The following is a 144,179-nucleotide window of genomic DNA, read 5'->3' as shown; positions in this document are numbered from 1 at the left end:
TTTGTCTTTTGTTGCTTGGTTGGTATCCAGTCACATGTCAAGGGCCTCTTAGCACTGCAGATCTCTTCCATGGTTAGAAGACAAAAACTTACCCGTGCTTATGGAGCACGTGTTTTCTTGCTATGCCTGTTCTAATCAGGACATGATTAGAATGTCCTGATTCTAATCATGACTGATCTCAACGACCCGTCAAGAAGCTGTAGGTTTTCCCCTCTCTCCTCCTTTAATCCTCTTTGTTCCTTCACTTATTCCTAGTGAACTGCTAACAGTAAATGAATTTATTTAACCACTTTCTGCATTTTATAATCTCTACCTTTTTTTCTGCTTGGTAACCCAGAGCCATACCAGTCACTGCACCCACGTGCTCCAGAAAGTTTTCACCCAGAAGAAATAAAAAATCATTGTTTAGCCATGAAATTAAGCCCCAGTAAACCATAAATTAATTGGAAATTGGACACAGGTGATTACAGTAAAAGTTCGATTCCTTTCCAATTTAATTTAAAATTTTGTTTCAACTAAAAAAATGTACATGTTGGTAATTGTGGTGGACAGAATAATGGCCCAGAAATGTCCGTGTCCTAACCCCCAGAATCAGTGAATATGTTACCTTTCATGGCAAAAGAGGCTTTACCGATGTGATTAAATTAAGGGTCTTCAGATGGGAAGATTATCTTGGGTTATCCAGGTGGGCCCAATGTCATCACAAGCGTCCTTATAAGAGTGGGGCAGGAGGCCGAAACTCAGTTGTTGATGTGAAGATGGTAGCGAGAGGTTGTGCTGATGCCAGGAAGCAAGCGGCAGCTAAGGCATGCAGGAGGCCTTCAGAAGTTGCAAAGTCGAGGAAAGGATTTTTCCCCGAGAGCTTCCAGGAGGAGCCAGCCCTGCGAACACCTTGATTTTAGCTCAGTGAAACTGATTTTGGACTACCTACCTCCAGAACTGTAAGAGAACAAATTTGTGTTAAGTCACTAAGTTTGGTAGTTTTTTATAGCATTAACGAGAAAACTATTGCAGTTATATAGATATTTTACTAGCTATTCATTCTATAATTTTATATAAGTGCATTTTTATTTAAAAAATGGCTGTATTGTGGATATTACTAGCTTCCCTAAAAATGTTGATTTTAAAAAATCCTTTATTATTTTGACACCGTTATCAACCTGGTGAATGTTTAGAAACAACCAGCCTTGAAAGGGTTATGAGTAAATTATGATGTGGCCTGAGTTGACTGTCTCATCCCCCCACCTGGCACAGAGCATTGCATTGTCATGGTAAGTTCTCAGAGTTTGTGGTTAACCGTTTGCTTTTGGGAGTCAGAAAGGTGTGTATTCAAATCCTCGTTCTGCAACTTCTGAGTTCGTATCTTTGGGTAAGAACTTAACTTTTCTAAGCTTTGGCTTCCTTACGTGGAAGATAGGGATCACAGGGGTGTTGTGAAGAGTATATGAAGTAATGCATGCAAAATGCTTAGCCAAGTTTCCAATAATGGCAACTACTATTGGTTGGTTAAAACTGTAGTATGCTCGGTCATGGTACACCAATGTTTGTTAATTATGATTGCATCTGGGCCCCAACTGATAGACTGTCATGGAGGAACCTAAAGCATCTAGGTAATAAGAAACCTCTGGTAATCAATCAACCAGCTGCAAAGAATAATCTTAAGGGTGGAAAGAAACTGTATTTTAAGGGCATGTATTCTCATTTGCAAACATGGTAGCCTCCCAAGGGGGCAAATGTGTAGCTAGCTCTGCTCTACATGTGGCAAAGAAATACTGCCTGATGTGCTTGGTGCAAGGGGGGCCATTCTTCCTTACGGTGTATTAATCTCCTAGCAAAAGATGACATTCTGCTGTGCTTCCCATTAGAGAATCATATAACTAGGGAGTTGTAAATGCAAGAAAATAGTATTGTTACAATGTTGGATGTAATTACGCTGTTTGCTAGTTGGGGATCACTGCTTAATTTCAAAGCACATTTTTGTATTTTCTCATTTGTGAAATTGAGGCAAAACATTCACTATCCTGTAATAAACTCACTTATTGATCTCCTTATTTCTGAAATGAAGGCCTAAATGTTCACATAGAACCTAGAAGATGTAACAGAGAAGGAAGTCACTTTCAAAAATGCTGCACTAGAAGGTTTCCCAACTAGCTGTGAAGTACGTGTAGTAGAACTGAACAGGATGTGTGAGCACATTAAGGCCCGCTGTATTCTTTTATGTTGTCATATTCCTAATGGAATTATTGAACAGTATTTACTCAGGATTGACAGGACTGTTTCTTGTCTTGGCCTCACCGTCAACCAGACATGTGACTGTGGGCATCAATGTCATCATCAGGTCCCCAGGTGTCAATTTCTTCATTGGTAAAATCGGGTTGAATGTCAATTTGTATATTGCCTTGGTAAATTTTGCAACACGAATATATCTGTGTTCTAATTTATTTAATACTCTTAAGTTGACTCGTTTAAAAAATTTTTAAAAGAAATGTTCTATTGTGGTTGCAAATTAAAAAAAAATTGATATGACATCACAAATAGCAGGTAACCATAAAATGAATAAATTAAAATAAAACCTTGTTAATCCAAGATAGATGAGGTGGTTTGAAGGTTCTGAGACAGAGGCTTCTCTATGTAAAGGCAGTTTAGGAAGTGCCAGAGAGGTGTTGAAGATATATTAGTACTAAACTGAAACCTTCTCCCAGACCAATCAGGGTGGTTGGAAGAGAATTGAAAAGAGAATACTATCTTACCATGTGACTCACTGTTAATGTTTTATGTATTCCCTACAATCTTGTCATTCTCTAGTGGAATGCATCCCATGCTTTGGGAATCACTCAACTAGGTTATTTCAACACTCCTTTCTGAAGGCAAACGTTTTATAATTTTGTGTCCCGTTGGAAAGCGTTTTGACCCCCAAATGTGATCAAGTCATAGACAAAGACGGACATGTATATGGAAAGGAGTTATCTTTTAAGGAAATTCATGATGAGGATAGAGACGGTTTCTCTGCCAGGGAAATGCAGACAGGGCTACATCTTCTCTTGGTGTAATGAAGCTCAGAGACATTACCCTGAGCAGTGGTAGTGGCTGGCTTCCTCCCTGGGAATTCAAAAGCCAGGAGCCCCTTGTCTGAACAAATATACATATATAGACACTGAATAAATGAAAAATTTGCAGCCCCTCACCGTTGACTTAGTTTTTGTGTAATATAAAGACCAAAAGAAGTTTGAGATATTTATAAACCATAGAAAATGGATTAAACTTAAAATTTTTTGGCTCCTGATTTTTGCTGCAATCTGTTTGCCATGGATTGTGTACTGACTTCTGTATTTGACATACCTATATTAAATGATTCTTAAATTAGACTGAAGTATCAAAGTAGAGATGGGAGCAAGAGGTGAAACCCACAAGTGCCAAAGAGATCAAAGCTTTGATCAGCAGGCAGGTGAGGGATAGAGTGTTTTGGAAGCGAAGGTGAATAAGATCCCGGTGTAAGCATGACTCTGTGGCACACTCATAACTCTTACGGAAGAGGAGAGAGCTGGCTGGATCAGTTTAACTCCTTCTCATAAGGGATGTGGGGACATGTACTAGGGCATCAGACTGATAGGTAGCCTGGCAACTGAATAGCAAGTTTGATAGCAAACTTGAGAGATGAGTCCCATGTAGGCTGAGGACAGTGGCTACCTGGGGAGAGGTCTGCTTTGAGGGAATGCTGTGAGTCATGTGTTGCAGGCTTGAAGATGGGTGGTGGTGCTCATAGACGTGCTCTCCAGAGGAAAGGAGTTTGCGTGAATTAGGTGAAAGGTTCAAGCCCTCTAAGTAAGTGGCTGGAGTCTAGGGCTCACTTCAGTCCTGAGATGAACCAGAGAGAGATTGGGATTGGAAAGCAGTCGAGACACTGATGCAAACACTTCAGACATGGCAGAAAGATGAGTCTACTGCATAGGGTTGGGCCCATCTGCCACTAGTGGCGTGGTCAGCTCTGGGCATGAGGTGGTTCCTCATGGGCCACCAGGCTGACTTCTCCCTGGCCGAGGTGTGGGGTGACTAAGCTAATAGGTGGTACTCGTGACAGGCAGCCCAGACTCTGATGGGACATGAGATTTCCTTAGTCACTAGTATAATCTAAAACACACGGACTTCTGGGTGGTACATTTACATTAAGAATAACTCACATTTACTTGAGCATGACTGTGTGCTGAGCACTGTGCTAACCTCTCCACGTGCTTTATATTCTATAATTATAAAGCAACTTTAATAGGCAAGCACTTTCATTATCCCCTTTCTTAACTGAGCAAAATAAATGAGAGAGGTTAAGTAATTTGCCCAAAGTCACACAGGTGATACGTGGTAATGTTGGAATTCAAACTTGTGTTGTTTCGTCCGGATGGCCTATGTTCTTAAACGACTCAGGTGTGCTACCCCTACAAGTCCTGAGACTCTCAGAATTGATCCCATTATTTACAGGAGACAGGAACTGGGGGAGAGGGAGGCTTTGGGCTTGGCTTCCTCCCACTGTAAAATGCTGCCTCTCTGTAGGGTCCAGGAAGGTTTTTTGCACTCCATCCCTGCCTCCTTGTGGGAGCCCATTTGGCATAAATCAGGCTGCTCTCCCTTTTGTAGCTGGGCTGCCTTGACCATAAGTGGAGAATCCATTGCCTCCTGCTCTGAGGAGTCCGCCATGCTACCACGGTATAATAAGCAAGTTGCACAGTGTTACCCATTTCTTTGAAAAATTGGTGACAAACTCGGGTGAGAGAGGACCAAGCAACTGGGTCAGACATTGGTGTTTGTCTGTCATTGAGACCAGACAGAGGCACCAAGACTGAGGAGGAACGGAGCAAGAGGGAATAGTTCTAGCAAGAGGCTAACACACATGCATGAGCCACTGAATCTCAAGCCAAAACCAGTTCTCAACAGTGACACTGGACTGATTTTTTTTCCACTGACCCATTGGACGACTTAACCAGGATGTCTAATCTTTACCGTATTTCTCACCTCTACCGTATTTCTACCCCCAGCAAGAATGGTGTATATGATAGTGCAGACAAGTGAGCACTTAGGAAATTATAATCAGGAGCCTAACATGTAGGACTGTGTAAATCAGTGTAACATCTGTGACCCTCGACCCTGGCTACAGAATCGCTTTGGGAGCTTTTAAAAACTACGAATGCTTTGGCCTCACCCCTAGATGTTCTAATTTAATCGGAGCTCAGGCATAAGTGGCTTTTAAAGCTCCCAGGGTGATTTTAAAAGTACAGCCAAGTTTGAGAATCTTTGTGTGAATCATTCCAAGTAAGGCTTCCTTTGATTTCTCTGGGAGGAAAGCGTTTCTCCCCAGCAGTATTGCCTAGAAATGAAAATCTGAGTGGAGAGTTCTGTCTGGGGGCTGGGATGGGGCATTTACATTCTCATTGTTCCCAGATCATGTCTGTGTTGCCCCAGCTCACCTGTCCGTTCTAGCATGTGGGTGCCACCCACCACCTTGGTAGAATGTTAGACCCCATGAGAGAGAAAAGAGAGGGAAGCAAGAAAATCCCGTAATGCCTGGCACATAGTACGTCCTTATGTGTTTGAATGAATGTAAGAGGATAGGGGATGATCTATTCACTTAGGACTTTTATATACTTAATGTATTGGGTTGGCCACAGAGTTCATTCAGGTTTTCATATCATGGAAAAACCTGAACGAACTTTTTTGGCCAATCCAATGATAGTTTCTATACGTCGACCTGATTGGGCACAGGGTGCCCAGATATTGGGAGAAACATTCTGGGTGTGTCTGGGGGAGTGTTCTTGGATTAGTTTAACACAGATCAATGGACCAAGTAAAGCAGATTGCCCGCCGTATGTGGGTGGCCCTCATTCCATCAGTTGAAGACCTGAATAGAACAAAAATCCTGACCCTCCGCTGAACAAGAGGGACTACTTGCTGGACGGCCTTTGAACTGGGGGAGAGGCTTTTTCATGCCTTTAGACTCAAACTAAAACTTTGGAAACTCCTGGGTCTCAAGTCTGCTGGCATTTAGTCTGGTCTCCACCTTGCCAACTGCAGAAATCGGGACTGTAGCCTTAATGATTGCTGGAGCATATTCCTTATAATAAATCTCCCACATGTACATGTATACATATACACCACTGGTTCTTTCTTTGGAGAACTCTAACACATTTAATTCTTCCTTGTCTATGAAAAATCAAGAGCCTACTCTTTTTGCATCAGTATTTTCCTGTAATAACTAGTGGCTATTACATTTCTTTTCCCAACCTCTTCTAGAATGAATTTCAGGATGTAAAAATATTCAACAAATTGATTGAGGACCTCTTATGTGTCAAACGGTGAGGTAAATACTTTGGATAGATAAATGAGACAAATTATCTGTTCCTCTTCCCCAGCATTTCCTCTTCTAAAGGGAGACAGATAATCATTTAAAAAGTACAAAAGGTTAGGGGCATTACAATAGAAGTGTATACAGGTTATGGTTGACAGAAAAGTAGTTATTTCGTTTTGAGAGATCTGAGGGAGCCTTCACTGTGCAGAGTAAAACCTCAGTGTAAACTGTATTTTCCTCATATTCTCTTGTGTGACTGCAGCCACCTCAGAAGCTGCCATACCACTGTGCAGATTATATTTGGGACATTAGTGCTATACAGGCTCCCCCCCCGCCCCGTCCCAAGAAGGACAGACATAACGGAATTCACATTGCTGTTTCCCAATGGAGTGCCAGAGGCCACACTTGTCCTCCAGCTTGGAGAGGGCTGGTTAGATGACTGATACAGGGCAGTTTGGTGACATTCAGTCTAGAGGGCACTTGAGGGTAGGGGAAAGAAAAGGAGTTTCTAATAGAAGAATTAGAAGTCGGAGAATCTGAGGGCCAGAGCTGTTCAGCAATGGAGCTGAAAATCCAAGCAGCTCCAGGACAAATGCAGTAGCCTCTACCCTGCATCTTCTTCTCCATCAGATAGTCACCAGACGAGAAGTAACATGCTCTTGGCTGATAAATGTTGATCTGTAGGCGGGAACTGTATAATCGCTTACATTTGTTTGATCTGATTTGCTACAAGCACCAAGATGCTCGGAAAGCCCAGATCCTTTGGAGACACAAGACAGCAAGTGTGTACAGCAAAATACAGAGCGAGGACCATCTCTAATGGGAGGCCGATGTCTCCTACCTCTCCTAGCAGCACCCACCTGCTTCCGATCATATGATAAGGGGTTAATAAATCGGAATGGGGGCAAAACTGAGAGGGAATAGCAAAATAGTAAATGCTTGTTCTAGGAGAAGAAACTGTGTTTTCCTGTCAGCCCGCAAACATCCATTTTTGGAGCTAGGCTGGAGATGCTCATGATCGCTCTTTCAGGATGTCTTGTTAGAAATCATAGGGTTCAGAAAATTTCCCAAGATGTCTCATCCAAACATTTTCTATCCCCTCTTGATGATCAAGATGCTAATGTCTCTAATGGCTTATTACTAAGCACATAAGTACTCAGTGTCAATTCCTTTTTCCTTTACTGTCTTGCCTGTGCACTCAGGCAAATCTTCTAAAGGCCCAATGTCTTCATTACTTGCCGGTCTCTGTCTTTGTCACTGTGCCCGCCCTGCTGCTGCCACAAGTACCCACGTATTCTACTGCAGCCAGGATATTTACTACTGAAAAAAAACTGTGTATAAGTGGACCTGCGCAGTTCAAACCTGTTACTCCAGATCAAGTATAATGGAAGTGTACTGACACACTGCCTTGGATAAGACAGTTGACAGTTCATTGTTTCACCAGTCATATTTGTTTGCCAAAATGGAATTGTGCTCAAAACAACTTACACTTGCTCAGGTGAAATTTGTATACCCATTACTAAATATTTCACAGGAATAATCTCTTTAATTTTAGCTAAACATTGACTTACTGGGAATACGATGCAGGATGAGAGTTTTGAAGAGAGGAAGCAGCAAGAAATGAGGACGAGGTTTGAGATAAACAAGAGGATTTGGAGGTTGATCTGACATTGTCCATGAAAAATTAGTTGATTTAAAAGAAATGGAAACTTATTGTAGCCAAATTGAAGATTGTAACCTGGGAACAGCATCTCAGAAAGCTCTGAGAACCATTCTGCCCATTAGAAGTCAAAGGCACAGTTGCATAAGCTTTTTGAAACAGAGGGCTGTACATTAAAGGATGCATTATTGACCGTTTACACAGTCCACATCTAAACGTCATTGTGGCCCCTTACAAGATTAAGAAAGAATGTTACCTTTTAAGGAGTTGTTGATGCTGGGAGAATGTTGCTGTTTATGGTTGAGCAGGTATTCCTGCTGATGGGGGAGGTTTAGTGGATGCATAACGTAGGTACACACTGCACAGTAGAGGGGAGAGAGGAGGCCAAAGGACAGAGGACATTTTTCTGTGTTTTGAATTTTTCTTGTCTTGCCATAAAATATAAATTTTATTTCACAATATAAAGAACGTGACAAAAAACTGAATTTCAGTAAAAATGATTTTATTGCAAACCTACTTCATCTTAACAGGCAGTTTCTCTTAAATTCCTAAAGGGTATTTGTGTAACAAAGGCTCTAAATGATTTTAGGGGTCAACTCCCTGTCCATATGCATCGAGGGTGGTACTCTTAAACTGGTTTGGGAAAAAGGTTCCAAATACCAATCTCTATTATGCTTTTTTTTTTCTTAAGCCAGTCTGTTCACTGAGGTCGTATATTACCTCCATTATAAAAAATTGACTTGCTGAAGGTACCACAACTGGAAGATGGTACAGCCAAGGTCTTAACTGTGATGACACCTGCTTCTATGAGAAGTAATGTTATCTGCTGATAGAGGTTTAACTTTTTCATCTTGACCAGAAGATCACTAGCTGTTTGATTTTGAGTCCATTTTTTTTTTTTTTAAGAAAAAGTAGTGCTGATGCTCTGAGTGCCCTTGTTTCTATTATTTTTTGCTTTTGATTAAATCAGTTTTGATGAGTTGAAGTCAAAGCCTCTGTTCTATTCTATGAAATCATTTTATAGAGGTAAGAAAGAAATGAACTGCATACCCCATACCATGTGGGCCCCGTCTTTTAATCCTGTGCAACTAAAGTGAATCTGCTTCCCAGGAAGTAGAGAAACTTCAGTGAACAATACTGCCGGAGCTCTTTTTTTTTTTTTTTTTTTTAACATCTTCAGTGGAGTATAATTGCCCCACAATGCTGTGCCAGTCTCCACTGCACAACAAAGTGAATCAGCCACATGTATGCACATCCCCTCCCCCTTGAGCCTCGCTCCCACCCTCCCCATCCCACCCCTCTAGGTGGTCACAAAGCACCGAGCTGATTTCCCTGTGCTATGCAGCTGCTTCCCACTAGCTGTCTATTTTACACTTGGTGGTGTATATATGTCAACACTACTCTCTCATTTCATGCCAGCTTACCCTTCCCCACCCTTGTCCTCAAGCCCATTCTCTACATCTGCGTCTTTATTCCGGTCCTGCCTCTGGGTTCATCAGAACCCCCATTTTTTTTAGATTCCATATATATGCGTTAGCACATGGTATTTGTTTTTCTCTTTCTGACTTACTTCACTCTGTATGACAGACTGTAGGTCCACCCACCTCACTGCAAATAACTTTCATTTCTTTTTTATGGCTGAGTAATATTCCATCGTGTGTATGTGCCACATCTTCTTTATCCATTCATCTGATGATGGACACTTAAGTGGCTTCTGTGTCCTGGTTATTGCAAATACTGCTGCAATGAACATTGTGGTACATGACTCTTTTTGAATTACGGTTTTCTCAGGGTATATGCCCAGTAGTGGGATTGATGGGTCGTATGGTAGTTTTAGTTTTTTAAGGAACCTCCATACTGTTCTCCATAGTGGCAGTATCAACTTACATTCCCACCAACAGTGCAAGAGGGTTCCCTTTTCTCCACACCCTCTCCAGCATTTATTCTTTGTAGATTTTTTGATGATGGCCATTCTGACAGGTGTGAGGTGATACTTAATTGTAGTTTTTGATTTGCATTTCTCTAATGATTAGTGATGTTGAACATCCTTTCAATGTGTGTGTTGGCAATCTGTATATCTTCTTTGGAGAAATGTCTATTTAGGTCTTCTGCCCATTTTTGGATTGGGTTCTTTGTGATACTGAGCTGCATGAGCTGCTTGTGTATTTTGGAGATTAATCCTTTGTCAGTTGCTTCATTTGCAAATATTTTCTCCCATTCTGAGGGTTGTCTTTTTGTCTTGTTTATGGTTTCCTTTGCTGTGCAAAAGCTTTGAAGTTTCATTAGGTCCCATTTGTTTATTTCCATTTCTCTAGGAGGTGGGCCAAAAAGGATATTGCTGTGATTTATGTCACAGAGGAAAAACATAGGCAGAACACTCTAAGAGTTTTATAGTGTCTGACCTTACATGTAGGTCTTGAATCCATTTTGAGTTTATTTTTGTGTATGGTGTTAGGAAGTGTTCTAATTTCATTCTTTTACATGAAGCTGTCCAGTTTTCCCAGCACCACTTATTGAAGAGGATGTCTTTTCTCCATTGTATACTCTTGCCTTCTTTATCAAAGCTGAGGTGACCATATGTGTGTGGGTTTATCTCTGGGCTTCCTGTCCTATACCATTTCTATTTTTGTGCCAGTACCATACTGTCTTGATTAGCTTTGTAGTATAGTCTACTACAAACGTGGGCCACCTTGTCTTTTTCCTGATCTTAGAGGAAATGTTTTCAGTTTTTCATCATTAAGAATGATATTGGCTGTGGGTTTGTCATATATGACCTTTATTATGTTGAGGTAGTTTCCCTCTGCCCACTTGCTGGAGAGTTTTTATCATAAATCGTTGAATTCTGTCAAAAGATTTTTCTGCATCTATTGAGATTATCATAGAGCTTTTATCCTTCAGTTTAATATGCTGTATCACATTGATTTGAGTATATTGAAGAATCCTTGCATTCCTGGGATAAACCCCACTTGATCATGATGTATGATCCTTTTAATGTGTTGTTGGATTCTGTTTGTTAGTATTTTGTTAAGGATTTTTGCATCAATGTTCATCAGTGATATTGGCCTGTAGTTTTCTTTTTTTGTGATACCTTTGTCTGGTTTTGCTATCAGGGTGATGGTGGCCTTGTAGAATTAGTTTGGGAGTGTTCCTTCCTCTGCAATTTTTTGGAAGAGTTTGAGAAGGATGGGCATTAGCTCTTCTCTAAATGTTTGATAGAATTCTCCTGTGAAGCCGTCTGGTCCTGGGCTTTTGTTTGTTGAAAGATTTTTAATCAGTTTCAAGTTCAGTGCTTGTGATTGGTCTGTTTATATTTTCTATTTCTTCCTGGTTCAGTCTTGGAAGGTTGTGCTTTTCTGAGAATTTTTCCATTTCTTCCAGGTTGTCCATTTTATTGCCATAGAGTTGCTTGTAGTAAGCTCATGATCGTCGGTATTTCTGCAGTGTCAGTTATTTCTCCTTTTTCATTTCTAATTCTATTGATTTGAGTCTTCTCCCTTTTTTTCTTGATGAGTCTGGCTAATGGTTTATCAATTCTGTTTATCTTCAAGAACCAGCTTTTAGTTTTATTGATCTTTGCTATTGTTTCCTTCATTTCTTTTTCATTTATTTCTGATCTGATCTTTATGATTTCTTTCCTTCTGCTAACTTTGGGTTTTTTTGGTTCTTTGTCTAATTGCTTTAGGTGTAAGGTTAGGTTGTTTATTTGAGATGTTGTTTGTTCCTTGAGGTAGGATTGTATTGCTATAAACTTCCCTCTTAGAACTGCTTTGCTGCATCCCATAGGATTTGGGTCTCTGTGTTTTCCTTATCATTTGTTTTTAGGTATATTTTGATTTCCTCTTTGATTTCTTCAGTGATCTCTTGGTTATTTAGTAGCATATTGTTTAGCCTCCCTGTGTTTGTATTTTTTTTTTTTTTTACAGATTTTTTTCCTGTAATTGATAGCTAGTCTCATAGCGTTGAGGTTGGAAAAGATACTTGATATGATTTCAATTTTCTTAAATTTACCAAGGCTTGATTTGTGACCCAAATATGATCTATCCTGGAGAATGTTCCATGAGCACTTGATAAGAAAGCGTATTCTGTTGTTTTTGGATGGAACGTCCTATAAGCATCAATTAAGTCCATCTTGTCTAATGTGTCATTTAAAGCTTCTGTTTCCTAATTGATTTTCATTTTTGATGATCTGTCCATTGGTGAAAATGGGGTGTTAATGTCCCCTGCTATTATTGTGTTACTGTCGATTTCCCTTTTTATGACTGTTAGCGTTTGCCTTATGTACTGAGGTGCTCCTATGTTGGGTGCATAAATATTTACAATTGTTATATCTTCTTCTTAGATTTATCCCTTGATCATTATGTACTGTCCTTCTTTGTCTCTTGTAATAGTCTTTATTTTAAAGTCTTTTTTGTCTGATATGAGAATTGCTACTCCAGCTTTCTTTTGATTTCCCTTTGCATGGAATATCTTTTTCCATCCCCTCACTTTCAGTCCTATGTGTCCCTAGGTCTGAAGTGGGTGTCTTGTAGACAGCATATATACAGGTCTTATTTTTGCATCCGTTCAGCCAGTCTATGTCTTTTGGTTGGAACATTTAATCCATTTACCTTTAAGGTAGTTACTGATATGTACGTATTACCATTTTCTTAATTGTTTTGGGTTTGTTTTGGTAGGCCTTTTCCTTCTGTTTCCTGCCTAGAAAAGTTCCTTTAGCATTTGTTGTAAAGCTGGTTGGGTGGTGCTGAATTCTCTTACCTTTGCTTGTCTGTAAAGGTTTTAATTTATCCATCAAATCTGAATGAGATCCTTGCTGGGTAGAGTAATCTTGGTTGTAAGGTTTTTCCGTTTCGTCACTCTAAATACATCCTGCCACTCCCTTCTGTCTTGCAGAGTTTCTGCTGAAAGATCAGCTGTTAGCCTTATGGGGATTCCCTTGTATGTTATTTGTTGCTTTTCCCTTGCTGCTTTTAATATTTTTTCTTTGTATTTAATTTTTGATAGTTTGATTAATGTGTCTTGGTGTGTTTCTCCTTGGATTTATCCTGTATGGGACTCTGCACTTTCTGGACTTGATTGACTATTTCCTTTCCCATGGTAGGGAAATTTCCAACTGTAATCTCTTCAAATATTTTGTCAGAGCCTTTGTTTTTCTCTGCTTCATCTGGGACCCCTATAATTCGAATGTTGGTGCATTTAATGTTGTCCCAGAGGTCTGAGCCTGTCCTCAATTCTTTTTTCTTTATTCTGTTCTGTGGTAGTTATTTTCCACTATTTTATCTTCTAGGTCACTTATCTGTTCTTCTGCCTCTGTTATTCTGCTATTGATACCTTCTAGAGAATTTTTAATTTCATTTATTGTGTTGTTCATTATTTGTTTGCTCTTTAGTTCTTCTAGGTCCTTATTAAACGTTTCTTGTATTTTTTCCATTCTTTTTCCATGATTTTGGATCATCTTTACTATCATTATTCTGAATTCTTTTCTAGGTAGATTGCCTATTTCCTCTTCATTTGTTTGGTCTGGTGGGTGTTTTCCTTGCTCCTTCATCTGCATATTTCTCTGTCTTCTCATTTTGCTGAACTTACTGTGTTTGGGGTCTCCATTTCACAGGCTGCAGGTTCATAGTTCCCATTATTTCTGGTGTCTGCCCCCAGCAGGTGAGGTTTGTTCAGTGGCTTGTGCAGGCTTCCTGGTGGAGAGGACTGGTGCCTGTGTTCTGGTGGGTGGGACTGGATCTTATCTATTTTGTGGGCAGGGCCATGTCCAGTGGTGTGTTTCGGCATGTCTGAACTTAGTATGATTTTAGGCAGCCTCTCAGCTAATGGGTGGGATTGTGTTCCTGTCTTGCTAGTTGTTTGGCATGGGGCATCCAGCACTGGAGGTTGCTGGCCATTGGGTGGAGCTGGGTTTTAGTGTTGAAACAGATCTCTGGGAGAGCTCTTGCTGTCTGATATTACCTGCGGCTTGGAGGTCTCTGGTGGTGCAGTATCTTGAACTCTCCTCTCCCACCTCAGAGGTTCAGGCCTGACACCAGGCTGGAGCACCAAGATCCTGTCAGCCACACGACCAGGAAATCAGATGTTTCCCAAAGGTCCCCATTCATGGTTTCTTTTGTGAAATCCGAAGTCCTCTGGATGTGGTTCTGTAGTATGAATTGATTGTACTGGATAACCAGTTTATTACACAAGGATGTAACTTAGGAACAGCCAGATGGAAGAGATGCATAGAGAAACGAATGTGCGATGGGTCACGAAGCATCCATGCTCCTTCCAGGTGCCCCACTCTCCCCACATCTCCATGTGTTCACTACTGGGGCTCTTTAAAGACAGGACTCTGAGCCTGATTATCTCTTAAGATTTTATCCAGTGGTAAAGCCTCATTTTATGACATACTGGCTTCAGTTTATAAAACAATTATTTTGTATTTCCATTACTCTAGGAGGTGGGTCAAAAAATCTTGCTGTGGTTTATGTCAGAGTGATTTTCCTACATTTTCCTCTAAGGGTTTTATAGTGTCTGGTCTTACATTTAGGTCTTTAATCCATTTGGAATTTATTTTTGTGTATGGTATTAGGGAGTGTTCTAATTTCGTTCTTTTACATGTAGCTGTCCAGTTTTCCAGCACCACTTATTGAGGAGGCCGTCTGTTCTCCATTGTGTGTTCTTTCCTCCCTTGTCATAAATTAGGTGACCATATATGCATGGGTTTATCTCTGGGATTTCTATCCTGTACCATTGACCTATATCCTGTTTTTGTGCCAGTACCATACTGTCTTGATTACTGTAACTTTGCGGTATAGTTTGAAGTCGGGGAGCCTGATTCCCCTAACTCCATTTTTCTTAAGATTGCTTTGGCTATTCAGGGTCTTTTGTGTTTCCATACAAATTGTAAAATTTTTTGTTCTAATTCTGTGAAGAATGCCATTGGTAGTTTGATAGGGATTGCACTGAATCTGTAGATTGGTTTGGGTATTAGTCATTTTCACAATGTTGATTCTCCCAATCCAAGAACATGGTATATCTCTCCATGTGTTTGTGTCATCTTTGATTTCTTTCATCAGTGTCTTACAGTTTTCTGAGTACAAGTCTTTCACCTCCTTAGGCAGGTTTATTCCTAACTATTTTATTCTTTTTGTTGTGATGGTCGATGGGATTGTTTCCTTAATTTCTCTTTCTGATTTTTCATTGTTGGTGTATAGGAATGCCAGAGATTTCTGTGCATTAATTTTGTATCCTGCAACTTTACCAAAATCATTGATTAGTTCTAGTCATTTTCTGGTGACATCTTTAGGATTTTCTATGTATAGTATGTCATCCACAAACAGTGACAGTTCAACTTCTTTTCCAATTGGTACTCCTTTTATTTTTCTAAACAAATGGGACCTAATGAAACTTCAAAGCTTTTGCCCAGCAAAGGAAACCATAAACAAGACAAAAAGACAACCCTCAGAATGGGAGAAAATATTTGCAAATGAAACAGCAAAGGATTAACCTCCAAAATATAAAAACAGCTCATGGAGCTCAACAGCCAAAAAAAACAAACAACCCAATCCAAAAATGGGCAGAAGACCTAAACAGACATTTCTCCAAAGAAGATACACAGATTGCCAACAAACACATGAAAGGATGCTCAGCATCACTAATCATTAGAGAAATGCAATCAAAACTACAAAGAGGTATCACCTCACACCGGTTAGAATGGGCATCATCAAAAAATCTACAACAAATGCTGGAGAGGGTGTGGAGAAAAGGGAACCCTCTGGCACTGCTGGTGAGAATGTAAATTGATACATCTGCTATGGAAAACGGTATGGAGGTTCCTTAAAAAACTAAAAATACTGCTACCATATGACCCAGTAATCCCATTACTGGGCATATATCCTGAGAAAACCGTAATTCAAAAAGAGACATGTACCACAGTGTTTATTGCAGCAGTATTTACAATAGCCAGGACATGGAAGCAATCTAAGTGTCCACTGACAGATGAATGTATAAAGATGTGGCACATACATACAATGGAATATTACTCAGCCATAAAAAAGTGAAATTGAGTTATTTGTAGTGAGGTGGATGGACCTAGAGTCTGTCATACAGAGTGAAGTAAGTCAGAAAGAAAAACAAATACCGTATGCTAACACATATATATGGAATGAAAAAGAAGAAAACATGGTACTGATGAACCTAGTTGCAGGGCAGGAATAAAGATGTAGAAATAGAGAATGGACTTCAGGACATGGGGTTGGAGGGGGAAGCTGGGGTGAAGTGAGAGTGGCATCGACGTTTATACACTACCGAATGTAAAATAGATAGCTACTGGGAAGCAGCCGCATAGCACAGGGAGATCAGCTTGGTGCTTTGTGATGACCTAAAGGGGTGGGATACATATGATGGGAGGGAGGCTCAAGAGGGAGGGGATATGCGGACATGTGTATGCATATGGGTGATTTGCTTTGGTGTACAACAGAAACTAACACAGTATTGTGAAGCAATTATATTCCAATAAAGATCTATTTATAAAGCAATTACTGTGAGAAATAGTGGAAAGGGGGAGTTTTCTTAGGTGGAAAATATTTTGAAGTTAGTAGCAGTAGAATATGCGGTTGAAGTGCTGTTGCTTTGGGTTATCCCTGTTACTTTATCTATTGTACATAGAATTTTTTACCCAAACGAGGATAAGTCTTTATATGTGAAGATCCTTCACAACAGACTGTCAACGTTAGTGTTTGGAACTGATGACTGAGACAACACACATTTTCTGCTAGAGGCAGTTGACCACAGTCACCCACCCAGAAAACCCAGAAAGGGTTGACAGGAAAGCAGAAAATAAGTGAAATTCTTCTGTAATTTGCTTGTAGTTGATAATGGCTTTATTTTCAGCAGGAACAAATCAGGGTGATAAAGCAACAGATCTGTCTGAGAATCCAGATCTCAGTCCCATCAGTCTAGGCCTAGGTCTAGTATGGACGGTAGCCGAGGAGGATATCTCTGCCCTCAATCTGGAGACTTCTAAGTAACTCCAGTGGGCTTGAGGTGGCTTAAGTGTGACCTTTACTGAGAGCCAGGCTGGTTTAATGAATAGGCTGCTTTTTATCTTGTGGGAATTGGGGCTTGTGGTCAGGAACTTTCTTGTGGATGTTCTACGCCAAGACACAGGTCTGGCCGATCGTGGTTCTCTGTGCTCATGACCACAGTACAGTGTTCACTGTGAGACACACAACTAGTGAAGGCCAGTCACTGAGGCTGGGGGATGGGGTCCTGTTATTGGCAGCCCCGATCAAGAATGCATGATTTTCCTGAGAGAAGAACATTAGCCAAGGAAAGAGGTGGTGCTAGGCAGACACAAATGGCAGATCCCCACTCTAGGGGAAGTGGGATGACAAATGTGAGGCAGGAGAGGGGAAGAGAGAATGAGATTTCAGTTAAAGCAAAAGTAGAAGGGGGCCAGTCTGCAAGTGAAAAAATAATTCACCCAACAGTGCTTGTATTATGGGGGTGAGGGGTAATTTTGAGGAAATGATCACTTTTTAAATTACATAATTTTGTGGTATTTACATTTCCTGCCACACTTACATATTTTTAAGGTCAGAAAAACATACTAATTTCAGAAATATTTAGTGTCTACCTATGCATCTAGCATTTGAGATATAATAGTGAATAAGACAGACATACCCCAAGGAACTTACTGCAGAAGACTTAAAGGGGATTTCTACCAGGCAACCCAGAAAGCTTTATGCTCTTCTATGGAATAGCTGAGGTGCAAGCAGTTTGGACTTAAGAGTTGGCACTTCCCTGGTGGCACAGTTAAGAATCTGCCTGCCAGTTCAGGGGACATGGTTTTGAGCTCTGGTCCGGGAAGATCTCACATGTCACAGAGCAGCTAAGCCCATGTGCCACAACTACTGAGCCTGTGCTCTAGAGCCCGTGAGCCACAACTACTGAGCCCTCGTGCCACAACTATTGAAGCCCGTGTGCCTAGAGCCCGTGCTCCTCAATAAGAGAAGCCACTGCAATGAGAAGCCTGCACACCGCAATGAAGAGTAGCCCCCACTCGACACAACTAGAGAAAGCCTGCATGCAGCAATGAAGACCCAATGTAGCCAAAAATAAATTTATTTTAAAAAAGTTAAATTTTATAACATGCCTAGTGCAGCATGCAGGTGTCCAAAAGAAGTTATACAATAAATGCTACCTCCCTTTCCTTTCCCTTATATCTTCAAAATTCTTTGGACGTTAGTCATCCTTGAATTAAACAAGTACTTAATCACCAGGAAAATTATCTTTTGGAGGATCAGTGATATTGCTTCTGTTTCTTAAGACAGAATTGAATTCATTAAACACACTTAGAAAATGATTTATGACAAAGCGGAAGGTATTTTCTTCCTCAAAGGCTCAAGGACTTGGAGAAAAACAAAGGTGGAGAAGAGAAGAGTTAAGGTTGTCCTAGGTCCAGGCAAGAGAATGTACGTGAGACTAGAAGCAGCGTGTGGAATTTCTGTTGCACGTATTGATTTGGCAGCTTCTCTAAAGATCATACCAAACTTCACTAAACTAATAGTGGCTTTTGTATCAAAAATCATTATTGAGGGTAATGTCCTAAAAGCTCATGCCTGAACAAAGTCACAAGATAAATTCTGCAGGATCATGTCTCGCTTGCATTTCAGGGTGAGCTAGGTGGCAAGGTGGGGTCACTACCCACGTGGAAGCTCTAGGAATAAACTAAACCAGGAGAGGGTGTTAACCATGAGAGGCAGGGGCAGAGGTCTGGTGGGAAAACAAAAGGCATGAGGCAAATCCAAAGTTAAAAAGAGGATAGAGAGGAGAGTTAGGGGCAACCTGAAGTCAGTCTAGTAGCATGGCCGGGGCAGCTGGTTAAGTTCTCAGGATCTGTGTGGGCACCAGAGAATGCCCAGGGTGTGCTTGAGAAGACTATATTCTAGTGGTTCAAAGCTGCACTGTCCAACTCAGTGCCTGGGAATGAAGAAGGTATTGGGCCTGGGGGAGATAACTTTATTTTTACAGAGAAATTCAGCAAGACCATTAAGAAGGAATTAGAAAAATGTCCTGCCTGCAGTGTAGAAAGTAAACTGGATTAGAGCAAGCCTAGAAGTATCTAAAAGAAGTGTTTCTCCCTCATACATACTCCTTATAAGGAAGACAATGCAACCACTTTTCTGCCTTCCAGGCTTGAGGACCACAAGATCTTCTCTTTCAGAAAGTCCTAATTATTTTCTCATAAAGTTTCTATCAGCTGCCAGATTTTAGGATTCTTGTTTGGAGAATGCTGGAAGCAGTGTGTTTTTGCTTTGTGAACCGTGAGTTCCCAAGTCCAGTTCAAGGACATGCCTAAACATCCCTGTATTTTATTTCTAAAACAGTGATTCTGTAACATAAACATGCTCTGGCACCCAATTTCATGCCATTATGGCAAATGTACTGGAAAGAAAACCTGATCTTTCTTAACCTCTTCCTCACACAGATGTACTCCCTGTACCCTTGACTCTGGCTCTGTGACAAGTGTATATGCTTGTGAGGATTAAATCATGAAGTATTTCACCTAAATCCTAACACATAGTCAATCAACAAATGCTAGTTTAGCTGTCAGTTATTAGCAGCAGCAGCATCATTATTCTCACCATCTAGATGCAAGTCTAGCATGCAAACATCATAGTAGTAAAGAGTATTTCTTTTTTTATTTTATTTTTTAATTTAACATCTTTATTGGAGTGTAATTGCTTTACAATGGTGTGTTAGTTTCTGCTTTATAACAAAGTGAATCAGTTATACATATACACATGTTCCCATATCTCTTCCCTCTTGCGTCTCACTCCCTCCCACCTCCCTATCCCACCCCTCCAGGCGGTCACAAAGCAGCGAGCTGATCTCCCTGTGCTATGCAGCTGCTTCCCACTAGCTATCTATTTTACGTTTGGTAGTGTATATATGTCCATGCCTCTCTCTCGCTTTGTCACAGCTTACCCTTCCCCCTCCCCATATTCTCAAGTCCATTCTCTAGTAGGTCTGTGTCTTTATTCCTGTCTTACCCCTAGGTTCTTCATGACGTTTTTTCCTTAAATTCCATATATATGTGTTAGCATACAGTATTTGTCTTTCTCTTTCTGACTTACTTCACTCTGTATGACAGACTCTAGGTCTATCCACCTCATTACAAATGGCTCAATTCGTTTCTTTTTATGGCTGAGTAATATTCCATTGTATATATGTGCCACATCTTCTTTATCCATTCATCTGATGATGGACACTTAGGTTGTTTCCATCTCCGGGCTATTGTAAATAGAGCTGCAATGAACATTTTGGTACATGACCCTTTTTGAATTATGGTTTTCTCAGGGTATATGCCCAGTAGTGGGATTGCTGGGTCATATGGTAGTTCTATTTGTAGTTTTTTAAGGAACCTCCATACTGTTCTCCACAGTGGCTGTATCAATTTACATTCCCACCAACAGTGCAAGAGGGTTCCCTTTTCTCCACACCCTCTCCAGCATTTATTGTTTCTAGATTTTTTGATGATGGCCATTCTGACAGGTGTGAGGTGATACTTAATTGTAGTTTTGATTTGCATTTCTCTAATGATTAATGATGTTGAGCATTCTTTCATGTGTTTGTTGGCAGTCTTTATATCTTCTTTGGAGAAATGTCTATTTAGGTCTTCTGCCCATTTTTGGATTGGGTTGTTTTTTTGTTATTGAGCTGCATGAGCTGCTTTTATATTTTGGAGATTAATCCTTTGTCGGTTGATTCGTTTGCAAATATTTTCTCCCATTCTGAGTGTTGTCTTTTGGTCTTATTTATGGTTTTCTTTGCTCTGCAAAGGCTTTTAAGTTTCATTAGGTCCCATTTGTTTGTTTTTATTTCCATTTCTCTAGGAGGTGGGTCAAAAAGGATCTTGCTGTGATTTATGTCATAGAGTGTTCTGCCTATGTTTTCCTCTAAGAGTTTGATAGTTTCTGGCCTTACATTTAGGTCTTTAATCCATTTTGAGTCTATTTTTGTGTATGGTGTTAGGGAGTGATCTAATCTCATACTTTTATATGTACCTGTCCAGTTTTCCCAGCACAATTATTGAAGAGGCTGTCTTTTCTCCACTGTACATTCCTGCCTCCTTTATTGCAGATAAGGTGACCATATGTGCGTGGGTTTATCTCTGGGCTTTCTATCCTGTTCCATTGATCTATATTTCTGTTTTTGTGCCAGTACCATACTGTCTTGATTACTGTAGTTTTGTAGTATAGTCTGAAGTCCAGGAGCCTGATTCCTCCAGCTCCGTTTTTCTTTCTCAAGATTGCTTTGGCTATTCGAGGTCTTTCATGTTTCCATACAAATTGTGAAATTTTTTGTTCTAGTTCTGTGAAAAATGCCAGTGGTAGTTTGATAGGGATTGCATTGAATCTGTAGATTGGTTTGGGTATTAGTCATTTTCACAATGTTGATTCTTCCAATCCAAGAACATGGTATATTTCTTTCATCAGTGTCTTATAGTTTTCTGCATACAGGTCTTTCGTCTCCTTAGGTAGGTTTATTCCTAGATATTTTATTCTTTTTGTTGCAATGGTAAATGGGAGTGTTTTCTTGATTTCACTTTCAGATACTTCATCATTAGTGTATAGGAATGCAACAGATTTCTGTGCATTAATTTTGTATCCTGCTACTTTACCAAAGTCATTGATTAGCTCTAGTAATTTTCTGGTAGCATCTTTAGGATTCTCTATGTATAGTACCATGTCATCTGCAAACAGTGACAGCTTTACTACTTCTTTCCCAATCTGGATTCCTTTTATTTCCTTTTCTCTGATTGCTGTGGCTAAAACTTCCAAAACTATGTTGAATAGGAGTGGTAAGAGTGGGCAAGGGGCCTACTCTTCATTGCGGTGCACGGGCTACTCATTGCGGTGGCTTCTCTTGTTGCAGAGTACGGGCTCTAGGGGCACGGGCTCAGTAGTTGTGCCTCGCGGGCTCTAGAGCGCAGGCTCTGTAGTTGTGGCGCACGGGCTGAGTTACTCCGTAGCGTGTGGGATCTTCCTGGACCAGGGCACGAACCCGTGTCTTCAGCATTGGCAGGCAGATTCTTAACCACAGTGCCACCAGGGAAGTCCTGTACAGATTTAATCTACACAACTTGATGAATGTAGAGAGAAGTATATACCTCTGAAACCATCACCACAATCTGTGCCATAAACACATCCATCACCTCCAAAAGTTGCCTCCCACCCTCTTATTTTGTGATAAAAATACCTAATATAAGGACTATCCTCTTAGTAACTTTTTTGTAATACAATACAGTATTGTTAATTATCTGACAGCATTTTCTGATACAGATTCATTTACCGGTTTAGGCAAGGACATGGTTTTAGACTGCCCTGTGTACGCTTTTCATCCTTTCCTATCCTCTGTGACCAAAGGAACACACTTGAAGATGGTTTGGGTGGGATTAGAGTCATCTTCCCAGAAATAGAAATTGTTCCTTCAGGAGCTTGAATGCGATCTTTCTCCTGACCTCATTAAGGATGGGGTGAGCCAACCATGTTAGGCAAATCCTGGAGTTACATGGGACTTTGTTTAATCTTCTGGCCCTGGGTCTTTTCTACATAAAACTTTATTTTATCCTTTATTCTGTGACATTTGCTTTGGCTATTATCTCCAGAAGTTAAACTACGTCAAAAGGTTTTTGAAAAATGAGTGTATTGCCCTCACTGACTCATTGTCATGAGAATAGACAATTTCAATGGCTGCAGCAGGTATTGAATCTAGGCTGGTGAATCTTAATCAAAATGTTCTTCTTTTTCATAACCTCCACCCATGTTTCTGAAGTGCCTTTCAAACAATTTATTTTAGAATCTTTGTGTTTTATTTAGGTCCCTATGGACAGCACACATTAAATTTAGAGAAGTACTCCTCTTTCATGCCCTCCGCAAGGCAGTTTGAATTCCTCTCCTCATACTCGAATTTCCCCAACACAGTTTTCTCCATTCCCTTGTTTAGTGTTGTTTTCCACTAGGGTTTTCCCTTAAGACCTAAAGAAAATACGGAAGTAAGTGGATGTACTGGCTTGTTGGCTATTTAAGGGGGTAGGGGATTCCCTAGAAGGTTTCTTCTCGAGGAATAAAGATCCAGATGTGAGGTCCACTTAATTTCTTCCTCTTAAACCATCTGAACTAGGCTTCCCTACTTTTGTGAGTAAAAAGGGGATTTATTATTAGAAAAGAACAAGATACAATAGAAAAAGAAATAGGACATATGTAAACTGTAATCATGGTGATATTTGAACTTACCTGGTACTCATCTAGGCTTTCCTCGGAGGCTCTTTCCAGCCCTTGTGGTCTGGCACCTATCCTTGGGATGCAGTCAAAGTAGGATCAGAAGTAGAGTCCCTACTGGGCAAAGTGAAGGTATCTGCTCCCCAACCTTGGATCTTGCCTGAGGAATTTGTGGGACACTTTCACAGTTAGAGATGTGAAGTTTTTGAGCCCATTATTGACTAGAGAGCTTGAACCATGTTTGCCTTAAGTGGAAAATAAATTGCAATTGCAACATATTTTGGTATCGCAAGCAGGAACGATGTAACAGAGGCATGTGGGTGTCAAAAGCAATCATCTTCAATGGCCAGGACATTTTTGCAAGGGAGGAAAATATATGGGAGGCGGCACCAGGGGGCAAAATCAGAGATGAGGTGGGCCTAAGGAAAAGTCTCAGGATGCATGGAGTCTCCCTCCTCTAAGATTGCTGATTACTTTCTGTCTTATGTTGAGCTAGTTTTCCAGGTTTGATCTGGAGCAAAGGAAGCTGTGATATTATGCTAACATGAACATAGAAAATACGAAAGGTCTCCTTCCAAAAACATCACTCATACTTCCTTAGACACCTTCCATGTTCCTCTCCCTTTTACACCTTCTTCCGTAAGTTTATGGAGGTCTGTGATTTCACCTATCCCTATCAAATATTACTCCCAAGAAAGGAGCTTATCAACTTGATTATACTGAAGACAAAAGTCTTGCCTCCCCTCTATCCCCTACCCCAGGGCATTTGTCATTCTATAGAAAAATTTAAGCCAGAGAACCACGGAACTTTAGAGTCTCCATATTTCAAGTTTTCTTTGGCTGACTTTTTCTGTTTTCCATGTGGCAATATGGAAAAATCTGCTGTCTGAAGTTTTAGTTTTTTTTCTTAGCAATTAACTTCTTTGGTCTACCTTTTTTATCCCCTTAGATTGAAACTAACAGTTTAATTAAAATAGACTACAAAGTTAGAATTTGATAGGTCGAAAAAAGCCTGCTTTTACACATAGTAGCAATTCTACACAGCTGCCACCCTAAAGATAATGAGCACCTCTTTACATACCTAACTCCTCTTACTGCCGTATCTATCTGCTTGGTCTTGTGGGAGAGACTCAGCATCTCCTTGGGTTGTGTGGTCAGTGCCTTCTCCCAATTCCAGACCTCTCCCCTAGTGGCCTAGTATACTCTGCATTTCTAAGTAGGGAAGTGTCAACAGGGCAGTGCTGTTTATAGGTAAATATTTGATAGTTCTCTCTTCTAGAAAGTGATTTGAGCGTTCTATGTTATATAGATAAAATACCAAAGAGGAGACAGGCATCCGAGATGGGAGGAGGCTGACTGATTGCTAGGGTAAGAGAAGGGAAGCAGCTAGATATTAATGGAAATTTAAAGGAATGATATAATTTTCTGGTAGCTTAGTAAGGTAGAAACCAGTAGCCCTCATCTCTGGCTGCACTAAATCACCTGGTACTTCTTGAAATACTTATGCCTGGGCCACATGCCCGGGGGTTCTGATTTAAGTAGTCTGAGTAGAGGCCTGAGCATCTGTATTATGAAATGTACAGCCAGAGTTGAGAAACACTGATCTAGGACCAGAAGAGTCTTCAGATTTTTCAGTGTTTTCAGAAATGGCTCCTCAAACTGAGGGATATAATAAGATTGTGTCTTCTGCTATACAAATCCGGACTCTCAATGGAGGGGGTCCTAGAACATGATTTTTTTTTTTTTGTAGAAGCCTCTCTGATACTAATTCAGATGGTTCATGGACCATCCTTGGAAAAATACTTTAGCATGGAAAGAGAAGAGAGTGTTTCCTTTCTATATACTAATTGTTTCTGATGAATGTTTTATTTTAGCTTCATAAGTATCCTATGAGGAAAGCAATATTATCCCATTTTACAGTTAAAGAACTGGTAAAGGAGATGAAGTAACTTGTCCAACAACACAGAGCTAGTAAATAGCAAAGTCTGAAATCACTCATGACTGTTGAGTTGAAGTGCTAAGGACAAGGAAAGCTTTAACCATGAATTTGTTTTCCTACACTTTGCCATGTTTCCTGTTGGTACACTAGCTGAGCCCCAAGGGTCATCAGCTCTCGGCTCAAAGAGGATGGATGAGAGGACCTGGCTGAGAAGCAGAAGCACAGCTGTTGACATAACTTGGCCCAGGCAGGGAGAGGTTCTAGGGAAGTGCTAGGGTCAGAAAGATGTTCCAGTGCTGCAAATTCTGAGAAATTGTAAGCTTGGCCAGCCTTGCATGTAAGAAAAAGACAATAGTTTTAGAGAAAATTAGAAAGGCTCACTGCTTTAATTCTTGTTTTTTCCTGTTGTCTGTCAAATGTCAACTCTTTTTGTCCCCGTAAGGAAATAAGCCCTCTACCAGTAAAGAAGTTCTGAAAGCTCCGTTGACAGCCATTTGTGGCTATAAATGTAACGGGCAGAAGGGCAGCATTGTCAGAGCTGTGAAGGTTTATGAATGGAGAAGGGAGTGAACTCACGGTAGTGATCTGGTCTTTGCTGAATCTGGCTTCTGAGAAGGAGAGAAGCCCATTTTCTCAGTTATTCTCTCTCCCTCATCAGAAGGGACCATCTCCCCTGAGTTCTACACATTTTAGCCTATAACAAATACAGCTCAGATGTGGTTCAAGGTTCTTTGTATTCTGGACTCTGTATACCACTGCTTGCTCAATACTTCCGTGTGGATTCCTCAGTCGGTTAAACATGTTCGTCTTCTAGCACATTCTCAATGTCACAGACTCACTCCATTGTCTTCCTAGTTACTCCAAGCGGAAACAGAGCGTCTCCCCCTCTCACCCGAGAGCTAATCTAGCGCCAAGTTCTAGGGCTGTAGCCTCACGAATCCGTCTTGGATCTGTCCACTTCTCACTATCCTCGTTGTCACCTCCTTCAAACTGCCATTATAACCCGCCTGGACCATGACAGGAGCCCTCCCTTTCACTGCTTTTCCTGCATCCATGCATGCCCCTTGAATCCATTCTTCCATTGTGTCAGATGAGTGATATTTTCAAAATGTTAATTTTTACTTTAAACCTGTAGGTTTTTAACATACTGTTGTTAGAGTAAAGATCACAACCTCTGACTTGGCTGGTCAGTCTTGGCCCCTGTCCACTTCCCCAGCTGCCTCCCCCTTGCTTTCTCAGTCCCATTCATGCTCATCTCGTTTGGTCTCTTGAATGTTTCATATTCGTTCCTTCTTTGGGGTCTTTGTACTAGTGTTCCTACTGCTGGGATTCCCTCCGCTTTGCATGTTAATGCTTTCTCACCCTTCAGATCTCTACTTTAAATATTATTTCCATGGGTGTCCTTTCCTGCCCCTGCTAATCCTCCAGCAGTGCACCCTGCCTTCCTACATACACCTTCCACCTGCTTATACAAGCATGCAGGGCCAGGGCAGGGGCTCAGCCTGTTCTGTCTACACTCTATCCGCATCATAACTTGAGTGACTAGCACATAGCAAGTACTCTATTTGTAAGTGAAGAAATAAAGGCATAATAAATGGCATAATAAATGGCATGAGAACACCCACCTTCCCCTATTCCCCCCCCACTGCATTCTTTTTTTTTTTTTTTTTTTTGCGGTACACGGGCCTCTCACTGTCGTGGCCTCTCCTGTTGCGGAGCACAGGCTCCAGACGCGTAGGCTCAGCGGCCATGGCTCATTGGACCAGCCGCTCCGCGGCATGTGGGATCTTCCCGGACCGGGGCACGAACCCGTGTCCGCTGCATCGGCAGGTGGACTCTCAACCACTGAGCCGCCAGGGAAGCCCCTCTGCACCCCATTCTTACATAAACACTTCTACATTTCCTCTCTGTGAGCTACAGAGGATTCCAGGATTTCACTTCTTAAAAACTTCAGTTGCTCAACTCACATTTTTAATATGATCACCTGGCTAGAGTCGAAAAGACTATGATCAAAGACTATTTACTAAACACCGTCTACTATTCTATCCCACTTGATCCTGTTAAGGACTTGGTGAATTGGGTACGGCTGCTGTAACTGTCTACAGAAGAGGAACCCGGAGCCCAGTGAGATGAACTGTTGAGCACAAGGTCAGACTGAGGCATGAAAGGGAAAAGTGCCCTTTTTAGGATTTCTTTCTAGCACAAGTGATGATAATGTTAGTAATAATAATAGCTAACTTACTGAGTGTTGGAAATATTTTGACACCGTGCTCGTAGCTCTGTATAAACTATATTATAGGTACCATAAAACCCTGTGAGGTAGTATGATGGAAGCTGAGCCTTAGAAGGGGGTGAATGACTCACTGTCAGTGAGGTACAGAGAGCCCTAGGCACTGCGGCACCAGCCCTCTGCTCTTGTGTTTCACCGACATTCACATGGGGCTCCTGGCTTCCTAGATGCCATTTCTATCATGCGAAAAAAAAGCAAAAACAAAACCTTCAGTTAAAAAGTCTTGTTGGGGCTTCCCTGCTGGTGCAGTGGTTGAGAGTCCGCCTGCCGATGCAGGGGACACGGGTTCGTGCCCCGGTCCGGGAGTGTCCCACATGCTGCAAAGCGGCTGGGCCCGTGAGCCTGCGCGTCTGGAGCCTGTGCTCCGCAACGGGAGAGGCCACAACAGTGAGAGGCCTGCGTACCGCAAAAAAAAAAAATTTGTTGTTGTTTTTCTTTTTGCAATTCACTGGTTCATTGGTCTTTCTTTTGTGGTTCCGTGTTTCCTTTGTACCACATCCTGTTTTCTCCTGGGACTCTTCATTCTTCATGGAATGTAGGAAGTTGAGTTGCTGAAGTAGCAGCCACAACAAAAAACAAACCTTGCTGAAGAGTGCCTCTGAACTATACGTCCACATATTTTTCTTGTTGAGGATGTGATGGTCTTTTGCCAAAAAAAATTGCTCAGTTTGTCTCATTTCCAATCTTGGGTGAGAGAAACTGCCAATGATGATATGATGTGTGCTGGGTTGAAGGCTTTGTAGTTGCTCAGGTAAACTCATTGGTGGAGTGAAAAATGTTATGAATTTCAATTCAGAAGACTTGGCTTTTAGGCCCTGCTTTGTCATTTAGTCGTGTGATACATGGCAAGTCACTTAACCTCTCTGAACCCAAGTTTCTTCATCTATAAAAGTGAAATAGCTTTGTCTTGTGAACAGTCATCTTGAAATGTAAAGCATCTTTCTACAATGGAATTACTGTGTTGTACTTCTTTTAGGAAAAGGAAAGAACATGAAATAGAACACTTTCATTAATACTTTAAAGTAGAGTGCTAAAGAAACACTCTTCTCAAAATAGCTAGCTGGTGCCACTGAATACACTGAGTAGGTTGCCAAATGGCCGATGCCTGATGGGGCTCAGGGAAAGGAGGGGTGGGGCTGGGGTGAGGGAGGAGGAAAAAGTGAATTTCTCTTCTTTAGGCTTTGAGTTGAACACTGCTGGCATTGTTACTCTTTCTCCGTTCTCAACAATCCTTAGGGTTAGGAAATTGATTGTTTTTCTTATGTTTCAATTTAATGCCTGCCAGGAACACTTTGTTGGGGCCATATTAGGGCTCTCTGGAAAATGCGCTGCAATGAATCTGCAAGCTTAGGAGGGCAAGGTGGCCTCACTTAACATGAATTTGCTGTCTCTTCCCTAGATCTAAATTAGGACGATGGGAAAGATATCCAGTGTAAGGGGAATTTAGAAATCTTAGCTTGGGGACTCTCCCTGCCCTCCTGTGTTTTATGCAGTACAAAGCACCAGGGTTGAAAGATGGCTTTTCATGGTTTGGGGCGAAAGTTATAGCCAGCTGACTCACAATGCATACTCACCAGCTTATATTAGGTGTAGCAATTTGTAAAACAGGCCCTATTCTTCACCATTATTTCTACACCTGCCTTTCAGGGGCTTATTGACTTTGGAACTCAGAAGCACCAAGGACCTTTGGAGATACCTTTTGAACTGTCGGATGTTGAACAAAATCTGGCTCCTTGGTCATCTTGGTGACGTGGCTGTCTGGGAATAGGCTGGACGCAGGTGAAGGTCTTTAGGACAGAGATGGACCTGCCAGTAAATTCTCCTGTGCACTAGTACAGATTTATTTTCAATTTACACCATACACAGGCTGACTTTTAATTTCCATTCATCATCTAGTACTGTGATTCTTTCTTGCTCTAGGTCTAAGATGAAGGCTTGATAGTTTGGACCTTGCTGCCTCTAAGACCAGATTCATGTTCATCTAACATTTGCTTAGCCTTTATAATGTCTTGGGCCCTTCCATATGTATCAGCTCATTAAATTTATTTCATTCAGTCCTGCAAGGTGCCTATTACCATTTTGCTCTTTCTACTGAGAAAACCGAGGCATAGAGTGGATTAACTAACTGCCTAAGCCCTACAGCCGGTGACTGGCGTATTGGGGCTTATGCCCAAGTTTTCTCAGGCTCATTCCTGGGCTCTCTCCTGAAGCCCCAACTGCCCAGTGGATGATGCTGCTGACCTTGTCGCCAGGATGTCCTGTGCAATTCAACTTTGTGCAGCCGAAGATGGGGGCCTCTCCACTCTGATCTGAGTCCCTTTCTCAGGACTTGTTCACTGACCTTTTGACTATGAGGTGCCCTTGAGGTTGTCATCTCCCAGAGCCTGTCATCTCCTGGCCCTTTAAACATGCTGTTCTTGTGGGAAGTTACTTTCTATGCATCTGTTGCCTTCCGACTCCAGCGCTGCGCTGAGGATTGGACAGTGAACAGAAGTCGAAGTTCCTGCTCTTGGGAAGCTTTTTCTAGTATAGGAGACGACAAAGAAATACTACCATGTCAGAGAGTGATAATCCCTCTAAGGATAAGCAAAGGAGGACATGAGGATTATGAATAATGGGGCTACGATGTTAGATGGAGAGATTAGAGGAGACCTCTCAGAAGAGGCGGCATTTGAGGTTAAACTTGAATAATATGAGCAGTGAGTCTTACGGATATCTGGAAGGAAAGTGTCAGAGGAAATAGGCAGTGCAAAGGCCCTGAGGTACAAACACGCTAGATGTGCTCACAGATGAACAAGAAGCCTGACTGACTGGGGTGGGTGAGGGAAGAGTGAAAGGAAATGATAGGATTGGTATCTGGGAGAAGTGGGCACAGCAATTAGACCGTGGTAGGGGCTTTGGGTTTTCAGTGTGATGGGAAGCTACTGGAGGGTTTTTGAGCTGGGATGTGATACACTGTTTTTAAAAGACACTGTATTGGTAAAAGACTATGGGGTGGGGTGGGGGGACAGTAGAGCAGACAACCCAATTAGGAGGCTGCCACCAGGTTAGGCATGTTGGTGGACTTGGGTGGTCAGAAGTGGCTGAATTTAAAATGTATTTTGATGGCAGACAAGATAGGATTTGCATGTGTATTAGATGTTGGGGTTAGTTCACTCACTCTGGCCCAAGGCCAACACTCTCATATACATACTTGGAACTGGTGGCTACCACCCGTGAGAACTGTCAAAGAGGCAGAATGGTGGGCACTTGTTCTCAGCCTCTTACCTTCATCCTGGGGTATTCGATCCTTCCATTATGGAGGGGTGTCCTCTAGAGGTACGTGTAACTTTGCTGTGTCTTCTGTTACACATTGCCGTCTCCTGTACCTGGGAAGCTGAGATGATTAAAATATACATCAACTGTTTACTGCCCTCAAGGAGCTCTTAATCCAATGAAAGAGGTTACATTATAAGATGGAGTGAAAAAATGCTATAAAGAGGTAAAAAGTGCACTGAGGGAACAGGGAGGTGAGTGACTGATTCTAACTTTGGTCAGAAGACTAAAAATCAGGTTTGATAAGGGGAAGTGGCAAGGGATCTGAGCTTTAAAAGAGATCCTCCAATTTCATGTCCATGTCTGTTCATGGTCAGTTTCCTAAATTTTTCCCCTTACCCTTTCTCCCTCTGTGACTATTTGCTCCTTTGTATTTATTGTTCCATAAATGAGTAATCCTCCTTCAGTCTGGAGGCGGGGGTGGAAGAAGTGTGCATTTGTCTCAGTGACTAAGTCCACACGCCAAATTAGAATGGAGACCCAAGGCTATTTTGTCCTGTGGCCGTAGTCATCAGGTTTCAGAGCGAGCCTTGATTGCCCAGTGACCCATCAAAGCCAGGACAGTGAGGGAGCTTCTTAGAACTTTGTAACATGAAACTTGTGAAATCCTCTAACCCAGGGAGCTTGTGCCTCTGGGCCTAAAGAAGGTCTATTAACCTTGCTCTGTGGGCCACCTGATAGCTTTCTGAGCTGCTAGGGAAGAGCATTTCTAGTCATTACCCATCTCAGGCTGAGGCAAGTTCTGTGAGGGTTTGCTTCTGTCCTGCAGAGCTTCTTTCCTCTGGCTTGACCAAGCATTCCTTCGTAATACAGATGCAAACATCATCATGACAAAAGGCCTAAGGTTCCTGACGTTGTCAGGGCCCTGATTCTCATGCAGAATTATTGTAGATCTGTTTATAATGTGCATGCTTCCTGAGGAGTATGAATATATTGTCAAGTGTTATTAGCTGACACTGATAGGAGAGACTCCTATTATTGGGGTGGGGGGGGAAGCAGTCTGTCTGGACTTTCTCTGGAGCACTTGCCAGCTAAGCTTGTGAGTTGTATACACGTGTCTCCCATACTGAACTCTAAGCTCTTGGAGGACAGTGTGTCTTACTCATTTTTTTTTCCTTCCAGGATTAGAATAGTCATGAGCAGACCATGCTTCAAATTGAATATTAGTCAAGTTGTTGAAATCTTCTGTGCCTTAGTTCCTTTAGGTAGGAAAGGGAAAACATAAATAGTTACAAAGTTATTGAAATATTAAACAAGATGATGCAACTATAAACACACTTAGTACTGTGCTGAATTCACAGTAAGCAGTCAATAAACAGGACTACTGCTGTAGTAGGGTAAGTGCTCAGTACTGTATACTGAATGGATGGAGGCTGTTGGAGACGAGAGGGGTCTGCTGGAGGAAGTGAAGTCCTATGACTGGCCCAGGGAAACAGGCAAGAGCTAGTGGCCCTCGTCCCAGGCCCGCTCCTTTCCTAATAGGTCAGAGCTGGGACTGTGGTTGGTGAAAGATGTCAGAGTTCGTTTTGGGTGTGCCGTAGTAAACCAGGACACTAGCCTATGGAAGACATTTGCCAAAGGTTGAGGACCTCCTCCTTTGAGTAGCATAAGGAATGTCAAAGGCTGGAACTGGACTAATGTTTGGGCCACTTGTCTGGGAGGCAGCTCGACTCATGGGATGGAGCAGAATGGACTGACACCCGGTTCTAATCCATTTCTATTTCACTGACTTACACCTTCATTTAATGTTGACTTTTGCTGAGTAATATCTATCTAACGACATGGGATGAAGTGTCATGAACAACCGTATGGGGCAGAACACACCTCCTCTGATGTGAAGGGTGGGTCTTCTTCGGGGTAGACCTCTAGTGACTCTGGGGTGTGTTTGGGGAATTCTGGATCAAAATAAACCAACTCCTGTGGTTGCCTCTCTAAGAATCCCATGTTTTAAGTGTGTGTGAGTGCTTGCCTTTCTTGACAGGACCAGAACCCAATAGTTTCCAGATAGCTTCTCATATCAGCTTTACTCTAGGCACAATTTAATTGGAGATAAAGATGATTCCCAATTGTAGATTTCCTTCTTGATACCTTATCTTGTTTAATCCTCACCAAAAGCCTGAAATAAGTATTATCTCCATTATCCACATGAAAGTAGAGATTTAAGTAACTTTCCCAAGGTCATAGGATAGGAAGGATTTAAATCTAATCTTTTAAGCTTCAGCTATACCACTCACCTCCCAGTAGGTGTCTCACTTATTAAAAAGTGAGCTTGCAGTGTTACGTGAAAATAATTTTAACTTAGTAGACTGTTGAGCCTTTTCTAGTGCTTTAACCATTCTCTGGTCACTAATTTAATAACTTTTGTCAATAAAGGAAATAAAGTGTTAATAATTTCAGAACAATTTTCTTAGACTCATCTGGTAAACTATTTTTTTCTTTTGTACCATGCAATACTGAAACATTCTCTAGTAATACAGGTACTTGTAGAAGTATTTTAAAAATGCAGTGCCTTTCACCCTTTATGAGCTGTGATAAAAGAATTTTTATGTATGTGAGCATGTATTGTCCTTCAAAGTATACACTGTAGGAGGTCAAATATTTATTTCAACGTAAGTCACCGTTGATCCCTCACTTTGGGAATTATTTTCAGACTGAGTTAACAAGCTGTGAAAGAATCTGTTCCATTTTAAAAATTTCTTCTATCGAGATTACAAACACATGTGTAACATTCACTAAATTAAAGATCTGTTGCCCAGCTCATTTATATTCAAGATCATATGCTTTAGAGATGATGTGGGAAATTGAGATCTGTTGTTTAAGATTTCTCCATTTACTACATATGGCATGCCCAATTAAAAATTGGAAATATTTTTATCCGTTGAAACCCACCCACCTTGCATTTTTCCTGACATTGTCAAGGGTGCTTCACCTTCAGACGTGTCTAAATATAGTTTAATTGGACCCAGTGTGGAAATCTACAATCTGCACTACCACTTATGAGCAGTGCTCCAAATCCTACTTTTGAATTGTTATAAACATCGTTAATATTAGTTCAATTTTGTATTTGCTAAAAGACACACACATGGTTTTTCTCAAAATTGCAGTTATTGAATTATTGAGAGAAATAAGATTTTTTTCTTTATAAAGATGAGATAAAGACAACTGTAGTGTTGACAAATGTGAAGTCAGATGTCTTTAATTCCTGACTGTGCCACTACTGGCTATCAGTCTTGATGGAGCAGACCTGACCTCTCTGTGACTCAATTTCTTCATCTCTTTCCTAGTGTCTGTTTTGCTGTTGAGAACTCTATCAGTGTATTCCTTTGCTGGGTAATCTTTTTCTCTTCTGATAACTTCTAAGTTTTTATTTTCAATATCTTTGATATTCTATTTCTTTACGATGAATGTAGATGTAGATATTTTGTTTAATTTGCTCAGGACTTCTGGTGCTTATTCAGTCTGAGGTTTCATGTATTTTTATTAATTCGGGAAGTTTCACAGCCATTACCTCTTTGAATATTGCTCTCCTTCGTTCTCATTTTCTAATATTCCTAATACACAAATGTTGGATGCTCTCCTTCTGTTCTCCATATCTTTCAACATTTCCTAAAATTGCATCACTATCACTCAGTGATACACCTTGGGTTATTTCCTCAGCTCTTTGTTAATCGATTCTCCTATTGACTATATTAGTTTTCTCAATCAATTGGATTTTACATATCAATGAAAAATATATTCATTTCTAGAAGTCCCATCTTTCTAGATTTCTTGTATTTTTTTATGGTTCTTTACATTCTTATTTCCATTCTTTTATCTGTTTAGGCATTTAAAATATTCTAAGCTGATTCAGATTGTCATTCTTAGGGGCTCTTAATCTTACTTACTCTGTCTGCTGATTATTTTCTAACATGTCTCATAATTTTTGACTGGGAACCTCTTGTATGTCATTTTTCCCTCTTTAGACATTTCACATGGCACTGGTTCAGCCCAGTTTTCCATTTTCTTATGCTGTGTGTCTCAGTGGTATCAGCTTGGATTTTTATCACTCATGGGCATTGTAAATTGGACTCAAAACCCCAGATGATGTAGGCTTGAGGTTTTGACTGAGGTAATTTTTTTTTTCTTATCCAGAATCCAAGATAGTGAAAATATTACTGAGATCTCACTGTGAAAGTAGGCACATTTTTATCTGTTCCCCATTTTCTGAGGGTGTAGCACTTTGAGGGTCCTGGCTGTATCCAGGGATTTACGTTTCAATTCCTGATCTCACACAGGTCTGATCACCCACATGGGCATTAGGATCTGAACCCCTAGCAATTAGAGGAGACCTCCTGGGTTCTGTATCTTCCTGCATACCACTCATGTTGACCCCTGGCTATTGCAGTGTCAACTTGTATACTTTCCACTTTTTTAGTTCCTGATGCCCAGGGCTTTTGCTTCTTTTTCTAGCTACCTCAATAATGTATTTAAACATGCTTTTTTAAAAATGCTTTTCTTTTATTCAGAATTTCTAAGCATTTGCAGTGGGAGTATTTATTAGTTCAGTCCATCAAGGTTACACCATATGGTTTTATTAATATGAAGACTAAATGAGATTTTGCATGTATGGAATTTAGTACCTGATGGTAAACTTGACATTTTCAGTATTAGCAAACTGACAGGACAATTTTCATAGAGTCAGAATGAACCTCAGGCTACTACTGAGAGGAGGAAGAAGTAACTTGAGCATATATTTTTGGTTATTTCCACATGAAATCCTTTGATAAATCATAGGATTTGGTATCAATAAGCATGTCAATTTGCTAGCACTGTTCCTGGAAGATCTCCATTTTCTTCATCATAGCCTTCCAATAGAGAGCTCTCTAGTGGCTTCTTGTTTTTGTCAGCCTTCTTTTAACCATTTCACCATTGTTTTCACAAGAGTTTTATGAGAACATGGTTTAATTCTTTGCCTATAATGATACATAATGCCAAGTGTATCTTTCACTAGGCTACTAGTAAAAGTAACATGATTTGCAAAGGTGACATATTTTTTTTTAAACACAATGAAACCCGAGACCGTCTCAGGGCAATGAACAAAGAAAAGCTCTTCTTGACCATGTCTGTCATTGACCACAGTTAGTGTCCCAGGTCTTTGATGCTAAACAGATGGTCATATTTTCTTTGGCAATTAATAAAAACATACTACAAATAACATGAAAATAATATTTAACTCTGTAAGTCTGGGGGCATTAAGAAATGTATTCTAGAGGCTTTAGTGTAAATTTTCCTTTTAGCTTTTATGAATTTTTCTGGTCTTTCTAATAAATATGTATTACTATACCCTCTAAAGTATTTTTAACAAAATAGAATTATTTATAATTAACCAAAAAAATTGAACTAACCTACAAGCAAAACTGAGAATAGTTAATATGTTTAGTCTTTTCAAAGCATAGACTATTTCATTGTCATTAAATAATTATGCAAACAAAAATGATGTAGTATCACCAAGCTATGTTCAGAGTAATGTGATTCACTGCAAATGGTTTACTAACAGCAAAGAATAAAAATCAGGTATTCTATTCAAGAATCTAGACAAACTAAAAGCTAAGGAAAATAAGAGATAGAATCAATAAGGATAAAAACATAAAAATAAAGCCATGAATAGGCTTTTGGAAAGACCAGTAAATAGCTCAAACCCTGGCAATGCAAATAATGGAGAGACCACACATACGTAGTATTTGAATGAGAGGATATAACCAGAAACCTTAAAGCAATTAAAAATATAGGTAAAAAAATAGAAAATAGGTAAAATAGAAAATCTCAGTGAAATTTTAAAAACATCAACTAATAAAAATCTTGAGTAGAACATATAAACAGTGTAATTATCATGCTAGATTTTATAATTTATTAAGGATTCACTATTAGGCTTCAGACTGGAGTACCTCACAGGTTAGTTCCTTCAGATCATTCTTAAGCTGTTAAAACTATTCCAGATTTCTGGTAGAAATATTCAAGTTAAAACATGTTTATTCCCCTCATTTTCTTAAAACCTGCCAGAAACAGCAAGAAAAAAGCAAACTCATCTACAATGATAGAAGGCAATGATGTCTACTACAACCTCAAATTACAAAGCACTGGCCAGAGACACTCAAATATCTCAGGGAAGAGACTTTGCTGAGAGCTGAGAGGTGCTCTTGACCTTCTGCAAGATAAGGAATGGAACACTCATGGGAGATATAGAATGTCCCTGAAGAGACTTGGTTCAAAACCACAAAAAGTCAAGGAAGTACAATTGAACAATATACCTTGTTATGGCATTTCTACTGTCTCTAACCAGCCTTCTTAATTGAAGTGGGTACTTGGGGTAGGGTAGAGTGACCCAAGAAAAGGAAGGTAGCAGTTGCAGATTGAAGCAGAGAGGTCACAGAGCCATATAATAGTTAATAATGTTAACATTTAATCTAGAGCAACTCCTATCACATACTAATTATTATATAAAGGTTACCTTAATTTTCATAACCTATCAAAGAGTTTACTATCCTCATTTTACAGATGAAAAAACAAAGACATTTAAAATTACTAGTTCTTGGATCTTAAGCTAGTAAGTGGCAGCACTGAGATTTTAATCCAGTGGGTGGCTTCAGAGCCTATGTTTTTAATTATAATCCTCTGTGCCTTGCCTCCTCCTCCCTGCCAATTTTACTAGTTTTTCCCTAGGTCAATAAAATATTTACTGAGAAGGTAAAGGAGATCAAAGAGGAGGCTGCAGGTTGCCACATCACATCTTCTTCCTCCACAGAATGTTCTTCATCTGGAATGTGGCAGATGAATCATATAAAGATGGGTAAAAGTATTAAACAAAAGGAAATTAACAATACACGTTGTAAAATGAATTGCCCAAAGAAACATAGGGTTCAGTTCAGTAATTCTCTATTCTCTTGTTATTCCAACAAAGTATAGATAATACAATTCTAAAAATAAGAAAAGCTCAGGGAGAAGATGATATGATAACAGGATAATCTGAAAAGCCGGTAGGGAAAGCTAAGAAAATACACGGAAGTGAAACCTTAGATATTACACAATGAAAGCAACAAAAACTAGAAAAATAACAAACTCTAGCAAAGATACAATGGATGGCTTGGAAGATCATCTAAAATGAAAACTAAGAGTAAAGGTTTTTATAATATATACAAAAGGTAAATAAGGGAAGGGGAGGTCTAATATATGTACAGCTGGTATTTTTGAAAATGAGAACAGACCAGATAGAACAGATTCAAACATTCAATGCCAAGGAGGGTAAGTTTTAAGAATGCCGAGAGCTTCAATATTAGAAAAAATAGCTAGTGTTAAATTATCAATAAAAATATATTGGTAGATGCTAAAAAGGCACTTGAAGTATGAAACACATCTTTATTTAAATATTAAGTTTAGTAAAACAGGATTAGATGAAGTTGATATGGTAAAAAGCTCAAACTACCAGACGTGTTTAGTTATTGGAAGACTAGATTTATTCTCATTAAAACCAGGACAAGAATAAAGGTTCTGTTATTACTATTTAATTTCACTCTTTAATGTTAGCCAATTCAATTAGATTAGAAATAAATACCTATATTAAAAATACGGAAGATAAAGGAGTAATATAAACTCATATTTTTAAATGGTTACAATAACAAATAAGCATATCAAAAGTTAAGCCTAGAAACAGAAGAAAAATATAGTCAGTAATTCTATGAAAAATTATTTAGCCTTGTTAGTAATCAAAGGGATTCAAATTAAGAAAATGAGAAATAATGTTTTTCCTACTGGATTAGAAAGCTAAACTTAGTAATGATATTAAAAATTGCTAAGTGTGTGAAACAAACATTCTTAGGTACTTTCAGTACAACTGCATATTCGTACAACCTTCCAGAAATCTTGGAAATAGCTTTTAAAATGTTACTACAGTTTGACTCGGTGATTTCACCTCTAGACATTTCTCCTGAGGAAACAATTGGACACATGTCCAATATAAGCAAGGATATACCCTAAAACATTTTAATTTCAGTTTTTTAAATAACAAAAAATTAGAGATACCTAGGATGTTTATGATCTATTGTTAAATAAGAAACTGGTCAGAAGGTTTTGTATAACTTTTTAAAAAAGCTTGGAAGTACATAGAACAAAAATTGTGTATACTAGGTGGCAGGATGAGTTTTTATTTCTTCAATGATCATCTATTTGTATAATATAAAAGTTCATAAGAACTTTTCAATATCACATTACGTGGAGAAAATATAAATATTTCTTATTCAGTTTGATTCCAAGTGCTAACCAAAATGCTTAGAAAAAACCGTGAAATTAAAATGTTAATGGCAGTTGCCTCTGGGAAATGAAATTATGAATGATTTTCCTCATGCATTTCCCTCTACTTTTCCAAAATTCTTTTTTGTAACTTATTAAAAAAAAAAAGCAGAATGCCAAAAACAGAGCAAGAAACATGAAGGAAAGTGACCCTTATCCTATTGATTAAATTAAAATTTGCTCTTCCTTTGCCTTATTTCATTAATAAGTGGCTTCAAGTGTGGCCCCAGCAGGGGGCTCATTTGAATTGCATCGCTTTAGCATCCATATTTTACATTTCCTCCAGGCGGCTTCTTTTGAGGAAATATACAAATTAAGACTGTAAATGAAGAAATGGAAGTAAAAAGAGCCCTACTTCATAGTCTCATGCTTCTGACCATTTCAATTTTCAGTTCTTTTGGCTCAGACACAGGACTGTCTCTGTACATGGGTTTCATTTCATTACCTTGAGGTTGAAGTAATGAAATGGGGACAAAAAGAGAATCTGTTTATACTGAAATAAAGCTTAAAGGAGCTCCACATTCTTTCTCTATTTTTTTCTTAAATTGTAATGTTATCATTTATCTTAGTTTTATAAAAATAAGCTTATTTAAAATTGAAGCAATAGAAAAATATGGGAGACGTAAAATATTTAAAATTTCAACACAGAAGTATATTGAGTGATGTTCACCAATCGTTAATGATACCTTCTCTGGATGTACTCAGAGAGGAAGACGACTAGATCAATAGCAAGAAGTAATTTAAGAAAAAAAGCATCAGTCAATACTCCTTAAAGTAAAAATAAATGACTGAATTTACCTTGAACTAAACCAAAAGAAGAAAATTAAAGGAGTTAATTTGTAGTTTAGAAATTATTATTTCACCAGTAGAAGACATCATAGGTCCTTAAAAGACAATGCTAAAGTTAAGGAAAAACAGATTAAGAGAAACTTTATAAGAATGAAGTCACACATATATAAATATATTCATATACGTATACATGAATATATATACACATCGTTTAAATATTTTTATATTTTAAAATGTATATTTTAAAAACAACTTTTTTCTTATGAGTGCCTTTTTATCCTTTGTTTATCCCACTAAGATGTGTAGAGTTTGGAGTTGAGCTGAAGGAAGCCACTGTAATATTAACCATTGGAGGCCAACAGATTAATTTATATCAACAATGAAAAGGATGAAAACCAGGAAAGATGTACCCATCAGTACACACCACCACCGCTGGATTCCAATACTCCTGCTTCTGCAATTCACAGGGATACCAGTCAGCAACTCAGTGTTTACACCACACGTGACAGTTGTCAGGGCTGACCTTACAATACATCAGAGGTGGCTTACACTTATTTGCACATGAAATCCTAGGGAAAAGAAAAGTAAGAAATCTCCCGTTCCTCTCACCCTCTTTCATGGTCTCAAGCTAGCCAAACAGATGTAGGTCTCCCACCCGCACCCCCAGTGTGGTCATTCATCACTTTCCAGGCAGACCCAGATTTCTCCAGTAATTCATAGTCAAGGACTGCTGTTTGTAAATGAAAGCTGGTAGGCTGGTGGAGCAATAATGGGAGACCTTGCCTGCATTCATGGAGTCTTTGTAAAAGGCAGAATTGAAGCATTGCCTAGACAGTAGTTTCTCATGTTAATATTTTGATGGATTGTGCTTCACATGATGTAATGTATACTGAGATTCTTTGCTGGTTCCTCTCATCACTTTCCCTCAGTACTGGAAATATGGCTTCAAATGGGTCATAGCTATGCCCTCCACTGAAATTGCCCTCAGCTGCAGGAAACTGCCTCACCCAAGGTTATACTCCCTGGAAGACACGGCCTGTGGTCTATGACTGAGGCAGGACGTGAAGACACAGCCCCAAGGCTCAATTTGGGATAACTGAAGAGTCATTCCAGGTCCATTGCTCCTTGTAGGATTGAATGAGGTCAACTACAATCCTTTTTTGTTTTGGTCAGCAACTGGACTTTAATGAGTAAAAAAGTATTTTTGCAGATATGCAGGTATAAAACACATAAAAAAATGAACAAAAATTCCTTCTCTCCTTAAGTATGTCTTAGAACAGCCATGACTAAGTTTAACGTGATGTATATTTCAGAGCTTAAAACCCAAGAAACTAATTTTTGCACAGCTTAACTTGAGGCACATGCATTTATTGTCCTAACACTGGAAATACTTTCTTGACATTTGATCTGATGCTCTTAATGGTAAGCTTTTGCCTTTTAAAAGTTTTCCTAGGAGAAAATAAAAAAAAAAAAAAAATGAGGTCAGCATTGTAAGTCAACTTCACCTTTGACCCAGTCTTGCCTTCCTTACTTTATTACAGCTGTATCTTTTGAGGCTGTTCCCCGAAACACCTCTGCAGATAAATGTAAGACAACATTCTCACTACTGAGAGGCAAAAGGTGGAAAATAAATACATAGTAAGTTTTTCATAAAGCTAAAATTTAAAGAATATTTTTTATCCTTTCTGGTGTGGGTTCTTTTTAGAAAAACAAATCCATAGTGATGATAGATGGTAATTACAATGTATGACCTCAGCTCTGGAGTTTGCTTCCAAGTAGTAATGCCAACAGGCAGACAGGGAGTGCAATGAAATCATAAGTTCACATTTTTTTGTCCCGGCTGTGACCATGCCAGAGGGAATAATGACAGGTAACTGTGTCCAAGATGATCTCAGCACCCAGTCTAGGGGTTTCCCTTTGAGTGACCAGCTAATCTCTTCCCCTTATGATTTTACTCTATGCCCCTCCCCCAAAGCTCATTATAATGTCATCAGCATGGTAGAGTTACCATGTAAGCAGGGATGGGGAGGGCAAACTGGAGGGGTCCTGTGAATCTCTGTTCACCTGGCCAAATGCCAACTGAGTTGGTGGCACAGGTGACTATTAGAGCTGAATCCAGAACAGACCCTTCTGCCTTCTCCTCCCTGTGTCTTCATATATAATTGTGACTCTGGCATTCTCTACTAAAACACGCACTTCGTACATTCTAGTTCAATTGACATAGCGTGCAACGTATTTTCAAGCACATGACGTAACAATTAAATGCACAAATTTTTCAGTGACTGTATTTTATGCATATATTAACTAATACATTTCTTCCCAGGCCAACAGGCGGCCAGATCTCCTCCTTTCCACTAGGCCGCTGTCTCTGTGGAAACAATCTCTTCCAAGCTCACCCCACCTCTCCCAGCCCAGGTCACCCTCACTTAGTCTGGGGACTCGATGTCTTCCACTCTTTCCAATCTATTGTTCTGCCCTGCCTCTTCAGAGCTTTCTCTTTGATTCTTAAAGAGTCTTCTTTTGGCTAAGCCCTCTCGTGATTCAAAACTTTCACAACTATTGCTTCTGTTAATAGATACGAACATCTATTTTAGGAATATAAAAAATCTTAGTATTTACTGTTTTTCTTGGTTATCTTGCTATAAGGAATTTAATTCTCCTAGAGACAATGTGAATGCTTCTGACCCACTAGGAGAGAGACCATCGGATCTAAAGGAGTAAAGAAAACAATTGTAAGGCACGTTGGGCAGAACAAATCAAGCGTTTACAAGGCTATATTGTATCCCTGTTCTGATTGCTCTGTCTTCTGCTTGAGGAGGCTGCTGCCAGGTGTTAAGTCACTACTTGTGATGCCACTACTCCCCCTCTCGTAGCTTATTTATCAAAATCTTTCCCAATACCTTTCCCCATTGCGCCAAGACACATCTTCTCACAGTCGCATTCTTTTCGGTCCCTATCATTTGATCAGTGTTAAGTTTAATCAAGATTAAATCTATTACCTGTCACCTTGGTCTTCTGGGTGTATGTTTTAAATAGGGTTTGGGAAGGGAAGCATGAATACAAATGCAGGGGCTCTCTTGGGATATCTCTCTCCAACATTGCCTAGTGGTGGTGATTCGTGGAACCCACGGATTTTGCAGAATGGATTCAAAATCACTATCTTCCTTAATTCAGCACCTAGAGGGTTTAAAAAAAAATGTATAACAAAGATGCAGATGAAGCTTTGTAACTAGCTACAGAAAGCCTTGTTCCAACTAAGCTGCTTTCTATTTCTAATTAAACCCTAGTTAGAACTTATAATTTAACTGAGCTGCATTAACATTGCCTAAGATATGAAAGCTTACTATGGTTGTTTAAAACCCATGGGTCTTGAAATAACAGCAAAGCTGTCTCACCTGGTTGTGGAGAGATTTATATATAGAATAAACTCCTCCATTTGGTAGTAATTTCAAGACATGTTTCATAAAATGTGCTTCCCATAGGCTATCAGTTCTTTCCTCTCTTTAATCCATCTTTCACTCTGTTCAGTTACCATTTTAACACATAGCTCTGATCTCACACCTTTGCCTCCATCCATGTCTTAAAACCTCTTGGCTACAAGATATGTATTGTCCTAAGTTGTCACCTGACACATGGGACCCTACCTAACCTCCCAACCACTCCTCTCACAAATGCCGGCCCTCTCCATATCTCCCTCCACCAAGCTTACTCTTGGACCACATGTAAACGTTTGCCATGCCAGGAACGCAGAGATACAGTTTCTTTGTGTTTTCACACGCTGTTTTCTGGTTGGGCTGTTCTTCCTCTCTCTTCTGTACTAAAACTACTGATCATCTTGAAGATGACATAGCGATGAAGTGTGGACTCTGGATTTACACAATATTGGTTGGGTTTGAATGTCCATTTGCATGCTGCTTACTAGCTGGATGACATTCTACAAGTTACATCATTCTCTCCTACCCCGTGAGAAAACTAGTTCTTGTATTCTGCTCAGATGAAAAATAAAAGCAAATAGAGGCAATTACATGTTTATCGTCATGATCAAAGGGGAGGAACTTGTGTGAAACTGGAAATTATTACTTACAGTTTTGATGTGGGGTAGTAGTCAGTATTTCAGCTTCCTTTTCTGTACTTCAAAGCGGTAGGCATAACTATTTGAACAGCTTAAGAAACTGATTTCACTTCAACAGGTAATTGGCTTATTTGAAGTTAGGTGATGGCAAGTGTCAATGCTCTCCAGCCAAACACAACCAGGAGTATGCCTGTAGTTGAAGTTGGGTTTATTGCTCGTTGCAGTGAGAGAAAGCGCACACATAAGGAATTGTGGGGCCTCTCAGTAAGAGGGTGTTAGAAAGATCTATTATAAGATTTGGGCTTTGGTTGGGTGATTTTTAGAAGGGTCTAAGGAAGTGAAGATTGCTCTATATTGGGTGCTGTCAAGAAGCAGAGCAATCCTATGATAAGATTGATTGAGACAGGCTATCTGTAGGAACGGCAGAAGAGAGCAAGGATGATGCTGTAATTGGTAAAGAAAAGCAGTCACTCATACCAGCCAGGAGATGGGCATATTTGGTCTTTAGTAGGTTACACAGTAATTGTACATTTTCCTGTGCTTAGACAAAGTTATGAAGTGGCTTTGTTTTGTCTCGATTTATCATGGACTCAGAGTGATCTATCCAATATTGGCGTTCCACAAGATTGTTTATGTCCAACATGAGAATAACAGCCTAGCTTGAATGCCAGGCCAGCTTCAAACACCACAGAAGCCTTAGCTGCAAGTGTCAGACCAGTTCCCTGATAGCAGTGTTTGGTGGTGGTGGTTGTTTTTTTTTTTCTTTTCATGAAACAACAGTGAGAGACCCTATAAAAAGTACCTCTGTACTTTATGGCCTTTTTGGATCCTCTGCATAGGAATCACATAGAAATATGATCAACTGTCTGGAGCCTTCTGGATGAGACTTGAATTCAGAGATGATTGGAGGCAGTAGGTAGGAGCTGAAATTTGACACAAATTTTACCCTCCCAAGTGAGAGTGAAAGCTGTCTTTACTGCAAGTGTTGCCAGAGGATGTCAGCCTGGAGGGATCAATAGTAAGAGTCCAGGCAAGCAGTCATTTCCTCTGTTCTGTCCACTGACTTCCAATCTCCCCCCATCTGTGTATTTCTTGGTAGTGCTCTGAGTCTGGGTCTCCGTGGATGACTGTAAGACTCCAGGTAGGCATGCTTCTGTTCCTTAGTGTCATTTTCAGTGCTGACTTTTCTCCCTCTGTGTCAGGTCTTGCTTATGTCTTTGAAAATGTCAAATTTATTATACAGTATTAAGACACCTGAAAGTCTAAAAAAATATATAACAAATATTAACATACCTACTACTATTTTACTTTGACAACCCAGATTCTACTTCTATAGCCCTCTCTGGTCACCCTACCTTTCCCCTTCCCTGAGGTAACCATTATCCTGAATTTGGTGTTTCTTTCTCATACATTTATTTATACTTCTACGCCTATTTATATCTCAGAAAGCAATGCATTGTGCTGCTTTGAATGGTTTTAAATTTCATATGAAGAGCTTCATATATATTGAACTGATATCTTTTGTTCTACATGTTTGAGATTTATCCATGTTGAAAAACATACAGCTCTAGTTCACCCAGTTTTTTGTTATATATCAATTATTTTTTGAATATGCTCTAATTACTGACTTTCCTGTTTTGGATATTATAGTTTTCAACAACAACAAGAAAACTATTTTGTTATGAATATTTTCATGTGTGTTTCCTGCTATATAGGTAGGTGAAATTCTCCAGAATGTACATGTAGGAGTGGAATTACTGACTCATAGATTGTGTCTCCAACTTTAATCCTTAAAATTGATCACATCACTTTACCCACCCACTAGCAGTGTAGGAAAGATCCCCAGTCTCCTTTTACTGCCAGTGTTTGTTATTGCACTTTAAAGTTTTTGTGATGTAACAGAGTGAAATGGTATCATTTTGATTTTCATTTATATTATCCTATTTATTGGCTAGATTAGATAATTATTTACATGGTATTTGCCATTCTAGTGGTATTGGTCACCTGAATTGCCTGTTCATATCATTTGCCTATTCTTCTACTTGGTTGTTTGCCTCTTTATTAATTGGAGAAGTTCTTTGCCTGCACTGCATACGATGTTTGGTATGGTTGCAAGTATTATTTTGTAATCTGCAGATTATCTTTCCATTCTTTATGATATTTTGAATGACTGGAAGCTTTTCAATGTGAATATAGCCAGACTGTTCCAGATTTTAGTGCCACATAGAGAGCATCCCATGGCTTCGTGGCTTAAAACATTAACAGTTATGTTATTACATCCCATGGTTTTTCTGGATTGGAATTTGGGAAGGGCTCAGCTGAGTGCTCTGACTCAAGATCTTTCGTGTGGTTGCGAAGGGATGGTGATTGGAACCAGAACAGTGGGAAGCTGATTGGGCATTTATTTTTTCATGTACTCCCAGAAATTCTCTATATGATGCGTCTGTAGGATCTTGTGTGGGTTTCTTCATGGCATGACAGTGTAGGGTAGTTGGGCTGCTTGCTTGGCAATTCAAGGCTCCAGGGTGTATGGTTCAATCAAGAAGGAAGCTGTTGTGCCTTTAATGACGTAGCCTTGGGATTTTGTTCTCAATTCTGCTGTACTCTTTTGTCAAAACAGTTACAGAATCCCACCCATTTTCAAAGAGAGGAGACGTAGACCTCATCTCTTAATGGGAGGAGTGTCAAGGTCACATTGTAAGAAGAGCATATGGGATGGAAAATAGCATTGTGGTCATCTTTGGAAAACATCCGCCACATAGATTTATCAGTATTTCCCCTTACAGATTATTTTTAACATCTTGATTTAGAAATCCTTCACTAACTGAAAGACAAAAATTTTCTCCTATGTTTGTCTTTTTAAGTTTGAGTTTGCTTTACACAATTATGTCTTTTGAATACATCTGGAATTCTGTGCATTGTGTGAGTAAATAACCTAACTAAATCCTAATTATTCTAACATGTATTAGTTTTCTTCTTACCATTGATCTGAAATGCTAGATTTGGTGTAAGTTTTTCACGTATGCATGATTCTACCTCAGAGCTTCTGATTCTGTCACACTGAATTTTTTTAAATTGCTATAGCTTTAAAAAATTTCTCCCCACATTGTTCTTAAAAACTATTGCCTGTTCGTTGTCTTTTATTTTTTCATAAAATTTGAGTCAGTTTACGAACCCAAAGCACCCTGTTGGAAATTTCTTGGTAATGGAATGGAATTTATAGAATAGTTTGGGCAGAATTGTCATCTTTATAATATCTTGTCCTGTTATATGAGGACTATAACTATACTTATATATATTTATTCTATAATTCAAACAGTTCTATATTTCTCCTTGAAGATCAGACATATCAAATTACTTCTAAACTGTTTATTTTAAAAAATTTTCTATTTGTTCTAGGAAACAGAAATGCAAATGATTCTTTTAAGTTGATCTTGTATACAAGATCTTTGCTGAACTCAATTTCTAATAAGTCTAAAATGTCTATGTGAAGATAAATACTGCATGATACCACTTTTATGTGGAGTCTAAAGAATAATACAAATGAATGTATATGCAAAACAGAAACAGACTCACAGATATAGAAAACTAGTGGTTAATGAAGGGGAGAGGGAAGGAGGAAGGGGCAATTTAGGGGTATGGGATTAAGAGATACAAACTGCTATGTATAAAATGGGTAAGCAACAAGGATATATTGTATAGCACAGGAAATTATAGCCATTACCTTGTAATAACTTTTAATGGAGTATAATCTGTAAAAAAACAAAAAAACAACACTTCAATCACTGTGCTGTACACCTGAACCTAATATGATATTGTAAATCATCTGTATTTCAGTAAAAACAAAAGTCTATACATTCTCTTGGGGGTTCTAGTGAAAAAGGGTTTCTTTTCCTTTTCACTGTATGCATCCTCTTATTTTTCTTGTCCTATCCCAGTGACAGAAATCTCTAATAATATTGGAAAGAAGAGGTAATGATGGGCATTCTTGACTTATTCTTGATTTTTAAAGCAAGTGACTCTAAACAGTTCCCCATTAAGTAAGGTAGTTGACATAGGTTTTTGGTGCATACTCCTTATTTGGTAAAGGGAGTTTCCTTCTATGCATAGAGTATTAAGAGCTGTTAATTGTGGTATTGACTTGTATGGAATTCTTTTCCAGCATCTATTGTATTGATGGTATGATTTTTCTTAGTGGCAGTTTATATTACTCAGCTTTCTGTATTTAATCTCACCCTGTATTTATGTCTGTTATAAATACAAATTTATTATAGTGTGTATATTTATTGACATCTTTTACAAGCTAGTATTTCATTTAGGTTGTTTGAGTTCATGTCACTGAGATTGCGCTACAATTTCCCCTTCTCGTGTTGTCCTTACTTGGTTTTGTTTTTAAGATTATACTGTGATCATAAAATTATGTGAGGAGGGTGATGTCAGCAAAAATAGCAGAATAAGGAACCCCAAAGTACATTTCTCTATAAAAGCAAAGCAAGAAACTAGCAAAAATGGCCAGAATCAAAATTTTTGGAACTCTAGAAACTAACCAAAAGCTTTCAGCAATCAGAGGAACACCTAATGAAGAAAACCTAATAAATCTTGGTAAGAACGTGCTTTGTGGTCTTTTAAATTATCTGGGTCCCATACTTCACTCCCTATATTAGGAGTGGCATTGAAGATAATACCCCTGTGCAGATATCTGTACCAGAATGAACTTTATTTACAAACAATTGTGGTTTTATCTGTGTTTTTCAAGAAATGTGTCCATTTGATATAAATTGTCTAATTTATTGACCTAAGTTTATAATCCTTTTTTACCCTTTATTATCTGTAGTAATATCACCTCAGTCAATGCTGATATTTTTATTTTATGTATCTTTTTTATTCAGTACCCCACCTAGAGGTTTATCAATTTAATTGATCTCAGTGAACTAACATTTGGCATCATTCTTTTCTCTACCATTTTTCTGTTTTCTATTTCACTGATTTCTATTCTGATTTTTATTTTCTTGTTCTTTCTGGCTTAATGTGCTCTCTTCTTGTTTATAAAGGTGAATATGAAATTGCTGCTTTGAGATCTTTCTTATGATATGTATTTAGTGTTATAAATTTTCCTCAATGCACTGCTTTAGCTGCATCTTGCAGATATTATGTTGTACTTTATTTTTATTCAGTTTAAAATTCCTGAATTCCTTTTTTCCCTAAGCTTTGAGATATAACTGAGATATAAAATTGTGTAAGTTTAAGGTGTATAGCATTATTTGATACACATATATATTGCGAAATTATTACCATAATGTCAGTCAATATCTCCACCTCACATAATTACTCTGTGTGTGTGTTTGTGTAGAGAACATTTAAGATCTACTCTCTCAGCAATCAAGTACATAATACAGTACTATAAATGATATTTACTGTGCTGTACATTAGATCCCTAGAACTTATTTATCTTAAAACTTGAAGTTTGTACTCTTTAGCAACATCTCTCCATTCTCCCCCACAACCAACCCCTGGCAACCACTATTTTACTCTGTTTCTGTGAGTTCAGTTTTTTAAAATTTCACAAGTGAGATCATAAATATTTGTCTTTCTCTGTCTACCTTATTTTACTTAATGTAATGTCCTCAATTTCCATCCATGCTGTCACAGAAGGCAGGGTTTCCTTCTTTATTATGGCTGAATAATATTCCATTGTGTATATATAACACAGTTTCTTTTATTTGTCCATATTTAGTATGATATAATTGACATACAGCATTGTGTAACTTTAAGGTGGACAGCATGACAACTTGACTTACGTACACCATAAACTAATTACTACAATAAGTTTGGTGCACATCCCTCTCATATAGATAGAAAATTAAAGAAATAGAAAATTTTTTCCTTGTGTTGAGAACTCTTAGGATTTACTCTCATCAACTTTCATATATAATATACAACAGTGTTTATTATATTTATCATGTGCACTACATGCCTAGTACTTATCTATTTTATACCTGGAAGTTTGTAACTTTGACTGACTTCAGACAGTTTGCCCTCCCCCCACTCCCTGCCTCTGCTAACCACAAATCTGGTCTCCTTTTTCTAGGAGTTTGTTTGTTTTTCAAATATAATTGACTTACAACACTATGTTAGTTTGTGTTACACAACATAGTGATCCAATATTTCTGTGTTTCTTAAGAATGATTACCATGATAAGTCTAGTTAATCTGTCAACATACAAAGATACTACATAATTATTGACTATATTGCCCATGCTGGACATTTCATACCTGTGACTAATTTATTTTGCCTTTGAAGTTTGTACCTCTTATCTCCATCCTATTTCTTCCTCCCCTCTGGCAATCACCTGTTTTTTCTCTGTATCTATAACTCTGTTTTGTTATGTTCATTCGTTCATTTTTTTAGATTCCACATATAAGTGAAATCATACAGTATGTACCTCTCTATTCATGACTTATTTCACTTAGTGTTAATACCATCTAGGTCCAACCATGTTGTTACAAATACCAAGATTTTTTTTTTATGGTGGAGTAATATTCTATTATATATATACACACAAACATATATACACATGTGTGTATGTATGTGTGTATATACATACATTTATATATATATATGTGCCACATCATCTTTATGCATTCATCTGTTGATGGACACTTTGGTTGCTTCCATATCTTGGCATACTGTAAATAATGCTGCAATGAAAGTAGGAGTGCATATATCTTTTCTAATTAGTGTTTTCATTTTCTTCTGATAAATACCTAGGAATGGAATTGCTGGATAATACGGTAGTTTTATTTTTAATTTTTTGAGGAGTCTCCGCACTGTTTTCCATAGTGGCTGCACCAATTTACATTTCCATCAGCAGTGCACTAGGTGTCCTTTTTCTCCATATCCTTGCCAACACCTGATATGTGTTGTCTTATTGATTATAGTCATTCTGACAGATGTGAGATGATAATCTCATTGTGGTTTTGATTTACATTTCCCTGATTAGTGGTATTGAGCATCTTTTCATGTGCCTGTTGGCCATCTGTATGTCTTCTTTGGAAAAATATCTATTCAAGTCCCCTGCCCAGTTTTAAAATCCGTTTGTCTTTTTTGATGTTGAGTTGTATGAGTTCTTTGTATATTTTGGATATTATCCCCTTGTCAGATAGCATTTGCAAATACCTTCTCTCATTCAATAGGTGGCCTTTTCATTTTGTTGATAGTTTCTGTCACTGTACAAAAACTTTTCAGCTTGAAGTCCCATTTGTTTGTTTTTGTTTTCCTTTGAGACATATCCAAAAACATATTGCTAAGACTAATGTCAAAGAGTGTACTGCGGGCTTCCCTGGTGGCGCAGTTGTTGAGAGTCTGACTGCCGATGCAGGGGAAATGGGTTTGTGCCCTGGTCTGGGAAGATCCCACATGCTGCGGAGCAGCTAGGCCTGTGAGCCATGGCCGCTGAGCCTGCGCATCCGGAGCCTGTGCTCCGCAATGGGAGAGGCCAGAACAGGGAGAGGCCCGCGTACCGGGGGAAAAAAAAAGAGTGTACTGCCTAGGTTTTCTTCGTTTTATGGTTTCGGTTTTACATTTAAATCTTTAATCCATTTTAAGTTTATTTTTGTATATGATGTGAGAGAGTAGTCCAGTTTGATTCTTTTGCATGTAGCTGTCTAGTTTTCCCAACACAACTTATTGAAGAGGTTGTATTTTCCCCATTGTATATTCTTGCCTCCTTCATTGTAGATAAATTGACCATATAAGTGTGGATTTATTTCTGGACTCTAATCTGTTCCATTGATCTATGTGTCTGTTTTGTGCCAGTACCATACAGTTTTGATTTCTGTTGCTTTGTAGTATAGTTTGAAATCAAGGAGCATGATAGCTCCAGTTTTCTTCTTAAGATTGTGTTGGCTATTTGGGGTATTTGTGTTTTCATACAAATTTTAGAATTATTCTAGGTCTCTGAAAAATGCCGTTGAACCTATAGATGGCCTGGATAGTAAGGTAGTGAGGTCATTTTAACACTATTAATTCTTCTAATCCATGAGCATTGTATACCTTTCTATTTGTCTTTTAATTTCTTTCATCAGTGTCTTATACTTTTCTGAGTACAGGTCTTTAACATACTTAGTTAGATTTATGCCCAGGTATTTTATTCTTTTTTGATGTGATTGTGAATGGGATTATTTACTTAATTTCTCTTTCTGATAGTTCATTGTTAGTATATAGACATGCAACTGATTTCTGTGTATTAATGTTGTATCCTGCAACTTTACCAAATTCACTGCATTCTAGTAGTTCTGTGGTAGCATCTTTAGGCTTTTCTGTGTATAGTACCATGTCATCTAGAAACAATTGACAGTTTTACTTCTTCCTTTGGATTCCTTTTGTTTCTTTTTCTTGCCTGATCGTTGATGGCTGGGACTTCCGATACTATGTTAAATTAAAATGGCAAGAGTGGGCATCCTTGTTGCGTTCCTGATCTTAGAGGAGATGCTTTCAGCTTTTCACCATTGAATATGATGTTAGCTATGGACTTATCACATATGGTCTTTATTATGTTGAGGTATGTTCCCTCTATACCCACTTGGAGAGTTTTATCATAAATGGATGTTGAATTTCGTCAATAGCTTTTTCTGTCTGTTGAGATGATCATATGATTTTTAGTCGATTTTTTAGAGTGGTGCATCACACTGATTGGTTTTGCAGATATTGAGCCATCTTTGCATGTCTGGGATAAATCCCACTTGATCATGGTGTATGATCATTTTAATGTTTTGAATTCAGTGCAAAATAACTTGCAATTATTTTGCTGAGGGTTTTTGCCTCTATGTTCATCAGTGATATTGGCCTATAATTTTCTTTTATTGTGATATCTTTATCTGGTTTGGGTATCAAGGTGATGCTGGCCTTGTAGAAAGAGTTCAGAAGCATTCTTTCCTCTGTAATTTTTTGGAATAGTTTGAGAAAGATAAATTTTAACTCTTCTCTAAATATCTGATAGAATTTACCTGTGAAGCCATCTGGTCACAGAGTTCTGTTTTTTGGGAGTTTTTAAATTACTGATTCAATTTTGTTTCTGGTGATTGTTCTGTTCATATTTTCTATTTCTTCATGGTTCAGTCTTGGGAAATTGTACATTTCTAAGACTTCATTCATTTCTTCTAGGTTATTTATTTTATTGGCATAAAATTGTGTATAGTAATCTTACAATCCCTTATATTTCTCTGTGTTGGTTTACCTTTCCCATTTCTGATTTTATTTATTTGGGCCCTCTATCTTTTTGAGTCTGGCTAAATGTTTATCAATTTTGTTTATATTTGCAAAGAAACAGCTTTTAGTTTCATTGATCTTTTTCTAATTTTTTTTCTGTATTTTATTTATTTCTGCTCTGATCTTTATGACTTCTTTCTACTCTGAGTTTGTGTGTTCTTTTTCTAGTTCCTTTAGGTATAAGGTTAGGCTTTTTCAGATTGTTCTTATTTCCTGAAGTAGGTTGTATGCTATAAACTTTCTCCTTTGGACTGCTTTTGCTGCATCCCATAGATTTTGGATTGCTGTGTTTTCATTTTCATTTGTCTTCAGGTATTTTTTAATTTCTTTGATTTCTTCAGTGATCAGTTGGTTGTTTAGTAGCATATTGTTTAGCTTCTCTTTGCATTTTTTTGCATTTTTTTCTTGCAACATTTCTAGTCTCATAGCATTTTGGTTGGAAAAGATGCCTGATATCATTTCAATTTTCTTAAATTTACTGAGACTTGTTTTGTTGCCTACCATGTGATCTATCCTGAAAAATGTTCCATATGCACTTGAAAATGTGTATTCTGCTGCTTTTGGATGGAATCATTTATATATATATATATAATCTATCTCCATGTGGTCTAATGTGTCCTTTCAGTCCAGTGTTTGCCTATTGATTTTCTCTCTGGATTATCTGTTCATTGATGTAAGTGAGAGTGTTTTAAAGTCCCCTATTATTATTATTATACTGTCAGTTTCTCTCTTTATGTTGGTTAATGTTTTATGTATTTAGGTGCTTCTATGTTGGATGCATATATATGTACAATTGTTATCTCTTCTTCTTGGATGGATCCCTTGATTACTATGTAATGTCCTTCTTTGTCTCTTGTACAGTCTTGTTTTTAAATCTATTTTGTCTGATTGTTGCCCGGGCTTTCTTTTTGTTTCCATTTGCTTGGAGTACATTTTCCATTCCCTCACTTTGTCTATGTGTGTCTTTAGATCCGAAGTGATTCTCTTATAGGCAGCATATATATGGGTCTTGGTTTTGTACCCATTCTGCCACACCTTTTTCTCTTTTTTTTTCTTTTTTTGCGGTATGTGGGCCTCTCACTGTTGTGGCCTCTCCCGTTGCAGAGCACAGGCTCTGGACACGCAGGCTCAGTGGCCATGGCTCACTGGCCCAGCCGCTCCGCGGCATGTGGGATCTTCCCAGACTGGGGCATGAACCCGTGTCCCCTGCATCGGCAGGTGGACTCTCAACCACTGTGCCACCAGGGCAGCCCTGTAGTGATAAACTCTTAGCTTTGGCTTGTCTGTAAAACTTTGATCTCTCTTTCAAATTTGAATGAAAACCTTGCTGGGTATTCTTGGTTTTAGGTTTTTCCCTTTCATCACTTTATATATTTTGTGCCACTCCCTTCTTGCCTACTGAGTTTCTGCTGAAAAGTCAGCTGATAGCTTTATGGGAGTTCCCTTGTAATTTGTTACTTTTACCTTGCTGCTTTTAATATTCTATCTTTAATTTTTGCCATTTCCATTACAATGTGTTTTGGTGTGGTTCTCTGTGTGTTGGTTGGACTTTCTGTGCTTCTTGGACCTGGATGTCTGTTTCTTTCCCAGGTTAGGGAAGTTTTCAGCTATTAGGTCTTCAAGTAAGTTCTCTGCCCCATTCTGTCTTATTTTTCTGGAACCTCTAAAATGTGATTGGTAGTATGCTTGATGCTGTCCCAGATGTCTCTCGTACTACTCATTTTTTTTTCTGTTCAGCATTACTTATTTCTACTACTGTCTTCCAGTTCACTGATCCATTCCTCTGTATCATTTAACCTACTGTTGAGTCCTTCTAATGTATTTTTTCAGTTTAGTTGTTTCCTTCATCTCTCTTTGGTTCTTCTTTATATTTTCTAACTTTTTGCTAAAAATGTCTAACTTCTCACTCTGTTCATCCATTCTTCTAAGTTCTTTGAGCATCTTTACAATCATTACCTAGTTCTTCTTCTGGGGGTTTTGTCTTTTTCCTTCATTTAGTACATATTCCTCTGTTGCCTCATTTTGCCTAATTAGCTATTTTCTGTTTTAATTTCTATGTACTTAGGTTTATAATGTTTCCAGTGTTGGAGAAATGGCCGTTTGTAGGAGATGTCGTATTCATCCCAACAGCATACTCCCTCTGGTCACCAGAGCTATACGCTGTATGGGTGCCTCCTATGTGGGCTGTGTGGACCCTTCTGTTGTAGTGGGCAGTCTGGTAGGTGTGGCTGGCCCCTGGTCTGGTTGGTTGCCAGGCTTTTCCTTGTGCAGAGCTTGATGTCCACGGATGGGTGGACCCCGGTCACGAGGTGGCTGGTTGCTGAGCCCTGGGGGTTCCTGGGACTAGTACTGGCCCACTAGTGGGCAGAGCCGTGTTCTGGGGTGGGTGGTTGTAGGCCAGTAGTCTGAGATCTAGTGTCAGCCTGGCGGTGGGTGGGGCCGGTTTCTGACGTGGCTGGCTATGGGGTCTGGGATGTCTAAATACTGATGTTGGCCCACTGCTGAGCGGGGCCACATTCTGGGTCATCTGGCTGAGGGGTCCAATGGCTGAGGATTCCCAAAATGGCACTTGCCAGCACCAGTATACTTGTGGTAGAGTAAGCTCTCCCAAATAGCTGCTAAGTACCCAGAGTGAGCTCTGATTGCCTCCTGCTTCTCTGGGAGGCTAAGATCAGCAGGTGGGTTTGACTCAGGCTTCTTTCCAACTACTGCTTCTGCCCTGGATCCTGGAGCATGTGAGATTTTGTGTGCCCTTTAAAAGTGGAGTGTCTATTTCCTATGGTCCTCTGTCTCTCCCAAAAGTAAACTCTGCTGGCCTTCAAAACCAAATGTTCTGGGGGCTCATCTTCCCCATGCAGGACCTCTGGCCTGAGCCCTATGTGAGTCTCAGACCCCTTGCTCCTTGGGGAGAACATCTACAATGTTATTACCTTCCCATTTGTGAGTTACCCACCTGGGAATATGGGTCTCAATTATACTGTACCTCCACCCCTCTCACTCATCTTGTTGCTCTTTTTTTGTATCTATAGATGTAGCAAGTTGTAGAAGATTTTTTCTGCTAGTCTGCAGGTCATTCTCATCATTAGTTGCACTATAAATATTTATAATTTTGGTGTGCCCGTGGGAGGAGGTGAGCCAAGTTTCTTCTTACTCTGCCATCTTGGCCACTCCCCCATGACACATTTTCCTTATCTATTGAACTGTTGATGGACACTTAGGTTGTTTCCATGTCTTGTCTATTATGAATAAGGCTGCAAAGAACATAGGCGTGTAGGCATCTCTTTAAGACACTTATTTCATTTCCTTTAGATACATACCCAGATGAAATTATTGGATCATATGGTCATTTTGTCTTTTACCTTTTGAGGAACCTCCCTACTGTTTTCCATAATGGCTGTAAAATTTACATTCCCACCAAAAGTGCACCAAGTTTCCCTTTTTCTTCACATCCTTGCTAACACTTGTGTTGGAGGAGGTCATTGAGAGGATGTGACCACCAGCTGACTCTTGAGCTGGACCTGGGCAATCGGAGGCTCCTTAGCCCATCCCCTTGGGGATGATATCTTTTTGACCTAGGCTGCCTAGGTTTGGGGAAGGTTATGACAGGTAATTGGAAACCATCTTTCCTATGTTCTTCACTGTGTCTCTTATTTGTTTCACCCAAGCGCTGTAATCCCTCACCTGGAATCCTTAACTCTTGTGAAGGTATTTTTGTGTGGATAGTTATTCAAACTGATGTTTCTGGGAGGGGCTGAGTACTAGAAACTCCTATACCATCATCTTGCTGACATCACTCCTGAATTCCCTTTTGACTTTGACCCATGGGTTATTGAGAACTGTTTTAGTTTCCAAATATTTGGAATTTTCCCAGATATCTTTCCATTCTCTATCTCAAATTTTTTGTTGTGGTTTAAAAAAAAAAAACTTTATGACTTGAATCTTTTAAAATTAATTCAGAATTTTGCATGGTTTATCTTGATAAATGTGTCAGGTATACCTGAAAAGAATGTATCTTCTTCTGTTTTTAGGTATTCTAATAAATGTCAATTGTTTGTTGTTCAAATGTATGTCCTTACTGACTTCATTATATTAATCAGACAGCAGTATTAATCTGTGAATTTGTCTATTATTCTTTGTAGTTTTACAAGTTTTTCATGTATTTTGAAACTCAGTTGTTAGATGAATGAACATTTTGAATTATCTCGCCCATATTCTGAATTATTGTGTTCATGCCTTATAATTCTATGTTTTAAGTCTGTTTAAACCACACATTATGTAGACATTATGTTTTCATTTATGTTTACTCACATATTTCCTTTCCACTGCTTTTCATACTTTCCTACATTTCCATGTTTCCCTCTGGGATCACCTTCCTTCTCCCTGAACAACTCTTTAGAATTTGTTTTAGAGCAACTCTGCTCAAGATAAATTATTTCAGATTTTGATTTCTGAAAATAAGTATGTGAATGATATTTTTGCTCACTATAGAATTCTTGATTAGTAGTTATTTTCTTTCATAAATTTAAAGATGTCATTTCATTGTTTTCTGGCTCCCACTGTTTCTGTTAATTCAGGTGTAAGTCTTATTGCTACTCCTGTGAGGATAATGTGACTTTTTAATCTGGATGCTTTAAAAATCTTGATTTATGTCCTTGGTTTTCAGTAGTTTTACTAGGATGTGTCTAGGTGTGGTGATTCTTCATATTTATTTTGATTGGGGTTTGCAGAGCTTCTTTTATCTGTGGGCCTTTTATTAGTTTTAGAAATTTCTCTTCAAATATTATTGTTTTTGCTCCATTCCCCTCTCCTTCTGGGATTCTAATAAAAATGTTTATGTAATACATGTATATATATATTGCATATTTCTTTTTCTTTCATTTCAAATATTTTCTATTGACCTGTCTTACATTTCACTAACCCTATATTCTGCTATGCATAATCTGCTATAAACCTAACATTGTGTTGTTAATTTCAGATATAGTAATTTTCATTCCAATATATATTATAAATTTCAGTCTGTCATAATTCTCCATGTTTTCTTCTATTTCTCTACTTAAGACACCCTAAGTCACTTATTTAAAACACTCTAGTAAGTCACTTATTTAAAAATACTTTCTGCTAACTCCAATCTATTGGTTTCTGTCTTTCTTCTTCTGCTTTTATGGTTCTGCCCCTAGGCATGCCTAGAAATTTTTATTAAATATAGGACATTGTGTATAAAAATTATGAAGACTCTAGATGATCTTCTGGTTGAGTTCCATAAGACAGGGTTCACTCTTCTGTTAGATACAGACAGAATATGAGATGCTTTAATGTAATCAAGGGCTGAATAGCGTTGACCATGACCTTGGATTGGAGTTTAGGTAAGGCTCAGCTAGTTTCTGTTTAAACTCCCATTCTTTGGGTATAGGCATCCAGTGTTTTCAACTGATAGAATGGTGTCTATTCTGGGGACGCCTTCTGGTGAAGATTCCCCTTCCCTGTCTTGAAAATTTGGCAAATATCTTGAGAGGAAAACCACCTGTGCCTGAGGCATTAATTTTCTTTTTGCAGACTCTCAGACTGCTGAAAGCTCTTCTGGTTTCTCACTAGCCTCAGAAAATTTTATGTTCTGTGCACAATATCATCAATAACCCCAGTAAAAAGTGTCTTTATGTTGCCACTCATCTCTTTGAAGCTCTCCTTTCCCCCGGATGTTTACCCCTCTACTTCTCATTTTTTTTGTAGCTCTAATACTATTAGTTACGTGATTTTTAAAATTCATCTAGAATTTTTAGTTCTTAAAGAGAGCACTGGCCTGCTGCAAGTTGTTGCCATCCTTTGAGCTTTCAATTTCAATTACTATTTTCTTTTCACAAGTTCTTTATTAGATCTATGTGGCCATTATTTATAGACTCTTGATTCTTCTTATCAAATTTCTCCTTTATTTTCTATGAACATTTTAACCATACTATTTTTTTTCCCTGTTCTGTACCCAATAATTCCATAATCTGAAGTTCTTGGGGGTTTAACTATTACTTGTTACTCCACCTGACACTTACTGATGGGGGCTTGTTTCCTCTTGCAGTGGGTAAATATTGTTAGTGAGCCTATGCTTACCTGATTATGTTAAAACTTAATAGGCCTATGCACTGAGGGGCTTATACTGAAGGTGTATTCTTCCAGAGAGGATTCATGGTGGCTTCTGTCACTTTAAGTTCCTGACTCACTGTCCCCTGAGCCATTCTAAATTCAACCCTCAGATCCAACTCAAGGCTAATGAACTGGCTTAACAATGGTCCCCAAAGATGTAAACATCCTAACCCTTAGAATCTGTGAATATGCTACCTTATGTGGCAAAAGTGACCTTGCAGATATGATTCAGTTGAGGAATGTGAGATGTAGAGAATCCTAAATAACCAGGTGGCCCTGAGAGAATCACAATAGTCCTATTAAAAGGGAGTCGGGAGACCAAAACGAAGAGATGATGATGCTGGCTTTTAAGATGAAGAAAGTCATTAGGAGTGGTGCCTCGAAGCTGGCAGAGGCAAGTAATGAGTTCTTCCCTGCAGCCTCCAGAAGGAACACATTCTTGGTCTTAGTTTGATTTTAGCCCCCAAAGACCCATTTTAGATTTTGGACTTCCAGAAATCTATGAGAATAACTTTGTGTTTTAAGCCACACAATTCATGGCAATTTCTTTTGGTAGCAATAAACTAATACAGCTAGCTTGTGATTACAGATTTTCTAGGAGATTCCTAATTTTTTTCCCCAAGCAGAGGCCTGGGATGGACAGTCTTCTTGCCATTCTTCCTCCTATGGTCCTGGATGCCTACAGAAGTTTCATTCTAACACCTCAGCTTGTGAGGGCCCAAGATTTTGTCTTCTATTCCCCTGTTACTGTTAAAACAATATTTAGGGTTTTTTTTGTTTCAGCAGATACTCCCAGGCAGCCTGGCAATCCCATGTTCACTTCTCTCTTGTGTTTTTAATTGTGTCTTATCCAGAATTTCTAGGTATTGGTAGAAGGAGAGAGTCAGATTCTAAGATAAATTGTTTTGTGCTGTTATTTTTTTTAAACCTATAAAATGAACATTGTCATAGAAATTACATAATAGAGTTGAAACATTCAATAAATAGTGATGATAGAGATTAGTATGATGACTTACGGCTGATCCAAGCAAACTGAATTAACCATTTTTTCCTTTGCTTCCATACCAATTTATACAAATATATAACTATTTTGTGACAATATATGACACACTCTGACAGGCATTGCATTAAATACTATATTTTGTATGCAGTGTTTTCAAATTGGTCTGGCTTCGTTAGGAACCAAAAACTTAATTGAAACTATTATTTGAGGTATGTCTATTTCAGGTTTCTACCTTTCAAAAATATCTGAAGTAATTGCTTCCTTAATTTGAGACTTTAGAACACAAGAACAAAAGATTGATTTAGAAGGATGGAACCTGCATTTTATTTATTTATTTTTCCTTTCACAGTATACTTTTTAAAAACATCTTTGTTGGAGTATAATTGCTTTACAATTGTGCGTTACTTTCTGCTTTATAACGAAGTGAATCAGTTATACATATACATATGTCCCCATATCTCTTCCATCTTGCGTCTCCCTCTCTCCCACCCTCCCTATCCCAACCCCTTTAGGTGGTCACAAAGCACCGAGCTGATCTCCCAGTGCTATGCGGCTTCTTCCTACCTATCTATTTTACATTTGGTAGTGCATATATGTCTATGCCACTCTCTCACTTTGTCCCAGCTTACCCTTACCCCTCCCTGTATGCTCAAGTCCACTCTCTAGTAGGTCTGTGTCTTTATTCCCATCTTGCCCCTAGGTTATTCATGAACTTTTTTTTTCTTTGATTCCGTATATATGTGTTAGCATACGGTATTTGTTTTTCTCTTTCTGACTTACTTCACTCTGTATGACAGACTCCTAGGTCTACCCACCTCACTACAAATAACTCAATTTCATTTCTTTTAATGGTTGAGTAATATTCCATTGTATATATGTGCCACATCTTCTTTATCCATTCACCTGTCAATGGACACTGAGGTTGCTTCCATGCCCTGGCTATTGTAAATAGTGCTGCAGTGAACATTGTGGTACATGACTCTTTTTGAATTATGGTTTTCTCAGGGTATATGCCCAGTAGTGGGATCACTGAGTTGTATGTTCTATTTTTAGTTTTTTAAGGAAACCTCCATACTGTTCTCCATAGTGGCTGTATCAATTTACATTCCCACCAACAGTACAAGAGGGTTCTCTTTTCTCCACACCCTCTCCAGCATTTATTCTTTGTAGATTTTTTGATGATGGCCATTCTGACCGGTGTGAGATGATATCTCATTGTAGTTTTGATTTGCATTTCTCTAATGATTAATGATGTTGAGCATTCTTTCACGTGTTTGTTGGCAGTCTGTATATCTTCTTTGGAGAAATGTCTATTTAGGTCTTCTGCCCATTTTTGGATTGGGTTGTTTGTTTTTTTGATATTGAGCTGCATGAGCTGTGTGTAAATTGTGGAGATTAATCCTTTGTCAGTTGCTTCATTTGCAAATGTTTTCTCCCATTCTGGGGGTTCTCTTTATGTCTTGTTTATGGTTTCCTTTGCTCTGCAAAGGCTTTTAAGTTTCATTAGGTCCCATTTGTTTATTTTTGTTTTTATTTCCATTTCTCTAGGAGGTGGGTCAGAAAGGATCTTGCTGTGATTTATGTCATAGAGTGTTCTGCCTATGTTTTCCTCTAAGAGTTTGATAGTTTCTGGCCTTACATTTGGTTTTTAATCCATTTTGCGTGTATTTTTGTGTATGGTGTTAGGGAGTGTTCTAATTTCATTCTTTTACATGTAGCTGTCCTGTTTTTCCAGTACCACTTATTGAAGAGGCTGTCTTTTCTCCACTGTATATTCTTTCCTCCTTTATCAAAGATGAGGTGACCATATGTGTGTGGGTTTATCTCTGGGCTTTCTGTCCTGTTCCATTGATGTATATTTCTGTTTTTGTGCCAGTAGCATACTGTTTCGGTTACTGTAGCTTTTGTAGTATAGTCTGAAGTCTGAGAGCCTGATTCCTCCATCTCCGTTCTTCTTTCTGAAGATTGCTTTGGCTATTCAGGGTCTTTTGTGTCTCCATACAAATTGTGCAATATTTTGTTCTAGTTGTGTGAAAAATGCCATTGGTAGTTTGATAGGGATTGCATTGAATCTGTAGATTGCTTTGGGTAGTAGAGTCATTTTCACAATGTTGATTGTTCCAATCTAAGAACATGGTATATCTCTCCATCTATTTGTATCATCTTTAATTTCTTTCATCAGTGTCTTATAATTTTCTGCATACAGGTCTTTTGTCTCCTTAGGTATGTTTATTCCTAGGTATTTTATTCTTTTTGTTGCAATGGTAAATGGAAGTGTTTTCTTAATTTCACTTTCAGATTTTTCATCATTAGTGTATAGGAATGCAAGAGATTTCTGTGCATTAATTTTGTATCCTGCTACTTTACCAAATTCATTGATTAGCTCTAGTAGTTTTCTGGCAGTATCTTTAGTATTCTCTGTGTATAGTATCATGTCATCTGCAAACAGTGACAACTTTACTTCTTCTTTTCCAATTTGGATTCCTTTTGTTTCTTCTTCTTCTCTAACTGCTGTGGCTAAAACTTCCAAAATTATGTTGAATAATAGGGGTGAGAGTGGACATCCTTGTCTTGTTCCTGATCTTAGAGGAAATGGTTTCTGTTTTTTACCATTGAGAACGATGTTGTCTGTGGGTTTGTCATATATGGTCTTTATTATGTTGATGTAAGTTCCCTCTATGCCTACTTTCTGGAGGGTTTTTATCATAAATGGGTGTTGAATTTTGTGGAAAGCTTTCTCTGCATCTATTGAGATGATCATATGGTTTTTCTCCTTCAATTTGTTAATATTTTGTGTTGCATTGATCGATTTGTGTATATTGAAGAATCCTTGCATTCCTGGGTAAACCCCACTTGATCATTGTGTATGATCCTTCTAATGTGCTGTTGGATTCTGTTTGCTAGTATTTTGTTGAGGATTTTTGCATCTATGTTCATCAGTGATATTGGCCTGTAGTTTTCTTTCTTTGTGACATCCTTGTGTGGTTTTGGTATCAGGGTGATGGTGGCCTCGTAGAATGAGTTTGGGAATGTTCCTCCCTCTGCTATATTTTGGAAGAGTTTGAGAAGGATAGGTGTTAGCTCTTCTCTAAATGTTTGATAGTTAGCCTGTGAAGCCATCTGGTCCTGGGCTTTTGGTTGTTGGAAGATTTTTAATCACAGTTTCAATTTCAGTGCTTGTGATTGGTCTGTTCATATTTTCTCTTTCTTCCTGATTCAGTCTTGGCAGGTTGTGCACTTCTAAGAATTTGTCCATTTCTTCCAGGTTGTCCATTTTATTGGCATAGAGTTACTTGTAGTAATCTCTCATGACCTTTTGTATTTTTGCAGTGTCAGTTGTTACTTCTCCTTTTTCATTTCTAATTCTGTTGATTTGAGTCTTCTCCCATTTTTTTCTTGAGTCTAGCTAATGGTTTATCAATTTTGTTTATCTTAAAGAACCAGCTTTTAGTTTTATTGATCTTTGCTATCATTTCCTTCATTGCTTTTTCATTTACTTCTGATGTTATCTTTATGGCCTCTTTTCTTCTGCTAATTTTGAGGGTTTTTTTGTTCTTCTTTCTCTAATTGCTTTATGTGTGAGGTTAGGTTGTTTGAGATTTTTTTACTTCTTAAGGTAAGATTGTATTGCTCTAAACTTCCCTCTTAGAACTGCTTTTGCTGCATCCCATAGGTTTTGGGTCATCGTGTTTTCATTGTCATTTGTTCCTAGGTATGTTTTGGTTTTTTCAGTGATCTCTTGGTTATTAAGTAGTGTATTTTTTTAGCCTCCATGTGTTTGTATTTTTTACAGATTTTTTTCCTGTAATTAATACCTAGTCTCATAGTGTTATGGTTGGAAAAGATACTTGATATGATTTCAATTTTCTTAAATTTACCAAGGCTTGATTTGTGACCCAAATATGATCTATCCTGGAGAATGTTCCTTGAGAAGAAAGTGTATTCTGTTGTTTTTGGATGGAATGTCCTATAAATATCAATTAAGTCCATCTTGTTTAATATATTATTCAAAGCTTGTGTTTCCTTATTTATTTTCATTTTGGATGATCTGTCCATTGGTGAAAGTGGGGTGTAAAAGTTCCCTACTATGATAGTGTTACTGTCAATTTCCCATTTTATGGCTGTTAGCATTTACCTCATGTATTTTGGTGCTCCTATGTTGGGTGCATAAATATTTACAATTGTTACATCTTCTTCTTGGGTTGATCTCTTGATCATTATGTAGTGTCCTTCTTTGTCTCTTGTAATATTCTTTGTTTTAAAGTCTATTTTGTCTGATATGAGAATTGCTACTCCAGTTTTCTTTTGATTTCCATTTTCATGGAATATCTTTTTCCATCCCCTCACTTTCAGTCTGTATGTGTCCCTAGGTCTGAAGTGGTTCTCTTGTAGACAGCATATATATGGGTCTTGTTTTTGTATCCATTCAGCCAGTCTATGTCTTTTGGTTGGAGCATTTAATCCATTTTCATTTAAGGTAATTATTGATATGTATGTTCCTATTCCCATTTTCTTAATTGTTTTGGGTTTGTTATTGTAGGTCCTTTCCTTCTCTTGTGTTTCCTGCTTAGAGAAGTTCCTTTAGCATTTGTTGTGAAGCTAATTTGGTGGTGCTGAATTCTCCTAGCTTTTGCTCTTCTGTAAAGGTTTTAATTTCTCCATGAAATCTGAATGAGATCCTTGCTGGGTAGAGTAATCTTGGTTGTAGGTTTTTCCCCTTCATCACTTTAATTATGTCCTGCCACTCCCTTCTGGCTTGCAGAGTTACTGCTGAAAGGTCAGCTGTTAACACAGAAGGGAATCCCCGTAAGTTTATTTGTTGTTTTTCCCTTGCTGCTTTTAATATGTTTTCTTTGTATTTAATTTTTGACAGTTTGATTAATATGTGTCTTGGCATGTTTCTCCTTGGATTTACCCTGTATGGGACTCTCTGTGCTTCCTGGACTTGATTAACTATTTCCTTTCCCATGTTAGGCGAGTTTTCAACTGTAAGCTCTTCAAATATTTTCTCAGTCCCTTTTTCTCTTCTTCTGGAACCCCTGTAATTCGAATGTTGGTGCGTTTATTATTGTCCCAGAGGTCTCTGAGATTGTCCTCAATTCTTTTCATTCTTTTTTCTTCATTCTGCTCTGCAGTAGTTATTTCCACTATTTTATCTTCCAGGTCACTTATCTGTTCTTCTCCCTCAGCTATTCTGCTATTGATCCCTTCTAGAGAATTTGTAATTTCATTTATTGTGTTGTTCATCACTGTTTGTTTGCTCTTTAGTTCTTCTAGGTCCTTGTTAAACATTTCTTGTATTTCCTCCATTCTATTTCCAAGATTTTGGATCATCTTTACTCTTATTATCCTGAATTCTTTTTCAGGTAGACTGCCTATTTCTTCTTCATTTGTTAAGTCTGGTGGGTTTTTGCCTTGCTCCTTCATCTGCTGTGAATTTCTCTGTCTTCTTATTTTGCTTAACTTACTGTGTTTGGGGTTTCCTTTTTGCAGGCTGCAGGTTTGTAGTTCCCGTTGTTTTTGGTATCTGTCCCCAGTGTCTAAGGTTGGTTCAGTGGGTTGTGTAGGCTTCCTGGTGGAGTAGACTAGTGCCTGTGTTCTGGTGGATGAGGCTGGATCTTTCTGGTGGGCAGGTCCATGTCTGGTGGTGTGTTTTGGGGTGTCTGTGGCCTTAGTATGATTTTAGGCAGCCTCTCTGTTAATGGGTGGAGTTGTGTTCCTGTCTTTGCTAGTTGTTTGGCATAGGGTATCCAGCACTGTAGCTTGCTGGTCATTGAGTGGAGCTGTGTGTTCGTGTTGAGATGGAGATCTCTTGGACATTTTCACCATTTGATATTACGTGGAGCTGGGAGGTCTCTTGTGGACGAGTGTCCTGAACTTCCCTCTCCCACCTCAGAGGCACAGCCCTGATGCCTGGCTGGAGCACCAAGAGCATGTCCTCCACATGGCTCAGAATAAAAGGGAGAAAAAAAAGGAAGATGATAAAATAAAATAAAGTAAAATAAAATAAAGTTATTAAATTAAAAAATAATTATTAAAAAAAATTTAAGTAGTAAAAAAAAAAACGCAACCAAACCAAAAAACAAATCCACCAATGATAACAAGTGCTATAAACTATACTAAAAAAATAAAAAAACAAAAAAGAGAACTCTAGGACAAACTGTAAAAGCAAAACTATACAGACAAAATCACACACAGAAGCATACACATACACACTCACAAAAAGAGAAAAAGGGGGAAAAAAAAGTCATTGCTCCCAAAGTCCACCTCCTCAATTGGGGATGATTCGTTGTCTATTCAGGTATTCCACAGATGCAGGGTACATCAGATTGACTGTACACATTTCATCCGCTGCTCCTGAGGCTGCTGGGAGAGATTTCATTTTCTGTTCTTTGTTCGCACAGCTCCAGGGGTTCAGCTTTGGATTTGGCCCCGCCTCTGCGTGTAGGTCGCCTGAGGGCGTCTGTTCTTTGCTCAGACAGGATGGGGTTAAAGGAGCCGCTGATTCGGGGGCTCTGGCTCACTCAGGCCGCGGGGAGGGAGGGTTACGGATGCGGGAAGAGCCTGCGGCGGCAGAGGCCGGCGGGACGTTGCACCAGCCTGAGGCGTGCCATGTGTTCTCCCGGGGGAGTTGCCCCTGGATCGTGGGACCCTGGCAGTGGCGGGCTGCACAGGCTCCCGGGGGGGGGCGGTGTGCTTGCACACAGGCTTCTTGGTGGTGGCGGCAGCAGCAGCCTTAGCATCTCATGCCCGCCTCTGGGGTCCCCGCTGATAGCTGCGGCTTCCCCCGTCTCTGGAGTTCCTTTAAGCGGCGCTCTTAATCCCGTCTCCTCGCACACCAGGAAACAGAGGGAAGAAAAAGTCTCTTGCCTCTTCGGAAGCTCCAGAACTTTTGCCAGACTCCCTCCCGGCTAGCCGTGGTGCACTAGCCCCCTTCAGGGTGTACTCACGCAGCCAACCCCAGTCCTTTCCCTGGGATCCAACTGAAGCCCGAGCCTCAGCTCCCAGCCCTGCCTGCCCCGTCGGGTGAGCAGACAAGCCTCTCGGGCTGGTGAGTGCTGGTCCACACCGATCCTCTGTTCGGGAATCTCTCTGCTTTGCCCTCCGCACCCCTGTTGCTGTGCTCTCCTCTGCGGCACCGAAGCTTTCCCCCTCTGCCACCTGCAGTCTCCGCCCGCGAAGGGACTTCCTAGCGTGTGGAAAGCTTTCCTCCTTCACAGCTCCCTCTCACTGGGGCAGGTCCTATCCCTATTCTTTTGTCTCTATTTTTTCTTTTGCCCTACCCAGGTACGTGGGGAGTTTCTTGCCTTTTGGGAAGTCTGAGGTCTTATGCTAGCGTTCAGTAGGTGTTCTGTAGGAGTTGCTCCACGTGTAGATGTATTTCTGATGTATTTGTGGGGAGGAAAGTGATCTCCACGTCTTACTCTTCCGCCATCTTCGAACCTGCCTTTTAGAATTAAAATTTTGTTGAAACTGATTTGTGATCTTCACCTTAAGACTAAAATCAGGATTAAAAGGGTATTAAATTAGAGTCAAGACATCAGTGGGCGTTAATGCGCTTTCCAGTACAGTTTAAATCTGAAGGCAGAGAGATGAATCAGGGACCTGTGGAGAATGACTAATTTCTGTTAGAGCACCTATTAGGGCATAGGTTTGATGCTGAATTTTTTTTTAACTTGCTAATACTTTACTTTCTTTTTTCAAATTTATCATGAATATTCTTGTTTATTCAAGTATAGTTGACTTACAGTGTTGTTTCTGGTGTACAGCAAAATGATTCAGTTATACATACATATATTTTTCAGATTCTTTTCCCTTGGAGGTTATTACAAAATACTGAGTATAGTTCCCTGTTCTATACAGTAGGCCCTTGTTGGTTATCTATTTTATATATAGTAGTGTGTTTATGTTAATCCTAAACTCCTAATTTATCCCTCCCTCACCCTTTCCCCTTCAGTAACCATAAATTTTTCTATGTCTGTGGGTCTATCTCTGTTTTGTATATAAGTTCGTTTGTATTTTTTTTTTTAGATGGCACTGAATTTTAAGAACAAAGGAGACTTCTGTAATTCTCTAAAACAAAAATGATACTTGGTATTCTTTCTGAAAAGAGAATTCTAGAGTAAACAATGGCAGTGGGATAGCAGAAATTGAATTTCTTACATTTGGGGAGATCCTGGCTTGTAAGGACAATGTGACTAGCTACTGAATATCTTACGAGGGTTGAGGCCACCCATGATTAGAAATGCTGCTTCTGTTCCTGTCCTGTATTGCCACCGTACATTTGATATGTTTGTGTATTCTTGGTTAAACAAATTGGAAATTTAATCTTATGGTAATCTTCGGTCCATGAGAAGAGCTGCAGAGATTATCTAGCATCCTATACAATTACATTAGCTATAATTACATAAAGAATAGCATCTGGCTACTATAAATTATAGTTCTGTATTTTTCTACTATGGAATTGATGTCAAGTCTCCTTTGAAAATAATTGATAAAACCCTAAGCAGTGTGGGCAAATGAATTTTAACTTTTCTGATGTGGTATTTTTATTTTCTATTGCTTTTCAGATATTGCTGTGTAACTCAGGGCTAATATTTGCATCTCATGCTGTATCGTTTCTGTTTCAAATAATAGATGTGGACCTCAAACTAAATTTTGCAGCTGAAAAGTCCATGACCAAACAAGACTTAGGCATGGCTGCATCTGGGTGCTCAGATGAGGTTGCCCAGCAATTCCCTCCTCTTCCTCTCTCCCTCCATTTGTTTTCTTCCTCTCTGGCTTCTCTCTCCTCTTTTCCTGATTCCCTCCCTCTTTGTCTTTCCTTTGTCTCAGTATGGACTTTGTTTTTATGAGCTCCTTTTTCCCAGAAAGCAGGAATGATAGTGACCAGAAACTCAAGATTTAGATGGTACCTAGAGCTCTTGACTCCAGAACAAGACTGATGCTCTCTCTTCAGTTACCTACATGACAAGCCTTAGAGATGATCTAATGGGGCCACAGTGATCTGATCAGCATGGTCAGATGTGTGAAGTACTCTTTGGCTAATCCCAGGATGAATAACCTGTGGAAAGGTGAGAGGCAAAGTCAACCACACTGAAACTACAAGGAAGGTGTTCGCCACAGCCAAGGGAAGATCTTTTATAAAAAGATAGTCATGATAGATCACAAATAAGATACACAATTCTGTGCATCCCATACTCTTCTGTGATGATGTAGCTTTTATATCAGGACCTTAATCAAATAATGCAGAGTTTTCAGCATCTTGGTCTGTATTTGTTTCAAGTTCAGACTTTAAATGCTGTCTCTAATACTCTCATTATTTTCACTAATGTTAGCTCTATAAATATGTCTCTGACTGAGTAGAAGATAAGAAGGGCATTTCTCCTCTAAAGCACTTTGCAGAAATATCTGCTGATAATTATTGAGTGACATCTCACGCTTCCCATTTGTGGGAGGTGAAGTTTGCTGTGATGCTTCTCTAGCTAAGTATTTTTTGGCCATCGATTAAAGGTAGATGCAGCTTGAGGACCGGTGGGCTCTTTGCCATCAATTGATCTGAGGCAAATTGTAATCTTCCCAAGTAGAGTTTGGCTTTCTGCATAATCTCATTCAAATTGTATGCCTTTGTCTTACCTCCATTTAGAGACATTTTTAATTAGTATTAGTCCCAGTAATTACTGGCAGTTCTTTTTCGATTGATTTCTATTGCTTATAAAGTGTGTCATTCAGTGCCACCACAGTTCAGTCTCTCAATTCTGAGGGTGGGCAGAAATAAGCATCTCTGTGCACGAGCAGCATATCCTGGGGGAATTGCTAATTTCTGATTGGTCATATTCAATTTTGGTTCAGAATTCAATCAGTGATATACATTCATAAGTTGTAAATTTTGATAACCTTTTAAAAATAAAGTTTAATTCTTATGATTTATGCAGTGATTCTTACTTTGAATAGCCAACAAAGTTAGATCCTGAAACAGTCTTTCCTCTCTTAAGCTGCGAAATACGTACACAACGTGTGTGTGAATCAGTGGATACATGTTTGTGTGCAGTGAGCTGCAGTTGAGGGTTGAGACAAGCGGTCCCACTGAGGTGGTGGGAGTGAAGTGGGGTGAAGGGGGAGTCCTATCATTGTCGCTGGCTCACCGTGTTTCCCCCTCAGCCTCTCTGTTCAGCTGCTCATCAGTGCATGGGTGTAAGATCCAGTCCTTCTGAGAAAAGGATTACTTTTGTAGTAAGCCAAACTATTTTACTACTTATCGTTTCATGCCTTCTGTTCTGTGGACTACAGTAGCGCTTGTAATTCTAATTGGACTTTTTATTCATGAAAAATATAATTTTGCTTATATGTTTTTGATTATAATTTGATATAATTCATATAGTACATAAAAATGTAAAGGAAGCATAAATCTTTTCAGGTTATCTTGAGAAAACTACCTTTAAGATTATGATAAGGATTTTTTCTCCTTTTCTTTCCTTCCTTCCTTCCCATAGTTTTACATAAATGGGGTGATAAATGCTGATTTTTGTCATTATCTGAAAGTATCATGAACCTATTCAGTTCATCTACTAAACTTTTTTATGATAAAAATCATGTTTCATAGATTTGGTAAGTTATTTCTGTTGTGATCAAATGTCATTTATTAATCTTTTTAAGCAACTGCCATCTATTTCAGTAATTTTGTTTTCCCAAGAGTTTCCTGCTGTAGATTGTCTGTACATCTCTCTATTTTTCTCCTCTCAAGCTGAGTTAGTGAGTGACACAAAGGAAAATGACCTGAGGCTCAGGTAAACAGTTTGGTCAGTCATGCTAGTGATGCTAGTAAGCCCAGCAGAATCTGCGTCTTGGGGCTAGCTGCCTATTGGACAGTACCAGCTGCATTAGCAAGCGTTCTGTTCTGTCAGTCTCCTCTCAAGGCATCTGACACAGGCCCCTTTGCTTCCCTTCCCATCAGCTATAAAGTCCTGCATTCTCCCAGGTTTATTATATAGAGAACTCAACTTACTTCCTATTTGCTCTGAAGGTCCCTGAAGACCAGAATTCTTCCCAGAGTGTTCATGTAGGCCAGCTCTGCCCTTCCTCCCTGGAATCCTCAGAGTTTACAGGACAAGTTCTTTCCAGGAACTCTTGCTGATCACCCCAGGTCTCGCTTGCACTGGGGTCCATGCTCTCCTGCAGCACAGAGGTGGGAAAATTCGACCTCTATGTCTGGATCCTGGACCCTGCACCCTCCCTCCAAGCCATACTCAATTTCCAACTCCAGCAACTGTCTGCTGTAGTAGAAGCAATCCACTGGAGTTGTCCTGAGAGGGTGGCTGGGCTTCAAGTCTCCAAAATTCCCAGAATGTCCCTGCAACCAAATACAGGGGCGTTTTCTTGTTTAATCTTTACAACAACTCTATGAGAAAACATTTTTACCATCACTAATTTAGTTAGTTGTTTATGAATCTCCTCCTTCAGAACTTTGAACTCAAAAAAAAAAAAAGTGCTGAAGGAAGCAAGAAAGAATAGCAGTGATAGAAGATATTTCTTCATTTGGAAGCTGAGTTGAAGTGCCACGATGACGTAATTTCATTAGAAGGTAAAAACCTAATGTCCAGTGTCTACTTCCCAAATGATGAGAATACGTGAAGTTTCAAAGTTGTTTATGGAACTCTGAATGATCTGTTGATGTGCTCTAGCTAGAAGGCCTCTTTCTTTCTTGCATTTTCCTTCAATAGTCTCTCTCCTAAAAGTAGGAATGTGCCATCATTCTGTTCTGGATATCCTAATACATCACAAAATTCTTTCCTACTGAGTTTCCATAGTGTTATATAATAATTCTCAGTACACAGCTGGAAGCAGCTGCTACTCTGAGTCTGGGTTTGGCATTAGACTCTGATGTCCTTGAGGTCTGGTCTCAGCCATTCAGCTCACTTGAGTATCAGTTTCGTAAATGGTGAGGGTAGACCTGTATGTCCCAGTTTTACTATGAAGATCAAATGAGAGTCCATATATGAAATCATTTTGAAAACTAGATTTCTTTGGCTGAAGAACACATATAACCCTTCCATTCCTTACAGACTTTCTCCTGCCTCTCCAGGCTTTAGTGCTACTTTGTATTACATTACATAGCTTTGTCTCCTCCAGTAGACTTTGAGGTTCTCTTGGGCAGGGAATGTATCTTACTGTTTCCTGAGAGCCTAAAACTATGCTTGCTTACAAAATGAATGAGTGGATGAGTGATTGAAATTAGTTATGTCATGCTTCTGCCAAAACTCCTCCAGTGACCTGAACTGCACTTAGAAAAACAATCCAACCTCCCAGTTGTGGTCCACAGTGCACCTGGTGACCAGGACACGGCTTATTTTTCCAGCCACATCTTGCCACTTCTTGGCCCACATCACTCTACACCAATTCCTATTCTTTGACCACACCAAGCAGATACCAATCTGTTTACTTATGTGGAAGTTGTATACATTATATACAAATCTTTCCTTCTGAACATCCCAGAATGCTGATCTACGGCTCAAACAAAATCAGCTCCAGGCAGCATACAACCATGTCATGAGTTTTGAAATGTGCTTGGCAACAGAGATTCATTTCATGCTTTAAGACCAAGAAAGCACAATATCACCCAAGTCTTCCCTGGAAATGTTGGTTTCTTATGTATAAAATGAATAGATGATCTCCAAAAGGCTTTTCTGAGTCCACGATTCAAATTCATTTTTGAAGGTAATAATACTTTATCTCTCCTTACTGATTAATTCTAGGCAGCATGGAGCTAAGGGATAATAAGATTATACAGTGAGTTAATTATACAAGCCATTTCTTTTTAGTTGACTGAGGCCACCACAGTGCCTTGCATTTAACCTCACAATTGTAATGAAGCTCATCTTATCATATTCTCCATCTTTAGGGGAACTTCAAGGCTCGGAGAAATCAATAATAAAGAGCTTATCAGCAACTAATCTCCTCCTTGGCAGTGAAAATACATACGCCAGCTGGGAGAGTGAGTTTCTTTAATGCTCAACAGTTTCCTCACAGATGTAACTTTTCTTTTTCATGATCTGGTACCCATCATGGGGCTCTGACTTTTAACTGACTTTGCTTTCTTCCATGCCATCAGCACTTGGCCATTTTCTTTCCTCTTTTTTTCTGTAAATATTTGATCAGTCTTGGGTCGGTCTTGTGCGTTATGGCCTTCTGAAGTGCCTGCTTGATCATTCACAGAGGCTCTAAATAAGCACCCATCTCAGTCTTAAACTTCGTCTTGCCTGGAATGACTAGGGTGTTTTGTTTTTATTCTCTTATGGATATCATAGCACAAAGAAGCTTGGCTTGGGGTAACAAAGATCTGAGTTTCATTGACGATTTCTGTGACCTTGAGCAGCTAACTTAATTTTCCTGAATCTCATTTTCCAATTTTAAAAGTCTTATAGGTAGTTACGAAAACGAGTATTCTGTTCCCTTTCTAGCACCTGGTAAGGACACAATGATTTCAGGTTCCCCGTTTCTTAAAGTCCCTCTCCCACCCTCCTTTTTTAAATTATGAATTCTCAGGCTTCATTTTATCACTTTGAACTTTTACCATGCTTTGCATTTCTTTTTTCCAAATAGATTATCCCAATTCAAATAATATTTCTATAATTAAAAATCTTTAAGCTATTTCTAAATCTGAAGGTGAGGTATACAATAAAAGGGACATTTTATTTTAAAAAAACCAATTGCTATTTATTATATATTCCCAACCCTAACCACCACTTGTCAATATTTTGAGGTTAAGCTATTGTTTACTCCTGTTTAAAAAAAAATTAGTTTGAGGAGGATTGACTAAAAGTTTGCTCTCAGTCAAAATGAAACAGCTGTGATCTACCAAGAGGGAATCTAATAGACGGTTAAGAGCAGAGATGCGAGTGCTGAATGACTAGTGTCTAAATCCCGGCTCTATCACTTTTTTGGTATGACCGTGGAAAAGTTACCTAACCACTGGGCCTCAGTTTCCTCATCTGTCAAGTGGGAATAAAAAATAGTAATTCATAGAATTATCGTGAGCATGAAATGTATGCATATATGTAATACACACACATGCCTAGAAGAGTCCTGGAATGTAGTAAGCACCATATAAGTGTTAACTGCTTTCACCATCAGTATTATTCCTATTCCTGTTTCTAGTTTACTATGCCCGCTGTAATTGATAAAATAGTGTATCAGACAATATAGACAGTTTATTTCTCGTTCACATAAAAATCCAAGCCGGTAGGTAGTCAGAGGGGAAGAGATCTCTCTGCTCTAGGATGTTGTCCAAAGACCCAGATTTCATCTGTTTCACTGATCTCCTATTACCTACGGCAGGGTCCAGTAAGCTTTATCTGTAAAGGGCTAATGGTAAATAGCTTAGTCTTTGTAGATCCTGTGTTTTTTGTTGCAGTTACTCTACTCTGCTGTTGCCATGATGATATATAAGTGAATAGGTGTGGCTGTGTTGTTGAGCACCCTGACCCAGCATGATGCTCTCATTGATGTGATGAGTGCTGTCTTCGTGCTGCCACAGCCATTCCAGCCTATGGGAACAGGAAAGGAAGAAGCAGAGGGCAACATCCTCCTTTTAAGGGAATCAGCTAAAACTTGCATACTTCAGTTGTCACTGATGTCCCATGGGTTAGAACGTAGCCACATGACCATCCCTGGCTACAAAGGAAGCTGGAGTGTGTGGCTTGATTGCCATAGTCACAGCTGAAAGCGGGGAGATTGTAGTACAGGAGCAGAAAGAAAGAATGGATATTGGGAGACAATTATGTCGCCTATAAGTTGGACTATAAATGTTATAGTGGAAATAAATATTTCCTTGGAGAAAAAAAAATGAGCAGTATGGTTCTTTATAGAGTATAATATATATAAAGCATGTTCTTATCCCTTTTTAAATCTGATATTTTCACCTCTTCTCTAAAATAAGCGAATCTTATTATTCTCAGTATCTGAGATAATATTAAACCTCAGAAAAGTTGAGAGTTTTCTCAAGGTCACATTGCTACTTGTTGAGTCATGGCTTCAGCTACAAACTTCATGTCCTTCCTGCTTCATCTAAACTTCTTTAAAAGCTTAAACTATTTTGTTGATTATTATTGGGAAGTTACCAGCCCCTGCTACTCGGTGATGAAACAGGAACAATCATGGACAGGAAAGACATGGGATGTTTTAGTTTTCTATTGCTGTTATAACAAATCACAACAATCTTAGTGGCTTCGTTATGCAAACTTAGCATCTTACTGTTCTGTAGGGCAGGAGTTCAACGCAGATCTCACTCAACTAAAATCAAGATGTTGCCTGGGCTGCATTCCTTTCTAAGCGCTCTACCGGAGAATCCATTTACTTGCCTTTTTCATTTTCTGGTTGTGGCCTGCATTCTTGACCTGCGATCCCTCTCTTCTACTTTCAGAGCTGGCAATGGCAGATGATTGAGACCTTCTCCTGTAACATCTTTCTGATCAATTCAGATGGGAAAAGTTATGGACTTTTAAGAACTCATGTGAAAGATTGGGCCCATCAGATAATCCAGGATAATTTTACCATCTCGGGCCCATACCCTTAATCACATTCTCATAATTCCTTTGCCGTGCAAAATAGTATGGTCTTTCATGGGTTCCAGGGATTAAGGTGTATGCATATTTGAGGGCCATTATGCTCACCAATTTGGACAAACTTTTCTTTCCACCTTATTTTCTTCACATCTTAATAATTGCGTCCTAAAAATTGATAAGACGAAGTATAATATTTGGTTCACGTATTTTGAAAAATTCTGAAAGGACAGGTAGAGTAATAAGACAGTCATCATTACGGTATGATATTAGCATAAAGAAACTAGAAAGGAAAAGAAAATCGGTAGCCTGATGTAGACTCAGATGTAGGTATAAACTTCAGCGTAACTTTATATTACCCATCACCAAACATTAATGAATCAAGGCTTTTCTTCGGCTGAAGTGTATTTTGCCTTATGAATATAAAACTTGTGTTTTTTTTGTGGATATAGGATCAAAAATAAGAGTTGCAAAAACTACAACTGTAGGCCTATCTCTCATTTTTCCATCCAAACTGAACACTCTCTTTAGACCGAAGCCAATTTTTCTGTTTCTGGGTACCTCCAAGCTCCTAGCCTATGCGCTCAGTCCCCAGCATGGCGCCAACTGCATGCTTTCTTCCTAAAATTGAAATTTCATATAAATCTCTCTGGTATATAGACTGTAACCCGTGCCTTCATGTTACATATGTTTACTACACCAGGACCTGCAATCACAGCAAAAATCCTGATACTTACCATAGTGTAACAAATCTGGATTTTAGCTGTAAATTTGATAAAATAATAATTTTGAGTCACTGATTATAATACCAGTAATAAAACCTGTTTGGCTGAGCAGAACAACAAATACAAACGTTTATCAGCCCTTCAAGGGCAAGCATACAAGAGCACTGGATTTGGTATTTGTGCAGAGGATAAATCCCCAGACACCATCCAGATGAACTAATTCACCACAAAGGAAAAGAAAAAAAAAGAAAATCTTAAAATGCCTTTCTCATAGGAACAGCTCAACATTCTTTTCTGTATTCTATTGGCCTGTAAATCCTCTACAGGAAAAAAAAAAATTACCTCAGGGTGCTATAGTCATGAATTCTTCATCTGAAAGAATGCCTTCAGTTAGAATATCCTTGGAACCAGTTACTATTACCAGAAAATAGTTGATAACCAGATTCCTTTCAAATAAGGTAACAGAATAACATCCCAGTTTACAGCCTGCGATTTCTCAAGGATCTGTATTCACCTGAAGGTAACATTTGAAGTCCTGTACTAGAAGTGTGTGGCACGTACAACTGTATAATCCTAAAGGTCTAGATTCGAGGACTTAAAAATATGCAGGGCTGGAAATGATCTTAGACATTGTAGTCAAGTGTCCCTAAGTCCAGCCGTACCTCACAATCTATGTGGAAGAATTTAAAAAACATGGATTCCTGGGACCAACCAGAGAACCACTGAACCAGAATCTTTGGAAATGAGGCCAGTGGATTAAAATATGCAGCAAGGTCTGCAGATTACTGGTCAAAAACAGTTTCATCTACAACATTCCTGACAGTACTTTATCTGGTGCCTGTTTGTACATCTCCAGTGATGGGAACTCACTAGCTCCTGAAACAGCTGCTTGCATTTTCAGAACATACCAGTGCAGGATATTGTTTCTAGCATTCAGCATTCTGTCTTAATCTCTTCTATGTGCTCATCTATATCACAGAAGTTAGGAAGCTAAAACCTGCCTTCCCAAGATTTCCTTGCAACTAAGGATCCAGACTTGACGTAGATTGCACCAAATGTCCCTTCTATGAGATTTGAAGAGAGAATGGAAGAAGAGGCTTCTTAGCTCTGGCTTCTGGTTGTATGTGCTAGCCAACAAGAATGTGATTTTTCCAACAGAAGTCTCCAGAGTGCATTTTCTAGTCTTTTGGCTGTCAATGATTAGTGGGTTTAGGGGCATCTGACTGCAGTCTCTGGATTGCTGGCCTGGGTGTCAGTTATGCAGCTTGGCCAGTATTGATAGGCTGCCGTGTGGTGAGTGAATGCTGCACGGTGAGGTGCAGGCCAGCATAACTCCAGTGGTGACCTCAGAGGTAGCAGCTTCTTTAGGGGGTCAGTTCTGTGCTGGTCTGGAGACTTTCCAAGAGGCTGACCTGGAGCCTGCTCCTTCAGCCTTCCAAAAGCAATGTCAACACTTAATTTCTTGTGCTAAATCCATTGCATTTTATAAGGAAACTAGAGCCCAGGGAGAGAACTGATTTGCTCGGAATTATACATCTTTATAGCGGAAGAGTTAAGACAAGGATCCAAGCCTTCTCACTCCCATTCGAGTGCTTTTCTACTCAAGGCTGCATAGCTGAAGGTGAAAGAGTTCATGCGGGGCTCCAGTGTCACTTCATGGGTGTGAGTGGCGTGTATGTCTGTTTCTGTAGACGTGCCCAGAGCATTTGTGTGTATCAGAAAACGGGAGGGAGTGAGTTTGAATGTGTGTGAGTGCACATCATTGTCTATACCTTTTATAGGTCAGTTACCTTCTGGTATCTTCCTTTAATATAAAAGCCTTGTGGTGATAGAGCATTCAGTCCTCAACACCTTAGTATTACAAATTTATCAGATTGATATTTTTTCTATGCAGATACCAGGGTAGCAAAGGGTGTTGGGGATGCAACTGGGATTTGACTCAGAAGGGATGCAAGAAAAAGATCAAGGAAAGACAGAGCTCCCAGTTTTGACCTCTAGCATCTGCTTCATTGCTTCCCTTGACCTGTTTCCGTCTTCTCCAAGGCAAAATTGATAGATGAAGCCAATCCTGTAATTATCCCAGGTGCACCATAGTACTTTAATTTCAACAAAGGGCTAGCACTCCTGGCAGGTAAGAAGAAATGTGTGCCTTAAGGTAGAGGAACATGGATTGATAAAAGAAAAGAAGAAAATCACAAAAAATGTTGGAAGAAAAATGGTTCAGTTAATACTCTTTGCAAGCATTTGCCCAATACACTTTCATGAAGTATCTATTATATGCAGGATACTGTCAATAAAGATATCATATGAGCCCTTGTTCAATGCCTTGCAGAAATTGGAAGTTCCTGGTGGTTTTCTAAAATGTTTACTAACCCTAGACAAGAAAATCTGGCTGCCCAGCAAGAGCATTTCTAGATGAACCCCTGATGACCCCTATTGATCACAGCTCTCCGTTCAGTTATTCAGTATAGAATTTGGCCTGAGATCAACAACAGAATACATCAGTGAACTATTTACCAAATATTTCTTCTACTTTTGTAAAAAATCAGGCAGTTGTCTGCTCTCTATCTTTTCCTTTTTTAATACTCTGATTTTTAATGTTCCCTTTGGGTGGATCAATATACTAATTTGCAAGTTTTCTTAGTACCCTGATTTGTAGTTAAGGAACTAACAAAACACATTTATTGGGAACTTTGTGGTAGGATAGGCACTGAGGCTTCAACAGTGAACAGAGAGTACAGTGCTTATGCTCAAAGTTTTGACCTTCTAAATGAGCAGTAATTAATTACAATAAACGGTGATGTTACAACAAGGTAACCCAGCATGTCATGGATACCTAAAGCCAGATGGAAGTCCTCCCAGAAACAGCAACAGAGTCACTGAAGCCAGACCTCATGTAGAGCAACCAGAACTCTTTTATATCCTTCTCACTTACTTTCCTTTTCAGTGTCCTTATTTCAGTGCTAGTTCTACCTTTTCTCACTACCATCCTTTAAAGAAGACAGTAGTGAGGTAACAAGTGAGAAGTTTTGATTATTTTTTCCTTATCATCTAACCCTGCACTACCTTAATCAGTGGCCTATCAAACTTTTATCTCCTTGCTCTGAATATAGTTTACCTCTCCCCACATCCCTTTTTTTTTGTTGTTGCTTTAAGCATTTTTACAATTCTTGCTCATTAGGGAATCCATTTTCCTTGACTCTTGCTACTGGTCTGAGCCATTCCTTTACAGTTGGGTGTTCTGCAGATACTTTTTGAATATCAGTCATATAGGGTCAGTCACTGTTCTAGGAACCACCAAGGAAGTAGCAGTGAACAAAACCAAATCCCTGCCCTCCAGGAGCTGACCTATGGGGATAAAAGGTAAAAACAAAGGAAAAAATAAAAATATTACCTGTTAGATGATATGATAGGAAGTGCTATGGAGATAAGCATGAGGGGAAGACTGAGTGTCAAGGGTGGAGGTGGCAATTTTAAAAAGAGAGCCAGGGAAGCTGACATTGATTAGGTGACATTTAGAAATCCTTGTTTCTATGCTCTTTCTTTCATCGTTTATACCTAAACTAAAAAAACAATTAAAAATCATTGTTTATTACAAAACCTTATTATAGAAAATACATACAAAGGAAAATTGGAAATACTTATATTCCCATCCTATACCTAGGGGTGTGTGTGTGTGTGTGCATGTATGTGTCTGTGTGCACAGACATAAAAATGGGATCAAAATGTACTTCCCCTTTGGAACCTGTGCTTTTCACTGACATTATGCCATGGACATTTGTAACAACATTTTGAATAAGTAAATAATCCTCTATTGTTGGGCATTTAAAAATAACTCAGAGGAACAACCTTGTAACTAAATCTTTGAATATATCCATCACTGAACATTTTCCTACCAGGAATTTTTAGAATTGTTGAGACAAGTATATACAGTTGGCCCTTGAACAACATGGGTTCAAACTGCGTGGGTCCACTTATATGCGGATGGTTTTCAATAATACTACGGTACTACATGATCTGCAGTTGTTTGAATTTACTGATGGGGAACAACATATCTAGGAACTTTGGATACGGATGTTCTGACTAAGTTATACACAGATTAAAAAAATTTTTTTCTTTTCCAATATGGTTTATTGCAGTATATTGAATATAGTTCCCTGTGCTGTACAGTTGGACCTTGTTTATCCATTCTATAGATAATAGTTTGCATCTGCTCATCCCCAACTTCCACTCCATCCCTCCCCCACCCCCTCCCCCTTGGCAACCACAAGTCTGTTCTTTATGTCTGTGAGTCTGAACTTACCTATGAAACAAACATTTGTGTCATATTTAATGTTCCACATAAGTGATATAATGGTATTTGTCTTTCTCTGACTGACTTCACTTAGTATAATAATCTCTAGGTCTATCCAAGTAGCTGCAAATGGCATTATTTCATTTTTTTATGGCTGAGTAGTATTCCATTGTACATATGTACCACATCTTCTTTATCCATTCATCTATCGATGGTCATTTTGTATAAAGAAGTTATACACAGACTTTTGACTACACAGAATGTAGGTGGTCCCAACGTCCACATTGTTCAAGCGTCAATTGTATTTTAGCAGCTGATACATACTTTTTAAATTGCTCTCCCTGAGATGAAAGAGCCCAAAGTTGGAGGATGGGGCTCAGACGTAGTTTCCAAGAAACATCAACATGCGGGGCTAGAGCTGCTATGGCTGTATGGAATCCACTTCAAAGTGAAGGTGAGCCTTTAGTTGGGACAGGCAGCTGGAGGTTGAGGACACACTGTACATAGCTAAGGAGGCTCAGGCAAATACCTGGAGTTAGGGAAAGGCCAGCAGTTCCTTTAGTCATGTCCTTTGTCGTCTTGTGGTCAACGAGGCACACCTGCCTTCATGAGGGCATTTTTCCAGGATTTTAGGATATAGAAATTTCTGTTTTAGGATATAGAAATAATCTTTGTAACTGATTTACATACTTATAGATGCATATTCCCGAAGGCCAACACCTCCCCGTTCAATCACCTCACTTAAATCGTTAAGCCAATATAATTTCGAATATACTTAGCTTTATGATATCTTTTAAAAGAAAATGATTTATTATTCTGAAATGCCTTTGCCATAAAGATGTGAGTAGACTGAAAGTCTTTAAGTCTCAAGAAGGACTTATTTAGAAAGTCTATAATAAGTAATTCATATGGTTCTTGAAACTGCAAACCAAAACTATCCTGAAAAAGTGCCTTTCAGAAAAATAGTGTATGTCTCTTTTCTACTATCCTGCTGCCCAGTGAACAGAAAAAGGATGAGGCCTCAGTGCAGAGAATTTGTTGTCATGGTCACTACATATGGATTTCTATTTGTGAGGACCTGACAGACAGGAAACTGACAAAGCAATATGAATGTCTTAAAAATGGCCTTCTGTAAGTGCCTTGAACAGGCACTTGCTAACAAAACCTAACTTCTAGGGGGTTTGGGGAATATAAATAAACTAATGTGTGTGAAGTGCCTAGCACACGGAAATACTCAAATATATTGGTTGTTATTACCATTGTTATGATGAAGTTGTCATTATTAAGATATGAATGTGAGCCAGTGTCAGCGATGACGTCTAAATTCAGCACAGACTCTTCTGATGACTCTTTTGCAATTATTTTTCCCCTCTTGAATTTGCATCTCCTCGATAAGAAAATATGAGGGTTGGTCAAGATGGCCTCTGAAACATCTCCCAGCTCCAAATGCTGTCTTCCGTTAGCTCTACAATGTAAGAAATGTTTTATGGTGTTTTACATTCACTTTTTTAGATAAGCTTTGTCACTTTAATTTGGGCCTGTTGGAGGTGAGTGATCCCTCTGTATTACTCTGTATTATTTATTTCTTCTTGACTGTGTATGTGCGTGTATTCATCGCCTGCTTCAGAGAGAAAGGGATGGAGTTATCTATAACCAACCACAAAATACCAATTTTCATCATAAAATATTGTGTGAAGAAGCTGCCATCTTGGAAACAACAATTCCATGTTTTTTCAGGAAATTAAAAAGACAAAAGATTTGGATGCAAAGTAGTAGGTAGCAAAGTTTGTGTGGAAGGTGAGACAGGGGCACTGAGAACAAGCGTTTTGAGCCCAAGGAGTTTTGTTTCAAGCCCTGATCCTTCTTCATCTAACAGTTCCCATTCCTTTAGCCTTGAGGAGCTTTAACCATCAGCTTCAGGAAGGCATAGGGTGTCTTAGTCATGATCTTTGAGGTGAGTGGGAGAACTTGAAACAAATGTTTTAGTGGAAAGTACTCCTTTGAGTTTTTTTTTTTATCAGCACAAAGTTGTTGGTCTTTGTTTTACTTTTACTCTTTTTTAAACGAGTGTGTGTGTGTGTGTGTGTGTGTGTGAATATATATATGAAAAGTACTATCTTCATTTTTCCTCCTTTCTCTGTATTTCATCAACAAATGTAGTGTTTTTAACCTGTGCATAGTCAACTCTATCAATTCCAAATTAGAAGAGATCCAAATCCAAATAATAATGTTTGCAGGTTTCTGGGTTAATATGAAGAAAATTAGTACAAACTGTATATCTTGATTTGCACACAGAACCTCCAAAATATTCTACCATTCTCTAGTTTCTTCCTGAAATTTATTTCCTTAGGTAACAAAAACTTTTAGACTTTTCTAACGTCTGACTCTGAATGCAGATCACCGGGGTTCAAACAGACACCACCTGGTAGATTTAAAATTTGGGATAAGTCACTTTTCTGTGCCTAGTTCCTCATCTGTAAAATATGTGTCATTGTAGGGAATCACTGCATAGGGAACATGGTAAACACTTAATAAATGTTAGTTATTACTGTTACTTTATGCACAAGAGCAATCTTAACTGTATCTGAAGGTCCTGTTCTCCCATCAGGGACTATAAGTTTGCATTCTCATTTAACCACATGGCATATTAAATACAACCACTATCTTAGACAATAGCTCCATGTTTTTTATATTATTTAAAATACCTAAGTATTTAATGAGAGTATGCTGCTCAAAAATCTTAGTACAATGTTCATTAAATATTTACCCATTTAAAAAATTCGATCTCATTTGCATCTATGAGGTTCAAATAAAGATGTTTCTAAGAACAATTATTTGAAATATGTATATTAGTAGATTAAAAATATAAAATTATAGCAGAATAGAATGTTCTTATGTGATTGAGTTTTGTCTGAAACCACACTGAGAACTCCCTAAATGTACTTTTACTCCAATTACCTTCCTTACTGCCAGGGTTTCTATCTGACAACTCCAGCCAATATGTCTTGCAGCAGAATAATAAATGCCCCCCCACCTCCCGAAAGATGTCCATGTCCTAATCCCCAGAACCCATGAATATGTTACCTTACGTGGAAAAAGGGGCTTTGCTGATTAAAAGCCTTGAGATGGGGAGATTATTTTGGACTATCTGGGTGGGCCAGTGTTATCACAAGGCTCCATAACAGGGAGGTAGGAGGATCAGAGTCCTAGAGAGAGTGGATGATGCTATACTGCTGGCTTTAAAGATGGAGGAAGGGGTCTATGAGCTAAGGTATGTAAGGGACCTAAGCAGCTGGATAAAAGAATGGAATGGATTTTCCCTTAGAGCATCCAGAAGGAAAGCAGCTCTACAAATACCTTGATTTTAGGACTTCTGACTTCAAGAGATGCGAGATAATAAATTCGTGTTGTTTTAAGCCCTGAAGATTCTTACAGCCGTGGAAACTAACGCAACGTCGAGTAGCTTCGTTCACCTGTATGGAAAAGGACGTTCTAGAGGATCCCTAAGTATCATGAAGAACATAATCTTATGGTCAATAACTGCATTTTGTGGGCCATTGAATGGCTCAAGAGATTCTGTTCTTACAATTGCAACCTTTTCATCTTCTCTAGGGCAGTTTTATGAAGCTATTTATATTTAGGATCATAGGGCATGTTTAAAAGTCTTTCTCACCAAAGGGTAAAATGCATATTTTATGGTCTAAAGTGTCGCTATTTTCCTATAACACTGAAGTAAAAATTTGCATCTCCTAGAAGTAATGTATTTTCATTAATCTCCAGAAATGAGATCATACCCTAAAGGATACTTTGACTTTGGAAAGGGACCAAAGTGGTGAAGTATAGGAGTTGGTTTCTTGTGGACCATTCCTTTTGGATTTTCTCACTGGGCTCATGCCTTCTTCATTGCCTGGGGATGAATGAACCACCCATTTTGTTTGCCAGGGCAGAATAGGGCATCAGATTGTAGCCCCTGAAACACATCCTTGAATGATGTCTTTTGCACTAGAAATTCAGCTCTGTGACACTGTGGCCCGGTCACCACCTCTATCCAGGTACTGGTCTACCTAGATATGCAGAGCGTTTTAATTAAATGCATGGCGTTTACCATTCTGCCTTAGTTTCCTGTCTGATGGTTAAAAAAAGCCATATGCAAGCTAGTTAGAACTGAAGTTACTGAAGAAGAAAAACTGGAGATGTATCCCTCCTTTCCTGTGAATTTTCATTATTCCTCCTTCAATCCTTAAATCTCCTAACACAAGTCCTTTTTCTTCTTTATCTCACCTTTGATCTCACATTGTCAACATAAACATGGAGATTTTTCTTTCTTAGCCTCTGTTCAGGGTTGCAAGTTTACATGCTTACAGGGGTCCAGTGGGCAGCACAAATAAGTGAGTCAGGCAGTGGCCATTGAGTGGTGGAGATTATGGTGAACTGAAGCCCATATGCCCTCTCAGAGGGGTTAGCTGCTCCCCAGTTAATTTTTGGCATGTTGAAGCATAGGAGTGGTGTTGCCAGACGTTCTGACTTTTTAAAAAAGAGAAGCCAGAAATCTTTATTCAATGTCACCCAATTTTTATACTCTGTGGATCAGACCTAACTTCCCTAGAATGGATTCAGCCTGTGGAAGGATAAGACCTTTGTTTATAATATTTCTATTTTATTTTAATTATAGAAATGCAGTGTTTTCTGTGTTATTTTCTCTTCCTGGGACCTCATTTATTAACTCTCGAAGGATTAGAGTATGCAGTGGCAGTCCCTAGGAATGTCATTTAAAGAGAATCTAAGAGCATCAAGAAAGGAGTCTTTGAAAAAACTGCAGCTAAACTGAGGTCTGAGGGATAGATAGAAACTGGTTGAGTAAAATAGGGGGAGGTATATTTGTGAGATGTAGGAGAGTTCTAAGAGCAATTAGTAAAACAAAGTCACAGAAAAGAGGGTACTATACTTGAGAAGGAGCCAAAGATATTCAGTTTGGCTGGAATTTAGTATGAGAAAAAGGGAATCATAAGAAGTGACCCTGCCCTGGTAGGTAGGTGCCAAAATGGGGGGAAACCCCCTGTGCTGGAATTTAGCTTTAACCTGAGGCGATAAGGGACCCATCCAGTTCTCTCCTGAAGCTACCATTCTTCTCCATCCCAGCAATGCTTCTCTAATTTATTTGTTTGGCTCAAGGTTACCCAGTTCTCGTGTAATGGTGAGCAAAGAGACGACTGGGGCTTGGGGTGGAAGGCAACCTGAGAAGACTCATTTGTTGGGCCAGGGATTTCCCTGGAGCTAGGGACTCAGTCACTGGACCAAATTAAATTGGTCTGGAGGTCCTGTTGCATGAAATGTAGAAGAGCTCTTCCTTAGAGCAAAAACTGATTGAGGCATATTAGCTTTCATGGCGTTTCCAATGGCCGTTAGAGTATCAACACAAGGAATGTGAACTCTCTGATGGTATCTGTGGTTTTGGACTTATGCTTGGTGTGGCTCAAAGAAGAGACCATGTAGACATTAACTATGGGCATTGCGAGGGGGCTGACATATTGAAACTTTTCTGACCTATTTCCTAAGGCAAAGGAGAATGGCTTCAAGCCTTTGTAGTGACCAGACAGCTAGGAAAAAAGATGAAGGAACTAGCAAATGAGAAGACCATCTGAAATATGGAAAACCAAGTCAAGCAGCAGTCTGGTCATGTAGAAGTAGGTCATTCTATTAACAAAATACATAATTTTATATTATTTCACTGGTTCAAGATGTGTTATGCATAATAATATCCTAATGGCTATTTTCTGGGCTGTAGTCTAATCATTTTCCTAGACTGAAGCTGTTAGAAAAATGATGGCACCAAGTGACAAAGGTATTGCCTTTATCATTGAACAAGCCAGCTAACTGCTCTTTTTCATAAATGAGAAGCATTGGGTGGAAATTAGTTTGAAATTAGCATAATTTGCTGTGTTTTTATTTTCAGTATGCAGGAAATAGTATACCAAGCTCCATTATGAGTTGCAGAATGACTTCATTAGCATTACTGAAGCAGTTGCTATTTCTTGAGATAATACATAAATGTGTGTGCTACTACCATTTTTGGATTTTTCTTGTGTTGCACTGTTTGTAAACAGACACCTTAACAATGAAGTCCAGAAGCATACAGTCAACAGAATAAAAGAAATTAAAAAATTGCAGCCAAGTTAGACTTTCCTTGGGAAGCACCAGGTTGGAAAATTAGTCATTTTTCTTGGCAAATTAGCACGATATAATTGGAATAAATTGTTTCCTTGAATATCTTAGCACAGTGACTACATACCTGTAAATATCTAGACTTTATCCCACTACTATATACATACTTATGTATATATTTTCTTTACATATGAAAAGGTACATATTCCTCTAAATAAAATGGCATGGAGTCCTCTGTCCTAAATTATATTCAAACTTATCTTTAGGTACTTATGTGTCTAAATCTGATTCCTTACCCTAACTTTCAATGTCTTTTTTTTTTTTTTTTTTTTGAGGTACGCGGGCCTCTCACTGTTGTGGCCTCTCCCGTTGAGGAGCACAGGCTCCGGACGCGCAGGCTCAGCGGCCATGGTTCACTGGCCCAGCCGCTCCGCGGCATGTGGGAACTTCCCGGACCGGGGCACGAACCCGTGTCCCTTGCATCGGCAGGTGGACTCTCAACCACTGCGCCACCAGGGAAGCCCCTCACTGTCTTTTATAAATTACTCCTCTCATCATATATAAAGCTAAGTAGCCTTGGGACTTCCCTGGTGAAGTAACGAAGACCCAATGCAGCCAAAAATAAAAAATTAATTAACTAAAAAGCAAAACAAAACTAAATAGCCTTCTCACTTATTTCCAGAAAAATATCATTGAAAAAAGTAAATTGGTCACCTCAAATTAATCCCACAATGATTTGCGTATCTATAATATTTGTAGATAACTACTGATTTTGAGCACTTTTGTGTCAACCATTATATGCACATTATCTCATCACAACAACCCTAAAAAATAGGTATTATTTCCCATTTTATGAATGGAAAAAGTGCGACTTAAAAGTGTGCTCAAGGTCACATAGCTAATAAATACCACTGCCAGAGTTTGAGCTAATGTTGACCTCACACCGAAACTTGGGCTTTTAACCTCAAATGCTACATAATCTCAGCTAGAAGTTCCCTAGTCTTTCCCCACCTTTTGGAATCCCCCTTTTAAGGCTCAACACAAGCCCCAGTATCTCCCAGATGCTTTCCTCTATAAAGTCAATAGACATGATGCCTTCCTGAGTGTCAAGGACAGTGGATCTCAAACTTGCCTTCATAGTGCACGACCTTGGAGGTTCTGACACCCTTTGTTAACACTAGGGAGTATTACTATGTTTAATTACATCATAGCAATTAGAAGCACATTTGTAAGTATAAAATATGATTCTATTAATTGCAGTATGAATATAGGTCTCCTTATCAAACAAAAAAACCTCAGCAAACTGATGACATAGATTTAAGAAATCAGACTTCTAAATATTCCCATTACAATCTGAATCTTTTTTTTTTTTTTCTTTCTTTTTGCGGTACGCGGGCCTCTCACTGTTGTGGCCTCTCCCGTCGTGGAACACAGGCTCTGGACGTCCAGTCTCAGCAGCCATGGCTTACGGGCCCAGCCGCTCCGCGGCATGTGGGATCTTCCTGGACGGGGGGCAGGAACCCATGTCGCCTGCATTGGCAGGTGGGCTCCCAACCACTGCGCCACCAGGGAAGCCCTCTGAGTCTTGTTTCACTGTGATATTTGTTAGCATATTCAAGCAAGCTCTTAAAAGCAAGAACATATGTTTTGAAAATGTATTGGAGAAAAAACTAAATTTGAGAATTTTATGAGCTTATTTTCATTCCTTTGACTTGGGACAAATCCACCATATGGTTTTTTTTTTTTAATACACTGCCTTAGTGTTGCTCAGAGTACCCTGGAGAACCAAATGAGAAATTCACTGGCGTATTGTGTGAATTATCTGAGACAGTGATTGCAAGGCCATTATAAGTAGAATTCTTGCATTGATAGCTTTTGTTTTTATGTCTGTAGCATGTGTATATGTCATTTTTCTATGAGGCTATCTTTTACTTTCAGTGCTGCTTTTACTTTCAGTTTTCTTTAAGATCTACATTCAGTGAAATGCACAAATTTAATGTGTACAACTCAATGAGTTTTCTCAAATACATACACCAGTGTTACTGCTAGCCATATCAAGAGGTAGAACATTTTTGTCATTCCAGAGAATTCCTTCTCAGTCAATGACTCCTGCCCCCAGAGGCTACCCTTTTCTGATCTTTTTTTCAATGTAGATTAACTTTGTACTAGACTTTCACATAAACAGAATCGTACAATACGTGTGCTCTTTAGTGTCTGGCTTTTTCTGCTCTGTGATTCCTCCATGTTGTTGTATGTATCAGTATTTTTTTTTATCGTGGAGTAGGGTTCCTTTTACAAAAATACTGCAATTTGTTCATTTTCCTACTGGTGGGTATCTGTGTTAATGAAGGAAGTCGTCTAGAGGACGTGACTGCTAGTTGATCTGCAAGCTGGACCTGGGCGATCAGAGGTCCTTCATTGCCTCTCCAGTCCCTGAAGGTACTCTCTGCCTGCCAGTCCCATGGTGGGAGCTGTTTTCAGAGACACAGACTTGAGAGAGCAATGTGTTGTTGAGACCAATGGGACTGAATACATGATTAAACATGGTTAAGGGGTCTATATAAGCTTTTAAGATTCTGGTTGTCAGGTGTGAAGTTCTACTTATCTTGCAGCCGCCCGACACAAACCTGGTACTTATTTTCCTTATTAAAATTGTCACCTACCAACCTGGAGGGGCTGCCTCTTTCTGTGGTCATTCCTTGCCCTCTGTATATGGGGGCCAATTTGCAAACCAGGTGTTGTTTACAAGGTTATTTTTGCATTATGAATATACGCTACGAACAGTCTGGAACAAGTCTTTTCATGGACATGTGTTTTCATTCTTCTTGGAAAACAGGGATGGTATATGTTTAACTTTATAAGGAACAGTTAAACTGTTTTTCCAAGTGGTTGTACTATTTTACATTTCCACCAGCAGTATATGAGAGTTCCAGTTTCTCTATGTTATCCCAACATTTGATTTTGTTACCGAACTCAGGTTCGGCTGCTCGCCCCTAGAAAGCCAATAATTGAGAGACTAGTGTTGGTTGGAAAGGAAAGGTTGCTTTATTTAGGAGGTCAGCCACCTGGGGAGAAGGCAGACTCATGTTCAAAAACCGACTCTGAAGATTCTGCTTGACCATGAAAGTTTTTAAAGGGAGAATCATTTGGGGAGGAGGTCCGAATCTTTGTTACCTTCCACTGTGTGCAGACTTCTTTCTGATTGGTTGGTAGTGAGGTAAGAGGGTGCTGTTCCAGGAATCTTGTGTTCAGCCTGAAGTTACCATCCTCCGCCTGGGTGGGGGCCTTAGTTCCTGCAGAAGAACTCCGATACTGTTATATCTATTCCTTGAAGAAGAACCAGGACCCTGCCCCAGGCTACACTATAGTTTCTTGATCTCTCCTCCATTGTTTCTGCATTCTCTCACTTCCCTGATAAGCAACTGTTTAAATCTACCCTTTGCAACGCAAGGAAGGTCAAGGAGGCTGAATGAAACCTATTTCCTACAGACAAGAAATGGGGGAAACAGAAACGACTTGTACCTGGGAGGGCCCCAGAGGGCCCTGCTTGGTGTCAGTTTTGTTAGTCTTGTTGCCATCCTACTGAGTGTGTATTGGTATCTCCTATGGCCTTAATTTGCATTTTCTGAGGGTTAATGATGATGGGTGCTTTTATTTTTGAGCTTATTAATCATTTGTGTATCTTTCTTTGTGAAGTATCTGTTCAAGTTTCACTCATTTTTATAGGATTTTTTGTCCTTTGTTTATTGAATTATAGGAGTTATATTTTCTGAAAGCAAATCCTTTGTCGGAAATATTGTTTCATAAACATTGTCTCCCAGTGTGAGCCTTACCTATTCATTTTCTTAATGGTATCTTTTAATGATCAGACATTTAAAATTTTAATTTGTCTAATGTATCAATTTTTAAAATGATGATTACCTTCTGTGTCTTGTTTAAGAAATGTTTGCCTGACTCTAGGCCACAAATGCACTGTTCTGTGTTTTACTCTAAATACTTCATTGTTTTAGCTTTTATGTTTAGGTTTATGGTCCATCTCACAACAGGTTTTACTTTCGGTGTGGAGTTTACAGTTTATATTTTTCCATGTGAATATTAAGTTGTTATAGCACCTTTTTTTTTTTAGAAGGAAAGACTTTCTTTTCCCCAGGTTATTAAATAACCTAGGTGTCTTGTGGGAAATTAATGGCCATGTAAGAATTTGTCTATCTCTGGACTTTATTAGGTTCCATTGATCTATTTGCCTGTTATTAGACCAGTATTACATTATCTTTATTACTGTAGTTTTCTGCTAAGATTTGAAGTCATGTGATGACAGGCTTTCAGTTTTGTCCTTCCAGATCGTTTGGGCTATTCTGTGTCCTTTGAATTTTCATATAAATTATAGAATCAGCTCATCAATTTCTATAAAATGTCTTATTTATTTCATAAATGCTTATAGCTGGCCATCTCCATTGACATGGCTTTCTTCTTGTATGCATGTCTGTCTCCGAATAACCCCTTTCATTAGTATACCAGTTCTGTTGGATTAGGCTCATCCTAATGATCTCTTTTTAACTGGATTTCCTCTCTAAAGACCCTACCTTCAAATAAGGTCACATTATTAGATACTAGGGATTAGAACTTTAATATAAATTTTAGACAAAATTCAACCTATAATACCTCTACTGGCTTTCTAGTTATACCTCTTTGGATTTATTCTTGTGTTTTCTCTAGGAGTTGTAATATATCTCCGACTCATCACAATCTTTGTAGAGTTGATAATATGCAAACCTTCAGTAGTATAGTGTCATTTAACCTTCTACTCTATCCTTTGTGCTACTGATACCATGTATATTACATATGTGTTATTATGAGTCTTACAATACAATGTTATAATGTTTTCTTTAAACAGCAAAGGCTTTAAAGAAATTCAGTGAGGAAAAGTATAATCCGTTATATTTATCCACTTACTTGCTTTTCTGATGCTCTTCAGTTCTCTGTGTAGATCTGAGGTTTCACACATTGTGATGTCTTTCAGCCTGAATAATTTCCTGTAGCATTTAATTTAGTATAACCTGCTGTCAATGAGTTCTTTTGCTCTTGTTGTCTTTATTTTTCTTTCATTTTAAAATAGTATTTTCTCTGTCTAGAGACTTCTGTGCTTGACAAGGTTTTTTTCTTTCTGTTGTCTTTTGGCTTCCATTACTTCCATTATTTATAGGACATAGGCCATCATTCATATTTTTCTTCTATGTACTATATTCTCTAGCTTTTTAAAGATTTCCTCTTTGTCTTTGGTTTTCACCAGTTTGACTCTGTGGTGCTCTTTAATTTGTTTCTATTTTGGTCCATTGAACTTCAGGTATCTAAAAGTTTATATTTTCATCAAATTTAGGAAATTCTTGGCCATTAGTTTTCCAAAAATTTTTTTGTCTCCAATTTACTGTTAAGTTCATCAAGTGACCTTTTTACTTTAGATGTATACTTTTAGTTCTCGAAGTTTGATTTAGTTATTTGTTTTCATTTTTCTGTTTATTTTCCACATACTTTCACTTCTTATGACTGTAATTTCCTTTAAATTATTGAATATATTAATAATAGGTATTTTAAAGTCCTTGTCTGCTAACTCTAACATCTGAGTCATCTCAGGGTTGGTTTCTCTTAACTGATTTTTTTTTCTCTTGACTACTGGTCAAATTTTCTTGTTTGTTCACATGTCTAATAATCTTTTATTATTTCACTGACAATGTCTGTTACACAGAGACTCTGAATTTTGTTATTGTCCTCTGAAGAGTGTTGATATTAGTTCTTTTATGCTGTTAACTTGGTTAGACTCCAACTCCAAACTCCATATCTTTTGTGGTGGTTAGCATCTGAAATCTGCCTAGTTCTTTCAGCCTTCCAGTTGTTGCTTTCTACCAGGCTCCTTGGGATCTCCCACACAGGTGCTGTTCAGTGGCCAGTCAAGAACTCTGGTGTTGTGTATTTATGCATGTATGTATTTATCTGTTTATCTATATTTATTTTGGAATTCCTGATTTGACATCCTCCCTTATGAACTCATTCCTTAGATTTCAGGGACTTTTGCAGCCTTGAAATTTATCCCCTGACTCTTAAACCAGCAAGACTGTAAGTTTCTGCTTGAGTACTAGATAATCTACTATTTTGGGAGCGTCCAAAGGCAAAAAGTCACATAAACGCAAGTCTTACCCACTGTAGTTTCCTTACTTTGAATGTTGGCTTCTATTTTTTTTTTTTTGACTGAATTTGACCACTGTCTTGTATTTTTAAACACTTGCATTTTATTTTTAAAAAATTTTTGTCTTGAGTTTATAATTATAATCTATGGTAAAGTTAATCCAATACAAGCTACTCCACCATTACTGAGCAGAACTCTACATGTCTTTTTGATATTAAAACAGTAAACTTTTTGAGCACAGCACTGAAGCATTTTTTCAAAGTCCTAAAAGAATCCACTAATATGCTATATATACACTGAGATATCAGTAAATATCTGCTGAAGTAAATGGTTCTGGCTTAACTGAATTATTTGGCAAATCTACGTAATAATTCAATTAAATTGTTATTAAAATACCCCATGATGGTGTGAGCTAGGGGACTGTAACAATGCAAGAAATTTGTACAAGCCACTTTTTTAATGTAATAGCTTACGTTATGTTTGCCACTATTTGTGAATCTGAATTAATGAATTAGATTTAAGATGCTGGTTTCCTTCTCCTGAGGTTATGGCTACAATTCAAGGTGTTGTCACCAGGTAAAAGCTTATTTCCTTGTTGTAGTTATATAAGTCAACAACCTAAGTCTAGGATAGTAGGCCAACACTAAATTTCTGTAATATTGGTAAAAATTCCAAATGAGTGCTAGTGACCCCCTGGAGCTCAGTATAAAGAAAGAGTCTAAAGTTAAATCTGGGTAAAGCAGGAAAGAATGACATAAGCAAGTAGTCCTGTCTTCATAGGATCTGGAATGGGAAGTGATGTCATATATGCCATAGGTTTTTGACTTTGAACTAGATTTTCTACTGCATTAATTACTGAGAGACCTAGCCTACTTTACAGTCTAGTTGTTTTATTCTCTTGGTTCTAGAAGAGAGCCCCAGTCAATATTCTGCCTAACCCGTATAAAAATGTTACTTGCTTAAATGAATAAGTAGCTGCAGTTTTAAACTTAACAAAAACTGTATGAAACCCAAAAATCTATTTTAATCTTTTTGCTTCATAACATGGTTTCTAGGAACACTTTATTGTGAAAAATAGAAATTTACTGTTTGTATTGTGGAGTTTACTTCTGTGATGATGCCCTAATTTTACCCAAGAAGGGAATTACTGAAAATTCTTCACCACAGGCAAAGAAAATTCTCAGAAATATCTAATAGCATACACAGTCAACCGTGGGGCACTGCCAACATTTTTGTAGAATAATGTTGCATTTAAGTATGCTTTTTAATTTTCCACTTATGCATACTCATAGCAAATGCTCATAACACACATTGCCTTTAGAGGGAAGGTAATAAGGTCTTATTCTAAGGTAAATCAAGGTATCTTGACAAACTTGTAATAATTGGCTTAGTTTTAGGAATTTTAGTCTGCATGTTCACTTCCCTATGTCTGGGCTATCCAGTGTGGGTATCCACTGTGGAAATCTCTCTCTAAAAAGTTTATACCCTGCATGTAATTTCCTTGTAAAACCCTCAGGAAAATAAAAGGAAAAAGTGTATTACCTTTTAAAATATAGTTATGAGATGAAAAAATAGAACATAAATATTTAAATTTTCATAAATAAAAACATTTGGAAATATGGTAGAACTCTATTGATACTTTTATTCATTCATTCATTTGTTAATTCTACAAAGATTTATGGAGCACTAAATATGTACCAGGCACCATCCTATATGACGAAACATGGTTGATGCCCAGAGGGATCACAGTAGAGGAGAATGTACATAAAAACAAATTATTTCAATGGAGCATGTTACCTACTATAATAGAAGTTTGTGCACAGCGTCATGTGATTAGATAACACTTATCATGTATCAGAAGGTCTTAAAAAGGATGCAGGGGCAGAATCTAGCTTCTGTGAATATTTATCCAAGATTAAAACAGTATCAAAGCAATCAAGAATAGACAGACATTAGTTAGATGAACAGGTGGGAGAACATAATCCTTGTCAAAAGGAATTGTGGATCCTTCCTATGGTAAGCCTTATGCTTCTCTGTCTAAATATCTCATGGCAGATACTACTGAGTAAACATTCAGTATCCATTCTCTCTTTTCCCGAATTTTATCTAGACTGAAATATGCCCACTGTTAAATTAATTAAACAAGGAGGCCATTATATGGAGATGGCTCTAATGCTGTGGCAACCTAGTTAAGGAGACAAAATCTAATCCTATAAATGCCTCAAGGTTATGAAATTGAAACCTAAGGACAACCAATCACAAAGAGCCAACTAGGCGTTAAGCTATAGCCAGTCAGTAATTTACTTGCATTTGCTTCCCTTTTTTCTCTATAAAAGTCTCTTCCCAAGTTCCTTTTGGTGGAGTGCTCCTAACCCCTTCTGGTTTGGTACTGCCCAATTTAAATTGATTTTTGCTCAAACTCTTAAAATTTTTAATATGCCTCATTTTATCTTTTAACACCACTTGAAAGATACTTACTTCCAAGTCTCCATTCTAGTCTCTTAGACAAAGAAAAACTAAGCCAAATAAATCCAAAAAAGCAGTGTTTCTAAAGGCAGTGAAACAGTTTCAGGAAATAATTTCCCTGAGTGAAGAGATTTGCAGTTAGTTTTAAAGGCAAATAGATTTTTTAAATTGTATTATAAAACTAACTGTGCTAACTAAAATTCATGTCACCAAAATACTTTTTCTCTATTTAATTTCTTTGACCTTAATATTTGTTAAAATTCAGATTCTCCTGGAGAACTTAATTTTATTCTAACAATTGAAACCCATTAAAAATGCTCAATTAATACTCTTAAATATTCAAATAAAACGAATTTGCATTTCAGTCATAGATGGTGAACAATCTCTAAAATCCATTAAAACCTTACCATTATGCTTAGTAAGCAGGTCTCCTTTTTACTAATGAGGTTTCAACAAAGGTATAAAAGGTTAAGTGATTAGTGACTGAGAGGTTGGGATAATGAAGGTAGGGACAGTTAATGTTCTTTTTATCCTAAGCTGGTATTTGCCTTAACTCAGTGTTTCTTTGCATGACAGATAGCACTTCTCAGACTTTATTAAAGATTTCAGTGAGGTTCATTCAGTCAGAGGTCTTTGCTTCCCATAATTATTGTAACAGAAACCAGTCTCCAGTTATTTAATTATTCTTAAAATCATGTGTATAATTATGATGCTACATTAGAAGAGAAAATGCCACTTATGGCCCTGATTGTATTAAAAAGAATATGATTTCTGGTGTATGGAAGGTACTTTATCTTTTTGGACACCATTATTCATTTGGGTATAAAGTTTAGCAATTACACTGCATAATGGTGGGAGAAGAATTTGAAACACTATCAGCAATCTTCAATGAGAGAGGAGAGGAGGGAAGAAGTCACGAGTAGGTGACAGGTAACATTCTGCAATATCACTCTAAAGATAGTCCACTAAGATCATAGACACTTGTATAATCAATTTTTTGAGGAAATCAATATTTTCAGTTTCTGCATGAGCAGGAGCTGTCTCCTGCCTTTTTCTATTCTTGAGAGACTAACCCAGGAGTTCATTAAATACTGAAAATCGTAACATTTAAGGACCAGAAGAAGCCTTATTTGCCATCTTGTTCACATTCACTCTATCTTCATCTTCCTTTAATTGGTTGTTCATGGAAAACTAGGTTGTGGAGAAATGACGTTTTTGTGCAACATTCTCCAGGGACCATTATCTAGGCTCCTGAGTGTCTACAGGCAATTGTGGTGGTGACAGTAGTGGCAATTGTGATAGCATCCTAATTCCACTGGGTATCAGATATGGATGTTAGATGTGTTGGTTCCTTCATTCAAAACACTAAGTGGTGGCCTTGACAGTAGTGGCTTTCCTGGTGGGTCAGTTCTGTATTCTAGAACTCATTCCTAAAGATCCTGCCTAGATCTTGCTGAAGAGTCTGGTTCTTCACCAAAAATTGCCTTTGTATGATTTTTCAGGCCTGACCATAGGCTTTACCTGGCAGACCTCACAGGGAGAACGGCTAGTCACTATACACAAGACTTGGTGCACATTATCAGGGTGTTAGAGTCAAACACTCAAGCCCTCTGGCCCACCACATGCTCTTAAACATATTTGTGTTTCTAGACTAAGCATCTGTATTCAGAAGTTTTTTTATCTGGGGTCTTGTTGCCAAGGTCCTCTTCAGGTGCTTCTGCTGAGGTCTCCTTATGGGAAAGAGGATGGGGGGACCCTTGAAGATACTTTCCTCCACTCTGGCTCAGTGCTTTTCTAGTCCTAGCCCTCCCCCTCCCATTCTATTCCCCTGATCCAGAGTCCATAAAATTGCAGGAGACTTTTGTTTGGAGTGCCCTCAACAGTGAGAGCACCCCCCACATCTGTACTGGGTCTATCCCATGTACTGTATTGGTCTACTGGTCGACCCTCCACCTGTGTACCTTTCCATGGGAGAAAATGGAATATCGTGGGAGAGTCAGCATTTTCTGAGGTTTTACCCTCCTGCTTATATTACCACTGTAACTGATCAAAAACTTGATTGTAACTTCCATTTTGGCTTGTTGCTTTAACCAGCATTTCTGACATTTGGCAGCTCAGTTTTCTTTCAAGCTCTACTGAGATCCTGACACTGCTACTCTAGTGATCTAATAGTTCTGTTTAATTTCTTATATAAAACTCCTTCCAGTTTAAAATCCCTAGAATGCTTTCTTTTTCCTATGCTGAACCACCACCATTACAGGATTTGTTGCTTAGAAGTGGAACTGCTTTGGCTTAGTGGTCAAGCACATATGGTAGGCTGGAAAGTTGATTATCCTTGTCATGCCGTAACAAATACTTGGTAAAACGAATACTGTGATCCCTTGAAGACAGGTGTGGGATTCCTGAATCTGAAGCTCTATGGGAAATAGGTTAGTAGAAGTCAGAATGCTGGTAGGTGATAAATGCTACTTGCTTCTTTTAACCAAGTTTTAGAGAGAGAAACCAAAGTAAGAATTAGCTCACTTGCAAGCAGGGATGAAAATAACACAGCTCTGCTAAGGGTAGCTTTTGCCAGCTGTGACCTGTAATTAATACTGACTGATAGTCCAGTATTTTGGGGCTTCACAGGTTGGAAAGGTCAATTGCATCTGTATCTTAGATTATAAGAGATAAAGTTGTGATCTCTTCCTTCTTAAAAGTCCCAATAAGTATTTTTTTGGCCAGAAAATGGGAACCAACCCAGTGGCTGTTTTTGGAAGGAAGCTTGTTGTTTCAGATGGCCTCACCAATAGCCAAGCATAGAGACCAGTGTCTGACACATAGGAAGGGTCAATACTAGTTGTTACTGTTGTTTTTTGAACTAGAAAGAGAGGGCTATGATTTTTATTCTGAGAATCTTGGGGCCTTTTGTTAAAAGAAACTGTTTCAACCAACAGTCATTTCTAATAGACTAGGATTTAGGATTTGTGGGTGATAGACAAGATCTGTGATGTTGTTTTCTAGTTAATAATTCAATAGAGAAAATCAAATGACCACCATGCACATTTAATCTATGAAGTCTTTTTCTTCAAGCAGCTCATCAGCCTATCTAGGTAGACCAGTATTTTATCCATATGGTATATTCTAGGACAATGTATGCTATTACAGAACTTCAAAAACATTAAGGAGCATGCATTAGTCTGCTAGGGCTACCATAACAAAATACCACAGACTGGATACTTAAACAATAGAAATTTATGCCTCATAGTTCTGGAATCTGGAAAGTCCATGATCAAGGTGTTGGCAGGTTTGGTTTCTCTTGAGACCTCAGGATAATGTCTTCCATTGATAGTCAACCCATTTCTGATAGGAAAGTGGTGGGTCAAATATCAGAGTATGGTTGCCAGCAAATTACTAGCAAAATTAAGAAACTATTTAAAAACAGACACTTATTTTTATTAAATGCAAAAAAAAGCTAGAGAGAAGAGGGAATTTTCAAAGTAACAGGATAAATTTTTAAAAGTAGATATAAGAAAAGAGGAGAGAGAATCTCTTGGATGTAGTTGGATTTAGTGGTTAATGGTCTCCTTTTAACTTAGATTTTATTTGAAAAATAACTTCCAAAAGGTAAATATATTCCATTAAATATATAGAAATCAAAGGGTTTTCTTGAGCATTTGGACTAAAGTTGTGGTTGACAACATTTGACAATGCCTGGAGACATTTTTGGCTGTCACGGCTGGGGAAGGAGAGTGCTATTAGCATCTGGTGAGGAGAGGCCAAGGATGCTGCTAAACCTTCTACAATGCACATTCCAGCCCTCACAATAAAGTCTCATCCAGCCCAAATTGTTAATAGTACAGAGATTGATAGAACTCTGCACAAGAGCCAAGGACATTTTCAATATGTTCCTGGCTTTAAGTATTGCTTCTGCCTCTTAAAAAGTCTTTGATATATATTTGAGATATATATATATATATGTATATGTTACTGCATAGAGTATATTGCTTTTGCTCTGTCTCAGAGCCTAAAAGCAACAATACCCCAGTAACAATGAGCACTCCTAGTGCCCAGATACTGGTTTCTAATTCCATGCTCCAATAAAAAGAATCAGAAATTCTTGGAGAAATCACTGATTCTAAGACTGCAAAGTCTTCCCTGCTCTACTCAAAAAACCTCATTATATAATAGTAATAGATTTTTCATAACTTCTTGGTGTGTGTGTGACATCGTTGATCTTGATATCCAGACCAGATTTTTGATGGGGGCCTATCTGGTTTCTTCAGATATACAGATAACAATACTATACTAATGTAAGATGTTAATACTAGGGGAAATGGGGGGCTGGGCATAGGGTATATAGGAACCTCTATCCTTGCAGTTTTTCTGTAAATATAAAACTTTAAAAATTTTATATTTCAAAAACTCTTAGCACCATAGTTCAAGAAGATGGAGTTGTAGAGGAGATCAAGAAGACAGAGTAGGAGGACACTGAGCTCACCTCCCCCCATTAACACATCAAAACAATCTACACGTGGAGCAGTTCTCACTGAAAACAAACTGGACACTAGTAGAAAGACTCTTATACAACCAAGGCTGTAAAGAAAGATCCACACAGAGTTGGGTAGTAAAGGAAGAGAAGTGATCAGGTCATTACATGCACCCCTAGGAGTGACATCAAGTGTGTCAAAATTTGCATTTATAGGGGTCTCAGAAGGAGAAGAGAGAGAAAGGTGCTGAAAATGTATTTGATGGAATTATGACTGAAAACTTAACAGATATCCAGGTACAGGAAGCGCAGAAGGCCCCAAACAAGATGAACCCAAAGATACCCACACCATGACATATCATAATTAAAATGGCAAAAGTTAAAGATCAAGAGAGAATTCTAAAGGCAGCAAGAGAAAAATAATCACATGCAAGGGAACCCCTGTAAGGTTATCATGAGATTTTTTTTTTTTTCTGAAGAATCTTTGCAGGCCAGCAGGGAGTAGCATGATATACTTAAAGTGCTGAAAAGGAAACCCCTACAATTTAGGATACTCTACCCAGCAGGATTATCATTCAGAATTGAAGGACAGATAAACAACTTCTCAGACAAGCAAAAAAGTAAGAGCTCATCAATACTAAACACACACTACAAGAAGTGTAAAGGATATTCTCTAAGTGGAAAAGAAAAAGCTGCAATAAGAAGAATGGATAGGAGAGGAAAAATCCCATTGGTAAAGGCAAACATATACTAAAGGCTGTAGATCAACCACTTAAATAAGCAAAGGGAAGATTATAAGATAAAAATTATAAAATAAAATATAACTACAATAAATAGCTAAGGGATAGACATGAAGATGTAAAATATGGCACCAAAAAACACAAAATGTAAGGGAGAGGAGTAAAAAATGTAGATCTTTTAGAATGTGTTTGAACTTAAAGGACTACCTGTTTAAAACAAGTAGATATAAGTCGATGTATATGAACCCCATTGTAATTACAAATCAAAAACTGACGATGAATACACAAAAACTAGAGAGAAAGCAACACAAGAAAACCACTAAAGAAAATTATCAAACCACAAGGGAAGTAATTAAAAGAAGAAAAGAACAGAGAAGAACTGCAAAACAAACAGAAAACAAGTAACAAAATGGCAATAAATACATACCTATCAATAATCACTTTAAATATCAACTGACTAAATGCTCCAATCAAAATACATAGAGTGGCTGATAGGATAAAAAGCAAAACCCATCTATATGCTGCTTATAAGAGACTCATTTCAGAGCTAAAGATATGCACAGATAAAAGTGAGGGAATGGAAAAAGATATTTCATGCAAATAGAAACAACAGAGCTGAGATAGGAGTCCTCATATCAAACAGAGCAGATTTTAAAACAAAGTCTATAACAAAAGACAAAGAAGGGCATTATATAATTATAAAGGGATCAATACTAAAAGAGGATATAATATTAATATATATGCACCTAATACAGGAGCAACTAAATATTAATATATAAAGCAAATATTAAGGGACACAGGGAGAAATTAACAAAAATACAATACTAGTACGGGACTTGTCCACTTATATCAATGGACAGATCATCCAGTTAGAAAATCTATAAGGAAACAGTGGTCTTAAATGACCCATTAGTCCTATTGGATTTAATATATATCTGTAGGACATTCCTTCCCCAAACAGCAGAATATACATTCATTTCAAGTGCACATGGAAGGTTTGCCAGGATAGATCACATACTTGGCCACAAAACAAGCCTCAACAAATTTGAGGATGGAAATTTTATCAAGCATATTTTTCCAACCAGAAAAATGTGAAACTAGCAATCAATTATAGGAAGAAAAGGGGAAAAACACCACCATGTGGAGACCAAATAACATGGTACTAAAATCCAGTGGGTTAATGAAGAAATCAAAGAGGAAATCAGAAAATACCCTAAGACAAAAAAAAAAAAAACCTTTCCCAAATCTATGGGATGTAGCAAAAGCAGTTCTACCAGGGAAGCTTATAGTAGTACAGGGCTACCTCAAGAATCAAGAAAAATATTAAACAACCTAACTTACCATCTAAAGGAATGAGAAAAAGAAGAACAAACAAAATCTGAAGTCAGCAGGAGGAAGGAAATAATGAAGATCAGAGAGGAAATAGAGACAAAAAAGCAGTAGAAAAGATCATTGAAACTGTTAGCTGGTTTTTTGAAGAGATACACAAAATTGAGCCTGGCTAAAGGCTTATCAAGAAAAAAAGAGGGTCTAAATAAACAAAATAAGAAATGAAAAATGGCGATAAATAATCATGAGGATACTATGAACTGTTACATGCCAACAAAATAGACAATCTGAACAGATCAGTCACTAGTAGTGACATTGAATTAGTAATCAAAAAAACTCCCAGCAAATAAAATCGAGGACCATGTGGCTTCACATGGAAATTCTACTAAACACATAAAGAAGAATTAATACCTGTCCTTTTCAAACTATTCTAAGAAATCAAAGAGGACAGAACACTCCCAAATTCATTCTACAAGGCCTCCATTACCTTGATACCAAAACCAGACAAAGATATCACCAAAAAAAATTACAGGCCAATATCTCTAATGAATATAGATGCAAAGATCCTCAACAAAATATTAGCAAACTGAATTCAACAATATGTAAAAAGGATCATAAACCATGATCAAGTAGGACTTACTCCAAGTATCGTTCAGTATCTGCAAATCAATCAATGTGATACACCACATTAACAAAACAAAGGATAAAAATCACATGATCTCAATAGATCCAGAAAATGCATATGACAAAATTCAACATCAATTTATGATAAAAATATTCACCAAAGTCGAGGGGAACATATCTCAACATAATGTAGGCCATATATGAAAAAAAATCCTGGCTAACACCATACTCAGGGGTGAGAAGCTGAAAGCTTTTCCTCTAAAATCAGGAAGACAAGGATGCCCATTCTTGCCAATTTTATTCAACATTGTATTTGAAGTCCTAGCCACAGCAATCAGGCAAGACAAGGAAATAAAAGGCATCCAAATTGGAAAGGAAGAAGTAAAACTGTCACTATTTGCAATTGACATGGTACTATATATAGAAAACCCTAAAGTCTCCACCAAAAAACTATTAGAACTATTAAAAGAATTAAAGTTTCAGGATACAAGATTAATATACAGAAATCTATTGCTTTTCTATATACTAATAATGCACTATCAGAGATAGCAAAACAATCCTGTTTAAAACTGCATCGAAAAGAATAAAATACCTAGGAGTAAACTTAAAGACATGAAAGATATATACTTTGAAAATTATAAGACATTGATGAAATTGAAGATGATACAAAGAAATGGGAAGATATCCTGTCTCCATGGATTGAAAGAATTAATATTCAAATGTTCATCCTACCCAAAGCAATCTACAGATTTAATGCTATCTCCATCAGAATACTCATGCCATCTTTCATAGAACTAGCACAAATAATACTAAAATTTATATGGAATCACAAAAGACCCCAAATTGTCAAAGCAATCTTCAGAACAAAGAACAAAGCTAGAGATATCACACTCGCAGAATTCAGACAGTATAATATATATATATAGTGTAGTATAATGAAGCCTCAGTTTGGTACTGGCACAAAACAGACTCAGAAGTCATTGGAACAGAATAGAGAGCCCAAATATAAACCCACACACTCATGGTCAATTAATCTGACAAAGGAGGCAAAGATACACAATGGGGAAAGACAGTCTCTTCAGTAAGTGGTATGGGGAAAACCAGACAGCTACCTGTAGAAATGAAATTAGAACATTTTCTCATACCATATACAAAAATAAACTCAAAGTGGATTAAAGACCTAAATGTAAGTCATGAAACAATAAAACCCCTAGAAGAGAACGTAGGGAGAACACTTTGACATAAATTGCAGCAATATTTTTTTGGATCTGTCTTCTAACGCAAAAGAAATAAAAGCAAAATAAATAAATGGGACCTAATTAAACTTAAAAGCTTTTGCACAACAAAGGAAACTGTCAACAAAACAAAAAACAACTTAATGAGTGAAAATATTTGCAAATGATATGACCAAAAAGAATGAACTTACACCATTTGTAGCAACATGGATGGACTTGAGGGCATTATGCTAAGTGAAATAAGTCACACAGAGACAAATACTGTATGATATCACTTATATGTAGAATCCAAAAACATACAACGAAGTAGTAAATATAAGAAAAATGAAGCAGACTCACAGATATAGAGAACAAATTAGTGGTTACCAGTGGGGAGATGGAAGGGGGGCAGAGACACAGAGGAGTAGGGGAGTAAGAGATACAAACTACTAGGTATAAAATAAATAAGCTGCAAGGATATATTGTGCAGGACAGGGAATATAGCCAGTATTTTATAATATATTTAAATGGAGTATAATCTTTTAAAATATTGAGTCATTGGGTTGTACACCTGAAACTAATGTAATGTAAGTCAACTATAATAAAAACATGACGGAGCAGTATGTAACTATGTGGTCTGTTATGAGTTGAATTTGTGTCCCTCTCAAAATTCATATGCTGAAGCTCTAACCCCCAATATGATACTATTACAGGGTGGGGCTTTGGGGAGGTAATTAGGTTTAGATGAAGTCATGAGAGTAGAGCACCCATTCTAAGATGAGGAGGAGATACTAAATCTTCCTCTTTCTACCATGTGAGGATACAGTGAGAATGTGGCTGTCTGCAGTCCAGGAAGTGGGCCCTTACCACGAACTGAATCTGTCAGCACTTTGATCTTGGGCTTGTCAGACTCCAGAACCATGAGAAATAAATGTATGTTGTTTAAGCGTCCTAGTCTATGGTATTTTGTTACAGCAGCCCAATCAGACAGTGTCCACAGAAACTTCTAGGTGAGGCCTCTTTTTCAAGAGACCATTTAAAACATAGAGAACAGACATGTGGTTGCCAAGGAGGAGAGTTTGTGGGGGAGGGATGGAGTGAGAGTTTGGAGTTAGCAGATGCAAACTATTATATATGGAATGGATAAATAACAAGGTCCTACTGTATAGCACAGGGAACCATATTCAATATCCTGTGATAGACCATAATGGAAAAGAATATAAAAAAGAACGTATATATGTGTAGCTGAATCACTTTGCCGTATAGCAGAAATTAACACAACATTGTACAATTTAAAAAAAAGAAAAAAGGGCCATTTAGTGTTGCCAGCAGATTCTTGTCCTAGGTGTAAGTCAGATTCAGATTAAGCCAAATTTCACTATAAGGTAAATTGGGTTTCCTTGTGATTTCCTTTTCTTAGGCAATTTTTTTAAACAATGCAGATAATAGATTTGTCTTCCTCTTCAGTCAGTCATAGAGCAGTTTCAGACACAAGGCTACTCCTTACCCTTTGATCCAGAATAGTAATAACCTCATGATTGTTGCTCTGAAAATATTCTAAACATATCTTAGGAAACATGTTCTATTTGTGCTGCTTTTGTAAAGGGCATGTGTAGCTCAGAGCAGAGGTCTAATCACCAGGCAGAATAAGTTGCTTTCATGGAACATTGCTTGTATTTCTATTAGCATTTGTTTATTTGTACCTTATGTAATAATAATTATGGTAATTTTGCGTACTCCTACCTGGAGATGTGCTAAACCCTTTCCATGTATTATCTTCTTTAATCCTCACAGTACCTCAGAAGGAAGGCATTCTGGTTTATAAGTGAGAAAATTAAAGCCTGGGAGAGGTTAAGAAACTTGCTTAAAGTTTCTCAGCTAATAAGCGACAAAGCTGAATTCATGACCGTAGACTCTTAAGTTTTCCCCGCTTGTTATTTATATACCAGTGTCCCTCAAATAGATTTGAATTTCTTGTGAGCAAGAACTATGTTTTATCCATTTTTGGATACCCAAACATAACTTAGAAGCATACCTGGAAAAGAAGTTCATCACATTCATTCTTGATTTTCCCTCAATATATAAACTTGGTTATCTTTCTTAACCACATGTAAAAATAATCCTTCCAATTATTCTCAACTTCTTAAGTTATCATTTTTATGGGTAGCTAATACTGCCAGAAGTCTGAGCTTATAGAATTACATAGAAGAAAAAATTCATTCTCACTTGAAACTAAAAGTAATTATATATGCTGCTGAAACTCATTTGTGTTGTGGTTCTGAATTACTACTTGGCATTCACTTTTCCCTAGGCTAGGAAAGCCATTCTTGTCCTGAATCTTAAAACTCAGGTAGAGGAGAGACCATTTTTAAGAGCTCTTGTGGGAGAGCATGTGAAATTATTATTGCTTGTATATAGATTGTGGATGATGACCTTGCTGGTGAAAATCTCAAGGTCTGTTCAAATTGCTATTAGCTACCATGCAGCTCTCTATCATGAGGGAGCAGTGTAGTATGTAATAACAATTTTATAACTTAAAATATTTCTGTATCAAGAGCCAGCAGACTGATGTAGTAAGAACTATATGTCACGTTCTATGGATTTATTTGTGCTCTACCCTGATAAAATGAATCTGGTACAAAGTACCATTCTCCATTTATCTGAAGAGGTACTTAATCATCACAGATGTGAAGTGGATTAGGTCCTGCTCTCTTGCATAATTAAAAGAGGACAATTCCTTTGCTATAGCTAGTAATATTCTAAGTGATATTGTAGATCTTCAGATTTCTGAAGAACTTTCAGCTAAATCCAAAACGTGCTCTCATCCCTGGTTTTCTCTCTCTGATCTTGTGTAGAGTGGAAATTCATTACAGGTTTTTGAACAAGTTGAATTAAATTGCTTAGATCATTGTAACCTATATTAACTCAGACATCCTAGTACAATTAAAGTACTCAATATTCAGGACTCACAATGAGGCCAGTACCTGAGACTTGAGTGGGTGGTGAGTAAGCAATGCAGACATGAAGCTGAAGCCCCAATTTCTAGCCTCCACTTTGCTGCTAGCTAGCTCTGTGGCATTGGCACAGCCTTGGCTCCCTCCCTCCTAAACTCTAAAGTTTAGAGTGGCTTATTTCTGAATCTAACATTTTGTATTTCTGGAATTGTATTATCGGAATGAGGGCGTGCAAGGCACACCGTGGTCTATGAGGTTGCTACACTCCGATTTCATTAACAAGTTTGAATATCCATAGCTCTGAGTTCCGGAGGGAACACAAGTGCCCGAAAATAATTTATGTACTTAGATTTTTATTTAGGAAGACTGGTATTCAGGAATATGTATAAATTAGGTCTTACTTACAATTTTCATGGAAGTACCTTATAAAGGGAAATTGATACTAGAAAGCTATGTGAATATATCGAGTTTAAAACACTGGCTCAATTAAGAACCTACCTGCTTACTCAGTTAATTTTCTGCTACTAAAAGGCTTTTTAAAGCTCTTGTTCAACTACTGCTTCAGAAAGTGCCTATTTTGGAGGTACCTCCTGCGTTCTCTATGGTTTCTCACTTAGAGAAACAGATTTACCGGACAAAAGTAACGGATAGAAAGCACCAGATTGTAACAGGGGTGTGGGAGGGTCATAGAGCTAAGGGGAGTTGGAGAAATGAGTCATCAGAAAGGATTTTGGAGGTGTTGATTGGATTTGAACATGTTTTTTTCCCCAAGATAGGAAGAATAGTAGAAGTATATCATATTTCTTATTTCCAGGTATGTCCTTGGGTAGACAGTAGTCTGGGTAGGTACAACTCATTTGTAGCCTGTGAAATTGCAGAATTTTATGGCATGTCTGCCCAACTAAACACAAGCAGTGCTGTCAATGATAAAGAGATAAAACAATTTTCCTGCTTCTTCCAAGAGTTAGAACATATTTTGATGCCCTTGGAAAGCTGGGAGGCTGAACAAAGATGTAAATGTTAAAATTATAAACATTAATATTTATTGAGATTTTTCTGAGCGTAAGAGCTGTGTGTTGTGTTATTTAATTAAGTCAATAAACATTTACTGAAGATCTAAATACTGGGTACAGTTTGGGCACTTGGAACAGAGGAATGGATAAAATATAAAAATCTTTTTTTCATGGACTTTATATTCTGATGGGTAATGGTGATGAGACATAAAAAGTATGTTTGTAAATTACATAGTACATTAAATGATGACAAATGCTTGAAGAAAGCTAAAGCAGGAAGTTTAGGAAATGTTGCAGTGTCAATACACACACACACACACACACACATTTTAAAAGTAAGGTGGCCACAGAAGGCCTGATTGAGAAGTTGACTTTGGAATCAAGACCTGAAGGAGGTAAGGGAGCAAGCCACTCGAATATCTGGGGGAAGAGACTTCTAGGTGAAGGGAAAAACAACTGCAAATACCCTAAGATGGACCTATGCCTGGTGTGATTAATAAAGATTGGGAGGTCAATGTGGCTGGAGCAGCAAGAGTGCTAGGGGAGTGTAGTAGGAAACAAGGTCATAGAGAGAATAGGGGGCTAGATAAGGGGCTTGGAAGGTCATGAATGGACTTTGAAGATGATAGAGGGTTTTGAGCAAAGGAGCGTCATTATTTGAGTGAAATACTTGCAGGAATGTAATGGATGCTGTGCTGAACAGGCTTTTGGGTTGCAAAGGTGGAAGCCCTGAGATCAGTCAGGATATTATCAGAATGACCCAAGTTAGAGTGTCAGCGTGGTAGCAGTGAGGTGGTCAGAAGTGGTCAGATTCTGGATATCTTTGAAGGTAGAAACTAAACTACAGGATTTGCTGACATTTTGTATATTTGATATGAGAAAGACCAAGGAGTTGAGGATGATTGCAAGGGATTCAGCATGAGAAACTACAAGGTTTTGCCCTGAGGACAGTAGATTGAAGTTGTCATTTCATGAGATGAGGAAGTCAGTGAATGGAGCAAGTTTTGGAGTAGTAGAAAATCAGTTTGGTTTTGGATATTTCAAATCTGACATGGTTCTAACACATCCAGTTAGAGATTTCCAGGAGTCAGTTGTAAACACAAGTCATTTAATCCTCCCAACAAATTTATGAGGTAGGCTTTATTATTATCCTGGCAAGACATGTAATTATTATCCTGATTACATGTGTCCAAGAGCATGTAGATAATACAGTTGCCATTTGAATCCTGGCAGCTCGAGTCCAGAGCCATATTCCTTACCATGTTCCCAAGACCAATATCACATGAATACTGATGTAAAAGTCCTCAGAAAAAGATAATCCAACAATAGATAAAAACATCATGATTATTTGGGGTTTATCCCAGGAATGTACAGTTCATTCAACATTCAAAAATCCATCAATGGAATTCATCACCGGAACAGAGTCAAAGAGAAAAAGTATATTATCCTGTTAATAGATGTAGAGAAGGTATTTGACAAAACCAACATACACTCATGCCAAAACTCTCAATAAAATATAAACAGAAAAAATACCTTCAATCTGAAAAAATACACAGGTGAAAAACCTTGTATTTAATGGAAAAACATTTGATGCTCTATTCCAAAGATGAGTAAAAAGACAAGGAGGTCCACTTTCACCCATTTAATTTCACTTTGGTCTGGAGTTCTTAGCCAGGACAACTAAGTAGAAGAAATTAAAAACACAAAAGTTGAAAAGAAAAAAACTATTTTTATTTGCAGCGGATGTGATTGCTTATGGAGAAAATCCTAAGGAATCTATAAAATAACAGTAGAATTAGTAAATGACTTTAGTAAAGTCACTGGATACAGGGTCAATATTCAAAAGTTAATATATTTCTTTATACATACACAAGAAATAGAATATTGCTTTTCATTTTCTGCTATTTACAGTAACATCATTAAAAATTAGGATTCATGTAAAAGATGTGAAAGATTTCTACATAGAAAACTGTAAAGTATTCCTGAGAAAAAGACCTAGACAAATGTTGATGGTTTGGAAGACTCAATACTGTTAAGACTTCTATTTCTTCCCAACTTGATCTATACATTCAAGGACATCCTAATCAAAATCTTAACATGCTTTTTCCAGAAATTGACAAGATCATGCTTATATATGTGTAGAAATGTATCAATCCTAGAAGAGCTAAAACAGTTTTGAAACAGAAAAATAAAGTTAGATGAATTGTACCACCTGATGTCAAGGCGATGTAAAGCCACAAAAAACAAGGTATTTATGTAAGGAGAAACATAGAGCAACATAACAGAATAAAGAGTCCAGAAATGGAGCTATACATATGTAAGCTTTAAGGTAATTCAATGGCAAAAAGCTTTATATTTTTAATAAATGCTTCTGGAACAAGTAGACATCCTATACCAAAAGTAAACAGATATCTGCCTCCCCCATGCCAGACATAAAATTTAATTGAAATATACTGTAGACCTAAATATAAGAGCAAAACCATCAAATTCTAGAAGGAAACAAAAGAACATCCTTGTGAACTTTGGGTAGGGACACTTTTTGACAGAATACCCAAAACAGTAAATATTAAAAATATAAATTAGGCTTAGCAGGATTAAAATCACCCGTTCTTCAAAAAGATGTTAAGAGGATGAAAAGATAAGCTATGAACTAAGAGAAAATATTTGCAATATATTTATCTCACAAAAGAATTGTATCCAAAAATAACCTATATAATGCCTTAACTATAACCTAAGGAGAAATAATTTAAAATAAATAATTAATTAAAAATAATGTGTTACAAAGCATAAGTGAAGCAGTCAGATGCTTACTTAGAGATATCTCTTAATTAGAGATAGAATTATTCTGAATGTGACACCTTGGAATTTAGAATGATACCAGGGAGAGGGTTGCTATCTATGACATGGAGAATTGCTGTAAGTCTCTGAACAAAACTGTTTTGTTTTCATGGTTTTTGAATTCTTGGAAACTTGAAAATGTACTTTGTGTTTATGTGTAAAATACAGTTAGGTTGGATTATTAACAAATTTCCTCCCACGAGAGAAAGTCCTATGGTACATTCAAAAGTTAGGCTACAATTCTTCAATGTGTGAGACTGTCCAACTCTTTGCAGACCCCAACTAATAAACACAGGGGTCCTCAAACATTGTGACAATCAAAAAAACCTCCCCCACAAATTCCTAAAATGTCCCCTAGCAGCTGGTACCAGCTCTGAAGGAAACCACTGTTACATTAATGCAACCAAGAAAAAAATTAAGATTTCCTGCTTGGGTAATACCTGAATGCGGACTTCTCTGTTCCCATTGGCTTAGTTTCTTCCCACAGATGAATGCATAAATAAAGTCCTACTACTTTCTGTGTTTGAAAAATACTTATTTATTTATTTTAGAAATAAGAATATTCTTCTAGCAAAATGATGGCGATCATCTCTGCTGAATTGTTGCCTGGAAGCTAGCAATTGCCTCCTTGGTTGGTTGCGCATAAAAGCTGACAAACTGAATACTTACAATCCTGACAGTGAATGAAATACATTTAGAGAGGTGCCAGATTAAAAGCTGGTCCCTGAAAATGGCTTGGCGTAGATGGGAAGGCCGTGTAGGCTAGACCCACGATTCCCAATGGGCTTTGAGTTAACAGTGTCTGGGCCCTGTTTTCCCTCCTGGCTTGAAAAATGCCCCCAGAGCATCTGTCTTTGGTAATGGCTGTGCATAGAAGTTTTGCTTTCCAGAGTGACCTCTTCTTGACAGAGATCTTGAAAAGTGCTTCTCTTGGCTCTCTGTGGTTTTGTCACTATCATAAATCTGTTTTCCATCTTGATGGTGCTACTGAATAAACTAGCCAGAAAACAGCATAGCTTTTCCATCAGGCTTATAGGTACCTTCATGTTTTTGATACAAATGCCCTTAAGCTCCAGAGTCAGTGTACTGTAGACAGTCCCTCAGATGCTTTTGAAGAAACGGGAACATAGACAGTTTCAGAAATTCACTGTGTATTGTTTCAACTCTAGTTTCTGCTTTGAAAGTCCCACTTCTGATTGGGACCTTTGTTGGCAGCCTCTGTCATAGAAAATGGTGACTCATTCCAAGATTATGTTCTTGGGTTTTTGCAGATACTAAAGTGTCAGTCATATGTGTCCAACAGTCAGTCACAGCTGTCCAACAGAGTCAAGGTAGCAATAAAATGATCTAGAATGATGTGGAAAACATTTATTTCATTCTATTCTGGAGTCAAGAAAAAGTGGTGATTTGAAAATCAAGTGTATGCGCCATTTAGGAAGAGAGCATATTCATTTTCTTTAACATATTAAAAACATTTTCACAGATGTATTGAAAATAAGGGCTGCAGGTGTCCATAGTTGTCATTTAGTGAAACATCAGATATTTATATCTTCTAGCAGTCTACCATAAACACAGAAACAAATCCCTTGCCATTTGAGAACTTGTGAGATTTATAAACATGGCAGAACTTTGGAGACCCTGATGGGATAGAACATAAACACTTACATTTTAAAAGTGCTCTCCTTCAAATATTAAAATTCTTCTTCTCTGGTACCAGCACCCTTAGCCCCTGATTTGATGTGGCTTCCAGACTTAATACGATCATGTTCATTTTTCTTTGTATAGGAATCAGTTTGTATAAGTCCTTAAAAACTGACTTCTAGAGCTGAACAAAGTTCTTCCAGGTGTCTTCTGACTGGTGAATAATAGAATAGGACTTTCATGATTCTTTCTCTTGGTGGACACATATTTTTTCCTTTTAGTTTGAGTAGTGATTATTTATTGAAAGAACCCTCTTAATTCAAAACAAAAGCATTAAAGCCAATCCAACTTTCTAAGCCTAGCTTAGAACCAATCTCTGCCACTTTCCTGTGATTTCCCTGTCAGAAGTGAGGAAGAGGGGCTATTAGGGAGAAGTTAGTAATTAAGATAACACCATTGACTAATTGCAGCATTCAGGTCTTTGGCAGTCAGTCATTGTGTCAGCTAATGGGTACCATAGCTGGAAACTTACAAATATTACCAGGATGTGACCAAACATGCGAATAAAAAAAGGCACCCATCAGTTACGTCTTGTTAGATAACTTCATCCACATGGGGAGGCATAAGTGTTGTATACCTCAGACGGAACAATCTTCCCTGAACTCTGCCAAAGTACTGTGACTGGATTAAAACAGCCTAAAATCTTAAATGTGGGGGGAGTTAATTCTCTAAAATCTTGATCTGTTGTAAATAAATCATGCAAAATCCAGAACGTTTATTAGTATAGATTCAGCCTCTTCCATTCCCGTCTCTAACCTTGCACCAGAAGATTTTTGTCATTGTGTGGTATATTACAGAGAGCCCTCAGGGTCAAGGAATAAGTGGGTACTTTTATTTTTCTCTTTTTCTTTTAGCTATTGCAACTCAGGCAGTGAGTGGAACTCATCAGACTCCTGTGTATATATCACATGATGATAAATGATTCACACAGGATTTACTCCTACGTACTGAATTTTTCCCTTCTAATAGATCTGCTTTACATTCTTAACTATATTATATATGTTTATATATATTTCTATATATTTTAATATGTGTCCTTGTAACATATATAGTTTTGATTTGTGTGTGTTTATTTTTAATTTACACAAGTGATATTGCACTATAAATCCCATTCAAATAGTTTGCTCACTTCTTACAACGTGTTAAATGTTGGTCAGCGTTATTGTATGTGTGTCTAGTTTGTTGAGCTTAGAGCTTCATAGAGCTTCATAGAATTCCATGATATACAGCTATTTCATTTTACAAACTTCATACTAGAAATATACATTGAACATACCTCCTATTCCTGTCATTATAAGCAATGTCATGCTGAACATGCTTGAACATGTACCCTTAAGAGAATCTCTGAGAGAGCTCCCCTGCGATGTAAATCTCCAGGAGTGCATCACTGAGTCATAAAGCATACACATACTTTATTTTCCTGGACACTACCATGCTGCTTTCTGGCATGGCTGGATCAGTTAATTATCGTTCTTACTTGCAGTGCATGAGTGTTCAGGTCCACAACCTGCCAACATTAGATGTTACCCATCTTCCTAATTCTTGCATTCTGATGGGTGTACATTAATTTTTCACTGTTGCTTTTTTAGAAAAATTAGTATTTTTCCTATCAGTTTTGAGTTTGAACATGTTCTTGTACTTGTTGCTCTTTCTCTAGTTTTCTATTATACTTCTTATCCTTTTCTTTATTGTCACGATCTTTTTTAGAATCTAAGTATTGTTTCCTTATCAGTTTTAAAGGTTGTAAATATCTTCTTTCAGTCTTCTATCTGCCCAATTTTTTATAGTATCTTTTAGGAAATCCTTATTTCTCCAACTCCCTTTAGCTCTATGACCTTCCCACACCCATGTTACAGTCTGGTGCTTTCTATGAGTTACTTTTTCAGGTAAATCTGTTTCTGCAGGTGGGGGCGTTGGGAACCCAGGATGCACCTCCAAAACAGGCACTTTCTGATGATAGTAGTTGAGCAAGAATCTTAAAAAGGCTTTTTAGTGGCAGAAAATCAACTGAGTCAATAGGTATGTTCTTAATTGAGCCAAAAATTAATTTTTGCTTTTTTTAAAAAAAAATCTCAGTAGATTCACATAGCTTTCTAGTATCTCTTCTTTATTGCTTTGTGGTAGCATCTTTATTATATATCAAGTTTTCATATGTGCAGGGATCTATTTCTGTTTCTTTTATTGTGTTCCATTAGTCTGCTGATCTAATTACTATGAATTAATAATATATGTTACTATCTTGTAGGGTTGATCTTCCTTATAAACTTTAGAATGAGTTTAATGCCTCCAGCTATACTTTCTATTGCTATTGTGTTGAATTTGCAGACTACTTTGTGAGATAATTGACCTCAATGCCATATTAATTAGTCCATGCATAAACATGTTGTGTCACTCAAATTTTCTTTCATGTCCTTTAATAGAATTAAACCATTTCCTCTGAAAGATTTTCTGCATTCAGTATTAGGTTCATTTCTATACATTTTACATTCTTTGTTTCTATGGTTAATGTATCTTGTTTTCAGACTGAGCCCATTTTGTGAAATGAATCAGGTAAATCGAAAGGTCTTAAATGTGGGAAATGTCCTGGCAGGAAAAGTTGTCCCTTAGCAACACAGATATTTGTCCCAATTCCTGTGTTAAGCCTCTTATTTAGGCAACAAGAGACCCTATTTTCCTGACTGAACTTAGACTGATTTAGACTTACATTACCCATTGTGACATTTTTTATTTGAATGTATGAAGATATTCTTGAGAGTTTTCAACCTCCTGAAGCATAGAAAAAATTTTCCAAAACTATAGGAATTAGTAGAATTAGGAAAGAAGTAAAGTTTCCCAGCTTTGGGAAATCTCTGGGTTAATTCATGTCCTAGATATATAGATATATTGGCACCAGTCAATTCGTTCATATTTTATATAAGAGAAAAAGGAGAATGATAATGTTATTTGAACTTTATTCCATAACAAGTGCACTAAAGGACAATTCTAAGGTCATGTACTTAATAAATAATATTTTGGGATTTTGCAAAGCTAGGCAATGTATTAGAAGAACAATACATTGTGGCAGAGTGCGTTATTGGTCCCAATTCTTCACTCTTACTGATATCAATACCCTTTGCGATGTAATTGTGCAATTCCTCTCACAAAAGGTGGAGTGCACTTCCTAACCATTTGACTTGGGATTTTTTTAATGTGCTATTTTTTGGTCAATGGGAATTTGGTAGAAATGGTACAAGAGCTTGGAATGAGCATGTACAATAAAGCTGTTTCTTGTCCCTCTGCCATCTTCATGGGAAGAACACACAAGGGCTAAACCTGCTCTAACCTGCTGGTCTAAGGGGGATGAGTTGTGTGGAGCAGAGCCAGTTGGCTAACATACAGACTGGCAACTTGATAGAGTTGCCCAGCTCGGCCCTGCTTAGATCAGCTGACCAGCAGACATGAGCACAAACTCACACACTTAGGTTAACAGGTGTTCCAGATACCACTGGTGAGTCAGCTTCCTTCGCCATTCCATCCACCTCAGCTGACCAATGATCCATGAGTGTAAATGATTACTGCTCCACGTCACTGTGTTTTAGGGTGGTTTGTTAGATTGCCAGTTTGGTTTAGCTTTAGAAAATGTATTGAGATAATTTACCTCATCCAGATAAATGTAGACAGGTATTTAATAAAATTCAACACCCTCTCATTAATTGAAGAAAAAACTTAAAACTTTGCAACCTAGAAAGAAAAAGACTTTGCTTAACCTGGCCAAAGAAAGATACCAAAAACTTACAGGAAACCCAAAATTTAATGGCAAAAATTTAGAAATATTTTCTTTAAAATCAAGTGGAAATGAAATTTCTCATTACCCAACTTTTATTCAACATTATAATGGGGGTTTACCAGTATAGTAAGAAAAAGGAACAAAATAATGAGAAGATAGAAGGGAAGAAATAGGCTGTTGGGTATGGCTATCCATATTGGATATGATTATCTCCATAGAAAATCCAAGAGAATATACAAGTTTCAGAATTGAGAAGAGAGCTCAACAAGGTTACTGAACATAGATCAATAAACAAAGATAATTTGGTTTTCTATATACCAAGAGCAAAAATTTAAATACTATATATATAATATATAGCCACAAATATAACATACCTATGAATGAATCTTCAAAATGAAGTGTGAGAACAAGATAATAAGGTAATATGATTTAATATCATTAATATTCTAGTTCTTCCAAGATTAATCTATAAGTTCTGCACAATTCCCATATAAGAAAATTTTAAAAACATACAAGTCTTGGGCTTCCCTGGTGGCGCAGTGGTTGAGAGTCCGCCTGCCGATGCAGGGGACACGGGTTTGTGCCCCGGTCCGGGAAGATCCCACATGCCGTGGAGCGGCTGGGCCGCTAAGCCTGCGCATCCGGAGCCTGTGCTCCACAACGGGAGAGGCCACAATAGTGAGAGGCCCGTGTACCGCAAAACAAACAAACAAAAAAAAAATACAAGTCTTTGAAAACCTGATTTAAAAAATATATATTCAGAAAAAAAGGGCCAAGAGTTGCTAAGACAATTTGTGGAAAAGGAAATTGGTGGGGCAATTTCTCTTCCCAGAGAACAAGACTTTAGTAAATAAAATAGCATGATTTAGGCCAGCAGTGTTAAAAGAAGAGAAATTGGTCCATTGAATATAAAAAGAGCTCCAAAATAAACATATGGAAAATGGATATATGACATAGTTCTTTTGGCAAATCAGTTGGGACAGGATCGGCATCTTAACTCTAAGAAAATAAGAAAGAAATGTGATTATATCTCAACATAAGCCATACAAAAAAAAAAAATTCTAGGCGAAATAAAATCTCATGGTGAAAGTAACATTTAACAGCTTTAAAGTAAAATATAAGATTATATCTTTGACCTAAGTTCAGGAAAGTATTTCTTAAATGACAAAGAGTAAACAAAGGAAAATGAAATCTATACGTCTGATTACATAAAACTAAAAGCTTGTATGTATCATGACATGCAAACTATCAGCAAAAAGGAAGTACCAACTGGGAAAAATCACTGGAGCCTATTTATCAAAGGATTAGTATTATCTAGAATATTTGGATAAATAATATCCGAAGAGAAATTGGTGAAGATTATGAACTGGAAGTTCACAGAAGAAAACTACATAGCTTACACACTCAACTTCTCTAATAATTAGGAACACAACAGCTATCACTTCATAGCTTATGGACTGGCCAATAATAAGGGTGGGCAAAATGCAAAGAAATGGGAATTCATTTAGTATGGATAGAAATGAAAAATCACTCTGGAGAGCAATTTAACAAAATCTAGTAAAGATGAATTTGCATGTCCCCTTCCAGGCAGCAGTTCTGATTCTAGGCATTTACCTGAAAGTAACTCTGGAACATAAGCCCAGGACACATGGGTTATAATGTTCATGGTAGTATTTTTTGAAATATCAATGACTTGGAATCAACTTAAATGTCATCAGGGATAGAATAGATACATTTATTGTGCTGTATTAATACAATGTAACATTATTCACCAGTGAAAATGAATTAGAACTGTTAATATGGATATGGCTCACAAATATACAGTGAAGGAAGAAAGTTGCAGAAGGCTCTACCCATTATGACATCATACGTATAAAATCTAAAGGTATGCCAAAAGAGTATGTATTGTTTAGGAATACAAACTCACCTAACACAGTAGAAAGACATTCACAGAAAAGATAAATACCCAGTTCAAAATAATAGTTACCTGTAGTGAGGGAGAGGAATTTGAATAAAATTGTGGGAGTGTGCACATGGGCTTCAGGAGTATTGGTCACATTTTATTTCTTAAGTAGGTGGTAAATAACAGGCACTTTATTTTAAAAATAAATTTGGATGATAAAAATTTCATAATCAAAACCCTGATAAAAGTTGTTTGTAGTTAGACTCATAAAGTTATCCTGAAGAGTCTTCCTTGAGGGGAAATTTTGGGGGTGCTTTCTTTTCCATATAAGTGAGTGGGTGCTTGGGAATTAATTTTTATAATATCTTCCCACTAGACTGCATTCCTCCAATGCAAGAATTATGCCTTATTCATCTTTGTACTCTTGTAATCCCCACTAATCTGAGAACGCAAAACAAATATTTTATGAAGGAATGAATGAATGACTCAGGTGAACAGAAAGTTTAGAAACCATCAGTATAAAACTGCAGATTTCCATGTACCAGCTCAAATTGTTTTGGCAACCAGGTAGAGGAACCATTCCAAAGTTTTCTCTCATCTCTCTCTAGAATCGATCTTATTTGCTCCTGAGGGCAAATTTGATCTGTTACTCCTGAATAATTATTACCGTGATAAGTTTTTTCTGTGTTCCATGGAACACTATTGTTCAGTGAAAAATTAATAAGTGTACTTTAATTGAAGGGCCTCATGGCCAAATAAGTTTGGAAAACACGAAATTTAAAAAGTGAAAATAATCTACAAAAAACCTACAGCTGATATAATACTTGATGGTGAGAAACTGAAAACAAGGAATGATGTCTTTTATCACTCTTATTTCATATCATGTTGCAAATGCTAGCTAACACAATAAAACAACAGAAGGAAATAAAAGATACACCTATCAGGAAGGGAGGAATAAAACTCTGATTGCAGATGACATGATTGGCTATGTGAAAACCCCAAAGAATCAACAAAAATCTCTTAGAAATAATAAGTGAGAATTCAAGGTCACAGGTTACAAGGTTAATACGCAGAAGTCAATTACTTCCCTATATACCAGTGATGAACAATTAGATTTGAAATTTAAACATATCATTTGCAATAGCAAAAATTAAAAAATACTTAATAAATATAACAAAATATGTACGGGGCCATATGCAGAAAATTAAGACTCTGATGAAAGAAAACAAAGAAGATCTAAATAAATGAGTTATTCTGTGTTCATAGATTGGAAGACTTAATATTGTTAAGGTGTCTATTCTTCCCAACTAGATCTATAGATTCAATGCATTCCCAATCGAAACCCTAGCAAGCTATTTTGTAAATATTGTAAAGCTAATTCAAGAGTTTATATGGAAAGATAAAAGATCTAGAAGAGTCAAAACAATACTATAAAGAAAAAGTTGGAGGACTCACACTAACCAATTTCAAGAGTTATGATAAGGTTACAGTAATTAAGATAGTGTGGTATTGGTGGAAGAATAGACAAAGATCAATGGACAGAATAGAAAGCTCAGAAATAGACTCACAAAATATAATGAACTGATCTCTGACGAAAGAACAAATGCAATTCAATACAGAAACGATAGTCTTTTTAACAAATGGTACTTGAACAATTGGACATCTACCTGCAAAAAAAGGAATCTAGATGCAGACTTTGCATCTTTCACAAATATTAACTCAAAATGATCATAGACCTAAATATAAAATGTGAAAATATGAAACTCCTAGAAAATAACATAGCAGAATGATCCAGGTGGGTTTGGTGATGACTCTCTAGATACAACAGTAAAAGCATGATCCATGAAAGAAAAAATAAGTTGGACTTCCTTAAAATTGAACTTTTGCTCTGTGAAAGACACTGTTATGAGAATGAAATACAAGCCTAGATTAGAAGAAAACATTTGCAAATGCATATCTGATAAAGGCCTTGTATCCAAAATATACAAATAATTCTTAAAACAAAACAAGAAAAGAAAACAATTTAAAAATTGGCAAAAGATCTCACACACACTAAACCAAAGAGGATATAAAGATGGCATATGAACTACATCTTCTTTATCCATTCCTCTGCTGATGGACATTTAGGTTGCTTCCACGTCTTGGCTATTGTAAACAGTGCTGCAATGAACATTGGGGTATATGTATCCTTTCGGACCATGTTTTTCTCTGGATATATGCCCAGGAGTGGAATTGAAGGATCATATGGTAGCTCTATTTTTAGTTTTTTAATGAACCTCCATACTGTTCTCCCCAGTAGCTGTACCAATTTATATTCCCACCAAGAGTGTAGGGAGGGTTCCCGTCTCTCCACACTCTCTCCAGCATTTACTGTTTGTGAATTTTTTGATGATAGCCATTCTAACTGGTGTGAGGTGATACCTCATTATAGTTTTGATTTGCATTTCTTGAATAATTAGTGATATTGAACATCTTTTCATGTGCTTCTTGGCCATCTATATATGTCTTCTTTGGAGAAATGTCTATTTAGGTCTTCTGCCCATTTTTCGATTGGGTTGTTTGTTTTGATGATATTAAGCCACATGAGCTGTTTATAGATTTTGGAGACTAATCCCTTGTTGGTCACATCATTGGCAAATATTTTCTCCCATTCTGTGGGTTGTCTTTTTGTTTTGTTTATGGTTTCCTTTGCTGTGTAAAAACTTTTGAGTTTAATTAGGTCCCATTTGTTTGTTTTCATTTCCATTACTCTGGGAGATGGATCAGAAAAGATACTGCTGAGGTTTATGTCAGAGAGCTGCCAAAGATATCAGGTGTTAGTCCTTGGAACCTGTAAATGCCACCTTATTTGGAAAAACTCTCTTTGCAGATGTGATTAAGGATCTTAAACTAGATTATCGATTATCCTGAATTATCCAGGTAGACCCTAAATGCCATCTCAAAAACATCCTTGTGAGAGAGAGGCAGAAGGAGATTACACAGGAGAGGAGCAGATAATGTGCAAATGGAGACAGGGATTGGAGTGATGTGAAGGAACGCTGGCAGGCACCGAATCTGAAAAAGATGAGATTCTCCCCTAGAGCCTCCAAAGGGAATGGAGCCAAGCCAATACCTTGACTTTGGCTCAGTGAAACTGATTTTGGACTTTGGGCCTCCAGAATTAAAAAAAAAAAAAAAAAATTAAAATACCTTCTATGAGAGAATAAATTTCTTTTGTTTTAAACCACCAAGTTTATGGTAATTTGTTACAGTAGCCACAGGAAACTAATACAGGTGGTGAATAGTAAGAACCAGGTTTCTCACTATTGGAACAGAAGTTTACAGATGAGCAAGGGGAGGAGACTAGAATGACCCATATGGTAATTGATTAGGGTTGGAGACGTCAGCACAGCCACAAAGTAAGGAAGTACCCACAAAACAAAACCTCTTATTGATGGAGGTATGTCAAAGAGATATAGGTGACAACTGAAAGAGCTCCCAATGGCCAAAACTGGAAAAATTTTGAGCAAGAAAATAAATATTACACTACAATCTGAAGTATGAAATAAATTTCCACGAATCCATATTGAAATAAATAAATACAAAGTTCCCATTTAGAGGAATTCCAAGTAATTTATGTAGACACTCTCTGCCCTCAAGGAGAGGGAACATAACTTCACACGCCTTCAGTGTGAGCTGCACATAGTGACTTAAAGAGGATAGTATGGAAAAGGGCAACAAAGAATAATGTTACAATGGAGAAAACTGGAGAACACTACCTCAGCCAAGTGGTCAGAGTTAACATCCATAGTGATAAATCGTGTTGTTAGTTTGTACCATTGATGTGATGTGATAAAAATGGCACTTACCTCTGTGATCTTCCTCCAAACTCATAATCCCAATCATAAAATAAATCCAGTAAGGGGCATATTCTACAAAATACCTGACCACTATTCCCTAAAACTGCCAAGGCAGGGAGAAGCTGCCACATCCAAGAAGAGCCCAAAGAGACATGACAACCAAATGTAATGCAGTATCCGGATGAGATCCTGGAACGTGAAAAGGACATTAGGTAGAAACAAAGGAAATATGAAAAAAGTATGGACTTTTGTTAACAATCAGGTATCAACATTGGCTTATTAATCATTATAAATATAATCATACTAATGTAAGATGGTCACTAACAAGGGAAACTGGGTATGTGGTGTATAGGAAATCTCTGCATTATCTTCTCAAATTTTCTGTAAATCTAAAACTGTTCTAAAAATTTTAAGTCTATTACATGTGGGGAAAAGAGTCAAAATAGCTTTTATACTGTAGGATTCCTCAGTGGTCTCTCTGTACTAGGGCAGCATTCCACCATTTTCAAGGAAAAACGTTTTGGGAATATGGCTCTCTGCTTTTTCCTGCTCAGCGTAGGATTCATCAAAGTTAAGTCTGGAGCATCTGTGTTCCCAAATAGGAATTACCCTGCAGTGATAACTAGAAAATAAAAGGCATTTTGTCTTCTATATTTATGTCAAGAACTCACTTGTAAACCATTTCCCTTGTTCTGGTTCTTCTTCCTTTCCATACAAAAAGTGGGAGAGGAATTAGCTAAAAATAAAACTAGGCTAAAGCAAAAATTTACAGTAAAGTCTTGCAAGTCTGGTTGGCATACCACCCCAAAGAACGTGCTTTGCGTGAATTAAAAACAGTTAAGGACAGTACAAAGCTCTGCAAAAGCAAGCCTGAAGATCTCTGCAGGGAAGAATTCCCAAAGGAAGGTTTGCTTGCAAAGTGGTCAGAGGGTGAGGCCAATGGCCCCCTTAGGAAAGTTATATGAGTCTTTTATCTCTCACCCTTCACCCTGCCCTTCACTTTGTCTCACTGCTGATGTGTTCACAACGTCTCCTACGCCCAGGAGGAACACTGCAATCAGCGGTGACAGGCTCAGCCCCTTCCTTCCCAGCAGCTGTGTTCCTCGTCAGAGACACCCAACTCATTGGGACGTCTGCCTTGTGGAGGTCCAACCAGGGCTGCTGGAGGAGCGAATGACCTGGGTTGAAAGGAGCGTTCCTCTGGTTGAAATGAAATCATCATAGGCTCGAGCACAGACTGCCCCACATTCTCATTTCCGTTTTCACCCTCTGACATGATACGGCTAGTATGGCACAAATTCGGTTAATGTGTCAAGTTTAAAAGATATCCTGGCCCAGAAGAAGGAGCAGCAATGGAAAAGTTTGGTGAACAGATTCTGCTCTTAGGTAGGCTACTTAAGAATAGATGACATTTATTGAGTACCTTACTATGTTTTAATCCCAAGATGAAGATCTTTGCATTTGGCAGTTCATTTATTTTCCCAACGAGTATGTGAGCTAAGTTCTGTGTACCCATTTAATGGATGAGAAGTAAATTAATCCAAGTCACACAGTTAGAAATTGTGGAGGCAGAGTTCTAACTTAGTTTGCCCCCAGAGCTATATTTTTACCTATCATTGTCAACTCTCTCTACACAATTTGAGCCTCAGTTTTCTCTTTTACAGAACAAAGTCAGTGCTTAATAATTGAGATGTAGTCTTAGTTATTAATTCTCTGCTTTTCCCGACAGGCATGAAATTTTGAGGGAGGCGAAAGATAAAGCTATTTTAAAAAAGAATCAGTGTATTCCACTTGACATTATGGAAGCATTTCACTGCTAGTAAAAGAATTAACTGTCTAACAGACCAAAATGCTATTAGGCATTCAGTTAGGCTTTTGGATTTTGCCTTGCCAGAAATACGTTCATCAAGAATTGTAACTTGCCATGAAAATATGGAAAGAAATATGCCCTCATTTTCAACAAATGAATGTGATTTGGTTGATATAACTGTGTCTAACCAGACAAGACTGAGCGGTTCAGTGGGTAACATTGTAATCTAGACCATCTCAGAATGAAGCAGTTTCTTACTGTTAGACATAAAATTAATTGGCATATACAAAAGGGCCAACTCTTGTAAGATAAATGACTTAGAGGGATTTGATTACTGCTAGGGAGTAATTGGGTGCAAGTAATTAATGGCCGAAGAATAGGAGGAAAGCAGGACATTATTCAAAGTTGAAGCTTGGGCTCTAGGTGGAGGGGGTGCAGATAAGTCAGAATTCAGGGACGTGTAGACATTTTTCAGTGGAACCATATCCAGGGATGGGTTCAAGTGAGGGTTTCTTCTTTTGCCATGAGTGGTAAGACGTCATTTAAGACTGCTAGTGGAAGTATAATTTGGTGACTCTTTTGTTCTTCTCTTCTCATTCTCTCTGGACACATCCCACTCAGATTTTCTTAATCCTCTTTCTTACTCTGTATCAGCAGCATCTGATACAGTGGTTCATTTCCTCTTTTTAAAATAACTTTACTCTTGGCTTCTGGCACACACTCTCTTAGCTCTCTGAACTCACGGACCGCTCCTGTTTGGTTTCCACCACTGATTCTTCATCTCCCTCACCTTGCTGAAATACGAAATAAGGGAAATCATGCCAAACATGTCAGTTCTCAGCTGAAAGGTATAAGGTATGTGTGCGCTTTGAGAATATCTCAGCATTTAAAATGTTAGAATTCTCACAGGCAAAGTATAGTTGGGAACTATTCTCCAGTGAAGTGGAGAAGTTACAAGTACATTTCGGGGAGTGGGGAGGTATACATCAGAAGAGATGGGCATAGTGATGAACATCTTAGTGCAATTTTAGGACTCAGTTCTCAGATCTGTTTTCTTAACCTATACTTACTCTCATATGTGATCTCATCCTGCTACATGACCTTATACGTTATCTTTACACAGGTGATCCCAAAATGTATGTATCGCCAATCCATACATTTACCTAAATTCCAAAATCCTATATTCATTTGCCTAATTGAATTTTCTCCACTTAGAGAGGTTCATGTCCAAAATCAAACTTCTATTTCCAATTGTCCCACAAGCTTCCCCATGCCAGGAAATGGAAATTTCCCCTTCCCAGTTGTTCAGTCAAAAACCTTAGGCAGCTTTGCCACCTGTGTCTCATCCCACTTGACAACCATTTAATCTTTTCACCTCTGCCTTCATAATATATCCAGAATGTGACGAACCGGCACAAGTTCTGCTGTAACCACCTTAGTCTGTGCCACCATCATTTCATAGACTACCATTGCCTCCTAACTACTGTGTTTCTTCACTGAAATTTACCCCTAACATAACAACAAAAGCCAGATTATATTATTTCTTTGCTCAGAAACCTCCAGTGGCTTCCCTAGTTATTCAGAGTAGAATATAAATTGGTTTTTATGATTTACAAGGTCCTGCATTATCTGGGCCCCGTTTCAGCTCTAAGCTCCCCTCCCTAGCCTCTTTCTTACTGACTCTGCTCTCGCTGCATTGGCTTCTTTGCTCTATCTCAACACATCAGTCATTTCCCCCACTCAAGAGTCTTTGCATTTGTGTTTCCTTTTCCCTGGGTAACATTTCCCTAGATATCTACAAGGCTTGTCCCTTTACTTACTCATGTTTTAATAGTGACAGGCCTATAAAAACTAGAAATGCCTCTGTCCCCATCCCTCTTTTTAGCTCCTTAGCATCTATTGCTATCTCATGTATTTCACGTTGATTTGTATAATAGTTGTCTGTCTTCCCCTATTAGAAAGTAAGCTCCATGTAAGCTGCAGCTTAGCAACTGTGGGATATCACAGGTTCTTGACCTAAGTTTCAGTTTTCTCACCTACAGAATATAATCAAGACCTCATAAGGGTGTTGGAAGGATCAAATGATATGATGCATGTAAAGTACTTAGCACAGTGCCTGGAATGTTGTATGCACTCAGTGATTAATCATGGTTGCAGGTCACTCACCTGCATAGGCAGCTATGTCCCAATAGCCTGGTGAAATCTGTGGTAGGGTCCTAGTGATATAGGTGTCTTCCTCTATATAATAATTACAATAAATACAATTCCGTGGGAAAACCATCTTGAATTCCATGATCTCATGGTGCTGGATCAGTAGCTTTGTCTCCTTAAATGATTTGAGACATTGTATTTGAAGACTCTACTAGGAAATGAATTATAGCCACAACCGTATTAGCCTTTGGGTTAGAACTAAGGTAGCTGTAAAAAGTCATACCTCTAAACCATCTCCAATAGGCAGCGGTCTTGGGAGCTCAATGAGTTTGAAGGAATAAAACATTTCAGTTTGAGATCTGGCCTTGCAGGCCAGAGACTTGTCATAGCCAACTCCTTTGATTGATTGCTAAGCTTCACATATCCTGTTTGATTAAATGAGTGCATTCAGGTGCAATTGGCTAGAGCTTGAGAAGTTTGGATGGAAGTATGTAGATGAAATATTTGTCTCTTTTATTCGTTGTTTCAGTGAAGCTCTTTATTCTGCCACTTTGAATTCTCCCACTTAGAATCATTTGGGCTCATTTATTTGCTCATGCTGCATCCCCAGCAGGGTTGTGGCCTTCCTTCTGTGCCTTGATCCCTAAGACACATATAAATAGCGTCTGTGGCAACTCAGATCTTAGTATCCTTCTACTTTCCCATGACCTTAAACATTCAGTGAACACACAGGTTCCTGCTAAGTCAGCTGACCTAAAGAACTTTCTGGCATCCTCTTTGGAAATAAACGTATTCAAACTCAGTCAATGTTACTGGAATATCCATGCAGGGATATCAGATGATGGGACACGGCAAGGGGATACCAGGAGGCTTCCAGTGGTGCTGATCCAATGGCTGGTCTCCCAGGCATTTCAAGGTCTTGCGCCTTTACGTTTGCCATCTCTTCCACCTCTTTCCACTATTTCCATCAGATGTAATTCTGCTCATCATTCAAGGCTCAGAATCAGCACTACTTCTTTTGATTTTCCTTAATGAACTCTCATTTCACTGTTTCATATACTATGTGTATACCTCTGCTCTAGTCTTTGTATGAGAGTTCATTTTTTTTCTGCCCTAGAGCCACCCCTCCCCCAACCCAAAGGAGAGGTCATGTCTGATTCATCTTTGCAGACAGTTCTGTCTATGGAAATCCTTACTTATTTGTGTATTTACTTCAAGTTACTTGACCTTACTGACCTCAGTTATGGTCTTGAACTCTAGGAGGGTTTTGTTTGTTTGGTAAGGAAATTATGTATATTTTATTTGTATTATTTTTTTATTTTTGGCTGAGTTGGGTCTTCGTTGCTGTGCACAGGCTTTCTCTAGTTGCGGCAAGTGGCACCTATTCTTTGTTGCAGTGAGTGGTCTTCTCATTGTGGTGGCTTCTCTTGTTGCGGAGCATGGGCTCTAGGCACTCAGGCTTCAGTAGTTGTGGCACGCGGGCTCAGTCGTTGTGGCTCACGGGCTTTAGAGTGCAGGCTCAATAGCTGTGGCGCACGGGCTTAGTTGCTCCGTGGCATGTGGGATCTTCTCGGACCAGGGATTGAACCTGTGTCCCCTGCATTGGCAGGTGGATTCTTAACCACTGCACCACCAGGGAAGTCCCACTAGGAGGGTTGTTTTTTTTTTTTTCTTTTTTGTGGGATAACTGGATTCTGACAAAATGAGAGGAAATAGGTACTATTGTCAGCTGACTTTTGGTTGCTAAGAAGGTGTGGGACTTTGTGTCTTTCTCAGTTTTCTTTGTCCTACTCATTTCTTTATACGATTTTAAGGATTGATAAAGAATCTTGTCACAGAAGCCCACAGACCTGTCTTGCTTATCGTTTAGTGTTTAAAGGCTGAGATTCTTTCATTTTAAGGGTCAGGGAAGAGATGCCAACCCCTTAGGTCATGTTGTCCTCACAGATGAAAACACAAAAAGAACCAAATTTAAAGCACATTATTTTAAATATGCTTTAAAATTTCTACCCTAGGGCCTAATTTGAATCAAATTCTACACTTTTTATTTTTCTTGAAAGTTATTTGATTCTAAATCATTATTGCCCATATGTATAAAAAATAATTCACTCTTGGTGAATAACTTCTGGATTCATTGTAATTTAAAGTGACACCAAAAATGGTGAGGAAGAGCAGTGTTTCATTTATTAAGTTTTATAATTCAACAGCTGTTCCACATTTTGAGAGATAAAGATACTGAACCACTGAAATGTTCTGCATTTCAGAAATCATACTTTCTAACTGCCACAGTTAAGTCTTTGACAATTTTCATGTACAATCATGCAGTATTTCTGAGACATTGACAAAAGAGTTTATTCCTGCTCTCTTTCTGCTTCCGAATGCTATTTCAAGTATATTGGTATAAAAAATGTAGGAAAAGCGTCACATTCTCTATGGAGTTTATCTGCTATCAGAAAGTATAAAAGATAAGTGAATTTTATAAGTAATTGTTTTGAGTCCATTTTGAGAAAAATAACCTCCAAAAAGTACAATATACATCTTCCTCTCAATACTTTCCCTTGTTCTTTAGGGTATGTATGCTTTCTTGTTCTCTCTTGTTCCCCATTTCTTTCTTGTTCTCTTGTTTCCCATTTCTTTCTTGTTCCCTTGTTCCCCATTTCTTTCTTGATATACCCCATCAGATACACTCACGGTTAGTGTTCTATCTTTCCTCTTTTAAATCTAAAATTCCTTAATTTCTTCCTCACCCCATGCCAGCCATTTTCATCAGGTATCAGTTTCAATATGCTTTTTTTTAAAATCAAAGAACCTCAGAGATCATTCAATCCAACCATATCTTCTTTGTAAGAATCTTCCAACATCCTTGAGATCCATTCTCCTTTTCAGTCTCCTGTAATTCCAGGTGGTATTTAATCCATACATACCCCCATGGAATTATTAATTCCCTTGATCTGAAGTTCCTTAATCTTCCTTTGGCCTAAGATTGCATTGAATTTCCTATCAACTGTGTCACTTTTTTTTAGCTCATAACAAATTTTGTATTTAGCAAAGCCATTAGGTCTTTTACTCAAGAATTATTTTTAGGTATGACTTTCCTTATGTTGTGTTTGGACAACTTAATTTTTGAAAAGGAAATGAGGGCTTTTCTTTTCGTTAAGTTGTAATCATTCGAACCAAATGAAGTCATCTGAAATCTTTTGTCATCCAATAGCAATTTTCAGCCTTTAAAAAAAGAAACAAACAACCAGGAAGATGCACTTTTATTTGCTTGCCTATTTCCTAACTTTAATTCAACACCTTAATTTTCAACTCAAAAACATGAAATGACAGTGAACCAGAATATTTGTTAACTTAAGTGAGACATAAACTCTCAAACTCTTTATTAAAATGGCTCTACCAAGTTACTTATTTAATCTTACCTCCTTTCAACTGGGGAAAGAAAGATGTGTCCCTAGAATCTTATTCTCACTCAACATTATGAGTATTAATAAATATTTATACTTTCCAGAAAATAAAACATCAATTTAAATGTTATTATCGGGACAAAGCAATACATCACTGGATAATATAACAAGGCTGGATATCTCATTTGCCCCCCAGCTTCACTCTGAAGTGATTTGTGCCCAGGGAGGCTGACCTGTATGAACTGCATCAAGGGCTATTTGTCCTTTGACTTCTGGTTAGGTCAGGGGTTGGAGACTACCAGAAGGAGATTCGTACTGTTTACATAGAGATACCAGCGGGAGATTGGTAATACATAGAGGTAAGAGTGAGGACAGGGTATTAATTCTTCTAACACCTTCTTGGCTAGGTCCCCAAGCCCTGGTTATATCCCACTGTTAAAGGTGACAGCACTTCCCTCCAGCTCCTTCCCCAACCCCTCCAGGTTTCTCATTACTTACCCTGAAGCATTACTCCATCTCTTACGAATTTCCCTTAACCTTGTCCACACCTTTGTAAATAGTCTCTTCATTGAAGTCTCCTCCATTATCCCCTTGATTGTGCCATCTGTTTCCTGCATGAACACTGAGTGACCTGGCAATCCATCAGAATTCTAGATTTGTAGAGGTTTAAGGTAACTTTCATGAGACTTATCTACTATGCAGCTTCTTCACAAATGGCATATGCCTCTACCAACGTTTGTCTTGAGATGACTCGGCACGTCCAGGTTTTCTCTGCAAACCGTTGGAAGCTCTTCATCCACCAGCAAGTTCCAGCCTCATTGGACCTTCACTTGGTGTGCACTTAGTTGAAAATACTAAGGCAAATATGGGCCCTGTAATCGTCTGTCAGTAGTCAGATAGAAGGTGCTCATCCAGCTAATTCACAGGTTGTGCTTTTATCAAAATGAAAGAAAAAAATATGCCTAGACTTGCAGACCCTTGAGAAAAAGACAGTTGACCCCAGAAGAACATGGATGCTGCTGTAGCCCTTTCAGGCTGCTATAACAAAATATTGCAGAGTGGGTGGCTTATAAACAGTATTAATTTATTTCTCACAGTTCTGGAAGCTGGGAGTCTGATTTCAGGGTGCCAGTATGGTCCAGGTTTCAGGCTTCTCATTGTAACCTTGTATGGCTGAAGGGGTAGGAAGCTCTCTGGAGCCTCTTTTGTAAGGCACTAATTCCATTCACGAGGGTTCCACCTTCAAGACTTAAATCATCTCCCCAAGGCAGCACCTACTAATACCATCACCTTTGGGAGTTAGAATGTCAACATATGAATTTTGGAGGGACACAAACATTCAGACCATTGCAGATGCCCAGTTTAAGAAACACTGGCACAGCGAATAAGTACGTGAGCTTTGAAAACTTGATAATGGTCAAATCCTAACTTGGTCACTTTTAACAATGTGATATTACATAACAATGTTTTCTAATCTCAGTTTTCCTATCTGTGAAAGTGATATAATAACAGTGTCCACTTTATTATTTGGTGGATTAAATAAGATTTTGTTTTTAAAAATCTCAATGTAGCCTGGCATTTTGAAAACACTCAACAAATATTTAAGAAAAATATTTTGATGGTGAGATGAGGTCAACTGCCTATTCACATGTTAAAAACAGACACTGGTCTTCAGTTTCTCATTAATAAAAAGGAAAGAGTTTGAAAAACGGTGAGAATGGGCTTATGGCCTGGTTACCAAATTTTAAAAAGAAAGGCCCACTTAGAAGGGACACAACACAATATATATATATGTATATATTGGACCTTCCAATATATATATATATATATATATATTGGACCTATATATATATATATATATATATATATATATATATATATATATAGCCCCTTTCAGTTGAATTGTTAAAATTTCCCCCCGAAATAGCTCTTAAAGCTTTATAACAGGTAAAAGATATTTTTGTTTAATGGTATAATCATCATTAAAGGCAAAACAGTGTATTTTTAAATTTTTATTTAAAACAGTGTATTTTAAAGAAAATCAGGAAAGTTATTTTTAAGCATTCTATTACTAGATGCTGAATTAAAGAACTTGGATAGCAATGCAACAATATTTATATCAAAATTAATTAAATCACACAAACATTATTTCAAAAGTGGTAATGAAAAACCAACATTATACCACTAATAAAAATGAATAAAACTTGGGCCTATCACACATTGCCAGTGTGAAAGGACTTGGTCTTATTTTCCTAAATTCAGTTTTTTAATTGATTTACTCTAATGATTTTCTGGAACATTTTTCTGCTTTTTTCTTTAATCCAATTTAGATTGTTTTTAGTCTTTACAGCGATAGTGCCCTGAATTTGTTTGAGCTATGTTTGTCACAGCTGTTACCAATTTGATCCCATATGCTTTTCTATCTTTCAAGGATTCTTCACAATTTGTGTTCCTGTCCCATTATGCTTTATCCATGTCTATATCATCTGTAGCTATATCTGAATAAATGTGTATATTTACATATATGTTTCTTTTCTCTCACTTTAGGAGATTTGATGTAGAAAAGAATATTGGAACAGGTGGTCAGTCTATTTTGATTTGTTTCGACAGTATTTTTACATTTGGAGACAGTGAGATGTATGGAATGTGATAGATTTTCTCTTGGCCATTTGGCAACGTTTCTCCCCGCTCTTCTCTTCCCTGTGTTGCAGAGGCTGAAAGCCTGGTACTGTATTCTCCAGAATTCCTAACACCCAGGTACCATGTTACATCCTGCCAACATGGGTGCTTATAAGAATAGAAGAAGCGACTCTTGCTGCTGAGGCTGAGGCTCAAGCCCATAGGCTGCAGAGGTGACAGATCTGAGGTTTGATGGGTGCCTTCCTTGTGTCAGCCTGTGAATTAGCAGTGGCAGTTTCCTGTGATTCTTAGTCTTCCTGAATTTTTGAACACTAGCAATGACTTCCCTGACCCTTGCTTCACTGGTCATCGCAATGGTTTGGTAACTCTCTAATCTCTATATGACGTCTCTTTCTATTTGAAATGCCTTAAGCAATTTCTGCTTTCTTGACCAAACCCTGATACATAGGGTTTCAGTAACTTGCCCAAAGTTTCACAGTTAATTAGGATTTGAAACCAGATCTGTCCAGCTTTTGACAATGTGGATATTGGTGAGTTCTAGATCTTTTTTCAGACTCTTCTGGGAAGCTTTATGTCTCTCAGTTGTGAAAAGTATGTTTGGAGTTCTACAGGGCGGGGAGATTATATATATAAAATCTTAAAAACACTTTGTATCACTTTGAGCTTTCTTAGGCCCATTTGAGAACTCTGGGGTAAATTAAAATGTATAGCTACAGGGGAATAAGTAAGAATTATTTGAAGATTTGAGTCATCCTCTTTGTTATTTTTTAAGCCATGGGTTAAAGAGAGAGGATACTAAAGACTAGTAAGAAGGGAAAACAAGAAATTTATTGTGATGTGAGGTGATAGGACTCACGGATCTAGCTATAACCAACCACCCCTGTATTTATATGTGTATGTGAGCATTTTTGAAATATTCAATTCTAGTCGTTGTCAATATTTGTTATATAATGTGACTGTTAGGTGGAATTGATTTAGTTTCAAGTTCAAGTCTTTAGTTTGACACAAGAAAAATAAATTAAAAATCACACTTTTTTTTTTTACTACAAGTAAAGATTTGCCATCATTTTATAAAAGCTAACAATTAAATTTAGAAACATGCTTATTTATGCATTATATTGTCAACATTTCAGAAGCAGTCTATTTTATTTTCTTGTAAATAACTAGTCTGTAACAACATTTTACTTTTCATCAGTATGCTTTAAGAATTCTCTGAAAGGACAGAAGTGAAAGTTGGGTTAACAATAAAGTAATTGATTTAATTGCAAAATAAATGCCTAAGATATTGTTTGAAAATTCATGACTGGGCAAAATATGATGTGTGAAGGAAGAAATCTTGAGAACTACTTGTGTCGCTATGGGGACAGGATTTATAGGCCTTAAAAAGATAATTAATTTGCTTGGATGTTTGTTTTGCACAGTTTACTCTCAGTCTGAAAATGGTCAAATGTTGCAGGTTTGACAAAAAATGGATTGAAAATGGTTATTCTAGATATTTAGTATTTTCAAGAGTTTCATGACAGATCAGATAAATCACACAGGTGATTTGATCTATACCCCAAATAATCCAACTAATATAAATTGAGTGTGTTTCGTATTTTTAAAATTGTTCAAACAGTTTTCAGACTTCAATTTCCTATAGTTCTGGACCAGGTTTTCAGCTTAGTCCCCTCCCCTTCACCGCCGTTCATGTATATACCACACACAATTATAAAGAAAAATTGCTGGAGAAAATATTTTTTGAAAGTGTAATCAAAATCATCAAAAAGCTGATGAAATAACAAATAATTACCTGATTAAAATTGAATGAACAGTGCAAATTCAGAAAGATAGACTGATCCAAAGCTGCTCTTGCCTGGAGGAAATTTACCAACTTGAATTTTGATGTAAAGCAGTACCAAAGGGTAAAAGAAACAATAAAAAATGACCTAATTGATTTTAAATATCCAGTGAGAAATTCTATAAATTAAAATTACATTAACCAAAATTAAAACTCAAAGAGTAGGTGTAGCAGTATATTAGACAAAATCTGAGAAAGAATTAGTAAACTGAGAAAATAGGTGAGAAGAAAATACTGGACGTGTAACACATAGAGACAAAAAGATGGAGAATATGGAAAAGAGGTTAAGAGGCATGGAAGACAGAGTGGAAAGTTTTCAAAGACATTTAGTTTTAAATAAATAAACTAAAGTTTTTAAACAAACAAATGTTTTGCTTTTCAAAACAAAAATAGTCTTATAAATGATATTTTGTTTACAAAAATTTCTCTAAAACAGGTCATAACAGTGTTTAAAATCTCAGTTTCTTGCTTGCAACCTAGTGCACTGGCTTTATAGGTTGCTGAGAAGCTGATATTTTGAAAGTGTTTACAGACCTTTGTTATAAAAATGAATGTCCTAAGAAGGCGGGGGGGCTGCGGGTGCAAGTGTGGTTCAACAACGTAAGAAACAAGAATGTAGTGGTGTTTAAATTTATAGTTGTTAAAAATGTCATCTCAAGTCAAGTCACTGGTCTGTTTGCATTTGATTCATTTTTTTTAACTTCAATCATTCTTTGACAAAGACTAGTCCTTTGTTTTATTAATTAATTAATTAATTTTTGCTGTGTTGGGTCTTTGTTTCTGTGCGAGGGCTTTCTCTAGTTGTGGCAAGCAGGGGCCACTCTTCATCACTGTGCGTGGGTCTTTCACTATCGCGGCCTCTCTTGTTGCGGAGCACAGGCTGCAGACGCACAGGCTCAGTAGGTGTGGCTCATGAGCCTAGTTGCCCCAGCATGTGGGATCCTCCCAGGCCAGGGCTCGAACCCGTGTCCCCTGCATTAGCAGGCAGATTCTCAACCACTGCGCCACCAGGGAAGCCCTGATACATTTTTATACTAACTAGCATTGTAAAATTATTTCATGATTAGAAAATACCTGTGGATATTGGTATAAAAGAGTGAAATAAATGTTTTTATGAAAGTGTTCAAAAAAAAAGTTCCAAAATATGATAAAAGAGAGACTAAGACATGGGATTGCATTTTTGCATTCAAATTTATGGTACATTTATTTATAATTTTCCTGCTATCGTGAAGAGGCATGAACTGTATAATCTGTGGATATATATGTGTTTTAAGAACACTGCAATATGATTTCTTTTTAACACAGTGTTAACACATCACGGCTACATTACAGTACTACAAATTTAAACAAATGTTAAAACTACTTTTAAAATACTGACTACAGGAAAAAAATGAACATCATTTAATAAATTGTAACTACTTAATTTAATGTTTTATACACTGAATTACAATCATTGTCTTACCCAGATGTACAAACTCAAAAGAAGCAGTATTTCACAGGAACCTTTTCTGAAGTAAAACATTCTTCATATTAAAAAGAGAAAACAAATAAATGCACTGCACTTGGTATACACATGGCCTTTCAGGTTTATTGATCCATTGAATTCACAAGCATCACATTTTTTCCCATTTTATAAGAGCAGTATTTTTTTAAACAAAAAGAGCTAAAGTTACCAAAATAATTAACTTTGGATGTCTAGGGCAATTAAACCAATGTCATTACTTTAAAAGAGAACTGGAAAAGTCATGCAGAATTATGTAAGCAGGAGGTATAGCAGAATCATAAAGTAGCTGGTATTTTAAAAAATATTCATGTGAAATCTCTTATCTGGGATACGGAATGTCTGGAATGTGTCGACCTCTGTGATAAAGGCCATAGATTCCAAATCACAGAGATAAAGGACCTGAGATGATAAAGGACCTGAGATGACATTCAGTTCAATCTTTAGAAAATAACTGTCTCTGAAATGCCTGGACGATTTTCATTCATACTTTTTTAAAAAAGCTTTCCAGTAATGGGTAACTTAGTGTGACCAAATAATTCCATCACTTGTCCTCTGCTGCAACCCCTTTATCTTCTATACCTGTTTTTGTTTTTTTTGCTGTTGTTGCTTTTTAATCTTTATTGACATATAATAAACTTCATAGATTAAAGTGCACAATTGATGAATTTTGACACATGGACACACCCGTAAAATCATCACTGCAATCAGGAGATCAATATTTCTATGACCCCAGAAGGTTTCCTCATGGTCATTTGTAATCCATTCCTCCATTTACTTTTTTGTCCTTGATAATATCTATTAGTAACAATACTCAGAGGTTTAGTACAAAGACTCCTCCTTCCAGAGAGGATTTGTTTTCACTTCTGGCAGGTCTCTGGGGACATTTCTACTCTGGGATCACTTTTTGAGGGATTTTTCTTTATGACAAAGTTTTATGATTTATAGATATGAATCTGCTGATACAGAATGTCTGGAATGTGCCAACCTCTATAACGGGAAAGGCCATAGATTCCAAATCACAGAGATAAGGAAACTGAGATGACATTCATTTCAATCTTCAGGAAATAACTGTCTCTAACAAGAGGCTTATGTTTTTTTTCTTTTCTAGTGTTTTTGCTTATTTTTGGTTTTGATTAGGGTTTTTCCCCTTCTCTGCAGCACAACTTTCTTTGCAATTCCCTCTGGGAATGGGTGGGAGGAAATAGGGCACATATTTTCTTAAATTTATTTTGCTGAAGTATATTTGATTTACAATGTTGTGTTAATTTCTGCTGTACAGCAAAGTGATTCGGTTATACATATATATACATTCTTTTTCATATTCTTTTCCATTATGTTTTGTCACAGGAAATTGAATATAGTTCCCTGTGCTACACAGTAGGACCTTGTTGTTTATCCATTCCATAAATAATAGTTTGCACCTGCTAAACCCAAACTCCCAATCCATCCCTCTGCTGCCCCCTCCCCCTTGAAAACCATAAGTCTGTTCCCTATGTCTGTGTCTGTTTCATATATAAGTTCATTTGTGTCATAATTTAGATTCTACATATAAGTGATAACAGATGGTATTTGTCTTTCGCTTTTTGACTTACTTCACTTAGTATGGTAATTGCTAGGTCCATCCATGTTGCTGCAAAAGGCATTATTTCATTCTTTTTATGGCTAAGTAGTATTCCATTGTATGTATAATATACCACATCTTCTTTATCCGTTCATCTGTTGATGGACATTTAGGTTGTTTCCATGTCTTGGCTATTGTAAATAGTGCTGCTGTGAACATAAGGGTGCATGCATCTTTTTGAATTATAGTTTTGTCCAGATATATGTCCAGGAGTAGAAATGCTGGATCAGATGGCAACTCTTATTTTTAGATTTTTGGGACCCCTCCATACTGTTTTCCATAGTGGCTGCACTAATTTACATTCCCATCAACAATACAGGAGGTTTACCTTTTCTCCACACCCTCTCTAGCATTTGTTATTTGTAGAGTTTTTAATGATGGCCATTCTGACTGGTGTGAGGTGATACCTCATAGTAGTTTTGATTGACGTTTCTCTAATAATTCGTGATGTTGAGTGTCTTTTCATGAATAGGGCACATATCTATTGTGGTTCATCTTTACCTGAGATGTTACTTCTCTGAGGTTCCATCTTAATATTAAGTGGGTCTCCTACTAGTCTCTCTACCATGGGAAAGCTCTAGGTTTGACTTCTTTCTTTTTTTACTGTATAACATTGTTGAATCTGGAGTTTAATTTAGCCAAATTTGGTCAATGCTGTAGGAACAAAAGCAGCTTGAGTGCTCCACTTACAATTAGGATTTCATGCTTTTCCTTAGTATTTGAACTGCTAATCTATCTTCTCAACTGTTCTGAACTCTTGAGTTTTCTTTGTTTTTTTTGTTTTGTTTTGTTTTGTTTGCAGTACACGGGCCTCTCACTGTTGTGGCCTCTCCCATTGTGGAGCACACGCTCCGGACAAGCAGGCCCAGTGGCCATGGCTCGCGGGCCCAGACGCTCCGCGGCATGTGGGATCTTCCCGGACCGGGGCACGAACCCGTGTCCCCTGCATCGGCAGGCGGACTCTCAACCACTGCCACCAGGGAAGCCCTGTACTCTTGAGTTTTAAAAAAGTACATTTTACCCAGTATTTTTAGGTTTTCTTCAGCAAAGGGATCAGTTTGATAATCTAACCTACCATTTTCTCTGAAATGGGACTTCTTACTTTGAATTTTTCTTATAGTTCTATCAAAGAAATTTCCCCTTTCCACCTGAATTGTTTTATTTAGACTCACTTATTCTATTCAGTTTAATCTTGGAATTCTAATCAATTAAGAAACACAAAGTCTTTTTGATAAATGAGGTTCTGTTCACTTGTTCAAAAAGGTTTTCTTTTTTTCTACTTATATTTGACAGATTTATCTAGAGTCTTGCTACTGAAAACTCAATCAAAAAGTACACTTTTCTTTTTAGTACATATGGGTTAAGACAGGAATGCATCTATTTCTCTTTAGTGAGATTATTATTCAATCAAGATTTTTCTTTAATTTCCAGTAAATGAATCTTTGATCAGTGGATGACACCAGAACTGGTTATCAGCTTACAGTATAGTTTGTGGTGAGGAAGAGATCTAATTTTTTCATTCAGAGGAGAAGAAGTTAGAATACATGTTATCTTCTAACCATCAGAGTTTCTCTTACTTAAATAGCAAACCAGTCACACTTGGATCAAGGAATAGAATCTCTTTCCATATGTATTAATTCACTTTCATATAAGTTTTAATTTTGAATGAGGTTTTGGCTTGCTGTTGATGAAGCCATCCCAGAGGACCATTTCTGAATTATAAAAGTGAAATTTTAAGGTCCAGACTTTAGTTTTAGCTCTATCACTAGTTTCCATTCTCTGAGCCTCAATGCTCTCATCCAGAAAAGAAAGGCAGAAATATAAGTTTGCCAGTTTAGGATCAGCAATGTCTGTTAAATATCATCTAAATGCATCCTAGATTTCATGAACTGGAAACCCTAGGGATGAGTCCTGGGGGACATTTTAGGTCCAAGGGCTATGTTACTTGTTTGTAATTGAATCCTTGCAACAAACCAGAAGGTGGGTATCGATATCTTCATTTCACTAATGAGGAAATTGAGTCTCAGAGCAGTTAAGTGTGTGAGGTTACACAGCTAGAAAGAAGAAGAGGGAATTCCCTAGCGGTCCAGTGGTTAGGACTCTGTGCTGTCACTTCCAAGGGCCCGGGTTCGATCCCTGGTTGGGGAACTAAAATCCCACAAGTCATGTGTATTATTTGGTGCAGCCAAATAATAATAAATGATAATGATGATAATAATGATAATAGAAAGAGGAAGAGTAAGGTCTCAGAGCCAAGTTTACTGACTCCAGATTCAGCCTTCTTCTCACCACACCAGAGCTATACACTACATTTTAGGTTGTTAATGTATCAAGAAAGACTACAATAAGGGGAAAAAATACATTGCAAAGTAATTATTTACAGTATTATAAAAAATTATGAAACACTGGGTTAGAATAATATACTACCCTAAAACAAAATATCATCATTCATATATTAATTTTATTTGTTACCAAACAATAACTTCCACAAATCATAATGCTATTAAATCTGTCTTTTAAAAACACAAATATGTTCCTGACATTGCGTTGCTTAAATTTTATACATAGTGGCTACTGAATGCAATTCAAACTTAAAACCTTAACAATCGGAGTCAATTATGACTTGACCCTGCCTAACTCCCAGCCGCATTTCCACTCATATAAATTGCTGTAGGCACACCAAGTATCTCATATCATTTCCCAGAGCTCCTGTGCTGTCTTATGACTCTGTTCCTTCTACTTGAAATGCCCTCCCCTAAACATTCTTCTCACACTCTGCTCCACTGCCCTTCTTCCTGTCCAATGAATTTCTGTTCTCCATTTAAAACTGCTCAAATGTCACCTTAGCTGTGAGCCCTTCCCTGACGATATAGACACAGTTTTCCAAACCTCAATTCTCTGGTGGTACCATGTTTATACTTCAATTAACCTTTAGCTCACTGCATTGAAATTATTTCTTTATGAGTTTGTGTTCCCCAATGGACAATAAGTTCTTTGAGAGTAGAGTGACTTATTCATCTCTGTGCACCAAGAGCATGGCACTGCATAAATGCTTAAATTAATTAATTTAAAATACCGGACTTCTATACATGAAACTGTTCTTTTACATGATTACAACCTTAAAAGTTTGCGTCTCTTCTATGCCATTCCTAGACCCATAGAGAGAACACTGAGGACCTTCTATACTCTCAGCATAGGAGTAGAAAGGCTCTAGAGATTTATTCTGGAGGCACATTGCCAAGTCTGCTATGGTGGAAAGTGAGATAAGTCAGATTCAAGAAAGAGTTTGCATCTATTTAAGACATGGGGGATACTCTATTATCTGTGTATCTGTGCCTAGATGCCTTCTACAGAGGTACTCTGATTGTGCAGGAATGAGATATTGTAGGGAGACAAAAAGTGTCAGCATGAAATGCTGAAAAGAGTAGGAGAATGCTTTGGTCAGTGAGGGTCCAGCACTGCCAATGGGGCAGAGTCTGGGTTTCCTTACTGAGACTGGCTTCATAAGCAGGAATTTATAATAGCAAAGATTCAAGAGCATCCTTCTATTTCAAGATTAATTCCACAGATCATCTAGTTCTCTGTGCTTTGATACTGTATTTCCAAGAGACTCTTTCAACTTAATTCGTTTTTCTAAATTGCTTCCCTCTGGGGTCATCTACTGACCATTGACAGGAGGATTAAATGAGATTATGGGTAAGAAGGCCTCGAGCTCAGTGTTTGACACATAGCATACTCGAAACAAATGGTAGCTGAATCTGAATCACTGTAAATTAGCAAAGTGGTTTTCTGGTTTACAGATCAGCCTTGGGTTAGCCTGAGTGGTGTGAGCCATTCTCCTATGGTTTTAATGAGTCAACCTACAAGGGCCTGGAATCTCAGGAGGTAGAAAACCTTGGCCGACAGGGAGAAACCCCTGCAGCTCAGCCAAGCATGGCTGACCCTTACATGGCAAAGGACAAGGAGCAAATTCATCTTTGTATACTGCCCTTTAGCCCATAGCAAGACCTCCACTAGAGACTTCTGGAGTCCTGGGAAAGCCAATTATTTTCCTGTCCTCTACTTCTGTCTGATCATAATCCCTTTCTCATCCTCAAGGTGAGACTGGAAGCATGTGATCTGAATTAGGAAACTTGGATGCAATGGAAGTGAGAGGTCATAGAATAAATCACTAAAATTATAGAGGCTCAAAAGAGCTGGGACAATTGCCAAGTCTAATCCTCAGAACTCTCCCACTGTTGGTGAAGTGTGTAAGATTTGTGCTAGTAGGTGCATAGCTCATGCTTGTGTTATTTCAGGTATTTAAGTCCTTGGAGTGTTTCTCTATTGCTGTATTTCTATTATTCAATAATTGTGAAAGATTTTGGAGTTTGATTAGACATTCTTACCTCAAATTACATTAGAAAGTTTAAAAGATAGGGAATACTACATTAGTCATATGTATCCTGAATACCTCCAAGCTATCCAGCCTTTTGAAGGTAATTTGTTTGACATTCACATGAAATAATTCAAGCTTCCAACTTAAATAACCAGGAGAAGTCCAAGACTCAATATTTTTGCAGGTTCCCGAGAGGCTAACTGGCCTAAAATTATGTATAATTTCCTGCTTTGGATCACTGCGAACTTCCTACCTTCACTTCACCATGGACGTTGCCTGCTCCAATTCTGTCTTATCCCTTGTCTTCTAAGTGGAAATGAAAACTCCTCTCCTTTTTTATCCAAAGCAGTGCCATACTAATTCTATGTTAATATGGTAACAATTGTCCTGAAGATTTAGGGATAGTGGAGGGCATTTCTGCCCAGATCCACGAACAACTAAAACTCAAATACCAGTCATCACTCTTCTAAAAGTTTCTTGCCTCCCCACCGTTATTAATCAGTGCTCTCTCGTAGTACCTGTCCATTGTTCTGTTGCAAGAAACTCCTGCTCTACCTTCACCTTTCTTCCTTGAATCCTAGGGCTCCAATTCCTTATTTCTCAGCTAACCAACCACTACCTAGATACGTATATCTACAGGGAGAGAGACAGAGATGGGTAGAGAGAGAGAGAAGAGATATCCAGGTTCATGCCATCTCTCTAACAGGATATTAACTGTGGCTTTTCCCTCTATCTAGTTCTAGAAGGGATTCCAAAGGCTGAGAACAGTCGCTGCCAGATCATCTGTCCAGGGCATGCTAAGATTGTGGGTAACTGCAGGAAGGTATAGAAGAGATGAGTAGAGGGGTATTTAACTCTGGCCTCATATCCCCTGAGGGATGCTTTAGATTTACCACCTGGAGAGCTTGACCTGTGTCTGCTGATATCTAGGAACCTGATTTATACCTAAATATTATAAAGGAAAGAGCTTAAGGGGAACTATTTGTAGCAGGAGAGCAAAGACACAGGAGTGCATTCAAGAAGGTCTGCTTGTCTAGACGTGGACAAGATGTAAATTGATGTAGGAGCTGCAAATGGGCCATCTTGAAAGATCCTGCCCTGAAGGATCTCCTGGTGGGTATGGGGACCCCATGATGGGGGATATCTGTGGGGTAAACCACTGGATGCTAGAGCTGTGGGGAGGGTCATGAGCAACCAGCTAGAGGTGGTATGTCCTGTGACAAGGGAACAGCAGGTGAGAAGTGCACAGTAATTGAGGTTTCTGAAGATTCCACATGAGTTCCAGTGAGAGACCACAAATGAGAGAGGAAAGGGGCTGCTCTCTCAGTAGTCACCAATGTCAAGGGCAACCATACCAGTCAAGTAAATCTTTTTATCCTCATCTCTCTCCTCTGGAGCCCTGGAAAAACCAGAGACTGTCTAGTGGGAAAAAGAAAAATGAGAACAAGGGCAAAGTGCAGAAGTTGGTCCAGCTTCCCTCCCCCACTGCAACTCTCCAAGCCTCAATCAGCCCAAGATGCAAGATGGTAGGGAAGTAGATTGGACTCACGCAGGAAAATAGGCTTTGATATTAGGCCAGACTAAACGGGGCTTTTATATTGACTATTTACTTATATGTGAGAGTGACAAGAAAAGCTATTTTATGTTTTTGAGATTTCATCCAGAGGCAAGAAAATGATTGACAAAACTTGTCAGAAGGCAGTGGTATAGAACAACAGAAAAAGCTAAGTTAAAATTTCACCCCTACTGAATACAAATCATTCACTATAGCAATTTCTCAGTCTTTGTCTCTCTGCATCTTTGTCTCTCTGCATTTTCTCTCTCTGCATGTCACTCTCCTCTTTCTTCCGTCTTTCTCACACTTCCATTTCTGTTATATTTTGTGTGCAAGTAAGTTTATCTTTCTTTGTCTCAACTTCTCCTTTCTAGACAAGCATAGGGCCTTCCCTTTAATAACCAAAAGTCCATGTACTTGTTTGTTTACTTACTTTGGTTTTTAAATAAAAGGACGTGTTGCCCTTCCCATATGAATTCTAATTGAATTCTGCTGACCCCCTCATGTGTGAGCTGCCGCAGTTGTGTTCCTTGACCAACTATACGTCTTTTTGTTCCTCCTTGGTATACATTACATCTATTAAATGCTGCATATCTGAACATGGGGACTGGATCTCCCAGGATTATTTCTTGATGATCTTTGATCTAAACCTATATAAAACTTTGACATATATTCTGATTTTGGTGCAGACTTCAGAGTGTCTATAACCTGGAATTCCATAAGTGATGATGACTTAAGTTCTTACCACGGACAAATACTCAACATATCTTCACAAAGTTATGTACCATACCTCACTCCCCCATGCCCTTAAAACACACACCAAACCTCAGGAGTTGGCAGGAACCCTCTAAGATAAAGTCTAGCAGAAACACAGCATCGCTACTCTTTGCCTGTGTCCTTGGGACTTGTGCTATAGTGTCATAGTGCTACAATGCTACTTTCAAACTTATGGGCCATCAGTCCTTGCAGATTACTTATCAGGCTCCCATCTGCCTCCAAGCCAGAGAACTCTTCTGAGCCTGCTGGGAACAGGGTCACAATCTTTTTATTTATCCTTATTTCCTGCAATCGTCAGCTTCCTTCCTGGCCTATTTCTTCCAATTAGTCCTCAGT

The sequence above is a fragment of the Delphinapterus leucas genome, chromosome 16, assembly GCF_059928025.1.
Source record: "Delphinapterus leucas isolate spDelLeu-1000000601 "Yukka" chromosome 16, BTC_Dleu_Yukka2, whole genome shotgun sequence".
NCBI classification, from domain to species: domain Eukaryota; kingdom Metazoa; phylum Chordata; class Mammalia; order Artiodactyla; family Monodontidae; genus Delphinapterus; species Delphinapterus leucas.
The sequence above is the reverse complement of the archived record's forward strand: the minus strand, read 5'-3'. Positions refer to the sequence as shown.